This window comes from Cygnus atratus, chromosome 9 (assembly GCF_013377495.2).
Source record: "Cygnus atratus isolate AKBS03 ecotype Queensland, Australia chromosome 9, CAtr_DNAZoo_HiC_assembly, whole genome shotgun sequence".
Taxonomy (NCBI): domain Eukaryota; kingdom Metazoa; phylum Chordata; class Aves; order Anseriformes; family Anatidae; genus Cygnus; species Cygnus atratus.
Genome location: NC_066370.1, coordinates 25,559,601 through 25,703,779, shown reverse-complemented (window position 1 = coordinate 25,703,779; position 144,179 = coordinate 25,559,601). Strand labels below are relative to the sequence as shown.

The 144,179-nt window shown below is 42.1% G+C and overlaps 3 protein-coding genes across 3 annotated transcripts; 1 reads left to right on the top strand and 2 right to left on the bottom strand.

Moving 5' to 3' along the window:
• The first annotated feature begins 33,318 nt into the window (after positions 1 to 33,318).
• Positions 33,319 to 83,281, top strand: ARHGEF26 (Rho guanine nucleotide exchange factor 26). The gene is made up of 14 exons (XM_035566521.2): positions 33,319 to 34,377; positions 35,768 to 35,807; positions 37,179 to 37,324; positions 42,888 to 42,944; positions 46,658 to 46,818; positions 60,982 to 61,134; positions 61,629 to 61,758; positions 62,819 to 62,893; positions 64,365 to 64,454; positions 70,127 to 70,281; positions 74,346 to 74,555; positions 79,581 to 79,648; positions 80,112 to 80,216; positions 80,534 to 83,281. The coding sequence occupies exons 1-14, from the start codon at positions 33,319 to 33,321 to the stop codon at positions 80,674 to 80,676; spliced, it is 2,592 nt and encodes an 863-aa protein (XP_035422414.1). The 3' UTR covers positions 80,677 to 83,281.
• Positions 83,049 to 103,648, bottom strand: DHX36 (DEAH-box helicase 36). The gene is made up of 25 exons (XM_035566528.2): positions 103,410 to 103,648; positions 103,162 to 103,283; positions 102,174 to 102,375; positions 101,443 to 101,481; positions 101,000 to 101,170; positions 99,959 to 100,038; positions 98,838 to 98,912; positions 98,535 to 98,701; positions 98,078 to 98,159; positions 97,420 to 97,560; positions 96,504 to 96,606; positions 94,603 to 94,690; positions 93,340 to 93,395; positions 93,160 to 93,224; positions 92,536 to 92,679; positions 91,773 to 91,890; positions 91,078 to 91,176; positions 89,978 to 90,151; positions 89,578 to 89,664; positions 88,747 to 88,830; positions 88,548 to 88,647; positions 88,373 to 88,463; positions 87,147 to 87,267; positions 86,464 to 86,616; positions 83,049 to 85,475 (listed from the first exon to the last, which is right to left on the bottom strand). Exons 1-25 carry the CDS (start codon positions 103,611 to 103,613, stop codon positions 85,290 to 85,292), a joined length of 2,952 nt encoding a protein of 983 aa, XP_035422421.1. The 5' UTR covers positions 103,614 to 103,648; the 3' UTR covers positions 83,049 to 85,289.
• A 3,812-nt stretch (positions 103,649 to 107,460) lies between these two features.
• Positions 107,461 to 129,810, bottom strand: GPR149 (G protein-coupled receptor 149). Its single transcript, XM_035566522.1, has 4 exons — positions 128,842 to 129,810; positions 127,627 to 127,819; positions 125,787 to 126,076; positions 107,461 to 108,033 (listed from the first exon to the last, which is right to left on the bottom strand). The coding sequence occupies exons 1-4, from the start codon at positions 129,808 to 129,810 to the stop codon at positions 107,461 to 107,463; spliced, it is 2,025 nt and encodes a 674-aa protein (XP_035422415.1).
• Between the last annotated feature and the right edge of the window lie 14,369 nt (positions 129,811 to 144,179).

Genomic DNA, 144,179 nt, shown 5'->3' with positions numbered 1-144,179 from the left:
CGGGTGCTCTTCCCATCTCCCCCAGCACCAGGGTGACCACCTGCAGTTGCTGAAGCCCTAAGGTTTCCGTGATGCTTCTAATCACACTTGCAGGTGTTTCCGAGGACATATCTTCCTTGTTGGGGAAGATAAGTTCAGTAGTTATAAATGAAATGTGACTGGAAGATGATGAGTACTTTTCTGGGGCTGCTGATTCAGGATAATTAATCCTGTATGGCACCCCGTCTGACAGGGGAGATGCAGCTGACAGCCCGTGATGAACGAGCTGCGTGGCCGCATTCACGCTCGCCACAGTTCAGCACGGAGACACTCTCTCGAGTCTCACACCACTGCACGCTCCCGTGTCGCACTGTGTTAATAACACGTCCCGTGTCCCGGGGGGACTGCATTGTTAATGGCTGTCTGATCTTCCTAATTAGCTTGACAGATTGAGAGGTCAGAGCCCTGCTAGAAATCTTGTGCCAGGTTTGTTGCACGATGTTATTTTATTGCTTTATTTATCACATGCTGGTAATTCCTAACCGTAGTGTCAGATGTGTTCTGACTCAAAAACCTGGAAAGTAAATTTGGGATTCATTCTGAAAGAGATTGATTGTTAAAGGTAACAAATCACTTTATTTTTAGTCCGATTTTCCACGATTTTCATTGTGTGTGTTATAATTAAAGAAAAATTGAAATATCTTTTCCAGCTGAATAACATTTAAGCTGGGATAATGTGTTTATAAAGATACTGTTCTCATTAAAAAGAGGTAAAAAACGTACTAATAATTTAGTATAGATAGTGACGTATGAGGAATCCGCTATCATGTCGTACTACTAGTTTTACACTTTGTGGGAACTGCAGCTTGTTGCCAGAAAAAATCAGGTCTTATGTATAATCAAATGCCTTTCACATTTTAGCTGGGGACATTCATATGTAGCTGCAAGATAAAAATCTGCTGCAGGAAGCCAGTTAGTCACATCTAAAAGGAAAAGCTGGCATGATGCCATTTGGGTTTACACTGATTTCTATTGATTTAATGTTTCGAAAGCAGTTGTGTGCTTTCTAAATAAGAAAAGCACCTCGGCGAGGCACTAATCTCTCACGCTTTTCCAACAGGAAGGAGAAGGGCAGCGTGGAAGGATGCAGGTTTGTAAGAGCAGAAGGTTTGCTTGGCTCCCCCAGAGTATATCTCTGAATTTCACGTGAAAAAACAGACTTGGCACAAGGCCTGCCGGAGGACAGGCACTTCAGTTACTTGATTTTTCTGCAGTGATTGTTACTCAGTTTAAATAATCAGCTAAGCACGGCCACAGTTATGTGACACATATGACAATATCATATCTAAATTTACAAAAGTATAAAAAAAACCTGACATCTGAACCCCCCAAAAAACAAATTAGCTCACAGTTAAGGTTTCTTCTATTTTCAAATATAACCCATGGTATAATTTAGGTTGCTAAGAATGATGGGTCGGGAAGGAGTTCCTCCGCCCCGTGCTGTTTTGCTGCTGCTTAGCGCTACTTGCCACAGTTCAGGCACTAGGGTAATGCACGTGGTTGACCCTGTCCTCTGACGTGCCATCACCTTCTGTCCTGAGTGCCAGAGCCCAGGCCACGCAGGAGGTGGCACGTCCCTGTGCTATGCCCTTCCCTGGCCGGGGGTTCCTGCTGCTTTTGCCCTCAGTTGGGCTCCTTGGGCATGGCACCACAGTGGCCGGGAGCCCCGCGTGTTTCCTGCTACTGGTGGCACGTCCCCGGCACAGCTGCTGCTGCTCCTGCAGCCATCTGCGTGTCACGGACATGTACGAAGACATCAGTAAGGTCAAATAAGTGGCTGTCTTTTGTTCTTGCTTGGTGAATATGATAAACCTCAGGAATAACAGTTCATTTCCCTCTCCTGCTTGGCTGCTTACTTGGCCTGTGGGTTTCAGACTTGGGTTTCATTCATGGCGAGATCGCTCCGTTTGTGTTCCTGGGTTCTGGCTGCAGCACGGAGGATGAGCCGACACAATGCATCTTCTGTGCTCAGCGCTTTGGTCATTTCCAAGTGCTGCACCCCAGATGAATTAAAAAAAAAAAAGAAAAAAGAAAAAAAAGAGTTTCTATTTATCAGAGCAAGATAAAGCATTAGAGAAATGTGATGTGACATGAAATGTATCACTTTTTGTTGTTGAACGAAGTTGGTTCCTTCATTCTCTGTATCTCAGACTAATTTTAGAGTACTTTCAATATTAAGAGTCTAGAATGTGTTCAGGCATGTGCTCATCAACTATTGCTCAACAGAAATTTTTGAAGTTTTACTGAAATAAGTAAAGACTGCAGTGCAGGCACTTGAGCTCAGAGGACAGTGAACGTATATTAGGTATATTTGTTAGACACAGCACTTGTCCTTAGTTAATAACTGCATTTTCATCTGTAACGTTCATTACACTCATTGCATGTATCAGAAGGGATGCAGGAAGACTCAGTAATGAATAGGGCAGCTAGCTTGTGAGGTGCTGTGCAGAGCTACAGCAGAGAAATGGTCACCAGCTTGAAAGCATCACTGTTGTTGTACCTGCTGTCCTCTCATAACCTGCTGAAGGACTTCTCCCAGCTGAGCTGAACATACATGCCCTTTCTCCTGTAAGGATGAGATACACTGCTCTGGTTAATCAGCACGTGATCCACAAATAAGAATAGTCCGATCAAAAGATCCATTGCCTACCTGAGACCTCTCGGCTCCTGTTTCACTTCAGAAAGGCACTGTATCACAATTTATGAACAGTATCAGAAGTTTCATGGGCATAATTTTTCCAGCAGAGATTTTGAATAAATACCTGCCTCTTTGGATTTTACTATTTCATATGACAGTTTTCACATTAATTCTATGTTAACAACAGTTTCAGATGATCTTCATATTGCCTCTAGCCCTTTTCCTCATCCTTCCTCATACCTGCTTTTTTCTTTTTTTTTAAACTGTTCTACATTTTCTGATTAATCTGAAAATATGTTCTATTTAAATACACATACTTTATGTATTTATTTTAATAGTGGACATTTTTCCTATTTAGAGATAAACTTCCATTTCCATTGAATTATTTTATATCAGTTTGTCGTAACACTATCATCATAATATATCTCTAACCATGGGTCTTAATCAAATGAAATTAGAAAATGACTGGTTGAGGATAAATTGCCACCAGCCATGGCATAACAGCAACTATTGAAGCAGCCAGCTCCAGAATGAGCGAGTGTGAGCAGCAGTTAGTTGACTGAGCAGCAAAAGCAATTAGGTTTTATTTCTGGGTTGTCCTGCGTGGCAAGGGCCAGCTTGCTCTGTCTTTACTCATACACAGCAAAAATGAATTCTTACTACAATAAGCTGATTAGTACCATAAAACTGATACCAGCTAATATAAATGTTTACACAGGTACTTTATCTGGAAAACATGGCTTTCTTATCTATTTACAAATCACTAATTAACCAGCTTTGAATTCTAGGACTGTCCACAACCGTGCACGCAGGGCACTTTGTGTGCATTGGCTTTAGCCAGCGCATTTGCTGCTTGCCATGTTTGATGGACAGCAAAGTCAGCCAAAGTGGGGCTTATGAAGTGCCTTAAAGACACTGGGCACAAAAAGAGCACAGTGAGAGTTTAGGTTTGTTTGCAGAAATTGCTGCTTGTGTGGCTAACAGCGTTTTTTTGCACACTCCTCATGGACAAAACTGGCCCTTGCAGGCAGGTTGGCACGGCGCAGTTAACTCGCAGCTAACTGGGAGCAGCGAGCTGTAAGCAGGCATGCATGGGGAGCCTGAATGAACAGTCAGGAACACTGCTTTTGTGGTATTCAACAGGCTCCAAACTAATAATTTTGTTTTAATCATTATGAGTCAGTTAGCTATTTTAGGCCTTGCCTGCACTAGAAGAAATCGTGCTGGAATAGGTGGGAAAAAGAAGGCAAGCATCCTCAGCCGAGGGAAGTACGCTCCTCGGAGGAGGAGGAGACTTTGAAGGATTCTCTGCTCTGATTTTCTCCCAGAGTTGTGTTTCGACCGTTCAGTAACTAGTTATTCTGATGGTTTGTATTTCTGCTAAAGCAAACATAGCATTTTACTTTTTATTATTCCAGATTAGCCAAGTGTTGGAAAATGGACTGAGCAGAAAGCATTGCAACAAAATGTTTTCAGCACATAAATGTTTTCGAGGCAGTAAACTCCCATCTAATGCACGCTTAACGAAGTGAGCCCTCTGTGGGGGTTATTATGGCATGAGCAGAGGGTAATTAGTGGTGACTCAGTGTAGGGGGAAAAGAAAAAATAAAAAAGCTGGCTGTCACAAGTTCTTCATTATCCTCTGACTGAAATGAATGCCAGTTGCTGTAGTGCCACTTTGTGGTGAAACTGGGAACAAGATGAACATAAAACTGCCCATAAACAGTTACCAGAACAAGGAGCTGAGGTCCTGCCTTGCAGCCCACCCCTGCCCTGCTCGGCACCGCTGGGCCGCTCGGCTGAGCCCATGGACCACCAGCCCTGCAGCAAGGAGGGGCTCTCGCTGGAAGTCGGCCACCTCCTTGGCCAAAGAGAGGTGCTCTGCTGCACTGCTGACCCACAGCTGGTTCCACCCTTAAAGCTTCTGAGAGCAGGGAACTGTCTAGCCTCTTGAGCTCGAGCGTTTATCATAGAATGATCCAGGTTGGAACAGACCTTCAGGATCATCAAGTCCAACCACCACCTAACACTGCAAGTCCGCCGCTAAACGTGTCCCAAAGCACCACGTCCACACGTCTCTTAAATACCTCCAGGGATACTCCACCACCGCCTCCCTGGGCAGCCCATTCCAATGCCTACCCACTCTCTCCATGAAAAAATTCTTCCTGGTGTCCAACCCAAACCTCCCCAACACAACTTGCAGCCACTTCCTTGCATCCTGTCACTTGTCACCTGGGGAAAGAGACCAACCGCCTCCTCGCTGCAACCTCCTAGCTGTAGAGTGTGTAGCTGTAGAGTGTGATGGGGCCTCCCCTCAGCCTGCTCTGCTCCAGACTATTTTGGTGACAAATTTCATTGGCTTCATCTTAATCTAAACCAAAGATCTTTTATGTAGTACCAAATTTTGTTAGACTACCACGTTGTGAATTGGCTGCCCCTAGTAAGATCTCAGGGCAGGCACTTGCACCCTGGCCGGGCAGATGGGGCCAGGGCTGCACGGACGTGCACCAGCTCGCAGGGTGGGCTCTCGGCAGGGCCTTGCTGCGGATGACGAGGCAGCATCCTGTTGTGTGCCTTTTCCTGGTGCCACAGCTATCAGGAGTGATAGCAGCACACTGGAAAAGCACGGCATTTACTCCTTGGGTCCCAAAGTGGGTTATTTATTTTCATTTTGTTTTTTTTTCATTTTGTTTTCCAAGTTATTGTATTCACGGAGACTACTTGAGACCAAAAAGATGGGGCATCTTTTATTCTCTCTTTTTTTTATTGATCTTCTATACTACCTTTTATTAAGTTTTTCTTTTCCTACTCCCTGCAGACAAGTCCTGCCTTTCTCTTCTCACCCCCTTTCCAGGGAACAGCATGAGCTGTGCTGTGTTCAAGGCCTTCCATGCGATTAGTGGCAGAAGATTGCCCATTATACTGCCTTCTCTCTTCCAGGTTTGAAGCCAGAAAATGTGCCCTACATTTCCTAAGAGGATCCCGTCATTTCTTTTTGCCCTATTGATGAGCCAGGCTCTTACGAACTGCAGCAGGGTGGGATGTAGTGAGCCCATGGAGCCATTTCAGAAGGCTTCTAAAACAATAAAAGGAAGAATTGCTTGCCAAGTCAAATTTTACAGTCTCTTTTCAACCTGAACAGGCTGACAGCAGAAGCAGCAACAGCTAGGGCTGGTGAGGGTGCACATGATTAGGAAAATCAAAGTATGTTAAAGAACAGCAATCATTATTTGAATTACTTAGCTATTCAGGAGTAATCCTCCATCCATGGCCAACCCCACTGGAGTGTAAGTGCGGAAAACACAAACTAAATGAAGTGGAATCAATTTTCTCTATTTATTTTTATAAATGAAAACTGTTTATGGTAGTAATTCCAGGTGCCCTGGTCTGTTGCTACAAATGCAAATTAAAGGTGATTCACCACACCTCCCTTGCCACAAATTTCCCAGCTGCCTTATTTAACTCCTTACCCAAAGGCAATTAAATTAACACATGTAAGCTATTGCTCCCAAATGTGATGTATCTGAGGAGTCACTTTCTCTAGGAAATGCAGGCTTATAGAGGCACGCTGGCAAGAGCATCCTGCAAGCTTGGCAGGGGGTGATGTGCTGCAGTGAGCCCAGCTGGCTGTGACTGTCACCTGGGCAGGGACCCACGGGGACACAGGTGCCCAGGGCAGCACCCAAGCTCTGGTTTGCTCACAAAATCACAGCACTTGAATAAGAACAATGCAGGGAAGTGTCCATTGGCTGAGAGCGTGGCTGTTGCAACTGCTGTTGCTTTTATTTTTGGTCTGAAGTTTTGTCCCATTTATTGTTTAAAAGCTCTCCTGTGGGGCCATGTTGTTTAAAAATACTTTCAAGCTATAGGATGTGAAGAAGGAAAGGAAAAGCTGGGATAAGGCTTATGCTAGCTTCTCATGTTCAAGTGGTTATAAAGAGCTGGTAAAAACAAGTCGGTTGTTTTACTGAATTGTCCTTTGTATCCTACAAAAGGATGAGAAGCACAGTCAAGCTTTGGATTTCTTCATTTGTTTGCCTGCTGGCATGAGCAGCTGAGCACATTCACCGCAAATGCTGCAAACCACGAGGTCCCCACCTTCAGCCCTTCAACAGCCAGTACAAGGCTGCTTGGGTCAAGTCATCCACTCAGAGAGGTGGGAGGAAGGCACACAAACAGCTTAGGACCTGTGTTTTGCAGAAATATCACCTCAAAGACATCGTTACTCTGTTCTAAGGGAAGCAAGTTGTGCTGAAATGCTTGTTCCTCAATCAAACTGCCACAGTGAACTGGTAAGCCTTATTTCCCAGAAAACTGCAAAACAGAAACCACATCTAAAATATATTTTAAGGTCTTTTCTTCCCTTCCTGCAAGAACTTCCTTCAAGTTCTAGTCATGAACTGATTTCTTTATCCAAACCTTCCTGTGAACAGCCAAAGCTGGAGGGAGCTGGGCTCAGGTAGCAGCCAGCAGCTCCCCCCACTGCCTGGGGCGCTGACCATGGCTTTTAAAGCTTCTCTGTCCAGTACAAGCTGACAGTCCCTTCAGGACTTAAAATTCAGGGATAAGTTCAGTCAAAACACCTGGAAGGGTGTCACTGATTACCTCTGTGACTGTTTTCAGGTGAGTGGAGGACAATTTTGGGGAGGGGCTGTACTCTCGGGGTGGCTGAGCTGTGAGTTGAGGTGCAGGGCTATTGCTAGGGAAGCTGGGAGCATCTCACAGCAGATCAAACCTCCTAATAAAAATCACTTTGTTATATACTTCATGAAAGTCTAAAGCTTGGCCGACACAACTGTTAACTTGCGATCCTCTCAGTTAATCTGGAGTAACTTTATTCCACGCTTATTAACCACTTACCAAATGCCCAGATACTTTTCTTCTTTATTCCTTTCTCATGGCATTATTCTGCCTTCAGTGGTTTGTTTCAAATTCAAGTGAAATCTGCCTTTCAGTGTAGATACCGTGTGGGTGGTTCTTTATTACATTCTCTTCCTCCAAAAGCATTCAAATGTTGTTTTGGGTAGATTCAAGATTTCAGTAAGAAACATTCAACACATTGCCCTGTTTGCATGCTTATCTATTGTGAGAAAACTAGATCTTTTCTGAGCCTTTTTATCATCTCTCCTGCTAAATGACAGATGACAGGAAGTCAACAGGTAGATACTTTGCAGCGTGATTGCCAAAGAGAAGTGGCCTAAATCAAGCCTTGATTGCTGGTAAATCTGGAACAAAGTGCCCAAGATTAATTGTCTACGGACAACAACTCCCAGCCATAACTGTTGAGGCTGTTCAAAGTGAGCTTTGCATTTTATTGCTTGCCAGAGGCTATGGAGATCTATGAGAAATCTAGAGAGATTGCTTCCCCATAGTGGTCTTTTAGGCGTATCAAATATTGGTCTGGTCTCGATGACTGCAATATCCAGTCATCAGCTTGGTGTCCTGGCAGGTGGGCAGGCACAAAAATGCCTGGGAGGAGCAAAGAATGCAGAGAGAATGGCATGCATCAGAGGAACAGCAGGAGGCTGTTAGTTGGATGCAGTTGTGACTGAATTTTGTGGTGTCACAATTAGTGTTTTATCTTTAAAAATACAAGGATTACCCAGCTGTTATATGGTGCAGGAGTGACTGGCTGGATCTTGGTCTTATAATTAAGCAGAAAGAAGAGCACAGAATTTGAGGAGAGCCCACACTTGTACCCCACACAGAAGTGTGCTCGGTCCTTAACTCTGGCAAACACGTAAAGAACTGAAAAATTCCCTGTCTTTGGGTATTTCTGAATCTTGTATCCCAAGGGTCATTTGTGCAATTAATTGTTCCAGACAGACATCAATAGGAGATTTAGTTTTTTGTTTACCAGTGTTCTGTGCTACATAATACCCTAAGCAAGCCCTGATCCGGTACGAATTGCAGAGTTTCACTGAAGACAATGGTACAATAGGTATTTATATTACAAGTGAGATTTTGTTGCTATGATTGCCACTTCTTCAAATACCCATATAATCTTAGTGCAAAAAAAAACCCCACAGCCCAATAGAATGTAAATGTGTAATTTTGTGAGACAGATTGTACTCAGATGTCACCACAGTACTTAGAATTAAGAGTTATGTATTTTTAATTGTTTCATTTTGCTGGTGATTTAATCTCCTCCTGTGCTTTTACAGTGCACCCTTGTAACTGAAAGCCAGGGATAGGAAGCTTGTGTTCTCACAGAAGTCCCACGGCAGAACTGTGTTTCAGGACACCAAGATCTGGGCATATAAGGTAAGAGTAAATGCCTGACACCATTCCATGTAGCTGTCTCAGAGGAGAACAAGCTAGAATAAAGTGAAACATTTCTTTCCTAGATAGAATACAAGGGAATGTTAGTTTATATCCTGTGCTTTGATCAGATTTTGAAAAACACATCAGGAGCTTAATTCCAAATAAAGAATGAGAGATGTTCCAAAGTTAATTCTTACTTCCGAGTTATTGTTTTAAGTGGTGATAATAAACAACCTTCTGTTTTGACATTCTTTTGGCAATGTCACAGAGTCAGAATATCTCTAATCTGCATTTTTGTGAAGTTTATGAACATCTGATACCTTGGGTATATATGGAGTAAATCAACTCATTGCACTCATGTTTCAAGATCTAACTTTCATTCCAAGTTCATATTTCTATGTATATGTTTCAAAAGATTATATTTGAAAATGGCTTTGGCACTGGGATTAGCAGTTTTTACATTCGTTTGCACAAGTCTCCATAATAATGTGGCAGCAGGAATAAAAACTCAGGATGGAATGCAAAATGAATGGAAGCAACCCCTTGGACAGGATGAGGCTGAACTCCAGACTGCTCTCCCCCTCACCGATACATTCCCATCCCCACAAGATCAGAGTTCTTCACAGTCGGTAGGGTATTCATCTGCACAGGCAGCTGAGATATTCAGAGTTACTAATTTACAGAATTGAAGTCCAGGGGCAGGCAGGAAACAGAACTGAGCAGAGGCCCGAGGTTCTGTATGGACAAGTGGCAAGTTCCAGAGTTAAACTGCAGGAAGCCCAATAATTCATGGGCATGCCCCATGCTCCTGTATTTAGCTATGCTGTCAATTTTGCCTTCTGGTCTGTCCTCCTGTCTGTATCTTTCTTGCAGTGTTTCTCTTACACACCTGCAGAAGCATATTTCTGCATTACACATCTGCCAGAGCTGACCAGTCCTTTGCCAGTGTCCAAAGGTCATCAGTGAAGCTGCCAAAAGGATCATCACTTCCTTGTTTGTGCTCAGCAGCTGGATATGAGCATTCAGCTTACAGATGGCCATGAACCCTCCTTGCTGTCAGCTAAAAATTCTGCAAGAGTTGAGGAGTGACCCACAAGCCAGGTAACAGGTGCAGGAAATGCCACTGAGCTCAGAAGCTTTACAGAAGTGATTAGTGCTGGGAATAGCAGATAATGAATTAGCCTCGGTTTATGTGCTGATGGCTGGGCTGGGCCTGCGCACTTTGCCCGGGGCAGAAGGTGCAGTTTGGCTCTTCTGTCCCGAGTGGGAGTGGGCAGGATTCTGGCACCTGGCTGCTGCCCGCTGCCCCGCTCCTCCTGCTCCCTGGGGCCTGTGAGCATGGGACTAGCACGGCTTGGCCTCGGGCCTCAGGTGTGCCTCTGGGAGGAAGTATGGGCCACGGGGCAATGCCAAACCTGGTGTACGTGGCACCTCCTCCGTGCAGGGTGGGCGAGGAGCCCTGAGGCAGGCTGGTAGCTTGGCACCGCCATGCTTCCAGCAAGGGGCGCGTGTACACTGGCCGCTGCTGGAGCTCGGCCACCCGGGCCTGCTCCCACACCGCGTGGCTGGCTGTTTGCACTGCCAGCCTAGGGTCACGCATGTCGAAGTGAGATGCAGCTGAGCGAGGGAGGAGAAAGAGCCAAAGGCTCTTTGGGTGTGTTCTGAAGCAACAAATGCATTACCTGCAGTGCAGCATGTAGGCACTCTAAGTCCTGTTGTAGCCTTCACAGGACCTTAGAGAGAGTCCCTGGCCTAGCAGCCGGTGTCTGCCCAAACACTTAACTGTGCCTGACACTAAAATGGAACCATATAACCCGTGTCCCATACCAGCGGGGAAGTGAATTAAAACTTTGGATAACACTTAGACCAACCTCTCTTATTCTCTACATGGACTCTACAAGAGCGCTGGCTGTGGCTCGCAACTGTTTGAGTTGCAATCACAATGTGAAATCAGTGCTGTAGCTACAGCTGCAGAAATTCCAGAAGTTCCTGCTCCGGGTTGCCTGCAATGTAAATCAGGATGTGAGCCCTTGGAAAATGCTGGTCTCTGTCTGCTTCATCTCAAAATGAGTGCTTGCTTCTATTTAAAGACAATGTGTTTTACCCTGAGTTTATCACAAAAGGCTGGATAATTGGATGATACAAACTGGCATAGCTCCACGGATGCCAACTGGCATTTAACCCCATTTCTGCATTACCTGATGGCTGGAACCGCTGCTTTGGATGGGCGTCAGAGCACAGGGATACCAAGGCATATGCAATGAGACATGTCATTACCTAGTGGTCAAACCACAGTACAATATTTTAAGAAGTTTGCATTGTCCTAACCCCTGAGTCCGGTGTGCTGGCACTCACGTGGCGACTTTCTGACCGTGTGTCACCTACCTGGAACTGAAACCTTTCTATTTCCCAGAGGTACAGTTGGTGGCACCTTTCCAAAATTCTCCTGGCAAAACGTGTTTGTCAGTAAGCTGCACAATCAGTGCCTTGTCACAGTGTGCGTAGATCTCCAGATGTTTTGCTTATTTTCACATCCCACAGACACACACTGTAGTTTAACGGAGGAAGAACTGGATTTTTTTTTCATCTGTCATCTCTTTATCACTAGCTCTTGGTGAATGACTAGAGAATTTATGCATTGCAGATGCAGCCCCTCAGCTCCAGCGAGGAGCTTATAAATAGTGTAATGCAAAAACTGCAGCCTGGCGTCAGTGCCGTGAGCTGCAGAGCCATGTGCCCTTTTCATGAAGGAGTCTGTAGCACAAACTCCTCTTGGCCTTCTAGCACATCGCTGGGCTCATAAATTTTTCAGAGGTTAAAAATAAGATAAACAGCCCTGTCTAGTGGCAATTTCAATAACTACATCAGAAGGACATTACTTCTAAAAGAATTCAGCCCCATATGTGTTGAATCAAGTGTGTTTAAAAATAGATGGTTGGCTTGCCTTTCTACATGGCAAATGCTCCAAGTACTTCTCCAGAGACCCTGGATAAACATGTGAGGCTGTACTCTGCCGTTAGCTTTCTCCTAAGAGATTAGCTGCCTTTATTTAATTTTCACCAAAACCAATACAACTCCCTGATGGCTTGCCACTTCTCAAGCTGTGGCTGTATCTAACGCCTCCCCTTGGACATACTCAGTGCTGGAGGTCCAAAACCTGCCTTGGGCTCCCAAGTCGAAGCTCTCTTTATGCTGGAAGCCGTGTGGGAGCAGACTTTGCATCACTCTGGGTTCTTGTGGGTCCTGTGGTGCTCCTGGAGGTGGCTCTTACCCGCAGAAAGGGGAAGGTTTTGCTGGGATCGCCGTCTGCACAGCTCGGGGCCTGCAGCAGCCCCGCTTCAGGCCTTCCTGCGGGCTGCCGTGTGCGCTGCTCCGCTGGGCCCGGCAGCACCCAGTTCTCGAGGTGAGCCTGGTGGGTACAGAGGGGCAATAGCACGGATGGCCCAGCGAGGATGGGGAACCCGAGGGGCTTTTTCATAATTTTAAAACCCCATCATCCCATAAGGTGGGCTGGCCCAGAGCTGGTGGTTTGCAGGGTGGGCGTGGGGTGGGTGCAGCGGCAGGCAGGCATCCAGCTGCCTCCTGACACTGGGGAAGGTGTTATCTCTGGCCTCTAGAGTTTAGCAGCCTGACACCCGCCTACGTGGTCTTGCTTTTCTTGTTCTGTCACACTCAGGTGTGTGCTCATTGAGATAAGAGATTTCCGAAACCCAGAGCCAGCCCACCCTCCTGCTGCGCACCCACCCACTCATCATTATCTGCTCTGTTTGATCTTAGAGAATGTTTCAAAGAATTCAAGAATTGTTTTTTTTATGATATTGATGGTAAAAAAACAAACAAACAAACAAAACTTTTTATCAAAAGGGAAAATGGGTGTGAAGGGAGCAGTTAGTGAAATTATTGGTATTATAATTGATTTGTGTATTGGTGTTTGTTGTATATGTGCATATGCATCCATGCATTGTACAGCCTAGATCTGAGAGCCACACTGCCTATATTAGTTGTGGTAAATCAAACTAAGCAAGCAGAAATAATAAAGAAATTGCGTGAGGCAAAGACTCAGCATGCTATCCTTGTCTAATGATGTCAGATTGCAGAGGATCAAAGGTCGGAGCCTGAAGGAAGGAAGGTGACCTCACTAGGAGCTGCTCAGATGTCAGGTGAAGTGCACGCCCCACAAACACCGATAGCATGTTGGCGCTGCAGTCAGAGGTAAGAGCTGAAGATGCTGGTAGATTACAAAACAAATGGCACAGGTTTTTTATATGTAAAACTCTCTTGAAACAAGAACTCTGCTTTTTCTAGGCAGGCAGTCTTTATTTCTTAATCTCAGGGCAAGCAGGTAAAGACAGAAATAAAGCTGTGGCTAGCTGGAAGAGTCATGTGCAGCAGAGCTTTAATGTGAAGTCTAAACTTGCATGTTTGTCTGAAGTCTCCAATGAAGCCAACAGAATTTTATAAAAGGAATGCATTCATGTTAAATCTGTCTCCTCCCTTGCAACACCTCCAGTCAGAGCCTGCAGCCTTGACTTGCTTTTGCATAAGCAAAGGCTGAAGATAAAGAGAGAGAAGCAATAATAGAAACCTGCAGTTTGCAAAGTGCCCTGCCCAGAAAGAATTCAGGACTTTGATTCAACTGCTGTCTCTGGACTATTGCTTTATCTGAGTTCTGTGTAAGTGCTTTTCTTTGTGCCCCATCTCTTTGTTGCTGTTCTCTGCCATATACCAGACTGAATCTGGTGAATTAGGTTTTTCAGTTATTTTTGTCCAATGTTTTTTAAGCTGCAAGTCCTGGATCATGTCTCCTATTTCTCATTCTCCCCTTGAGCTGGGTTTTCTTTCTTACATCTCCTTTTATAAGTTCTGACTCAATTCACTCACTTTGTGTGTTGGCATCTCCCATCACGACTGCCTGCCAATTCCTTGCAAGCCCCGTGTCATCTCCTCCACACACTGTGGTTCTTGGCTGCCTGCCGAGTCTCAGACTTCACACTTCAGGATTTCTAGGATCTGCCCTCTTGAGAGTTTTTTCCTTTTTTTATTTCCTCTCCCTTTTAATATTTAAAATGATTTCTCCTCTGGCCCTGAGTTGAACTCTCTCCAGGCACAAGGCAAATCAGACTGTTCTGCAGCCTGAGGTGGAGCACGCTGAGCTCAGCAGGGCAGCACAGAGGGCAGGCGCTGTGTGCTCCTGGGGTTGTATTCAACACGTGAGGGTCTCTCTGCTGCCGCTCTGAACAGCAAGATCTGTGGGTAACCCAGCATGCAAAGTTTTAGTATGCTCCAAAGATTGATAGATGTTAAAAATTTCATTTGGTGACAAACTGAGGGAAGGCAACAGTTGACAGGAAGCATTATCCTGGCAGTTTTAACTTGTTCTTCCTATTTGCTGTAAAGGGTGTTTCCCACATACAATTGTGCAAAATTGAATAAGAAAAGCTAGCTAATTTGCAGGGGAGAAAAAATTCTTAAATGTGGTTGTATATAAACCAGCTTCTCTTACAAACTTATTTCTAAGGCTTCCTCAAAGTTGCTTGCTCTTTTGAAATTCTGTTGCTGGTTTTGTGGTTCCATTTAGTACCAAATGGCTACTTCGCCTGCTTTTTTGTATAACGAACAGTGTGTATATCAATCACATATAAAACAAACTTGCACGTGTTAACATTAAATGGTCACAATCACTTTCTCATACTCTGTCTTGATCTCTGTGGGAAGCAGGCACAGAAAGAGACGAAGACTGTGGATCTAGAAATACGTACATGCTTGCAGAAGAACTTGCTGGCCTGCACATGCATTGCTCCAGTCTTCATGAGAAGTTTGTATCTGACCTAGTAGCTGGACAAAAATTTGCTTGGTTCTTAACCTGTAGTATTAAGGCAGTAATTCCATAGCCTATGTTGCTCATTATAACTAATGTAATAATCACATAACAAAATATACAAATAGAGAATAAAACTGTCTTTTCATCCTTAGACTAGAATACTGTGTTCTTTATAATCCATTTATACATTTGTATAAACATGCCATATGGATATTCATTAATGAATGTTCTTTGCAAATATAACCCCTTCTTTCTGCATGTAATAAGTCAGCCTTGACTTCTGGATAGTGTTTGCATAATTGGAATAACCTTATGTGCCAGACTCAGAAATTGCTTAAGTCAATGAGAAGCTGTAAGTCTTTCCACTAAGCTGAACAAGTTTAGGATCTTGATTTATATTCATATTTAAATTCAGATCTTTCTACCTTTTTTTTTTGCATAGCAATTTTATAATATTGATCACTTGTGATATATGACTGATCACATAACTCATACACTATTATTTCTTTCACTCGATTTGATACCTATAAACTCTTTTGCAGTAATGTTACCCTCATCAAATTTCCTGGGTAAGGATGTCTGTATACATATTTGTATACATACATATAATATACATGTGTGGGCTGTATGTATATATTTAACAGCACAAACTCCATTCTACACACACGGTTTCTGTGTGGGCAGAAAGATTTAATTCACAGACATTGGTGCCAGAGCAGGAGTAGCCTGGTGGCTAGCAGTCCCATACTGGCTCCCTTCCTAGCTAACGCACGCTGCCTTTTACACAGCTGTGTGCTCATCCTCGCAGGAACAGAGATGCCTGTAGTGACCAACTGTGCAGATTTCTCTGTTACAGATTCTCAAATGCTCCCTTTATGACCTAGTGTTCTTATAAATAACTGTTTTTGGTTACTTTCATGAGCTGCAGTTGACAGCAGTGGGACTCCTATTTAATTACATTATGGTTCTTATTAATACCAGATGTGTTCATCACGGCTCGAAGGATTGCAGTGACTACCAAAGGAATTACACCTTAAGTGGAGTCTGACATGTAAATCTCAGAGTACTGTTCTCCAGAGATTCACGTAACCTGCCCATCATTTGTTTGCTCCTTCAATTCTTGTATTAAAGGCACCCTAAGCTGTAAGTGTAACTGTCGCTTAACAGGGCTTGTGTCTAAAGCACTCTGCTAAGGCTGGCTGCTCTTCGCAGCAGTCATAGTGAACGGAGCAAGCTGAAATGTCCCAGAACCTCAGACTGAATGTTGCTGAAGGATAAATCTGAAGGAGCAGCTGATTTTGTATCAGGGCCTACCTGGGTGTGTTTTTCAAGAAGTCAGCAATAGGGCACCAGAGCAAGCAGTGAATGGTTGATTATACTGTGGTATGCAAAGTGAAGATCAGAAAAAAAGGCTGTTCCTGCATGCGTTCTCGGTGGTAGGAATTAAGACGGAATATCAGGGAGGAATGCAAGACAGAAGGCTCTAGCAGATAAGGACAGTGTGCAGTAGCAGCTTCTCAGGAGTCAAAGGCAATATGAGAAAAAGCAGCGTCTGGATCTCAGGGTCAGTTGATATGTTTGCAGATAATACACATTGCTCGTCGACTCTGTTTAAACAAGTTTCTCTCTTACAAACTGTTTTTTGCCAGTGATTTAATTGCCGGTTTGATGATTGCTTGCAACTGCATATAAATCACTGTCTAAAGCATTGTTTTCATTTGTCTCCCTCAAATATACAGCATTAATTCTGGAGTAATAAGATTGGCAAAATACAAAGTATATTATTCACATCTGTAAATGAAAATAACTATTAGTTAATGTCCAATAGCGATTATCAGCTAGATGTCTTAGCAGCAGCTCTATTTTATGCAAGCAGAATTTAAATGGGATTGGGGTCAGCAGTAATTTAGTCTGATTAAGGATGTGGTTCTTGGTTATTGCTGAGCTGTATGCAGATTTGAAAAGAACACAGGCAGAGAACTTGCATGGAAGTAAATGAGAATAAAACTTAATCCTTTTCTATTTTCTGTAAGCATCTGCTTCTTCTTTTATGTCCAAGGGAAAGGGGCAGGTAAGGAAGTATGTGTGATTGAGTGATCTGTGAATTATTTGCATCGATAGATTAATAACCTCACCATATGGAGCAAAATGAATGAAAATGTGTACTGTGCAAGTTGGTGTGTGCCAAATTTCATAGTACTGTGCATTAATGATTTCTAGGAGAGGATTTTCTCAAAATTCAAACTCCTTCAATTCTCCCCTGTGGAGCTGTGGATGCACGTCCTTCAGTCCCCCTCTTGCCACTTTTGTGCCCTTGTGCAGTGTTCGTCCCCCCCTCTGCGGCGTGCAGCACCTCTATCTCTCCTTGGGCTGGCGTGTTCTCAGCCCCCATCATGTTTGGTAAAGCCAACAACATCATCAATGCTGTTGGAAATGTACAAAATTTAAGTCTTTCAACATCTACGTGAAAGAAATATTAGGTAAGAGGTATTTTACACTGCAAAAGAAATTGCAGTTCGGATGCTTGTTTGTGGTTCAGCTGCACTTTGTGAACCTCTTAGTTCTCCCAAGCCACTTTGCAAATTCTATATAGCTACACATTTTCTGGTGGTTTCCTACTGCTGTGCTGGTAGTCCCAGATAGAAACCTGAAAAAACATTTTCCTACATAATTTCAAAACTTAAAGAATGTTGGATTTGAGTCGAATTGTTAAAAATACATGGGGAGAATCTTAGATTTCTAAACGAGCTACAGATGTCATTTTCAGGCTGACACTTGCTGTGTTCTTGTGCCACTGTAGTAGTCAAGGATGTTTGTTTCCAGCCTTCAGCTGAAGACTTAAGGATTAGCAGAGGCATCTCCTGCTGAGATGTACATGGTCTGGTTTTACATGATGCTAATCATCTATGCATTGAAAAATGATGTGAAATATTCCAGGTTCTAATTTCAAAACTTTGGATCTTGCAGAAATGAGTAAAAGCCCCCTTCCTGCAGGTGGACTTATTCAAGAAAAAGTGCAAATACATGACTTGCACACACACACGTGAGTATGTGTATGACACATACGTGTCCTCCTGTGCCTAGGTGAAGCAGTAGCTAAGGTCGGACACTTCCACACTTTTCTACCTTCCAAGTTTTAGTCATCCTACATTTTCAGCTGGAGGCTTGTAAAGGTTAGCTGGAAACGAGCTTATCAGTCCAGGAATGTAAGTCACAAACTTCTTCAGCTCTTAGTCTAGCATGGGAATTTGAGTGCAGAAGAAACAAAGGATTAATGGGGCTCCGATTTTTATGTCACACATGCGATATTCTGATGTCTGTTGCCGTAGATACAGCACAACCGATCTGTGAGCAGCCAGCTGACTATAACCCGCGGTTTCTTTGTACATAAAAACGGTGCTGCGGTTGTATGTGGCTAGGCTTACTTTTTCCACGAGGTGAAGGAGGTGCATGGACAGCATCTCTTGTTAGCTGGGGACAATTCTTGGTGTCCCTCTGCCAGCACGAGGCCCACAGCTCGGGCGCAGAGCGGGCCACTAGGAGCTCTGGGGGTAGGTGACGGTCTGGAGAGCGTTCCTAGTGCCCCTACCGTGGCTAGGAGTGGTAGAAGGCAACTAAAGCCAGACAAACTTCCTCTCAAACCATGGAAATCCAAACAGAGGCCTTATTTATTGAAATGATTAAGTCATTATGCATTTTCATTGAGTATGTTTTTGGCCTGTGAATGCAGGATTTGGAACTGCCCATTCTGCGCTTGTTTTTCCATGTCTAAGCCATTCTCGCTCCAGTCATGTTTTGTTCCAGCTACATCCTTTTCCCCCATAAGAGTGCAGTGCCTGCTGAGCGGCTGCAGTGTGAAGGAATTTGGTGCTGGAGACAGGACACTTGTGCTTCTTGTCTCACCTTTATAGCCTTGATAATATAGCCTTAAATAATTCCCAAGTCTTACAATCACTGCGACTGGCCCTACTTTACATGTTATTTTTATTATTTAAAAGGACTCCTTTACCAACACTGGTCTTTTTGGTCTTTATTAAGTGAACACTCTTCATGACAAATGTGCACTTAAATCTATTCTGTTCCATGCTGTTTTTTCCAAATAGTCTTTTCACTTCTCTTTCTCCAAAGAGCATGAGAATGGACAAAATGTGAAGCATGTGTAAATGAAATGATGGTGTACAGCCCAGAGGAGAAAGGAGATCAATTAAAAAAAAAAGTCTTGAAATCTCTCTTATAATGGATTCAGAAGTTGCCTGCTTGCTTGCTTGTTAATGTGGGTCTATTAGGACTGCTAGCTCCGCTGCCTCTGTTTAGCTCTTTGTGAAGAGCTTTTCATACTGTATTTTTCAAATACAGAACTAAAACCATGCTGAGCTTTTCTTTTGCCCTGACAAGAGCTTTTATGTATGTGCAGTGGCTGCCTTGTTCTTTGCTATCTTGTTCTTCAGTCCTGGGCAAAGTTCTGTATGTGTTAGAAGCAGGCAGCCCTACCATCCTGGCATTACCTCTGGTTACTAGGAGCAGGATTTCCATGCTCCTGGAAGGAGCGACCCATTTTTTGGTTCATTATTTGCCTGTCCTTCTTGTGCTTAAATGAGAGAAATCTCTGCTTCCTTTGGGAGGGACGGGGACAATGGAAAATAGTACCCTTCTCGATAAAGAGGCTTCAGACTCTTTGTCAGTGACAAGTCAGCTGTGAATACGTATTTCCCCAAACAAACACGTGCTGTACGTATATGCTGGCGGTCTGTTACATATCCTTGACCTCAGCTGCTCTATCCAGCAGGACTGGAAGTATGCGAGGCATGCCGAGTACTCTTCTTGCAGGTACTAGCAATGATGAGTTGAGAACAAAGAGAGAAGAAATAATCACAGAGTGGTTTCTAAGCTAGCCATGTTTAAAAAGAAATGTATACATGAATATATGAATGCAGATAGGTGCATAACTAATGAAAAAGAAAGGAACTAGCTTTAACATCAACTTGCAGAGCAGCGTGCTTGGCATTGTTTTGTACCTCTTTGTACAGTCTCACTAAAGAAATCAGGAGCTGAACGGGCAAAAAGCCAGCGCTCCCTGCTCAGCCCCACATTCACCAGGACTTCCCACCGGCTTGCAGAGCGCTGCCAGGGGCCTCTTGGGGCCGCTCCGTACGGCTGGCTTACAGCCTCTGCAGCAGTCCCGTCCTCGGTAACTGGGATGTGGCGATTGGGGTCAGTGCTTTCAGCTTGGGAGGCATGCAGGACAGTGTCGGGAAGGGTGCGGTGACACCCGTCCTTTGCCCCATTCCTGGCTGCGTACCTGCCTCTGAGCCCAGTCTCTGCCACTTTGGGTGCCTGGGAAAGCCGGCACTGTGGGCCCATTTGGTGGCTGTGGGCAGAGGGAAGTCTGGATCTAGACTAGGAAAAAAGATGTGCGTTGATGCCTATAAACATATATAACTGTCTTAATAATGCGCCTAAAGTGCCCAAATGTTTAATTCATGGAAGTATGTAGCATACAAGCAGTGTTTAAATGTTCATCTCAAAATAACACATCCCTCTTTCCCGTTTCTGCAGTGAGTACCAGCAAAAGGGCAAAGAAAGGTATTTAATTATATTGTAATTTAAATACTACTTTCATTCAAAGTAGGACTCTGTGAGAAAGGCTATTTTTAGACTGAAATTTTGGACCAGACCTCTTTTGTTGTAGTATGACGTACTTCTAATAAATCTTTCCTCCCATGTTTTGGAGATCAACTTTCAAAATGTTTGTGTCATAGAAGCTTGCTGTTTCTGTGTTTTCTCCTGTATTTGAACCATTTCGGTTTCTGTAGCTTTAGTTTTTGTTGGCTAGTTTGGGTAAGTAGTTTAGTCCAAGAACATTGGTGTGGTTTTTATCATTGTGACTGGACTCTTCTGTTAATGGTTTACTTAAAACAAAGATAGGTATTTGCTGTGGCGTTTGCTGGCCAGTCATAACTATCTGGAGTATTTCAAGTATTTCTAGGTTTTCACTCACAAGGATAAGAACATCTGTAGCCGGCTGTCCCTTTTAATCTCGTCTGCTTCTGCCTTAAATATTCCTCTTGGGATTCCCAGGATATCTGGGAAAGGCTTTTGAGACTTCAAATCACGATGAATTGTAGCCTGCCTGGGGCCACCAGCCCTAGCCGTGCCTGTGGGACAGACAGCGGAAACAGCTGAGGTTGCAGAGGTGCCGGCAGCATGATGCGAGGCTGCAGCGCCCGTGGCACAGCACTAGGTATGGCCGAGCACCCGCACCTCTGCCTGCCGCCTGGGGGAACGCTGCTCCGCATCCGCAGGGGGACCGAGTGTCTCCATTCTTCTGATGCGCTGGCGGCGTATAGCAGTGCCGTACGGGGCTGCTTCAGGCTCCGTGTCCTCATGCTAGGGTAGTACAGTGAATGTTATCATTAACTGGAATGAAGTTAAACATCAACAGCAAAGAAAAGAGAACCGGGGTACGAGAGGATCCTGTGTCTGTCCGTTACAGCATGTGCACGTCTTTGTTCTGCAGAAAATGTGCATCCATTTATTTAGTGTTTCAATTTATTATAACAACCGTTAATTCTTCTGAGAAGTTATTTTTATTCCACTGGAAAACTGAAGTTAAAGCTGTCATACTCTTTATAATGGATCATAGCTGGTTTGCACTTTGCTGCCTCTCTAGATGGCCTAAATTCAGCGTCAAAGCTAGTGCAGAACTCCCCTCTGTGGCATCCCAATTGTATGTGGTGAACTGTCGTTTTTGTTGTATCCCCACTGCATGCACTTAAATCCTTAAAAAGCTGGCATGTATCAGTAGAGCTTAAAAATTAATTCTAAATCAGTAAACTCGTTTATGAGTATTTACAAAGGAGTTTGGACAGGCTGAGCTGAGCGGATCATAAAGAATTGTTCATTATACAGCTGGAGAGGTGTGGATTGTGCCATGGCTCAGGCTGCAATGTAAGGCCAAATTCCTTTCCTGTGAGCTTGACTGTGTGATTGCTGCCAAGTCACAGGAGTCCATAAAGGCACTCACAAACTGATATACAGTGCAATCCATAGAGAGCATCTGGAAGGAGAAGCGTTCTGCTCGACAAAAAGGAACATTCTCTGCCACTCAGCACATGAGAGTTCACCACTTGCAAGCCTTTGTATCTGGTATTTAATGTCCCCAAGCTAGGTCTTGAAAATAATTGCTCTTTTCAATAAGCCTATATAACCTGAAGTGAAGTGAGATGATTAAGATAATTTATTTTGGTTATTTTGCTGTTTGAAAGAAATGGTTAATTATGATACAGAGCAAGCAGACACCAAGCTAGGTAAATTGGCTTGTAACACATGTTCTTCGGTTTTCTCTTAGAGAGAAAAATGTGTTCTCTGTACTTCATTCTAGCTTCTGGCTTTTATCACTGACAGCACAGGAACACAACCTGCCTCAAAGCACTGCCCCGGAATGTCAGCTCTTGCCTCAGCGAGCTCCATGCCCCAGCAAGCCGGCGCAGCAGCGGGCTGGTCCCGAGCACCAGCCCCGTGAGTGTGGCTCGGTTCTGCAGGGCCACACGGGGTGCCAGCAGCTCAGCAGGCCTTTTCCTCCTTGCCCAGGTTCTCAGGGGAGAAGGAACATGCAGAAACAAGAACAGGAAGGACTTTGCAGAATCACAGACAAATTGCCGCTTGCAATTCTCTTTTTAGGTTTTCCAAGTGATGACAGAAATGTTAAATTTTTCTTCTCTTGCTTTCAGACTGCATTTTTCAACATTTTCAGCCTCTTTATTTGTCTTTCATCTCCCGAGAAAATTTGAATGAAGATGTAAATGAAACATGAGCGTTTGACACCACACATGGATCCAGAAATGTGTATTTAACAGCGCAGGGCTCACTAGGAAGGAGCCAGGCAAAATTTTCTGAGGGCTGTGAAGAAACTTTCTTGCTGTATGTGTGCATACCTTAGCCCGCTCTTACCAGTTTTAATGCCATGCCCCAGAGGAGCATACTTCAACATAAAAAGAAAAGATACAACATTGAAAATATGTAATTTCAGCCTGTAGAAACGAAAAGCCAAAGCACTGTAGATAAGACCAGGTATAACTATGAGCAGCGTTGTACCAGGAACCACAGTCCACAGAGCTCCCAGTCACTCGAGGACCACCAGCACTGTCACCCAGCTCAAACCTTTGACAAGTCTTGGGCCATGCCCTAGCTCCCTACAGCAGGACAGCATCCCAGGCCATGTTCCAGTGCATTCAGCACAGCTCGGCTTTTGTTTCCACAGCCATCAAGTAAGTGCCACGCTTGCCTCCAGTTTCAGGTTGCTGCGCTCCGTCAGGCCGCATGCTGTCCTGCTGGCCTGCGGGAGTAAGTCGGGCCCTGCGACTCCCACAGTAAGTGTTTTTCTGAGTAACTTGAAAAGTATTTAAGCCCTTCATTCACATCCATAAAACAACTCATTCACCGCAGCTCTGCTGGGCAAGGTTTCTGCTTACTTTGGGTCCAGTATTGCCTCTCTGGAAGAATGCCTTTTTCAGGGTCTTGGTCACCTTCAGTTTGATTTCAGGCATAAAATTAATCTAGCAGTAATTCTGAAGCCAAGTGAAAAGCAATAAAAATATTTTGTCTAAGGGAACTTGTTTCAGAGATAAAATTAATAATCTCAGAAAGCCAAGTTTACTGCTTAGGCAGAGCGCACTAGCTGTTCTCCTTCAGACAGAGGCCTTTGGCAAAACATTACTTTGTCTATCCACATCTTTTTTTTCCCCTCCTTTTGAATCCAGACTTCTTCTCTTTTGGGAATCTGTTCTTGGCTCAGAAAATGCCTCTCTGTCCCCAGCTCTTTTCTCGCTTTAGTCTCGTTAAAAGCATTGTATGAATTCTCACACTTCTCACTCTGCTTCTAACTTGCTCTTGTTTCAGCTGAAGGTCTTTCTTTTCCTTCCTGCAATATTCCCTTTCACATACCCTCTCTCCTTTTTTTCTTCCTCACAACTGCATCTATCGGTTCTAGAATTCCAATTGCCAGGACTGCCATTTGCAAGTCAGGCAATAAATGTGCTTTTTAGTGGCACTCTGTAACGCTTTGCAGTACTGGGAGCTGTGCGAGCACAGAACCATCTCGGTGTGTTGAGACTTTCACCCGTGCTTCGCTGCTGCAGGAGGAATCCCTGTCTGCTGTCCGATACAAGGGCAGACGTAGTGCTAGTTCAGTGGTCTTTGAAAACCAACCCAGGTTCTCTGCCATTGCTTTTACTAGCTTGCACTGAGCACAGACCCCCAGGAAGGAGATGTCTGCACAGACAGCTGGGGATCTCCTTTGTACAGGAGAGAGATGAAGCTAAAATCAGTTTGGTGGTGCCAGTTCTGTATTTCCTATTGCAGCAGTCATGTAGAGGGTGTAGCAGAAGTGGGGCTGAAATGTATGGTTCCCTGACCAATCCTTAATGTAACAACTTCTGGACCCCTTCAAAAATCACACAAATTAGACAGGCTATAAAAAAAAATCAAAAATGCAAGAAGAAAAATATAACAATACAATAATACCAAGGAGCCACAAAGTTTTATTTGGTATGCCTTTTCTTATACTGATTTCCTCTTCATTTTGCAGAAGTCACTCGTAACTTGCGTTTGCTTTCTCTCCAATGGCAGAACCAGCAGAAAGGGGCAAAGTTGAAACCTGAAGGATGTACATTTGATTCTCTGCTCTGTCAAGAGGTTTCCTAGCTGGTCATGGACATGTCATTTACATCTTTGCGACTTGACAAAAAACGGGGTCCTTTCCATCTCAGAGGGCAATGATAGAGCTGCAGCTGACCAGGTAATAAGACAAGTACTTCTAAGAGATGCTTCAGTTGTGGTTTTAATCCTTGGGCTTTTAATGGGAGTTGCTGTATGTAAGTGCTGAGATGTGCTTTGGGGTTTTGTGTACTTGTTTTATATATGCATACGTATATACACATAAAAGCTGTATGCATTTGTATAATTTATCAGAATTATTTTGGTAGAGCTGTGTGGGTTCTTGTGCATTGCTTATCTAATTGCATTCACTGTTAATAGCCTCCTTTCTTAATTAACATAAGGTTCTTTTAGGGAAGCGAATGATGGGAATGATGTCAAAAGGGCTCACTGAAGAAGAAAGACGATCAGTTCTAATATGGTGGTATAGTGGATGAGAAAATGGAAGGATGTAACAGAAGTTCAGCCTGGGATACATCTCTTCATTCCTAAGGATCTTTAGAGAAGCAGAGATGAAAATGAACTTTGAAGTTCTGTACAGTAGGTTAGGAAATAAGTCACAGTCAAGGTGAAGGAGGAAAAAAGGGCTTAGAAAATATGATAGAAGTTATTTCCAAATGAGAGGAACACTGAAGTGATTGCTAGAAAATAAGAGCAGAAATCTGACCGCAAGGGTGATAACTGTAGAAAATTACATGAGCTTAATGAAACCATAGTGGTAAATTTCAGCACACACTAACAGACTAAATCCTGACAATTAAAATGTATTTGAGTTAACTAGCAGGTTCAGAGCTGAATTGGGAACACTTCCAATAGCTTGAAAAAGAAAGATAATAAAAGAAGTGCCAATTTTTCAGAATGTTTAGGAAAGGAACAATCTTTCATATACTGATCTTGACCAAAAAAACAAGCACCACAAAAACCTTCTTACACATTGTTTGGAGAACTCCCAGTGCACAGTACATTACAACATAGAAGGAAGGGTGAAATGAGAGAATGGCTTCTCACTTAGCAGATGCAGGAATTCTGTCAAACTCATTGTCATGGAGGTGCAATTAGTCACGTTACAGCCAAAATCATGGTCTTTCTGAAGTCAGTAATAAAACTCCTGCAGCCTTTCAAGGAACCCAGATCTCACCCGTTATGTATGTGTTGATGCATAGTTTCCACTGAAGGGACCTCAGCCAAGAAGCTAAGTGAAGCGTGGAATCTGAATGTGGAGAGTACAAATGGCAAACTCCATTTTAAGGAGGAAAGGCACACTGTAGAGTTTCAACTCATTAGAGAAAAACATTTATAAGCTTATGTGCCTCACACTCCAGATTTCCTCATTTTCTGATTCTGTTGCTATGACAGCCATAAAATTCCAGGATTTTAATGCAGCAAAGGGAAAGTCAGGTGCGTAACTCTGGGTCAATCAGTTGTCTTGTTGCCTGACAGTGAACCAGGTTTGGCATTCCTGAAAATCAGCCCAGTTCAGGTATGCCATCAAATAGGACTTGGGTGTCTAACCAGAGAGATGCAGGTTTGAACATCTCAGCCTGCGTTCCCAGCGCCTGCCACGTCTGTAGAGCTGCAGCACCGGGTTGGGGCTCCCGGGGGTTCCCAGGGCGCAGGCTCAGCACGAGGCAGACCGGCACAGCCCGAAAGGGTCTATAGAAATGGGTGGTTTTCCTGCCCCAGCTGTAAGGAATGACACCAGAGGTGAATCAAACCTATAAGCTATTATCTATCATTATGGAAGTTGACCACAAACATAGTGGTTCTTCAGGAACCATTTTTTTTAAAAAAAAAATTATTATAGTATGAATGGAATTTTCATTCCTTTTTTTTTTTTTTTTTTTTTTTTTTTTTTTTAAACTAAGGCTAAGAACTAGCTCTTTGGAAACATCCGCCCAGTTCCCTCTTTCCCCTGCCATTAATTCAGGCATTTTCTGTGCAACATGCAGGCAAAGAAAGAATAAAGAAAGAGCAAACAGAACATAGCATCCTTCAGCTGCAAAGATGTGGTTGTGCAGGCTCCCAAGCTTTCTTTAGTTTCTAATAGCAACCACAAAATGTCTTCAGCTATGGCAAGCAACGCTTCAGTCCTTTTGTTGGGAAATGTTTGAAGTACCTTATCTTCCTGCTAGGCTGTTGAAATGGCAACATCTTATGAACTATTGTAATCAGTTAAAAGAGTTCATATCTACATTTTTCAGAGCCTTTTCCTTGACTGTTCCCTTACAGAAAGGGCATTCTTTGGATTAATGAGTTGAAATTCACTTTCAGAATTGCAGACGTGTAAATGCAATCCTAAAACTGGAAAAACACTGTATAGAAATAAATTGGAGATGAAGGGACTCAGCTTTCTGTTTCTCAATTCTCTTTTAAAATTCAGATTCGTTGCACGTTCACTGAACAAAACTTACAAGTAGGTGTAACTTTTGGAAAGTTTGATAACATTTTATAGAAATTACCTACTTTAACAATAGGCTAATCCCAGTGGAACTAATTACCTCCATTGAAGTCCGTGCAAGTTTTACTAGTGAAAGTATTGTAGATATAAAACTTGCTGGAAAATAAAAAGCAACAGGAAAAGAGGACAGATAATTCCAGCAAGGCAGGAACTGGTTCTCACATCGGAATTAAAGTCCCACATACAGACACAATGCGGTCAAGATGCTGAAGTCTCCATAGCTCCTGCTGGGAAGCTTCCAGACACCGGACAAATGATGGACGGGGTTGCTGCGTAGCTGCCCTCTCCCTGCAGGAGATGCCCTGTGGATCCACCCCCGATGCAGGCAGTGAACAAACATTATCCGGGAAGGTTGCTGTTAACAGACCTGGTTAACCAGTAGCATCAGCTTAAGTGTTAGTAAACATGGGGTTGTTTTTATAATCGTGCGGACAGGAAGTTCATAACTTGCATGACAAGAACCAAGGAGGTAGCAGACCTCAAGCACCAGGCATATTTCAGTGGGTGCTCATTCTTTCCTACTCCTTTTCTGCTGTCCTGTTCCAAGCTACATCCCAGTTTAACAGTAAATATTGAGACTTGCTTCAAAGTTGATAGTCCTTGATGGAAACATCAATTCCTGCTGTATATTTCCCATTAACTTAAACTGACATCACATCTGAAGTACCTCAGAGGCACACTGATGCACCCGAAGCAGCTCACAGGCTATGGGTTTTAGAAGGTGTGTACAACTGGACCTCACTGGGACCATCAGTAGTGGGAGACGAGGGGTGGTTCTGGGCACAGGATAGGGAGAGAATAAATTGGCAGTGAAACGTGTTTCCATATGCGTTGGCTGAAAGGAAGGCAATTAGAATGCAGGCATCAACAGGTTCTTTATTACCGCAGTGCAATCTGTTGGGGTTTTTTGTCCCTGAAAGCTTTTAGCTAATGCTGCAGAGCTTTCTGCCTGTGCTGATTATTTTAGCAACAGCAAAAACGATTTAGAGAAAAACTGAAAGAATTAAGGAACCCACCTTTGGCTGTCTGATAGATTTATATTTACAATTTAGCTGAGTGTTACCCAGAGCAAAATCTCTCACAGCCCGTATCTGTACGGGGCAGAGCGGGCAGGGCGGGGAGAGGAGCAAGGCTGAGTCCCTGCTGGGTGCCAGGGCTGTCGGTGCGCTGCAACTGCCTGTGGCAGCCAGGGAACGAGTGTCCTCCTCAGCACAGGTCTGCTGCTCGCAGTGGCACCGCTCCCTTGAAGTTCGTGTCCCTGCCAGAGCGGAGGAAGCAGTAGCAGAAGCACTCCGCCAGTGGCCTGGCTGCAGCACACTTGCATCTGGTCTGTGCTTCAGTTTGGGGTGACCTCTGTCGCTCCTGTTGTCGTGGCAGGGTTTTGGGAGACAGTGAGTGTCTTATTCATTCATGCATGCTAATTACGAGATGGAGACTGGCACTAATCTTCTGAGAACAGTTGGCTCTTTTCCAAGTAACTGTAAACAGACTGCCTGAAGTCATGAAAAGAGCTTAAAAAGGATATTTATATTGATATTTCATAGCTGCCAGTACAGTGCATGGGACCTGGCTTTGAAAAAGGACAATTCTGAAGCAGTGTAACTCACAGCAAATTTATAGGGTTTATTTCTGCTGCAGTCAGTTTCCATGGGCACTGGTTCTTGTTTCACATCTCCCTATGTCCTCAAAACAACTGGGAGAGAGAGGGGACTGATTAAAGTATGGATTAAGAAGCATTGATGCAGCAAACAGTGTAAGTCCCTTTATTTAAAGACACTTCTAGAGACTTTTCCTGAATATCTCCAGGTTATCTGCAAAGCTGAAGAACTAGAGCCCCCCCAACACACAAGAGCTCAGCAATGTATATGAAAGCTTTTTGAAACTGAACATACAAAATGCCCAAGTATTTTTCTTCCTCTTCTGTCTAATTGCACATTGTAACTTTCTGGAAGAGTTAATGTTTAGGAGATTCAGTTCATATAAATCAGTATAATTCATTTGGATTTTAAACATTTTAGTTCATCTTATGTATGTGTTAGATAAGCAAATAATAGGTGAGATAAATGCAGTGATTGCTCTTCCACAGCTCTAAAATTCCATTGGGATAACATGAAAAAGCTGTTAATGTGTAAGAAGCTAATCATCTGCACGTGGTACCAGAAGAAGATAAGGAGTAAGAATAATATGACAGCAGTTTTGTGCATTTGCTTTGTGGTTTGGTAGCACAAGGCTGGCCTTATAAAGGCGCTAAGCACGGTAAAACTTTTGAATATATATTTAACTTCCAGCATAGAAGTACACGTGTAGTACTGAGCATGAAGAGAGCCCCGGAGTCTCTCCGGTCTGATCTCCCATATGCACGAGCCGTCCCAGTTTACTCAGTTACCGGTGCACTGAGGTTTGTGGAAGAGGTTGTCAGGCTGAGAAAAGTATGCTCTTGATTTGAATGTGGGGAAAGATGAATAATCCCTCATTTTCCTTGGTGGATTTTCAGGGAATAACCGCATTCACCACTGAACGTATCTGTGCACGCCTTTTAATTGTCTGCCTGGTAGTAGCTATGATAAACAGTCTTCTGGGTAGCAAGGGGGTTATTGGCATGTTTAGTGGCAGGTAGGTACAGAAATGCTTTCTGGTTTGGTGCAGATTCATTACGTCAGCTTTTAGGTCATTTGTACTAGCTAGGAAACAGAGGATTGACTTATTTTTCACTAGTGAATGTTCAAGGTCACTGACTGGGTTAACCTGATTGCTGTGAAGACAGGGATGAAAGCTGTACTAGCAGATTTCTTCCCTGTGTCCAATGTTTGGGGTTTCACACTTGGCAAACAGCTGAGCCTTGTAACCAGCCCTACAGACAGGCATGCTCTCCCTTCCTCTATTTAGTTCATTTCAGATTTTTCTCAGCTAAAAAAGCACCTTACTGATTTTACACTGAGACTTTGCTTTGTATGAGGTGTTAATAACTACATTTCAATTTCCTTCTTCTCTTAAATTATATAGTTGGTTCTACTTCTGTTACAACTTTAATTTTATTGCGAGTCTTATTTCTTTTATACAGGGTATGAAATCGAACGCTGAGGTGGCCATTCAGAAACAAAAATTATTCTTGTAAGTGCATCATAGTTAGTAAGTATGTGTGACAGAATAATCTTATAAAAGCTGATTACCTCAATTATTAATAATTAGGATTTATGAGTTAAGTAATATGCTGCAACTGTATCCAATTTCTTGACAATTTCATATGGAAAGTTAAGACATAATTTTAGAAAGAATTCTCTGTGTGAATTTTCTTTATAATTACCACATAAGGCTGTGAAATCCTAAGTGACAACTGAACTAGCATTTTAGGTTACGCCTGTGGCTTTTCCTTGCGTGCTTTGGTTGTTTGAAGTTGGTGTGGTGATTTGAAGTTTTGTCTCATTGGTGAGACATGCATATTTGTCAGTTTTAATTTCAATGCGCCTTGCTTCATTTTATTCTTACTAATTTTTTTGTTTTTCCTGGATTTTTCTGGCAGAAGAATTTATTTATCTAAAGTTCATGCATGTGTACATGTGGTTGGATGAGTAATAAAGCAATTTTAATCTACACTATTTTTTTTCCAATTCATTGATACACGAACTCTTGAAGTCTGGAGAAAAGAGCAATTAAAATTCTAACAATTTTTTCTTTTTTTTTGGGGCCCTTCTCCCTTGAAGTTCAGCCAGGAACTTAAGCAGGTGCCTGTCTTTAAATAAGCAAGTGGTTTTGCTGACTGGCGTTGGAAAATTTGTGCTTTCAAAGTTAGGCATGTATTGATGCACTGGAGTGTGTTACAGCCTGTGTGCAGCCACGTCTGGCACCTTCTCCTCCATCCCCTTACTCTCACGTGTCCAGGGCACAGTCGGTTAGCAAGCCTCTGCAGTAGTTTGCCTTCAAGTCTGGTGACAATCCTCCTTGTTACTACAATTCTCTCCTCACCTCTGCAGTAGTTTGCCATCAAGTCTGGTGACAGTCTTCCTTGTCACTACAGTTCTCTTCTTGTCCATAACTAAATTCCTGTCTTGTAACAAACACGGCTATCACCTCAGCTTTCAAACTTCCCAAGAATTGGTCTAAGATTTGGCATCTGCCAGACAGAAACCTGGTGGCATTTTTTGGTTAAACATACTCTCACAGAGATGAGCCAACCCCCCTTGTTCCTGCCAACTGTAGTGACTCAATTGGTTTTCTAAATCTGGGAGTATTTCCTACCCCGTGGACAAAGCTGTCAGCGCTCGTACAGGGACCGTCTGTGCCACAGCTGCGTAACACACCCATCCCTGCATCCCTCTCCCCATGGCCCCAGAACTCCCTGCTACAAACCCCTGAGTCTAGGGCCCTAAAGAAAGCCCCTCCAGGTGGTTGCTGGGTGGCAGAGCTCCGCCAGCAAAGCATTCGCCATGTGGTGTTGCTGTTGTGTGCTGTAAAACAGATCGGCCATAGGCCCAGGTCTCCACATTAAAGCTTTGTGTGCTACTCTTTTTAGGCTGAAATCTGTGGAGAAATCAAGTTTGCATCTTTCAGGTGACGGCAGCCCTGGCAGCCTGGTGGGAGGAAGGGTGTTCAGCTTAACAAAGCATCCGCTGGCCTGAGCTGCTTGGCTGTTTCCTGGAGCTCAGTGAGATGTAAATGACCTGAGTGCTTCACAGCTGTGGGTGGCAGAACGGCTGAGAGTGAAGGCCAAGATGAACAGCCATAGGTACGCACCACACGTTCTTCAGCGCCTGATTTTCCCACCTCCAACGCTCTGGGTTGGAGAGTATCCCAGGGCCAGGATCCAAGCATCCTCAAGTATTCAGGGTATTTCTGTTCTGCCATTCCTGGCAAGATGCATTGCACAGGGATGGAAATCAGACCTGGATTCCAACTTCCCTGCGTCTGAGGGAAGCCCAACAAGTAATTCAGTTTTGAGGTTTAAGGCTAGGAAAGCAACAATTCTAAATTGTTATTTTGACAAGTAATCGTGGAACTAAATAAATACTTGTGCTGAATGCTCTGCGTACTGTGACATGATGGCTTGTAAAACAGATTGCCAGCTGGGACCCTGCCTGCAGCGAGCCTCCTGCCCTGGTCAGAGCGGTGCTGGGGCAGTCAGCACTCGTGTCCTGGGTGCTCCCCACGACCTGTGGGTGTCCCCCAGCCTCGGGGCCTCATCTGGGACCTGCCTGCAGGCGAGGGGCCGAGTAAGCGCTGCCCCCACACAAAGCACGTGTTCAGCTTTTCTTCTTAAATCCTACTCAGTTCTAAGTTACCTAAAACACAGATTTTGCTGTCATTTGCCAGAATTGCCAGTAAATTCACTGTTCATTTCCCATTTTCTTACCAGAAAGCCACTCCCAGCTTTCTCCCAGCATTTGAGCACCCAGTGAAGCGGTGACAGCTGCACTAAGGCTAAGGAGCGGCTGGGTGAAAATCTGGTGTCCCCCGGGGGCTGAGGAGGTGGCAGGGCGGCACCACGGCTGCCCACAGCACCTGGCACCGCGTGAGAGATGAGTCCTTGTGCATTCCTCACAGGATTACCACAAGTGGTAAGCTTTGAGGAAAGGCCTCGAGCACCTGCGGGCTGACCAGCTTTTCCATCTATCCAGACTGGTCTAGGTGTTGCCCTCTCCACAGAACTTAGGCGCTTTGTGGACCTGGCAGCCCACGGGACACGCATCTTTACGTTAACACCGGGGTAAATTAATTCGTGTTTTGGTGAGGTGCGCCTTCGTTTATTCACCGTGAGGCCCGCGCTCTCTCAAAGCCGGCGTTTCACCAGCCCGCGGGGCTCTGCGGTGCCGGCAACCGGGGCCGGGCTCCCCGTGGAGCGCCCGTGCCCCGCCGCCAGTACCTGCGCGGCGCAGGCCCGCGCTCCGCGGGCGGCGAGGGCGGAGGGCAGGGGAGGGGCCGGGCGGCGGGGCCGTGCCGAGCCGTGCCGTGCCGGGACAGCCCGGCGGCGGCCGCAAAGGGCTGCGGAAAGGCCGCGACCGAGCCGCAGGTGGGGCGGGAGGCGGCCGCCGTAACGAGCCCCCCCTCCCCAAGCCGGGGGGGGCGCCGCGATGAGGTGAAGCCGCGGGGGGGGCCGGGGCGGCGGGCGGGCCGCGGCCGGCAGCGGGGCGCTCGCAGGTGGGAGCGGAGCCCGGCGGCAGCCCCCGCCCCGCCGGCGGGGAGCGCGGCCCCGGGGGTGCGGGCGAGCCGGGGCAGCTTCTGCCCGTGCCGGCCCGTCCCCTCCCCCGCTGGCCCGGCGCCCGCCGTGCGGGGTTGCGGCGGTGTGCCGAGCCGTGCCGAGCCGTGCCGCTTCCCCCCGGGCGAGCTGCGGGGCCCGGCGCGGGGCAGGGCGCGCTGCTTCCGCCTGGAGGCGGCGGCGAGGAGCCGGCGATGGACGGGGGCAGCGAGGCCGAGCTCGGCGGCAGCAGCGCGGCGCCGCTGTGGAAGAGGAGGGCGACGCCGCGGCAGCACGCCCGGGGCAAGCCCCGGCCGCAGTCGTACCAGAGCCCCAGCGGGGTGCTCGTCACGGACTTCCCGGTGGAGGACAGGTGCGCCTTCACCGTCACCCAGCCCGCAAAAACCATCAGCACCCGCCCGGGCGGCGCCGCGCCCCGGAGGGCGCCCCCCTGCTTCAGCTCCGACACGGGATCGGCGTCCAACGGGACCCTGCGGCCTCCCAGCTGCCCGGCCGCCTGCCCCGAGCAGCCCGCTCGCCTCCTGGCGCTGGTCTCCACCGGCCCCCTCGGCATCGCGGCGAACGGCGCGGCCGCCCCGGCGGGCAGGCAGCCGGCTCGCGGCTCGTGGAGGGCCCCCGGCCCGCCGGCCCTCGCACCGCAGCGGGACCGGAGCGCCTCGACCCCCGGCCCGCCGCCCTCGCCCGCCGCAAATGCGCGGTCCCCGGCCAACAGCGCGGCCGTGCTGCCCTGGCAGCCCAGCCAGCCTTATAAAAACCCCGAGCAAGTGCCAGCGGGGCCCGCCGCCGTTTCCCGGGCGATTTCCCCGGAGCGAGACTTAACTCCTCAGGGCCCGGCCCCCGAGGGCCAGCTCACGGAGCAGCCGTCCATCATCCTGAGCACGAACAGCCCCGCCGCTCTCAAAGTGGGCAAGCAGCAGATCATCCCCAAGAGCTTGGCTTCTGAGATAAAGGTGACGAACAAAAGCGGCAGCCACAATGCAGAGACGAACAAGAGAGTGCTCAAGGTCCGCAGCATGGTGGAGAGCCTCAGCGTGCCCCTGGTAGCCGACGCCGAGGAGGAGGCCGAGGCTGACCTGGACAGCCCGGGGACGCTGAGACGCGGCTTGCGGTCTACGTCGTACCGGAGAGCTGTAGTGAGCGGCATCGACTTCGACAGCTCTTCCAATTTCAAGAAAAAAAACAGGATGTCTCAGCCGATACTTAAAGCGGTTGTTGAAGATAAAGAGAAATTTTCTAGCTTGGGGAGGACAAAGGTAAGTTACGTTGACCGGTGAGTGATAGATTGCTTTGAGTGTTGTAGACTACACGCTAGAACAATGTGCAATCTCTAGTTGTCCATAAATGCTAGTTTTTATTCCTGTTTTTTGCTAGCAGCAGCCTTTTTGTAGTCATTGATGAGTCCCACAGATGACTTACGTGTGGTGCTTCCAAAGTGAAGTGGCAGAGACCTTAGGGACACAGTTCTGTTGAAATCTAGGCAGCTCAAAAATGTGGTAATAGCAGCCTCATGCTTGCGTTTCCTGCTGGATTCCCCAGCACATTTAGGTTTAGTTTCACAATCAAATTGATATTATAAAACCTGTTCCCCAGAAAGTAGTAAACATGGAAAAAAAAACAGAGTCAAATTGAGTTTATTATGTCCTGGCTGTGAGAGAAAATGGACCGACAGAAAAATAAACTTACACCCTACGCTTGCTGAGACATTACTTTAAAAGTACTTAAAAAAATCAGAATATGGTTTTTAAATTGACAGACTCCACTTCGATGATCTTTTTTGTGGCTTAATTCCAACACCTGCAAGTTACTGTTTTTTTAAACATCCTGGTAAATTTTGGAAGAGTGTTTTGGAAATGTGTTATAAAGTACTCCAGGCAAAGGGCTAATGCTGTACCTGTTAAAATAATTATCAGCTTTTTGACAATTTTTAGCCAAATTAAAAATTACAGAAGCTCTTGTGAAAATGGGACAAGTGCTGAAATAGCAATAGATCAAATTGTGAACTACTCCTGAGAAAGGAGCTTTTTGGGTTTCGTTTTGGTAGTAGACTTTTATCAGTAACAGCAAGAAGTTGTTTAAAGTAGGATGCTGTGATATTGCCCTGTCTTTACACAGGAAACTCTTTCTGCCAGTAGCACTCTTGAAATTGACTACATAGACCCAGCTTGTTGCACCAAAACAACTGTTTTATTTCAGAGGTTTGTCTTGGTCACAAAACGTTCATTTACAAAGTGCTTAATGTGGTTGTTCTTTGCAGAGTGTGTAGAAAGCTTTAGACAGCTACTCAGATCCACTCAGGTCACCTTAGAGCCTTGCAGCAAAGCCCAGAGACAGTGAAATGAGTTACAAGTTCACTGAGCTCTTGTAAAGTTAGTACATGTTATGCTTTTGAAAGCATAAGAACAATAAAACATTCGGGACAAATATATATATATATATATATATATATATAAACAACATGTGCATAGAAAAATCTGTGGTGGCTTTTCAGTTTCTCTGATGAAACAGTTGTTTTCACAAATACTTCTCCAACATAAAAGGTTTATAGATTAAGGCCTTTAATTTGGAATAAAGTGGAAGTTCTTGTTATTGTTGATTATTTTGCTTTCTTCTTTTAATGTATATATCTTTCCTCTTAAATATTAGAAGAAAACGCTGAAAGGACAAGGGACATTTGATGGGGAAGGTAAGCCCTTTTCTGTACAGACTTGATGGTATGCTCAATCACAAGAGAAGTTAACTTAAATACCATTTTCCACAATTCTTTAATACTTGGTCAAAGACTAAGTACCTTGTTTTTCAGTAAATTGATTATAATATGGAACCATAGTTTTGGCACTGGGTATATTTCAATGAATATTTGAATGAATATGGAATGGCAGGTTACAAATATGTTTTTGTTTGAAGGGTATCTTCTCAAATTAGACTCTTGTTCCTCTTAAAAGAATTGGTTGACGTGTCTGTCTCAGCCCTAACAGCTCTATAGAATTACATAGGTAAGGCTTTCCCTCCAGCTGGGACTGTCTTCCTGCCTGTTTCCTGTAACTCCTGCCAGGTGTGAGACAGCTTTTGTGGATCAACGTAGGGGTTGAGGGTCATCACCTGCAGCAGATACCTGAATTGTTATTCTCAAAGTTCAAGGTTAATGCAGCTTTTTCCCCCTTTTTGTCATAAGCAAAAATGCTGGGACCACTGGAGTGAATTTCTTGACTCCTTAATCCTTTACTTTTCTTGTTACCTAGCCTTCAAGCTCAAGTGTCAGAGGAACACTGCCCATGTATCTGCCCTTTTATGTTATTCGTTAATTCAGAGTTTTGTCAAGTTTGCTGCTCTTCCCAGTATTCCAGCACAAAAAAACTTGCCCGGAAGTAAGTCCATGGAGGTGTGATGGCAGTTTTGCCATCATGAGAAATGGGAAGGGAACGTTCCACATCTCTGTCTCTGCCATTGTTGTAACTGAGTTAATGCTGGCAGTACTGAAACAGGTGAAAAGCGCGTTTCATTTTCAGATTCATAGGCCCTATGCTTATTCAAGCAACCTTTGAAGTTTCTGTTTTGAATAGTTCTGACTTGAGACTTCTGAAGATTGGGCTATTTCGTTCACTTAGTGAAGTGCGAAGAGAGTATTTAAAGCTGACAAGAAAAGTAGACGTGTATTGGACTTACAATGGTCCTTCCGATTAAAATAGCCAGACCTCCGGATTAGTGACTCTGCTCTACTGACACGCTTGTTCCGTTCTTAAATTGCTGGCTAATTATGAAACATTGTACAGCAAACCAAGGAAGAAAAAATTGTTGTCTGTTTTTTGTTGACAAAGGACACATCTGTTCTTTAATTCAGTCAGTGTGGATCTTTTTTGGTAGTGGTACAGTGATCCATTGTTACTGTACTGCACCATTGTCCATCCTAAATAAGATACTATCTTTGTCTTTTGGAGTTTGTGAGCAGCACATTGACGTTTTCGTTTCTTTCATTGTTTAAATGTTACTTAATTTTTTTTGAAAGCAGCTAAGCTAACTTTCTAGCAATTAATGACATACTATTGTTGTTTTATAGAAAATAATGTGTTATATCAGAACTATAAAGAAAAAGCTCTGGACATAGATTCTGATGAAGAGTCTGAGCCCCGAGAGCAGAAATCAGATGAAAAGATTGTTTTTCACTATAAGCCCCTGAGATCAACGTGGAGTCAGCTGTCAGTTGTGAGTATTAAGTCATTGCACAGCCAGCCAAACAGTATCTGAGACTGTACTGAAACAAGTCCTTTTACTTGCTACTGGAATTTTCAGCTCAAGTTTTTCATCTTTTTTTTTTTCCTTGCAAAATATAAGGTGGTATATTCTCTTATCAACACAAGGTATTCTGGATATTCTTTTAGCAACAAATTTGCAACTGCTCAAATGTTACTAATCCAAATCTTGGGCTCTCACTTCAGCTTTTACTCTGGTTTTATGTAAGGTAACTCCAGCAGCTTAAAAATGCATAAGTCATGTTTTCTCCATCAGTTTTAGTAGGTGTAGACTCATGTTCCTGCCAGAATCGTTTTCTCTGGTTCCCTGACATCTCCCGTTTTCATTTGCTGGCAAAAGTGTTTGTAGGCTCACGTCGCCATGCAGCAGACTGGTTAGAGGATCTGATTTGAAATTAACGAGAAAAAAATGTCAATGTAGTTTACAGTGAAATTAAATAGAACTTTGAAATGCAAAGGAATTTGGATTTCATAATCTTAGGCTTAAAGATACATTTTTTTTAATATGTGCTGGATGGAATAATCAAGCACAGCTCTTTTGTTTGCATATTCAGTTTAAGACTCTGTACTTTCCACAGTCCCCAGAAATGGTGGCTTAGGCCTTGCCTGATAATGGTGGCAGCCAGGCCAGTGCAGGTCCTTAGAAAAGCTAGGAATTAGGCTAATGTCTGTCACTGGATCTGGCTGTTCTGAATGAGGCACTACCAGAAAGCCTTAAAAGGTAGGTTTAACTCCTAACAGCATGTAAACTTGAAGTGGAATATGTGCTTTATGGTTCCTTTCAATAAGTTGGGAGTGGTAGGGATCAAACCTTAAGTAGCATTTAGTCCTTTTTTTGTTCTTCTTTTGACTAAACTTATTTCATAAGAACAACATGAAAATCCTGATCAATTATTGGTCTTTGTTTTACATACAAGACTATAAAATGAACTTTCTCAATTGCATTGCTTGCGAAGACACAAATTTAGCGATTCTTCTAAAAAACAAAACAAGCAAGAAAACACCATAATTCACTAAAAATGTGAATTCTGTTAAAAAGCTTTAATTAGTTATGAACAAGTTTCTGCTGTACTGCTCTCAGTTGCTACAAGCCAACTCTAAACTAATTGACTGCATATATGTAATGGAAAGCATTTAAAAAAGCTATTCAGATGGTAGTATTCTGCTATTGTTAGCAAAGCCTATTTAGCACATGCAGCGGGTTTTTCTTAGTAGCATTGTTAAACAAAGTAGCATTGAGCTCTTTCAGTCATTACTGTGATCTTGCTAGCATCCCTGCTGCTAGGCTGGAAAATCAATGATACTAAGTGATAATTCTGTAAGCTTTCCTAGTATGCATAATTTTGAGACCAAAGAAAGAGTAAAAATTCTGTGTTTCTGTGGTTAGTTTTATCTTTTGATCATTTCTGTGGTTTCTGGGGATAGCCATAAATATATATATATATATATATATATATATATATATATTTAACTTGTAGAATGTAGAACCTTTCATCTCTGTATATGACATAGGAAAGGATTGTTATCATACCACATGATCACCTAAAATATTTGACAGTTGGGGCCATTAGCTGTGTATACCCTAATAAACGAGTAACTAATGCTGAATAAGATCTGCAGGCTGTTTAGGCTGTCTGTTCAGAAGAGCTGTCTGAGAGATGCTGACAGTCTTGCAGTTCAAGGTATTGAAATACGAATAGCTCATTGATTCAGTAATTATAAAGAAGCCAAGACAATGTGGTTTTAAAAATATTTGCTTTGAATTTTCTTTCAACGAATTGAGTATTCGAAATGTAGTTAGTTTTGCTTAATACTGCAAAAAAGTTTGTTTCTAATGAAGTCAAATTAGTATTCTTCTGCCTTCTAGGCAAACTAGCAGTTTAATGCTCAAGAGCTGGAAAGAATGTTATTCAGTAATAATAATAATTGTGAAAACACTAATTTGTCTTGAGACCAAAGCAGTACAAAGACTGGCTCAGTAAGAGAACCATTGGTGTATCATGCTTACGGTTACATGAACCAGACTTGTTCTTTCCCATTTCGAATGTGGCAAACTTGCTTAGTGTCTTTACTTGATTTACAAGGCTCGAAGTGGGAAGTATATGGGAAAAGGTAGTGCACTGTGAAAATAGTGTGGGAACCTGCAGATCTCATGGTGTCTCTGTTTACAACTCTGGAAAAATTATGTGTTGTCATTGCGTATTAAACGTGAGTGCTGAATTGTAGCAGGAGGTTACTGGGGAATGTCCAAGTATTGGGTTTCAACGTATGGTAGGGAAGAAGCACAGCGGGTTTATGGTACTTGTTAGCAGTGAATACGCTAGGAAATCGGGGGGAAGGACAACAGAGTGACTCCCCCATCTCTGCGGGTGGTTTCTTGGGCTGCCCAGGCCTGACAGCTGGTGCAGCTCCGACTAGGCTTGCTGCTTGAGGGAGCGAGGGGTTGTGAAGCCTTCATGTATGGAGTTGTCAAAGCCTTTAGACTGCAATAAAAAAGCTGTTCCTGACCTCTTGCATCATACAGATACCTGTGAAAGTAAGATGGAGCCTTTTCAAAGAACACTTAAGGACTCTGAAGTAGGGTGGTGTTTAAACCCAGTTCCTTTCAAGTTGCTCTCTTGACCCCTCTTCCTCTTTGGATTCCTGCGACAGATCAGGCAGCAGACAGGGGCTGAGCAGGCGACCAGTTTAGGGCCAGCTTATCTGCTGTCTCTGCGCCTTCCAGCTTTCATCTATTCATTTAAAATTTTAATTTGGGAAGAATAAACAGTATTTCCAAAATACATTCCAAAAGCATCTTGCAGTATGTTGTTGGAATTCACTGCAGATCATATGCACTGGTACTACCTTGTGTGTCAGGTTAAATGTATTTACTTCCCAACAAATGCAGCAGTCCGTTCGGGATAACAACGGTATGTACTTCACATGCAGAGAGCAACAGGGTCAGTTAGGGTGGAAGGGACGTTGACTTGGGATCAGCTGTCCCGGGCTGTGGCTGCTCAGGTTCCGAGTACATCCACAAGTGGAGGCTTCACCACTTCTTGGGCAGCTGCTTCGGGGGCTTCCACCGTGTCTGCCTGGACTTGGAATGTAAATGCCTGTCCTGCCAGGTCCTTACCTCGGAGCCTGGAGAGCATGTTGCATGTTTGCTTTTTATTATGACTGTCCGTGCTGCTCAGGTTCTCACAAATACTCATCATATTTCATTTTCTGATCTTTCTTTCTCTGGTGTGTAGCAAGTATGATTGAGATTTTTCTCCATTGCTCAAAAAGCTGCTGCAGGTTGCTTTTCCGAGCCACTCTGTGACCTTTCCACGGCTGCTTCTCCTCTGTGGTATCAAACAAAACTACGTGTTTTTACTGTCAAGGATCTTCAGGGCTCCTTTGTCCTTCAGTATCAAAACGCTTATGTTCATTTTGGCTTATGGTATAGCCACTCTGTCATATTTCTAAAGTATTTCTTGTGATTTCTTTTTCCCCTCTGCGTAGCTATTTCTTATTTTAGAGGAAGTTCTTATACATAACTGCAGAGTTAACCCCTCGTTCTTTTCGTCATTTCCTCCTTCTTGCCATAGTTGAATCGGTCATGACTGAGCCTCTGGAAGAAAGCTGTCCAGCGTGATGGGAAGACAGCAGTAGTAGCTGGAGTGTTGTCCCTCTGAGTTTTTTTTTTTCTTGCTATCTTCTTAGCTTATATTAAGTCAGTGTTGATGGCATAGCATCACAAATGTGATTTTTTTTTTTTTTTTTTTTTTTTTTTTTTAGTCTTTCGGCTGATACGCTTTGGACACCTTAAAAATAGGAATTGAATTTTTTTTCTTAGGGTATGCCAGAAGTAGTCTCTGTATTTGGGCCTCCTTCTTTTTGGAATCTTTGCAGTTAATTCAGTGCATAAGCTAGAGCTGTCTGCTTCTACAACTAATTTATATGTGCACCTCAAATGCACGCACACATGTATGACTAGATGATAATCACAAACACAGCTTATGTTTTTGGAACATAAATTTAGCAGTTGCCACATTGTTCTCACTGGAAATTTACAATTGCTCTATTAACAGGAAGCATTGTAATCTCTTGGATATCTTCATAGGTATTTCCTGTGTCAGCATATTTTTAGAAAAGTCTTCCATGGCATCCAAAAAAGAGATTTTACTTCCTCATGAGTACTTTAAAGCTTTCAGGCTGTTGACTGAAAGGTAGTTGAGTAGTTAGTCAGCTAACTAGTTCTGGCTTGGTATTCAGAAGTGTATGCTCGTGGTGAGCATGGGAACTTGTAACATATTCAAAAGAGCAATTGCTCGAATACATTGGGCTATTAACGTTTGCTTTGTAAGTATATATTACCAAGCAACGTGCCTGCAAACTGGAGTGCAGCACCCTTAATGTTATGCCATCTTTACTGCTGAGCCTGCTGTCCAGGTTTGTAGTGGCTGGTATGCAAGAATAAAATTACAAATCACATATCCTTTAAAATCCAAGGAGCGAGTGGTGTAAGAAGAAGCAGCTGTCGATAATAGTATGTTAGGAGCTCGTGGAGAAAATCCAAAAGGGAAACGGGAGAATGGAAGCGCATCTGTTAAGTCTGGCGAGCGCTTGAGTTCCCTGTCCTGTGCCCTGGCCTCTTCCCCATCTCCTGGATGGGGTCCTGTGCTGGTCAGTCCTCTAGAAAACGCACAGAGCCAGTCCCTCCCTGGTGTTTGGCCTCCTGTGTTTTTTAATGTTCTGTTAAATGGTGTGATGCACTCGGTTCACCCTGGGAAGGGATGAACTTTGCAAGTCTGTGGCGTGGTGTGCAGTAGCTGAGCACCTGGCCTCAAGCTGCAGGGTGCGCAGCTCAGGCTGGTGTTCGTGATGGTCCTGTGTGGAGAGCTGGGGCAAACATCTCTGCTGATTTGGCTGTAGGATGCAGAGGGAGGAGAAACATCATCGTAGGGCTGGGGATGGTAAAAATACAGAGGTATTTACTCAGGACTTTGCATATCTCTTTAGAGTGAAGATGGAGCTTTTCCAGGATAACTCTTGGTCAACAAACTACCTGCCTAAAAGACCTTTAGGTGTGTTTGTTTTACAAATTAAGATGCTAAGATGTTTCAGGCCAACCAGAAAATAAACCTTATGATAAACGTGTATCAGTCAAGACATCTGTCTTAAAAGGAGAAAACAATTTTTACTCTTCAGTGTGTGTGTGAAATCCAGGAGGGTTGTGCAGGGTGGGAGTGATTCAGCTGTGAAAGCTGTTGCTGTAGAAGTTCTCCGTGTGTCCTATAGTAGTTTTTAATGACTTTTTTTGTTCTTTGGATAAATATTATAAACATTCAGCTTTTTAAAAACTTATTTCTGATGGTTCGTTGTTGTCTTCAGACGTGGACAGATTCTTTATCTGAATTTTTAGTTCAGTACTTAAATTGTTGTTTCTTAGTGCAGTGTTTTAATAGTTCTCCGTGTTTGGTTTTGTTTACTTTAAATTATATGTTTTCTACAAAATGTGTTAAAATATATATATATATTTTTTTTAGGTGAAAAAGAATGGATTATTGGAAACAATCAGCCAGGAAGAAAGAAAAAGACAAGAGGTACTCTTTTGAAATAATACATTCCTTTTTTGTTGATAACTTTTTTTTTTCATTGTTAACTTTTTGTTTTGTCACACACATGCCTCATTTAATACTCTGTATTTGTTCATAAGGAGGCAAGTTCAACACACTGCTTCCTGTCCTAGGGTGAAGCATGCTGTCTTCTCAGGGAGAATAAAGAAATGAAACCTGTCTCTTGCTGATGTGCACAGATCCCTGCTGCATGTCTCCTGCCAACACCTGCAGGTCTTGCTGGAGTGGTTCCTGGGTATGCTCACTCCAGCAGGTGTAGCCTGGTTGATGGCTACTCAGTAGCAGCAGACAGAAGCAACCCTGTTCTGTGCTGGACTGGGAAGGTGTAAAATTAAACCTGTGTTCACAGAGGGTAGGAGGTGGCAGATAAAACAACTTTTTGCAGTGCCTTTTAGTTGTAACTAATCCTGTCAACAATTCTGAACGTGAGCAGTGTGCATCTAGTGTAACTAACGTATTTCTTTCACGCTGAAATGGAGTAGGAGCATCCGTGCTGTCAACAATACAGAAAACAGCAGCAATTACTGATACAGTTATCTTTTCTCTCTGTCCCTTTCTGTCTCTGTCCCTCTTGTTTCTTTTTTGCACCTTTTGTCCTCTTTATCTGCTTTCCCCTCTTTCCTTACTTACAGGGTCTATGTCACAATGAATGAGAGGTGTTGAAAAGAATAGCCTGACCTAGCCAGCTATTAGATACCTGCATTTCTTGAGGTATGTCCTTTAATAGGGGGAAAAAAAAAGGCGGTGTTTTTTTTTGTTTGTTTGTTTTATTTTGTTTTTTAATAGCAGTGCTGTAGAATTACCTGCCATGGTAATTTGCTCCAAAATTTCCTTCAGGACATACCTCAGTGAATGTAGCCAGATGAGATCCAACTGGGGTTTTCCATGGATCATAGAATCACAGAATGGTTTGGGTTGGAAGGGACCTTAAAGATCATCCAGTTCCACCCCCCTGCCAGAGGCAGGGACACCTCCCACCAGCCCAGGTTGCCCAAAGCCCCATCCAGCCTTGAGCACTGCCGGGGATGGGGCACCCACAGCTCCTCTGGGCAGCCTGTGCCAGTGCCTCACCACCCTGTGTCGTTTACAGGCATGTGTATAGCAAGCCTCAGATGCTAATCTAGCTGTGACCTACAGCTCTGGTGTTCGGACCTGAAATACAGACACACATTGCATATACGTGATTAGACAGTAGGGGTTTGTTTGTTTGTAGTAATCCTACATTTTCTTGACTATCTTCTGCTTTTGGGGGCTATCAGCTGTGCAGCAGTTCAGGCTATGTGTTCTGCTTTTCTGTCTCCTCCTGCTGGAAAGCTTTGAAACACAAGGCATTTATTTCAGTCGTATCCTTTAGAAGCCTTTAGTCAACATTTCCTGGAGCCAGATTTACATCTCTTCAAAGAAAACAAGTTCTTTAGATGTCCTTTAAATATGAGGTCTGTAATGTTACCAGAAATGTTTTCAGCTTGGCATTTTTTTTTATTTGAATATTAGAGGCCCATCCTTTCAGAGAGAACCTAAAGAAATATTCTTAAGACTTAGTTGTGCTATTGTGGTTTTGCTTTATTTCTTTTAAATTGCCTTTTATCAATTATTTTATTATCTCTTTAAATTGCTTTTCAGTCTTGCATTATTTTTGCTATCATAATATATTTGTTTATACCTTGATTAAATGTCAGTGTCCTACATTCATAGGCATCCCATCTTTCACCAAACATTACCGACTTAGATCTCTGCATCTTTCACTTAAAGAAAATGCATCATATAAGCAGAGTGATGTGAACTGAAATAATTTTCAATAGATACTCCAGTTTTCTTGCAAGCTGGAAACTCTAACCTTATGCGTGTGTACAAACTCCAGTGTGCTTCTGGTCTCTTAAGTTCTGTAGAGTGTCCATCCGAATTCAAGTATCTGCTTGTGCTGATAAAAACCAAGTTAACCACAACATGAGTTCATGTGTCATTCAGAGACTGTTAGCAAGCAGCTGGTAAATACCACCACAGCCTCTGCTCGTGGTGTGGTTATATATGTCAAAGTCGAGATCGTTTCTTAATCCTTTTTTATCCTCTGAAATGTTTGGGTCACGGTTAAGAGGATATCCTCTCCCATCTCAGGACATCGGAAGAAAATGTCCCATTTATTTCTGACTGTGCTAATGACTTTCTGTCACCAAACTGGACGAAGTCTATGAGGGCCCTCAGTAAAAGCATAAACAAAGCCCCTCCAAAAAACAATGGGAGTCTGTATGTTCTTCCTGTGTTGAAAGCTGCCTGGATGGAAACCAGTTAGTCAAAGCACTGCACCGCTCTCGAGGCAAATCCTTTCTCTGTGGGCACAGCAGAGAGAAGCAGGAGAGGCAGATGGGATTATTCAGGAGGACTGCCTTCAGCATGCCCGTGGTCTCTTCTGGTTTTATACCTGACTGGGGGAGATCACGGTTTCTCTAGAGCACGTGCATCTGACATCCAAGTGAACTCCTCTTGTAGGCTGTTACTTGCAGACACTCCGTCCCACTTCATAGAGCCATGGGCATTATTGCTAGGTACTCAGATCTGCAGTCGTGCATCCAGAATACGTACTTCTCCTTCAGTTTAAGGATGCCTGGAGAAGTTAATTGCAAATAACCAATGAAATTATACGTGCAAGTAATATTGGGAGCAAAGTTGTATCGTTTTTGCTGATGGTATTTTGTGTTAGTAATGTGATGGTGAAATGTGGCTTGGTGGAGCTCATGACAAAAGTGGTCTTGGAGTTTTGTTTATTTTTTTTCCACCCTGTATGCACAAGAACTCCAGTGGACTAACAGCAAATCAAGCCTAGAGAGGTAAAAGATGCCTAAAAGCTGGAGGGGTTTCTACATCAGGGAATAACATTTCCACTGGAACAAGTATGTGGATTTCAAAGTCCAGGAGTCCACTAGAAGTTTGCTTTGTGTGCCAGCCAGCTGATGGAAGTTACAGTGGCTTTGGTTCTTAACTGGTGGGGTGATAAACTGGAGAGAAAGTTGTCAGGGGGAGGTGAGGGGAAGTACTGGAGGTCTGCCACTCAGCCTTAGCTGCCTGGTGTCTGCTCAGCCTCCAGGCTCCTATCGCAGCCTCAGATATCTCAGCTTTTCGTATGCCTGCTCCTAACTTCATGTTTTAAAAGTCGCCAAGGTATCAGTGTTGATAGATGACGAAAACTGGAATTTTGACTAAAACTGGGATTTGCTTTTCTGCAGATGCTTGGGGAAGCAAGTACGTTTTTAAGTAAATAACTTTTCAGCTTCTCTTTTAAGAGAGCAAAAGCTAATTCTGGCTGGTGAGCAGTAGTATTACGATTTGAAGCTTCCAGGCAGACCACAGAAATGGACATGTGTTTGTAAATTTAAAACAAAACAAACTCTCATGTGTATGAATAGGGAATGATCACAGCTGGTGTTATGTTGTTGTCCTCAAAGACCGTTTGCAGTTGTATTGAAAAGTCTCAATATAGCTTTTTTTCAAGTGTGAAATCATTAATTTCCAAAGGTAAATGATAAAACTCTCATGGAAATGAAAGCTTGCATTACAATTTCTAGCTTACACCCAACAACTTCTCTTTGCATCCCTCCTCCGCATTTTCCTTAAAACAAACCAAACAAAAACCTACCCCCACCTAGTCAATAGTAAGTCTTTTCTTTCACCCTTCCACTTCACAGGCAATATTTGAAGTGATATCTTCTGAGCATTCTTACTTGCTGAGCCTGGAGATTCTGATCCGGATGTTTAAAAATTCCAGAGAACTGAGCCTCACAATGACCAAAACGGAGAGCCATCACCTTTTCTCCAATATTACGGATGTTTACGAAGCAAGTAAAAAGTAAGTGTAGAAATACAAAAACATTTTTTTAATTATACCTGACGATTACTAGTAGTAGTCAGAATTTCTTTCAAGCAAGTAATAAAATGTCACATACAAAATTGTGTTTTTTCTGTTATCACAAAATGGAGCAACAGCCACAAGGTTGAAACTTCAGTAAAAAATGTATGCCTAACAATTTAAGAATGAGAAGTCAAATGTTCTACTTGTTGAATATTCCGAATCTTAGGCTTTCTATAGGCTATAATTGAATTAGAATGGAATTTGGTTCTCTGTGCTTTGAGAGCACTGTAATCTATGTGCTCCACAGTGCTAAGAATTTCCTTAACATAATGCAAAAGCCAAGGTTTTGATTTTACTAACCATAGATTCTGGTTTTGTGATGTGATTAAGTCTCTGTTTATTTGGATTATATTTTCCTGTTATACCTGACAGCCAGCTCCTTGGATAGCAGAGCTTTGAGTACTATTTATGATGTGTGGTAGTATTTGCAGACTCAGGCAGTGCCTCACCTACGCTCTTGTTCAGAGAGTCATGTTGCTCTTATTTGGAAAAATTTAGCTTTTCTTGTTAGAATACTCTCTGTTTTTAAAGTTGAACACTTTTTTTTTGTTGTTTGTTTGTTTGTTTTCTGGCTGTACTGGTTTAGTAAGGAGAGCTTACAGGTAGGCTGAACTAGAGATGTCCGTTTAGCATGATAATAGGTGAACATAAAAGTGAGTTTCTTGTCTGAATCTCAGATGATTTTAAAGTGGTAACCATCTCCTCCAAAACTGTCATGCTAGTTTGAAGATGTAAAACACAAATAATGGTGAGCATGCACGTGAGTTTGACAGACTGACAGACACACCTTGCTCCCGTGTTTGAGCTCTCGTTTCATGAGATAGATGTGGTATTAGTTTATCTGAAAATTGGTAGGGATGGAAAGAACATGGTGTATTTCAGTAGGAGTAAGCATCCTTCACGTCTGACCAGTTCCAAAGCTAGATGCTGATACATTAAGCAGTTGTACTTAGTCTCTACAGTCTATGAAATTAAACTTACTCTGCCCCTATTAAACTGTTAACAATTGAGCAAGAGTTGCGTACTTGCCCTTAGGAACTGACTTGCCAGTGTTTAACTTAATCAGTTGAATCACTGTTTACTTTCTCCTGAGTACTCAATGTGCAGCATACTGTGCGACTTTGGTATCTTTTATGTAAACAGCACAGCATCTGTTCTGCTGTTTATGAACGGTGCTGCGCATGCCATAGCACCTGGCAGCAGAGACTTGTGTTTCTTTTTGAAGGAAACATGACTTATGCTCAGATCTGCTCTGTGGTTTGTTTGTTTTTTAATTTCTTCAGTGTGAAGTCAATAATGAGAGAAATTGATACCTGCAAATGGGGCCTAATGAAAAGGAAATGTTGACAGATCTTGCACAACACAGATGCGGAGAAACCTCTTTTGTTTTCACTAATAATTATTGCCAGGATTGTTTAATATTTCCACTGCGTGTGTGTGTGCACTCACAGCGTACTTCAGGGTTATGAGAACCTTAAACTCTTCAAAAAGTTGTTTAATGAGGTTTGGTTTAGTTATCATTTGCTTGGTGCCTTGGTGTGATCAACAGCAGTACTGGAAGTTGAATTCCTGTGGCCGATATAACTAAAAAATAAAAATGTTCATGCTTGTTTTCTTGCACCTTGTATCCAGTTTGAAGTAAAGCATGAGGCTAAAGGATGCACTTGGCCTAGTTAAGATATTGTTTGATCTTCGTGGCATTGTACAACTTGAAATGTGCCTTGCTTTGTTTCTATGGAACAAAAAATACCAGCCTCTTTTCAGAAATGGGGCTAGTGGTTGGATAAGGAGTCTGTCAGGTTAGGAATATTTCTGGAGTCAGTCTTTTCCACCTTTTCATCTTTCTTTCGTCCCTTTTGTTTCCTTCTTGTAGAAATCATGAACTTCTGAACCTTTAGCATTAAACCTGCATTTAGGGAGTCTAATGTGTTGTGTGAAGCGCCAGCCTAAGGTAGGAGCTGTATAACGGGTGTACATTTGGAGTTACTGGGTATCCCTGCATTTCAGCATCCCTATGTTCCTTTTGACTTCTCTCCTTTTGCTGTAGTTGAGGCCTTCAGACAGAGGCTGGGTATTTTCCCAGCTAATAATTCCCACCCTAGGACAGAGAGTTACACGACGGCGGTGTTGGTGGGGAGCACAGGTTACCCAAGTCCTTATTTTCAAGGAATAATACTTTTTAAAGGCATCTGTTTACCTGAAATCTGACTTGTAAAAGTAAAGTATCGTGAGCGCATTTTTTGCTAGACAAATACTGATGTTATATACCCATCATGTGTTAGGGGGTAATTGCCATCTTTTTAGATAGCTTAATAGAAACCAAATGTTAATGAGCCTGGAGACTTTGCTGCTCTTTTGGGGTGGTTCGAAGACACAGTGAACATATTAGTATAATTATGTATGCGAATAGGTATTTGTTTTTTCCTGTGTTTTCAGTGAATGAGCCTTCAAACCCATTAAACCTACTTTTAAATTGCTCATTTAAAATATTTAAAGCAGAGGTGGAGGGGGTAGCAGTATTTTTAGGGGAGTTCTTTAAAACCCTTTTGATTAGTAGTCTTCAAAGGCAGTGAGAGGGGAAAAAAGAAAGAATGGAAAATACCACACTAGCCTAACATTATAATCTTATTCTTTTTTGTCTGGGAAGCGTAGTGGCTTAAGAACTTGTTTTTGTATAACTTGGAGTAAAAACAGAATTCGTAACTCCTTTTTAAACTTAAATGAAAGCATATTTTGTTTCCTGAGTTATGCAATACTGTTAAGCTATAACAAAACTTAGTGCTCACTTTCTACAGCTTCATTTGTGTAAATAGTGCAAGTGGCTTTCAAACAAAAGCCTCTTTATCAATAAATACCTTCAAGCTAACTGCCACTTCTCATTTTCAAGCTCTTCTAAGCTAGCAAAACTCATCCTTTCGTTACGAAAGTGTCATAAACTTGGACATTTGTCACATTACATGTGCCGTATTTTAAGCAGCCTTTAGTTTTCTTAAAAAGAGAAAATAGCTCTGAGGGCATGGGTGTAGTTATCAGTGGATTTGGTTGCTCGGACAAAAGTTTAGGGAGCTGAAGAGCGTGAACTGATAAAAATGCCATCTTCAGTCACAACTGCTTGGAAGTTGTATCTAGGAACTTTGACTCAGAGCATGTTTAAAGGATGCTCTCCAGAAACGCCAAAATGGCTCGTAGTGCATGGCAAGGCCATTCCTAATGGAACAAAGCTGCCTTTGTTAGAAGCTGAATACAGACAGTAAGGACGGTCTCTGCTTTCGGGAGGTCACTGGAATGTTTCTGACAGTGAGTCTGAATAGCCCGTGCAGCTTACATTGTGTTTGTGTATTAAAACATCCTGAAAGGTGGCTTCAGGAAGCCTTTAATTGTGTATTTGCCTGTATGTGTAGTGTGAGAGCTCGTAACTGATAGAGCACAGAAATCACACGAGTGGCATCCAGAGCCAGTGAGAGCTGTTAAATTGAGATGTGAACTGATCGGTATGCCAGAGGTCAGCTTATTCAGGAATAAAAGCTTGTGTAGTCTGAGAATACTGCACGATCCATCTCATGAGTCAGAAAAACTCTCCAGTCTCAATATGTGCTGCAAAAGAGGTCAGTTTCCCAAGAGCATGCCTTGGGAATGGGGAGTTGCAGGGAGATGAGAGAAACGTCTTGGAGAACAATTGGTCTGACAGGCCAAATCAGCAAATTTATAGGGGGATGGAGAGCTTAGCTTTTTGTTTCTCTCTCTGCCATTAGGTTAGCAAAAGGCGAAAAGCTTAGGGAATATCAAAAGGTTAACATTAGCAGAAAAAAGCAAGAACAAAGCACATTTGGACAGGTTCAGACTGTTCAAACTCTGTGTGTTGATTCCAATAGAGAAGCCTGTGTGGGTTTGTGAGGTCGCTTAACACCTCATCTGAGCATCTTAACTCTGTGTGTGGGCGTGTCAGGATCCAGGTAAGCTTTTTTATATCACTTTTCTGTAAATTAGCTTAATGTTTCACCTCTTTCTGGCATCTTTATGTGTAGTGTACCTTCATCTTTCCCTATGGGATAATATGGTCCTAGTCTGCATTTAAGAAGTGTTTGCATTGAGCATTAATGCATTATATAGCATTAACCAGGCATTAGAAGCTTTGCTTGGAGAGAATGAAGAATTTTGTTACTTAGCTTCTTTGTGAGATTGGGGGGAAAAAACTGAAACACTAAGAGTAGACCCTGGGTGGAACAGGCAAACTGTAATGTGCAGAAGATGGGGCATTTCACTGACCACCAGCAGGTGCTGGTGATCACTGAGACCATATGGCACACTTGACTTTTTTTCAACATGTAGAGCACTGCTAAGTTTACAAATTGTGATTTTTGCCTTTCTCCCAGCCTTGTGCTGCCGATGGGGATGTTTTTGATTGTCAGGAGACTCCAAGGAGTCCAGAGGATGTACTGTAGAGCAGTGAGTCCAAAATGCCATTTGTTTTCCTCTAAATTTCAGTTGCTGACAGAACACATTTAGGCATTTGTGTCATATTGATGGCTTGGGACAGTTCGTTTATTTTTGCATTTCCTCGGGTTGCCTCCCTCATGGTTCAGACATCAGCGCTAATTGCTGAACTCTTCAGCTTTAATATCTAGGGCTTATTTGTTTGGAGAGTTCTTTCTGCAGCTGAGAAAACTCACTGGGTTGACCTGTGCTGTGGTTCTTTGCAAACGGCTAGCAGTGCAGGAAAACAGTAACTTGAACATAATATGCAACTGGTGCTTGGATGCCTGACCCAGGGATGTTTTTTTTTTTTTTTATAAAGTAGCTTCATTATTTGAGACAGGATTAGATAGAGGATTTCGATATTTGGGAACTGCCAGTCTGGACAGAATCATATTTCCCTCAGCTTGGATGAACAGAACTTGAGAGCAAATGCTCTTTTAAATGAGTTTAGAAATTTTTATACCTATATATAAAATAACGATTGAGTAAATATCTAGCAATTACCTATGCAAAAAGTGCCTTGAGAAAATATCTGGTTTTCCAGAAACTATGAAACGCCTGTATGTTCAAATTGCTCACTTAAATATCTCCAGAGGAATAGCCCAAATTCACAGATGCCATCCATCACCTTCATCATGTGTCTAAACTGTGGCCAGCTGTTGCCAGATGTAGGAGAACAAAATGACAGCAAGGTAGTTGTGCGATGGCTCCCACGGTGGCTGGAGGGTGGTAACACTGCCCTCTCGACTGTGTTCGAGTATGCTCTTCCTCCTGCTTCCGAATTGCCCTTGTTGGTGACCCTGACTTCGATCAAAGCTTTCCTCTCCAGTGGCTCTGATGTGGCACCTGCAGCAGTGGTTGTGACCAGCGTAAGGAGGCATTTTTTGGCTGGTACCTATGGAAAACTTTCTCAGCCCGAGATACTTACTGTTGATAGTGATCTCTGCAGGAGTTGCCAATGGGATGGGTTATTTCCACTCTTAAAATAGTGGAAAATAATGGTGTTTTATTATATACATTATGTAGCATTTTACTATAATACTGGTTTAGAGTAAAAAAGATAAACGAAGTGTTTTTCAGTATATTCCCTTGTCCTGTGTAAAATCCCTTTCAAGCTGGCGATTGCAGTCTCTGGTTCAGATATCTCTCTGAAAGAATGCAGCTAAAAGTAAACAAAACTGAATGTATTTGAGGTTCCCTCCTGTCTGACTCATGTGGTCCTCTGTGAAATTCAGTATAGTTCTCGTGTTAGATTGCACGGTTTCTCTGCTGGCAGCCTGATCTGTGCCTTCACATGTGCTGAGGTGCTGTGAAAGGTCGTTTCTGAAGGGGCCTCCTGAGGATCTGCAGGAACACTGTGTATGGCTCACGAGTGTTGGTGCTGTTCACTTTTAACAGAAACTGGCCTTGCATGTGGCATTTGCAGTCATGTATCTTACTGGTGAACTGAGCCTGGGTATGAAGTCAGTTGTAAAGACCAGATGGGACTGGAAGACAGAATAAACTTGTGTTTTCTCTCAGATGGATTGTACGGTATCTTCAAGAAACACCAACATAAAGCTTATACTGCCTATTGTTGTGTGCTTTTTGTTCTTTTTTCCAGTGCTGGATAAATGAAATTTAAATATTAGTTGCATAAAATTTGTATTCACTCAAAATCTGGTATATCCTAGAGGTAATTTGTGATGTCATTTAAATGCTGACAATGTAATTGTTTTTCTGTTTCTTTCTAGCATCCTGCGCCTCCATGGTATTTTACCCAACAGATCTTGAAATGCTTATCAAGCTTTGCATAGACACAGCTTAATCCCTTTAAAATGGTAATAGTTTGTGCAATATTTTAAGGAGACCTTCAGATCATTTCCATGATTTGTGTTTACTCATTTTGATAGTTAAAGTACAGACTGTGTAGCAGGATTTTGTTTTAAAAAAAAAAATGAAGGCAGCTTGTTTGCCTATGTTTTCCACATGCTTGGAGCTACCACCTCCTGCTTTGCTCAGAGTAGGCTCTTCAGGGGATTGTTTCTGAATGGTTGCATGCTGAAGCAGTACATTAAGTATCTCATTTGAGTTTTAGGGTTTTTTATTTGGCAGTGTAGATGTACCCTGTGTTTATCATCTTTTTACCATGTGATAAGAGACCACCACTTGCCAAGGTCAAGAGTAAGAGATGAAAGTCCCCTCACCATTTGCCAAGATCAGGGTAAGAGAAGAAAGTCCCCTCATTACAAACTCCAGTACTGACCGAAGGATAGAGGGAACCCATTCTTGTAATGAGTTTTATTCATGAGTTTTCCAGAGTAAATCGGGGTGTTTTTTCAATGCATTCTTCCCCCCGCCTCTCCCTGCCCCATCTTCCCCGAAATAACGTGGGCATTTGCTCGAGCATTTGCTCGAGCACTTGCACGTCCAGGGAAGGAATTGAGCAGCCCTGCTCAGCCCTCCTCTGCGGCAGGGTTGGGTTCACCTGGAAAGGTTAAAACCCAGGCTGCACCTGTAACCACTCATCTGTTCCCTGGGTTACTCTGTGTTTTCTTTTAAGGTCCGTGCAGTCTCTCCCATGTGAGACTGTTCCTGGTTCTCTTTTTTTTCCTCATCCGCAAAAGATGATTCTGCTTTGAAATGTCAGCTAAATTGCCATATCATCTCAACTGCATGATTGTATGTGTGCATTTTTATTGAATTGTCGTTGTGGTTGCTAAAGCTTGATGATATTAACAGTGTTGGTCAGATGAAAAGTAATTCAGTTTTGTTTTTGACTTTACAAAAGCAGTCAGTATTCTTGAATAGTGGCCATTAAAATGTTATTTTATTTTAACTCTTTAAAGAGAATTTTAGTAATTTTTTTTTACCTATCTGCACTTGTATTCAAAACTTCATCCGAGCTCTATCCTCTCAGTATTCTTCATGTGTTCTGCTGCAAAGATTATTTTGACGAATTAATTGTCCATGTGTCCTTTTCTGAAAAATTTGTCTTTGAAGAACCATACTGTCAATTTATATTCCCTGTGAAAATGCAGCACAGATGGTATGTAACTCAGTGTCCCAGAGTTTTATAGGGAGAGGTTCACTGTAAGGTCCCCTTGGATCTTTTCCTCTTGTAATTAAATTACTTGTCAGAACTCTTCTGACAGTCTGTTGTCTAGGACTTTGTGTCCAGTTTTTCTTCTATCATTAAGTACTTCTGGAGATACTTTTTTCTTATTTCTCCTGCTGAGATTCCCAGCCTAAGAAATGATACTTCTATCTCATGCTCAGTTAATGACTTTTTAACGTAAACTCTATAGTTTCTTTTCATAAAAGGAAAAAAAAAAAAAAACAGCCCACAACACACACAGCCCAAATCTCCCCTCCACCAGTGACTTAGGAGAGTTTGTGTTCTCCAGCAACTGAAAGTTTTGGCATCTAATAAAAAATACCTTATTTTGAGATGGCATTTGTGGTGATGTATCTGAAAGAGCATGGTAAGAACAAAAAAATTAGGAAAGATCTGTGGCATCTGGCATCACCAGGTCTATGGCAGGAAGCTCCCATCTACCATATTTGTTTGTACTGAAACCCATCACTGTATTATGTGAATATATTCTCTGTTTAAAAAAAAAAAAATAGTGCCAGCAGCAGCATTCCTGGTTGAATTCTTGCAACCTCTGGCTCTTCTTTTGTGGCCTAAGCTCTGCAGAGAGAGTTATTTATGTGAATATTTGTGTTTAAAGACAGTTGTTGTGTAGAGCAGCAGTACTTAAAATTTTAAAGCCTTCCAGCTGTAACCAAACCCTATTTACCCAGTCAGTGGTTATGCAGCCTTTCCTGCAGAGCATCACTGCCCCGCTCGTGAGCCTCGCTACCTGCACAGATCCTCTCCGCCTGTGGTGCTGGGTCCAGCAGGGCTTGTGCTGGTAGCAGCTTATGAATCTTGCTCCGATTTTCAGAAAGCACAGAAGAAAACTATTTATCTGCATAACTTTGGTAGTGAAGTTTATGATGTTCAACAGGTATTTGAGCTTGACCTCTGCTTTCCCTATAGAAAGACTGATAGGGAACGAAGAAGCAGTCTGTTAGTTGGGGCTGGGAAAGAAGTAACTACTCCAGCAGTCAGCCTGGTTTCAGAGAACTGCCCTCACTCTTTTTGTGTAAGAAGAATGTGTAGCTTTGAAAAGGCACCAAGTTGTTAGTAAGCCTAGAAATAGCCATGTTTAGCAAGCCTGTCAAAGCAGGAGGATGTATGCGTGTTCCCTTGGCTCCTCTCATGCCTCGTCGGGTCAGTGTGCTTTGTTTAGATGAGGCTTTAAAGCTCTGCAGTCTTTTACGGGACTAAATTGGCGAGATGAAAGCCTTTGGTGCAGACGGACGAGTTCTGTGGCGTTGCTCCCCACAGATCTGGACGCCTGAGGTTGGTCTGTGCGGTGGCTGTACCTGAGAAGCCTCAGCTGCCACAGCATGGTACCGCGTGTCAACCGCAGCTTCTGCTGGGGCCGTCTCAAAGTGACAATGATGGATGCAGACATTTATTCCTACCTTTTATAGGAAGAGCAGCTTTATGTGCAGGAATATCAAAACCTGCAACTTTCTTCCTCTTGTTAAGCATACATGATAATTTGCGGCTGTGGGTAATTTCACCCGCTGCTGTCTAGGGAAGTGTCTGGCGCTGTGAGGGCATGAAGACAAGTCCATGGCGAGCCGGCAGGGCAGCCTCGTGAGCCGGGCCACGCTGGCTGCGCCTGCTGCTGTCCTGCCCTCAGCCTCTCCTGTGGCCAGCACTGCCGCTCCCGAGCAGTGCCCGTGTGGTGCTGAGAGCTGCTGGGGCACTGCCTGGCACCACACGCCTCGGACCCGCTCTCTGTCATCTCTGAGTTAGCCCGTCAACAGCTCGGCACAGGTGCCCTTGTGAGGAACGTAAACCTGGGAGTGTTCGCGGTTTCCCTCCAGTGCAAGCCAATGCCATGCTCCAGGCAGGAGGGCGTCCGGGCCGACGGGGAGATGACAGTGACAGATCCCAGACCTTCCTCTGCAGAGTCTCCTGGGCACTCACTAAATCACCGTCACCTCCAGGCTGTGGTGGAGTTCCCTGGCTGAGGCACTTCCCTCCAGACTAAGCAGCGGTTAATTTATGTTTCTGTACGGTTCATGTTTTTATATTAACAGATGTTTCTTCCCGAATGTAAGGATTGGTTAGCTTGCTTGCTTATGGCAACAAAGGCAGTAGTTGTGAGTACTGGCGGCTGGATGTTGTCCAGCTGGGGATCGCAGGTGACAACCCAGGTGCTCAGAGCCTGTGGATCACCCGCCTAGTCCCTCTTCTCTGCTCTCCAAGGCCTTCACTTGCTGTGTGTGTTAGCATTGCCATTTTAGCAAGTGTTACATGGGAACGGCTTCATTCCTGTGGTTAGAAAGTTTCACAAAAAGACTTATAAATTCTTTGTTTGTGACATCAAAGAAATCATTTTGTTCTCTGGTAAATGAGCGGCTGACTCTTCAGGCCCAGGGCCATGCAGATACACGCTGCTGCTTCTGAGGACAGGGAGCCCGACTTTGTCCAGCATGGGAAAGGTTTTTAAAATGAAGACTCCTGTTGTGATGTCTTCATAATTTATCAAAAAGATTTATGTTTCTAGTGCCACAGCGTGTTCTTTGTGGGCTCATTTGTCAGTGGGTAATAATTGGCTGAATCAAGAATTGTTTTTTTTAAAATGCATACCATTGAACTAGATGCTATGAGCACTTCACTGCTATCTCAGGAATCTCCCTATAACAGAATATATTGACAGGGTTGCCATGGCATTTTTATTCCTCTGGATTTCTGCCAGAATACTGTAAATAGTCGAAAAGGCAAGTGGATTACTATCAGTACAGTTACTCATGGGTAGGCCTGCTGCAAGTTGTTCGCTTGCTGCAGAATGAAAAATAGGCTGGCAGGATCTTTTTGTTGTTGTTTGGCTTTTTAGGTGCTTGGTGGATATTGCCTGATAAAAGGCATTTTTGTGGGCTATTAGCTTTGCAGTGTTTGGGGTTTATAAATGTATGTGTATGTACATAATGTTTTCCATTATTTAGGTTGTGGCAATCCCACAAACTGATTCATTTCAAACACCTGCGGATGCAGTCCCTCACTTTAATTACTCTCTTTTTCAGCCATTTTGTTTCTAAAAACTCTGATTCAGCATGAAAACGCTATGGAAATAAGGCTGCAATTTTTCCATTTTTTGCTATTCAAATTTCTTCTTTCAAAATAATTAATCTGTGATATAGATGTTAAGTATCTGTCCCTGATGAGAAGATCCACCTTTGCGGAGGCAAAAATTGGAAATTTTTATTACCGTTACCTGAAATTCTTTGAAATTGATCATTGCTCCTCTCTAAGTGGAAGAAGAGGAATTGCACTTTGATTTCACTCCAGTGGCTTTTTTTCTGTTACTGGACAGTGATGCGTCAGGGTAAAAATGTGGTCTCCCTAGACTTCAGCAAGGCCTTTGACATGGTTTCCCCCAGTATTCCCCAGGAGAAGCTGGCACCCCATGGAGCCCATGGCTTGGACAGGTACAGGCTTTGCTGGGTTAAAAACTGGCTGGGTGGCCAGGCGCAGAGAGCAGTGGTGAATGGAATGAAATCCAGCTGGGGACCGGTCACCAGTGGTGTTCCCCAGGGGTCAGTGTTTGGGCCCATCCTCTTTGATACCTTTATTGGTGACTTGGGTGAGGAAATTGAGTGCACCTTCATTAAGTTGGCAGACGACACCAAGCTGGGGGAAGTGTTGATCTGCCAGAGGGTAGGGAGGCCCTGCACAGGGACATGGACAGGGTGAATTACAAAGATGAATTGTGTGGAATAATAGGCAGTCTTGTGCTTACACCGCTGTGCTCACAGCTGAATTAACTAGGGTTCTTAAGGAAGTTGTGGATACCTGGCACTGCTTTAATCTCTGCCTATGAGTAGAAAAAGCTAGGTTAAGAAAACTGCCTGAGCAAGTATTAGGATGTTGCTCCACATGATGATCACCAGCTTGTTATCATCTGCTGGAAGACATGGAGAGAATCTTACCACAAGCCTCCAGAACACTGAGGGGGAAGCTCCTGTTGTAGGGACAGGAGAAACTCCGGTACTGGTGTGTGCTTCGGTGTTTCTAGATCTTGAACTAGAAAGAGAAACAAACAGGAAATTAATTACATCTGTGTTTCTAAATTTGGCACGTAGTCTTCAGAAGAGTTTGAGGGTATTTCAAATTGGACATTTCTTCTAAACAACACGGGCAGGACAGAGGAAACCATTTTGTCTCTGATTCTGTTTGACTTTCACTTAATTGCATCTAACTTTAACCAGAAAAGTTCTGTATTTAACAGAAACAAGTGCTTGAAATAGATTTTTCTGGTCTTAAGCAAAAAATAAAAATAAAAATCACAGAGCACAACGAATTTGTAGTTGGTTAAATTGACACTAAATTGTTCAGTACAAATCTTTGACAGAATCAGTCCTAAAATTTTAAGTAAAAGGTTTTACGATGTGTCTGTTTTCCCATATTTGGATGCCCAAAAAGATAACCTTTGAATCAAACTTCCATCCATGATTTCCAGAGTTAATAGTTCTTATAATGTGTTCTGGGGGGGATGGGACTTGGCTATGCTGCTTCTCTCTGGCCTGTTTTTCTTTTTTTTCTTTTCAGTATCTCCAAGTGTGCAAGATTTGTACTGTTACCTAAAATGACTGTGACTGATGTCATTGATGAAGAGCCAGATAAATTTTAAAAGTGTAGGTTCTTGATCCAGCATGGTCAAACGCTTTGTCAGTGTGCCATACGCACAGGAGGGAGAAATGCTGTATTTCCTGAGCAAAGTAAAGCTGGCAGTGTGCGAAGAAATTCTTCCAGATATAAACATGTCTGAGCAGAGTGGAAATGAATTCCAGTCGTCTGCAGCTCGTGGTGGTCAGCTGTTGAGAGCTGACTATTGTGGTTCACGGGAAATTGTAGGCTGTGTGGAAATTTGAAGCCGACTGTTAGCTTGCAGTCCTTGTCCATGGATTTCAGGAGATTTCATTGCAGCTGGTATGCTTTGCTGGTTAGGACTGCTCTCTTAGGCACTACAGAAGAAGCACATACATAGCGAATTGCAAGTCAGTGACAACTTGAAACAGCTTGAAATGGAATGGATGGAGGATAGGATTCTACAGGACTATGCCTTCCAAAAGTGGCAGTGCTATTAAAAACACTGCTGTACGTCTTTAAGTGGAAAAGGGAGGAGAAAGCTATAAACCGGAGCAGACAGCATCATATCTCTTTGCAGGCAATGTCCTGGTTGTCATTAATTGACAATACTGATAACCATCAGTCAGTAAATCTGCAGTGAGTGTGTTGGGAAAAATAAACCAAAACATCCACAAACAAAAATATTCGTTTGACTGTGTGACTGACCATTTGAGAGTCTGGCAATTGTTCAGTTCAGTCAACTTTTTCTAAGCCCACTGGACAAAATTTTAGTGAACCTGTGTTGTTAAACATCCGTGTGATAAGCTTCTGCACGTCTTCTCTTCTCCTCACGCGTGTCTGCAAAACAAGCTATGTGGAACATTGGTGTGCTGAAAAGCTGAAATGCTGCAAGACAAATTTTGAAGAACCAATGTTAGTAAAGAGAAAATGTGATAAAGGGTTAAAACAAAAATGTTTCAAAATATTTTAGCTTAATGAGAGATCATGTGTTCCAAGTATTTCCTTCATTTCGCTGTGTTATGTGGCAGTTTTTTGTTAGCTGGTTTACCCTAGTGAGTTTGGGATACTTCTAGTGAATCATCTTGTTATAAAGGTTTCAGAAGACTGGTATCAGGGAGATTTTTCAGCAACTTTTATTTTTTTTAGCGATTGCACTGATGTCAGACTATTAGTGCAAGTAATTCTAATGACCTGCAACAGCTCTAATGCCAATCTGAGCTCTTATACCTCAGAGAGTGAAAGTGTTTCTAATAAGCAGCGTTGAAATAAAGGCGTTTGTTTCCTGGTAGAATTAGAAGGGCAAGAATGAGTGAAAAGCTGTCAGAGGCCAAAGGGACTCGGTATGGAGCAGAAGACAAACAATGGGGAAGAGGATTTTAGTTTCTGTTTCCCTTTTCACTGTTCCCAGTCTGTGTCTGGTTTTATTGGTAGATCAAAGTTTATGGTGCATGACTACCTTGTTTAGCTCAGCCTGCTGTGTGTTTTTTTGTATCTAGTTTAACAGTTCACACTCAACTTTGTTTGCTTGAACGTTTCTGGTACTGCACTTCCCTTATTACAGGAGGAAGTGCTGTGTTAATGTTGTGCTTGGAGTTGTTCCATTTCTTTTCAACCCTGTTTCTGGAAATTCCAGTCTAACCAGACCAGTAAGGCTTTTTTCGGTTTTGGCAGCTAGAGTATGGGAAGTAATTTGCCAGCATTGCTTTTGCTGAGCTCTGCCAGGTGACACCACCACCCTTTGACATGTATAATATAAAGACTTCCCACACTATTTTGCCAAAAGGAGGAATGATCTCACCCTCAAACAAACCATTCAAATTGTCATTAGGTAATAAAAGCCATGGGTTGTATCAGGTGAAGTATAAAATGTTGCAAGAAAAGTCTACTATTTTTGGGTAAAATGAGTAATTACTTCACTTTTTTCACAGGTTCTTCAAAGAACTTGAAGCAAGACATCAGAACAACATCTTTATTGATGATATTAGTGATATAGTGGAAAAGCATAGTGCTTCAACGTTTGATCCATATGTAAAATACTGCACTAATGAAGTCTATCAGCAACGAACGCTTCAGAAATTGCTGTAAGAGCTAATTTTAAAATATGACTGCAAAATCACCCCCCTTCGTAGTAGGAGTCAAAGGCTATGGTATTTGGTGCAAAACCTATGGCTTACAGCGAAGCGTGTACTTACATGCTTAGCTTTACTTAATGCACAAGTTCCTCTGAAGTAATTGAGAGTGAAAATATGCCTGGCTGCATAGTCCAATCCTATTTGTTGTCCTGTGTTACATTCCCTTTTCTCTGATAAGTACAGTTTTATAAATTTGCCAAAGCCATGGTTTACTCGCATGTTACATACGAGTCTGTTTGCACTCATGCTCATCTGTGGGAGGAGATATCTAAACGTTGATGCTGGTCTTGCATATCTAAGTAAATAAAGCTGAAAGCTTAAGTGATATGAATCTTTCAAGCTGTACTTTCCGTGCTATTAAAATGTTTTATTTAAAATCTAGCAACTTTCACAATTCTTTGGTAAAACATTCTGTTTAATTCCCTCCTTCTTTTTCCTACCAGAGCTACAAATCCAGCATTTAAAGAGGTGTTATCACGGATTGAGTCCCATGAAGATTGCAGGAATTTACCAATGATCTCTTTCCTCATTCTTCCCATGCAGAGAGTAACTCGTCTTCCCTTACTGATGGATGTGAGAACAGTTATTTTTCTATTTTTTCCTTTATGCATGTTTCTCGAATGTTGACACTCTTGTATTCAATTCCCAGTTCATTCCAGACAAGGCTGTAGATATTGGCTTTTCTGTTGAGTATGAACAGTAGCATATGCTCGCTTGTGCGGTCAGAAATTAAATATTTAGAAGTTCTAATCAGAAGGTTTGTAACGGATAAAAATAATTGATTCAGAAGACAAGGAAGAACCTAGCACAGAAATTGCACATAGTGTTAGGATTAAAATTAAACTTTACAGATTAAAAAAAAAAAAGATTTCCTACTTTATAGATTAGATAAGGATCCTTTTGCAATAAATACTTTCAGAAGTAGGGTCTTTAAGACCCTCAGTTAAGAAGGTCACGGTGTAACCTTGAAGAATAAACTGTTCTCAAGGTCACAGGAGCCCCTTCTGAGTGGAACACTATTTATACACTCGGTTTCCCCTCAGTGTGTTACACTGTGAGAAGTTCCCTTCCCATGCAGGTTACTAGAACTAAATTTATAAGCTGGACCACCAGCAATAGTATAGATTAAAAGCTAAGCTTAATTAAATTCTAGCATCGATAGGGTCCAGAAACAGGACTAATGATTTTGGTCTCCTACACGTACAGAAACTGCACTGACAAATTTGGCTGATGATCGGGATAGTTACTTAGTTCATTCTGGGACATAGAACACTTTCTTCTCTGGAGCATGTTTCTACTTAAAAAATTAAATAATAGTCTAGTATTACTTTTGTGTGTGTCATTAGTTGATCCAGGTAGCTGTGTAAACCTTATATTGTTATATATTGTGTATATAAGGTCATATTGTTTGGAGTGAAATCGATTCTCAAAGTTTCAGTGCCAAAGATATGGCTTCAAATGTGTTCAAAGAGGAGCAAGCATGATTAAAGCAAAGACTAATTTAATCTAAGATATCTTAGGATGTTTTTGTTTCTCTTCACCTTTTTGATTTCCATTAATATGTTTGTAAAATTCTGTATTTGTTACAATCTGTGCTTCTCAGTCCTCTGAAGTAACTGATATTTTATTTCAGACTATTTGCCAGAAAACTCCTAAAGATTCACCAAAATATGAGAACTGCAAGCAAGCTCTGAAAGAAGTGAGCAAGGTATGTCCTGATGGTACAGGGGAAAAAAAAAGTGAAACTAAGAAAACCGTGCTTTCTGCTTTTATTGCTAGTTTTAACTATATCTGCTGCTCTCAGTTGTTCTTGTCTTACTGTGTAATCATCAGAATCAATGACAGAAGAAGAGCACAAGTCCATTTCCATGTATAGATTGTAAAACACAATAGCACTTTCATAATAAATTCCAGTTCCATTTTATGTGAAACTGAGCAGATTCCCCTTTTTAAATTGGGAAATTCTAGTTTATCAATTTATATTCACACACATATATAATATGTATATGTGTGTATATATATATATATATATATATATATATATATATATATTCTTGAAATAGAAGACTTTACAACAGAACATTGTGGTTTGAAAAGAAAATTTAAGGATCTAAGAACTGTCTGGTTTTTGCCTCCAAGACCTCAGAATTTCAGAAACTGCAGCACATCATAAACTGTCATTAAATATGTTGTATTGGATGTTCTTTATTTAAACAAAACAAAACCTTTCCCTGCATGTCGGGGCTAGACAGTGCCTTGGGATTTGAACATTCCTTGTGTAAGGGAAGAGCAGTGAAAGATAAAAACTCTAAATTGTCTTATTTAAGAAAGACCACTAGGGATTGGTTTTATGGCTAAATTATTGTCTATTACTTAGGAAAATACCGTAAATTCGGGAACACTATACTGCTGCCAATACAATTATTTTTTTCTGTAGAAGCTGTATATGATTTGTGAAGTATTTGATTATAAAAGGAGAAAAGGCTTATTAATGGTTGGGAAATGCTGCATGATGTTTGTGAGGTGAAGGGGAATGCATTTTCTGACCTTTCTGTCTCTGCCCCCGTTGTTGTACACTCCTCTTCCTCCCATGCACAGACTTCTGTAAGACTGTAGGATGCTTTAAGATTGCATTCTAAAGGCCAGCTGCAATGAAACTTTCTCAAAGATACTGTTTGCCTTAGCTTAACAAGGCGGTGCTGCGATGTTTGTGGTGGGACTTTCCTCTCTAAATGAGTTGCAGGTGTGTGATAGACAGGGCAGTGTGCAACACGGATTTGTCAGTCCAGAATGTTGGTTTTTGTGGGGCTGATCATTACCTTGGATCAGAGAGTATAACCCTTTTCAGTCAGATCTTCTGGCTGTAACTTTGTACCACCTGGGCTTTGCTGAAGAATAAATAGTTATTATAGTGTTGGATAATCCTGGTTGAAGGGGACTTCACGATGTCATCCAGTCCAGCCTCTTTCTCAAAGCAGAACCAGCTGTTGGGCCTGAGCAGGTCACTCAGAGATGCATTCAGTCTGGTCTTGAAAACATCATGGCTGCGGCTGAACAGGAAAATGTCAGGTCCTTTGTAAATTTTACACTTCCACAGATGTGCATTTTATAAAGGAGCAAGAGTTAGTGTTACAAGTCTTGAGTACATTAAATGTGTTAAATACATGTCTTGTTTCTAGTTGGTGCGTTTGTGCAATGAAGGTGCTCGGAAGATGGAAAGGACAGAAATGATGTACACAATTAACTCCCAGCTGGAATTTAAAATCAAGGTATGATGCTATTTCTGACCGTAAACCATTTAGCATATGAATAGCTTTGACCACATGCTATGGCTTTGACTATATGTTAAATTTTGATAGCTTCATTGCCAGCATAAAGTCCATTAACATAGGCTGTAATGCTGACATGACTTTCAGTCAAGAAAGACAAGTTCATATTCTGGGGTAGCTGAAGCTTTGGAAACTCAGAGGGTAACTAAGGACTGTTGTGTCTTAACCAAGGCTGATTAAGCTTCAGGTTGAGGCTTTTCAGGGAAAAAGTCTAAGAACTTTTTTTTAAAATAAGAATGAAAGGGACTATTTATCTATTGCAGCTGAAATAAAACAGTAAAAGTTTACTGAGTTTTAGCACCCTAGCATTTTATTTTCTGAAAACATCATGAGTGAGATTCAGCACACTATTTCTGTCAAACTGCAAGGTGAATTAACTCCATGGAGTGAGAGTGTGAGCTGGCTTTGATGCGCTAGACAAATTGCTGTCAAGTTTTTACCATTAAAAGAGAGGCCGACCTGCTACTTGACAATGAGATGTTCTCATGTACCTGAGAGAAAAATTACGCCTAAATGAATGCTTTTAGACCAAGGGAAGGATCCCAACAGTGTGTGACTGTCCGGATTACGGCAGCATGATATCAAAAACAAGGTGTGGTTCCAGCCACCTCAAGATGTGTTTCTTTAAATTACAGTATATTTGTACAAGATTCTGATAGTTCTGCTGTAAAAACTTGTCACTTTCACAAGTTCCCCTTTAGCTGGGAGGTGATAGAAATCAGGAAAACAATGGTGTGTGCTGCATGCTGCTGAATTCAAGGAGGCAGGTGTGAAATAAATCAGCCCAGCTGGGTTTCCTCATAGGTGTGTGTCTCGGTCACACCTGCGGGCAGGAGTTACCAAATTCAGCTACAGCAGCACTTCTGGCAGCGTAGGATATGCAAACAAAGAGTGAGGTGCTGGCCCGGAAGAGCAGGCTGTGCAACAGCAGACTTTGGCGTAGGTGAAATTACTTAAGATAAACTTCACCTTTACTAATGCAGTTTGGTTTTGTCGTTTGTCAGCAAATTTTGTTTTGCTAGTACAGAGTGTGGCTGTACTTAAGGCTGCCTGTGTCTGTGCGACGGTGCAGGCAGGGCTTTGAAGTAATAACAGCGAAGCGTCCTGTATTAAACTAGTGCAGGTAATTTCTTAGCTTACTTTTCAACCACAAGAATAGCAAGCATATTTGTATATGCAGATGAAATTGAATCCTATACTGTCTTAGTTTTCAAAATGAATGTTGTAGTCTTCTGCTGGAATGCTCCTGTTCAAACACAGAATATCTGAATGATGAATGAATTATCATCATCGTATTTGAAGAAGTAAGTAGGGGTGTATGTTTTTGAAGAGACAGTTGTTAAAGGATCTTTGTCAGTCTCGCTCTGAGGAAATCCTGTTTCCAACTTGTCCAAAGGACTTTTATTTACATGCTTTGACTAAAAACTGAGACTAATAATATTTACTTAAAACAACAGCAATAAAGTAAACACTTCTTAACAAGTGATGTCACTACATTTGCTAACAAGGGTGGATAATAGTCTCGGGTATTTGGGATATTCTGAAGTGGAGTTTTAGATGGTCTGAAAATTTTGGGTAACCTTCTTCCCGCATTCGTTCATAATCTTCAAATCTACAGAAGTACCTGACAGTTGTAAAATGTATCAAGTTCCTTAAAGGACTTTTAGTCTGTTACTTTCCCTGTTGGAAGAGGATGCAGAAGCAAGAGGCCCGGTATAATTCTTCCAGTGGACGTGCTGTGACTAGCAACTCTCGCTAGTTTCATGGGAATAATAGCAACTTTATTTTCTTTTCTGTATTCTTTATGCAAGTTTTTTTTTTCTTCCCTCCTCTGTGCATCTTAAATATAACCACTTAGTGGTTTTAGACCTTATCTGTGGTTTGAGAGCTTGCCAGCTGGAGTGCTTGCCAAACTGCTTTGGCCAAGTGTCAGTACATTTTAAGTTCTAATGGCTTATTTTATATAAAAAAAATGGTGATATAAGTGTTGTACTCTTTTGGTAATTGCAGTAAAATTAATATTAAAGAAAAAACAAGGTGCCTCTGGAATATAGTCATTTAGGAAAATGAACTCATTTGGAGTAGAGATTAAAGGGATTTTTAGTTCATGCTCAAATAGAAAATTTTGAAGAAGTTTTTGTCTGCAATGCCATCATCATGGTGCTATAATTCTGCTTTATAACCATTATAAATTAGGTAAACTATTTCTGTTCTTTCCTAATCCGGTGTTTTGGGATGTTTTATTTTGTTAGGTGTGACTGTAGAGCATGGGAGTTACAAGAGAAGCTACTAAATGTAGGTCATTTTTGTACACAGCTAATCTGTAGAATTTCTTTTAATTAAGATTCAAAAGGTTTTTATTCTTAAATTTTTCAACTTTAGCACTAGAAAAGCTTTTTTTCTGCAAACAGGCATTTGAGTTCAAGAACCAAACTCTTCTGTAATTTCTGTGTTCAAGGACCATCTAGCCCAATGTTTCAATTTGTAAAGTCACAAAAACTGTGGTGGTGTAACCTTAGGGCCATGGCCCAATGTTTCACGTTCATGTACCATCACATGCAACCATTACTGCAATTCAGGAAGTTTAAATAACTGGAGCTGTTTGTTTTTCAAGAATTGATTTTCACACCAGCAGAGTATAGATTCAGAGTAAGCCTTTTTTTTTTTTAAAGAAAAAAAAAAAGCAGAATGTTTATATAAACTTCAGAAATTACTAGATTTCAGTTATGGAATTTGGGAGTTCTTCTGACTGGCAAATATGGGTACTGAGCTGAATTGGCCTTTTGTAACCTGTGTGGTCTAATAATGTGTATTAATAAAATGACCATCCATAAGAAAAATGCTATGGTACAATCCTTGGAGAAAGTAATAATGTTGAATTGATGTTAGCCACTGATACAAGATGAGTGACGGTGTCAGTTAATGAAATTAAAGAGATTTGTAACCAGATTGTTCTACTCTGACTCATAACAGAGACTTGGATAAAAATCTGTTTCGGAAATATGGATTTAAAACACAGTTCTGCATTTCCAATTTCCAGATTGGAGAATACAGTAGAAAATGCATTTAGTAAACTAATGGATAATACAAAACTAGAAATGTGCAAAAAAGTTGTATAAATCAAAACGGAATGTGTGATCTGAAGTTAATTGGGAAGAAGTATCTAAAGGGAATTTGACCAAGATTCAGTACACGTATTTTGTCTGTAATTTTGCCATTTTGAGCAAGGTTCATCTGTCATTCATGTGCTATCTCCTAACAGAAAGCACAAGGAATAGGCTTCCAGGAGCTTGGTCCTGCTTTTTGTGTTGAGTGTGGTACTGCATGGTGGTAAAAATAAATAAATAAATAAAAATAAAATCTTTTGAATGATTGCTTCATCATGTGCCATTTCAAAGTGACTACAAAATCATTCCTCAAAATTCACAAACAAGGGGATGGCCGCACATAAAACTAGGGAGGTTAAAGTTTTGTTCTTCCAACAGCACAATCGCAGTCAAAGTACTGGTTTGGTTTTGGCATCGTGCTCCAGGGCGAGTATTGACAAGTTGAGTTAGTTCGTCAAAGGGCAGCTAAGTGATTAGATACAAAAAGACAGTCTAAGCAGAATGATGAAGACAGCTGACAAGCTGAATGAAGAAATACAAGCACGTGAAAGTTATTTTAAATGGAAAAGAAGCAGTTGTCCTCATTAGTCTAATCATTACAGACATAATGAATTTGAGCAACAGCAGAGAAAGTACATGTTTTTGATAAGCTGAAAGCCTGTTAAGTGTAAAGTAGAAACAAAAATTTGATTATTTCCCTTGGGGTGAAGAAAAATGTACGTAAGTTAACGGTTAAGTGCCCATTTACTGCAGTGGATCTTAGGTACAGCTATTAATAAACATGGGCAAAGTGGATGGTCTTAGGTACAAATATTAATAAACATGGGCAAAGTGGATGCCTCTTCTCCAGGGGCAGTGTGGACCTGCTGTTGCAGGACCTGCAAGGCACAGAGCGTGCAGCTTGGGCTTTGCCTGCAGAAGTCACCCCGTGAGTCTTCTGTTTTGGTGCCAGACAGCCTCAGGTGCTCCATCCAGCATGTATGCTGTACCTGGAGGTACATAAACACAAAAGTATCAACATCTTCAGTTTTGAAATTAGGACCACAATAGGTCATCCCAGAGAAGACAGGTGAGACTTAGAAAGGAGTATCTTTATCAACAGCCACTATTCTAAGCAGCACAGAACTGGTCACGTAGGAGGAACCTTTCCTCTGTGTGGCACTGAAACCTTCCCACATGCTAGCTCTGGTCAGCTCAGTGCTAACAACTGTCAGTGAGATCACTGATGGAGGAATCTTGGCCCCTGGGAGATGTTGCAGTGCTACCAGCACTGCAAGAGACCTTTGTCTTCCAGGCATCACGTCAACGTACAGCTTCAGAGAGGATTTGGTCTCTGTATGACAGGACATGCAGGCTCGTATCTCCATTCACGTTCATGACCCAGAGAAACAAAAGGTCCTTCTGTGGTATCTACTTCTCCACCAGTTGGGAATAATTTGGATTAATAAAGCCTGGCCTTTACATTAGACAGCTATTATCCTCTTTGGCTTGATTCACCTACTTGAGATGTTGGTCCTCATCCTACCCCTAATATGGCCTGTCATGAGTGGATGCCTTAAGAGAGGTCCTCTAAATTCAGACATTTCTCAAACCACTGGTAAATTTATGACGTCACAAACAAACTATATTGTTCAGGCATTAAAAGGGACAGCTAGTCCTTACATGTCACATACTCCTTTAAGCATTCTTTCACAGAGCTGTGCTGGAATTTCAACATGTGGAGTAGAAAATAGATTTTGCCACATTTGATTGGTAGGCCTTCTACTATCCTTCACATATTTTTGCAGACTTTCTCTTCCATGGAAGTATGTACTCTGAACATCTCAAGAATAATATTCAGTACAGTATTAGTATCTAATCTTCTGTGCCATTTCCATAACTTGTCTATTTTCATAAGTTCATAAAAGATTTCAATGTGGTTTGTACAGTGTGTTTCTCTATAATATAGGCTCTTGCGTTTTTTTTTCTGTGCTTGGTACAAAACATGCAGGAAGAAGGTACAGCATCATTTTAACTGACTTTAGAGATGTGCTGAAAGGCAGTGTAAGGTATGCTGTAGCCCGTGTGTTTGAGATGAAGTGCTGAAGCTTTTCCTTCCAACTGTTCATGCAGAAAAGCTGTGAGAAAAAATCAAGTGCTCAAAGAATGTTTGCTTACTCTGTGAAAACTGAAATAATCCCTAGAGACAGTATTTTTAATCTCCTTTGGAGATCTCATGTAGTTTGGTCCATCCTGAAGCATATGACCAGCCAAGTCTGTTCATTTTTGTCGTAGATGAGTAATTAGGTCATGAACGTGAGCAATTTTCAAGTATTTGCAGGCTATTACTTGTGGATTATGTGAATGATAAAGATACCTTAAACCTTGGGATCTCTGTTTTGTGCTTGTACTCATAATCTCTGAGCTTTGAGTTTGAGCAGTTTTTCCAAATATTTTAGACTGTTACCTGATTATTTTTTTTTAATTCTACTTATACAAGATTAAAATATTATTTTTTCTTTGTAGCCATTTCCATTGGTTTCTTCTTCACGATGGTTAGTGAAAAGGGGTGAATTAACAGCATATGTAGAAGACACTGGACTTTTTTCTAAAAGGACTTCTAAACAGCAGGTGTACTTTTTCCTCTTTAACGATGTCCTCATTATCACCAAGAAGAAGAGGTAAGAGCTTCACCAATGTAAAATCGTCTTTTTGTTCAACTCTTTGCATCACAGAGAGAGCATCTAAGTTATCTTTTAAATTTTCATGACTTTTGTGCATGCCTCACCATACGGGAAATGAGAGCCAAAACTTCCTGGCTTTGCAAAGCCGAACTTTATTTGCATCCACAGCATTTTTACGTGTTTGCTAGCCATCTGCTTTTTTGAAAGAATGAATGAGATTCAAAGAGACCTGGTACATTTGCAGCATAGAATGGGAAGAAATATGGATTAAAGTTGTGTTACTTACAGTCAAAATTTGTGAAACCATTTGTATGTTTCAATACACTGTGTTTGAGAAAGTAAATGAATTATGAAGGTGTTTGAGTTTCTAACATTGCCCTATCAGACTGCATTTAGAAATCACAAGTAACTGCTTGTTAAATGGGATTTAGTTTTTGCAAACTCGATTGGAATTCTGAATTGTCAAACAAATTCAAAAGTTTATCCTTGATGCCTTAACAAAGGTAGATTTTTGGGGGGGCAAAGTGATACTCTTTCCCCTCCGTGCTTTACCATGTTGGACTGTTTTTGAGAGAGATTGATGGGAAACTGCTTCTAGTAGTCTCCACTTAAATTTTATCTCTAGATTTGCGGGGAGGCTTAAAATCATTTAATGGAATTTACATCCTCTGCTATTGCTGTTAAATAATACTTGATAGATTAACTTTCTTCCTGAGGCTGAAAACTGTTTTGAAGAATAGTTTTGCATTTGCACTGATCAGTTGAACCAAATACCTGCTATTTTTAAAAGATACTGTCTTGTGAATCTTCTTAATGTAAATCAGAAATTGAGGAATGAGGTAGAATATTAAATCTGGGAAGAGAATGTGAATATTTAAGCAAATAGAAAGATAAACAAAAATGAAGGAAAAATATATTTGAGTCAAATAATTTTTATGCAGATGAGCAGAAAGGCAAATAGAGTTCTCCCCAGCTATCTTAATGCTGGGAGCACGTTTCTGAGATTCAGTGTTTATCAAAGTTCATGCTGCAATGTTTCTTTGAAAGTCCCTTGCTAAATCCCTGGCAGCAGATCAGAGTTATGCCTCATGTTTTTAAACTGCGCGTTTGTTTTCTCACGGCATGGCTCTCAACGTATTGCTGTGTTGGTAGCTAAGTAAATGTCTGAGTTAGGAAAACAATGAAGAATCTATTATCTGTGTTGTTACAGTGTTTATTGGTTTCCTATGTGATGGCTCCTTGTCCAGATTATAAAACAGATTTTTATAGCAACATATTTTATTCAAACTTTGGATTTATAACAACTTCCAGCTGTTGGAATTGAAATGTCATAACTGGGCCCAGAAGCCAAAATTAAAAAAAACTTGATGTTAATGATCAGATTTATCTGTTCACCTGAAGAACACCCCCAAACAAATTAGGTAGGATAGAAAAGGATTGATTTGTGTGAACCTCCCAAATATTCCGAGCACAAAGCTTGCACTTGACCCGAGTGGATGAGCTTATTCATAACATTCGAGCTTTTGATGATCTGTTCTCCTACCCACAGCGTTACTGTGGACACCACAGCAGTGGACAGCAACACTTGTTGACAGTTGAGTTTTATATGCTTGTGTTTTCACTTGAGGAGTTGCTTTCTCAAAAGATTCTTAACATTGCACACACAAAAAAAAATAAATCACTCGACTGTGCTAAAAATACTAATTACTTAGTGCTGCAGTCATGCTGCTTAATCCTTTCTCCAAAAGTGAATCCCCGGCCATCCCGGGGAGCAGTTTGCCATGTAAGTCGAAGCAGCACGCTGTGCCTCCCAGCTCCTCGGGGCCAGCCCGGCGCTGCCTGCCCAGGCTGCAGCCGACAAGGGTCAGCAGCCCCAGCGAGGCAAGGCTCGGCTCACCCCTGCTCACGGGCTGCTTTCAGGAACGATTTCCATGTGTCAGAGTCATCACTGCAAGAACTGCATTTTGAATACTGAGTGAGCAAGCGTTCCCAAAACCTTTTTATAATGAGAATTACTACATTTTAGCTACAAAACGATAAAGGGGGGTGTGTTGGTGTATGCTTACTATGCTCCAGAGTTCTTATGCTTTAACTTTAATGATGCTTTATTAATCATAATCTTCCTCAGCTGCCATTTTGCCTTTTGGTTGAAATCGCAAGGTTTGGCTGTGTTCTCTGCCCCATTCAGTGGGTTAAGTGAAATTTAGCTACCAAAATTTCTTCCTTTTTAATGGACACTGAAGGTAATATTCTGACACGAGGAGTAACAGGCAATATAATTCACATCTTAAGAGTTCTTTCTATCTGCCTCATGATTCACATGGACTACACTACAGTTCTTGTTATTTGTGGCACGTTTGGGAAACTTGTTTTCTCTTGAGCTAGCGAAGAAATGATTTCACATTGCACAGAGTATGATGACATTAGTGCCTTACTAAAATACAGGATATTTACTTTATGCATACTGCTTTTAGGTTTGTATGTATTTCCTTCATAATGAATTTTCAGTTTTCCTCTTCTAAATCCCAACCACAGACAAAAGTATCATCCTTCTTACACATCCCCTGCATGGCTGATGAGTGTAACTGCTGGGCTTAGATATCCATTTGCCTGCTGTCAGGCATGGTGGAGCTTCCATAGCGGGCACTTTACAACTCCCCTCGGGGAAGAGGAGACTGGGCTACAGAGGAGGCAATTCTCTGACACCTCTGGCAGACCTGGAAGCTTACACTGTAAAATTATTCTGCTAAAAATGGGACACGCGGCTAGCTCAGAACTTTGCAAAAAGTCAGGTTCCTCCTTTTTTCCAACATGCCCTTTTGAAGATGTGGTTGCGTATTCTGGGTAGTAATGCTCAGAGCTGCCTATGAGCAAGCTCTGTGCTCTGTGGAGCTCAAGAGAGCTCCAGAATTAATGAAGTCCTGTTGTGTACAACTAAAGTAACACTGCCATATTGAGCTATTCGGAACATCTACCAGCAATGTCCTGAGTGTTTTTAGAAGATCTCAAATGAATTGCAAAGAGATGTGTATTTTTGTGTGAGGATACATTTATTGAGTATTCTTCTTTCCCGTAATATCCCCTAAGGACACCACTAGAACCCCATCTGTTTTCACGGCTCTGTGGCTTGTCAGCTCCTGAGATTGCCTTGACACTGGAATGCAGCTGGACTTCATACATGGGAAATCACCCAAAGGTTAAATACTACTTGGGAATGTTACCTGTTCACAGCTGCTTGAAAAAACATGCTTTTTGTAGCCAAGATGCCAGGAATGATTTCGTAACTAAAGTAATCATGCTAAAAAAGTGATTAAAAAATGCTGAAGATTTATAAAGGACATTTACTGCTTTTTTTTTTTTTTTTTTTTTAATACAACATGTGATAAAGGAAATAGGGAGAATCACCACACGCTTTCTGTTAAAGAATAGGTGGCCTAGAGCAGATGTCTGTCTTCATAAAAGTGCCTCCAAAATGTGCAGGCCTTCCTTGCGGGGGGACATAAAATAGTCCTGTTGTTGTGAGTCTAAATAGAAGTTTGGCAAAAAGTTCAGCCATAAACTGAAGGTGCACGTTGGCATGTCTGTGTTAGCTGATTATTGTATTTTTAAATAATGTTTTAAATGGCTGCGGTGCCTCCAGCCCTCAGCCAGCTATACCCGTGCACTGCTGGTCAGGAGAAGTCTGTGGGCCTCCTGGAGAGCACAGGGGCTAGAAAAAGACTCCTTAATAGTTCAAAGCAGGCTGTTCTGTTGAATGGAGATGAGAAGAATTTGTAGAGGTTTATCTCAGTCGATTAATTAGTCAGGAATGCATTCATTATTTACTATGCAAATGTATGAACTACATTTCTTTCTTTTTAGGTTCAAGGTCCCCAATGACTACAGCAGCATCCCTAGCTGGTTTTGCTAGTTCTGTCCTTGGCTAGGCAGCAATTGCTGTATAAAAGTTGTTTAAAAACAGAACTGACTTCTTAAAAACAAACAAGGAAGGGGAAATCACACACCTGATGGAAAACTAAGCATTATACTTATGTTTGTTTTTTCCTTTCTTTGTTTTACAGCGAAGAGAGCTACAATGTCACAGATTATTCTTTAAGGGGTCAGCTCGTGGTACAACAGTGTGACAGTGAGGACCTGACTTCTTCTCCTGTAAAGAACACTTCAGCTATGCTGTACTCCCGGCAGAGCGCTACAGTGTACCTCTTCAGATTGGCAGTCCTCAGTAACCATGCAGGAGAGAAGGTGGAGATGCTCTTGGGAACAGACGCTCCGTAAGTAAATAGTTATAACTTCTGTAATTTTTCACCTGATCGTCTCAACAGGTTGTTGTTGCTCTCCCAGCTCCCAAGCGTGGCAGTATGAAATGCCCAGCTTCTCTTTGTTTGCAAAGCTTAAAACAAGATGAAACAAAACAGAACAGTAGAGTTCGCAAGCAGGCAGTCTGTATGATATCTGATCAGCAGTGACCAAGGAAGGATTACATCAGAAATGACCCTGTATTTGTCACGGGCCACACTGGTGTCCTGTTCAGCAGTGCTGGAGAGTTTGTTGTTCCACCTGCTGACTATTGTGATTTGCGCTGTTTTTATTCCATTAAGTGTGCACTTCCAAAGCTAGGCAAGGTAACAGTGACAAGCCTTTCTGTTTTTTAATGGTTGGCAGAGAAGGAGAATGTGCAGCTTGTATAAGATCCTAGATAGAGGAATAAATATTTACTGGAATAAAATAGAGCCTCTCCAAACCTGGTTCATTTTCTCATGGATAATCTTGTCATGAGCAGGCTCAGTGGTTTTAAGTCCATGTCATGTTACTGTCATTCTTTTTTTTTGATGTCATGTTGTAGGGATAATAGCAAATTGAGTACACATGCTAAAATTATGTAAACTGAAGTGTCTGTTACTAGGTGCTGTTGTTTTAGATCTTCAGACCAAGAATTAACTGTGCTTCTGCCTCAGAGACTGCCAGTTCCCTAGCCAGTGAGTAATGGCGTGGCTGTGCTTTGCAGTGAGTTACTTTAATACCATTAGTGATAAGTAAATTGAGAGCCCATTAGAGGGTAGAATAGAAAGGAGAAATGACAAAGCTTCACTTGTATGTAGTTCGGTGTGGTCTGAAATAGAGTTCTCATCACAAAGCCACATCTGACTTTCTGCAAACATTTTGCTGCCTCTTCCAAACCTGCAGCCAAATGGCTAAGTACAAAGCTGGTGGCAGTAAGGAACAAAAAAAGGAACTAAAAAAATACATTGAGGTAATGCAGAGGGAGTCCGTGTTGGTGCAAGGCACAGTGAACTACAGTCATGCATTGCTTCAGGGTGTTGAAAGATTATCTGTGATAGCTTTGCATAAAAATGTTTCTCATAAACAGGAACCAAAAATCTTAGGTTTAACACTTCTTATTTTTGCAAAAAAAAAAAGGAGAACTGACATGACCATTCTTAAACAGTGAAGACTTTTTGTTGCATTTTAGTTGGAGGGGGTTTTCATCAGAGGGAAAGTGTGTAAGTCAGTGTAATGTTGCTGAAGACAGCAGAGTATCTGAAGGGTAATCCAGGCTGAAGATAATAATAATGCTGGATTTCTGAATCCCTTCTGGTTGTTATTGGTGAGGCAAACATGCCAGGACTGCAGGACAGGGATTTAGGGGGGATTGGAGGGGGGAGCATGGGGAGAAGCTTGTATTTGCAAAAATAAAGGTGGTGTTTTCCAAACTGAGCTTAAAATGCAACCATTTTGATTCCAGCAAAGGGCAGACTATAGGCTGTCACTGCTTTCATTTGCAGTCCCTACTTAGCATCAAGATAATTAGCTCATTCTAATTAAGCCAAATCTAGTGAAAGTTAATTATTGTTCTATTTGCTTCTTACAGTAGGATGACCTCAGGCTTTAGTGGTGGGTAATGTAGTTTAAAATTACTTTAAAAACAGAGTAAGCAACGTAGCTGCCATTAACCTTTCACCTTGCCCTGGATGCATTTTTCCCATGCGAGGTTCAGAGGCTCCCAGGCACAGCCCCTCAGGGCCCTGCTGTCTTTGGAGCTTGTGGAGAGGGTCTCTGGCTGCCCCCTGCCTGGTACAGCACCGGGTCTTGGGCACTCTTGGTGTTAAGGTGCTGTCTTTATTAAGCATCACAATGCCTCTGTAGCTACGTGACTTTTGTATGGCATACCTCAACTTCTCTGCGTAACGTTTCTGACCTCCATTGCCTGCATACACTCCGAGTTTAAATTGTGAAGTGCTCAGTTTCTGGAGCGGTTTCATTTGAGCCTCTCTAAGTCTCTGGATCATTGTTGAGAGCCCAAAGACGACTGTGGACAATGAAGGTTAGTTACCCAAATACTACAAATATGACAACGCTCTGAGACACGTGGTTAGGGCTTTGGGTGGTCCTGTGTGGACCAGGAGCTGGACTCGGTGACCCCTGTGGGTCCCTTCCAACTCAGGATGCTCCGTGGTTCTGCTTCCACTTGAACTACAAATGGCGTTGAATTATCGCTGCTGGTTGTTGTAGCGTAAGTACATGTTAGGTCAAATACTTTTCTAATATTTTCTTCTGAGAGCTGGAAGTTGAGATGTGGGTTTTCTGCCTCGCTTGCCTGTTAGCAGAGAACTTCTCTCAAATAATCACTGGGGCCAGGGGGTAAGTGCCTAAAGTAAACTGGAGAGCAACGAGTGTCCTGTAGCTGCAAGCAGTCTGTACACCTGCATTCTGTAGTGCGCTTGGATCTGTAGCTGTCTTACCAGTAGTTCAGACCATTACCGACCTCCCAGACCAGTGCTTGTCGCTAAGAACTGCAGGTTTTTGCATTCCTGGCAGAAGTTGCAGGCAGCTTTGGCTGTGTAACAGTGCTCCCATCTCATCCCGGGCACGCCACGCTGCCCGGACACGTGGGATAACTGCAGGTGAATCTACGCGTAATGCAGCGTACCACGAGGCAAATGTTGTCTTTACGGGGTAGTTAGGGAGATTCTCTTAGCATTTATCTTGACAAGACGACCTTGGATAATCTGACTGCAGAGATTCATCAAGGATTGCTCTGGTATTTTTTCTGCACTGGTTTCTTCCTTACTGCTTTAAAGCACCTTATCCTGCTAGTTATTTTAGCAGCAGGGCATTTCTAACAGGCGCTCTGTACGTAGGGTGCAGGATTAGCTGGGGGACATGAGCACAGGGGATCCCGCGGCACGGCGGTGCAGCAAACACTGAAGAGCGTGCGTTGGGTCCAATGCTGAACGGTGCTGTCCCGGGGCAGCTTTGTGAGTCCTGTACCACAGCGGTCGGACGGAGCGGAAACTGCAGGATGGGTTGGAGGAGGAGTTTGGCATGGCCGCGGGGAAGCTGGGGAGCTGTGCCGGATAGAGGTGGTCCTTGTTCTCCTGGGGCAGTGCTGGAGTGCTCTGCTTTAGAAAAGGGCAACAAGCAGCGTCTTGTTCTTTGGGGCGCGAGTCTCGGAGAGGCCATCGCTTCTCTGTGGTGCCATTAACTTGCACACAGCCCTTCACAGAAGTGAAAGATGGTATCTGTTCCGCGGAGGCTGGAGGCGGGACAGAGGACATGAAACAGAACGCTCCAGACGCATCCCAGCCTGGAAAAACTTACGGTTTTAGGTTTGCTTTCAAAGTTTAGAATAACTCTGAAAGAAACTATAGATCGTTAATGGTTCCTATTAAAGATCTTATTATAAAGTAAGCAGATGATTCAGACTTGCTTGGAAATGCGTTTTTATTGGGAAAAAAATGAAGCGCATTTTTAGTTGTCTGGGCTTTTTATAAAAAGACATTTTGTTCTACAAAAGATTACTGCTTGCCTATATAAGGTTTGTAATATAAATAGCAGTCCAGCAGATTGTCTTTCAAGGGAAAAAATCTCTGAACACCTCCTTGATTTGAAAACTCTTTTTATAGAGCGTTACCGTGTGTTGTGTGCTCAGGGTACAGAAAATCCCACATTCCTTGTAACTTTAGGCGAGCGCGATGGGGAGGGCAGCGGCAGGAGGAGGCAGCTGGACACTTCAGAGCGCTCGCTGAACGGAGCGATGCACAGGTGGAAGCGAAATGTTTGCGTTGACTCCGATTTCCAGCGCAGTTTGACCCCGTTTTGTCACTTCACGTGGCTCGTGGTTCCCAGGTACAGCAGTAGAGGCACTGGGTCCGGGGCGTTACGGTGCCGGTGAGCGAGGGCGGTGGCGTTGCAGCTCCAGCAGCGGGGCACGGCCGGCAGCTGCGGCTGGCGGCTGGGGAAGGCTCCTCACAAACCTCGTGCGTCTTTCGTGGCCTGTTCCCACTGTCCTCGCTCTGGAACAGCTGTAATTGTGCCTGCTGCTGGAGGCGGAGGGTTAAATTACAGGGTCATTTAGCATTAGATTATCCACTGGTGCTGGCATCTTTTTATATTTGTTTCCCACTCTGTTTACACAAGTAACATCGATTCCCTTGAAAAATACATGGAAAGTTGCAGAGAGACATATATAAAGGCTTTCCTCGTCTGGCTGAAAGCAGTGGTTTCTGGACTGGATTTTTCATATGCTCTAACACTGCCTGCTGGGGAGAAGGTGACTTCAGTGGGAGCAAATTTGTTTCGTTTTCACAAAATATATGGTATACATGGATTTATGAAGAAATGTGTATTTAGACAGGAAGACAGTCTGGCATTATCCCATTTTTTCAGAGTTGTCTGAAAGGAAATGTAATTTTCTTATTAAGACTGGTTATGGGAAAATACGAATTTGTAAATAACATGTTTCTAAAACTAAGAACAAAATTAAGCTTGTGCAAAATTCTATATGTTTTCTTACTGTGGTTGAAACACAAGTTTAGCACTGGTTTCAGATTTTCAAAAAAACGGACAACTGCAGAAGACGTTACTATTTTTAGTTAAAAACTCAAGTTATCTAAAGACAGAAACAAAATTTTGAAAAAGAAAATTCAAGTGGATTATTTGTTTAGATTAGTCGTAAGTATTAGTCGCAGACACTAGTAGAGAAGTTTACCTGCATTACTTAAAAAACAAAATAAGGGTACGTAAGATGTGATGCCAGTAAGAACCATGTGTATATAGGCATTTTTTCTACTCTAACATGCTTAAAATCTTTAACTGTGCTTGAAGAATGCTATTACAAGAAGTAGTATCACACCTTCTGGCCATATTTTGAGAGGAGGAGAAAGGAGGTTGTGTGTTCAGTTTCTCTTTCGCAATAAGAGGAAGAATTTAAATACAGAATTGTGAAAAGGGAGTAGTCTTGATCATTTTTCAAGAGCATGAGTTGGGAAACTGAATTTTGTCTTTGCTGTTTGCAGGAGTGAAAGAGCTCGCTGGATTACGGTGCTTGGGCAAGACAGAGATGGGCAGAAAACAGACAGAACAAGTAAGTTGCAAGTACTGAGATTTTTGAGCACTCTGACATGAGAATAGAAGTGCACTGCCCCTTAGTGGGGATTTGAGCAAATACAGGCTGGATCCTTAAAAAGTCACCATGTCTTTTCCTGGGCTATGTTACTTTAATATACACGAAGCTGTCATCTCTTCCTTCTTTGAGGAGTTTTGTTTTGCCCAGCTATTTCTGTTTGCGTTCATTAACACGGGTCAGTTGTTTCAATCTGTTAACAAGAGTGTATTTCTTCATATGTTTAACCCAAGTTTGTGTGCAGTTGTACAGGTGGGAAGCCATCTGCATCGTTTGCTGCCACCTGCGTTGTGGGTGGGTGGGGTGTGGCAGGGCATATGCTAAGATACACTGATTTATTTTAAATCAATTATATACACATTTGAATAGAAGATATGAAGTGGAAATATTGTAATTCAGCCTTTCTTTTTTTTTTCTTCCCCAGCCTTGACTCAGGTAGAGATCATCAGAACTTACACAGCAAAGCAGTCAGACGAGCTGTCTCTTCAAGTTGCTGATGTTGTTTTGGTTTATCAAAAAGTGAATGATGGTGAGTATGTGTTGTTAGTAATCCTCTCTTACCACTGCAGATGAATCCAGCTAGAAGAATTTGTTTCCTAATAGAGTTGGCCATATGATGAATAAAGATTAAGCTTCCAAGAAAAACTTGAGCATTTAGGTTCAAGTTTGTAAGGACAGCCTCTGTTTAGACAACAGATGTTTAAAGTAACTCATCACCAGTCATAACTTTTATAGATAAATCATGTATGCATCATGTATGTGATGACACTGACTCAGAAGTTCTGACAAAGTGCCTTTAAAATTACTTGAAAAGGTTTGTTGCTCCCTGTCTGTTCACGCCTGCAGGCTGGTATGAAGGGGAACGGTTGCGGGATGGTGAAAGAGGCTGGTTTCCCATGGAGTGTGCTAAGGAAATCACGTGTCGCGCCACGATCGACAAGAACATGGAGCGGATGGGACGTTTACTTGGACTTGAAACAAATGTGTAGATGGTTTTTGCTTCTTCATACTGTACTAGAGGATTTGCACTAACTGCTGTCAGCAGGGAATGGCTGCGTGCACTACAGCTCTCGCATGGACGATGTGGGTCACAGATGTGTAAAATCTGGTAACAGAGCACTGATGTTTCAGATAGTCCTTTTTGGTTTGCATTTTGAGAGCTCTGAACTGATGCCTGGCTTGAACTGTAGCAGATTTCAACTAGAAGTAGTTTCTTAGGCATTGGAGATTAGCTATGCATTTTTTTTCCTCAGATTTCCCTTTCAACTTCAGTTCCTTCATCCCTGCTCTTTACTTACACTTCTGCCACTCTTTTTTGATCATTTTGACTTACTTTCTTTTAAAGTTGGACCTTGCTGTAGCAGACCGAGCACCAGAAACTCACCGAATCTGTATACTGAGCTGGAGGTGAACAGGAGCACAATAGTGGGGAGGGAGTTCCTGTTCCTTAGAAACTGCAGTTGTACGTTCCCAGTACAAGTAAGTGGGTTTAAGGGGATACTTCCCAGCTGTGTCAAAAATCCTTGCTTAACCTGAGCTAGAATGAACAAGCATGTAATTCATAAGGGCTTACCTCTCCAGCACAAAGCCAGGGAGGAGCCGGATTTGCTAAGACTGAATTAGATCACTGTAATCACTGGGTGAAGCTGACACAAGGTAAGAACTAGATATGTGCTGCTTGTGGTGGTGGCCTCCAGTACTGGGTGTGGGTACTCAGTCACGCAGCTCAGGCGTTCTGGTGCTCCGGTGTTGAGATTCCTGAAAGCAAGCAAGAAGTACCAAACCGTACGTAAAGTACATAATGATGTTGAGTGTCTTGTTCTCAGATCCATTTTAGCACAACTATCAGACTCAACTTGGGCTTGTTTTCATTAAGAATAGCCTTGGTGTGAGCAGTTGTTAGCTCGCTCAGATCCTTCTGGCAGGTGTATCTTACGGTGTTTCTTCCAGGAATATTTTTTTAAGCTTATGGGTTTTGCCAAATGAACAAGCCCTTCTGTCTTGTGTCTGCTGTCTGTCCTCAACTCTAAAGGCTCTTTTAGCTCTGAATGCCTTCTTGGCAGCATGGTTGCTTTTCCAGTACCTTGCGGTAGGTTGCACCTTTAAAGCTTAAACCACATTTTCAATACAAAGTACTTTCAAGATGCAGAGAAGTAGCTGTAACACATCAATGTGGTTTTTTTCCCACTAGCATCAATGTAAGTTTTAAATGCCACTGCTCTGGTTCAGGATTCAAGTGTCTGGACTCACAGGATTTTTTTGATATTTTAAAGGATTGTATAACTGCTGGAAATGTGTCCATTTTGTTTCAGTTTTCTCCAGGTGTTTGGCTAGGTCTTTCTATTAAGTTATTGCTGTACAGCAAGGGTTTTGATGGAGGATGGAGACTGCAGAAAACATGAAGTACATTCTTCTGTGTTTTTTTTCTTCCTTTTTGCTCTTCTGTGCTAGAGGAGATTGATTATTTCCTTCTGTGGAGGCAAAAAGTTCAACTGAACTTCAGTTTACTGAACTTCCTCTTTAGCAGTTGTCAGCGTGTTGAAGCCACACGCAGAAAAAGAGGGAGTTGTAAGACCTGTAGGGATCTAAGCTGCCAGGTCTCTGCTCATCTCCGCTGTACAAGGTAAGAGCACCGCTGAGGAAGGACGTGGGAGCTGAGAGCTCGGCACCTTGGGTAACGTGGTTAGCTTGGTGTCCTGTCATTGCCTTCGTGACTGCCACGGAGCGGAGGCTGGAGGGGAGCAGGAGCCACCCCCCCGGCACCGTGCCCTCGGCTCCAGGGGCGCCCAGCTCGGTGCTGCCGCACGCTTCTCAGCTCCCGAGAAGCCCTCTCACCATTGCACTACCTGCACCACCTAGATTTTTGCAGCTGCAGTTTAGCTTTGGAATTTCACAGAAAAAAACAACCACTAAATATTGTGTGAAGAAAATGCACTAAAAAATGAAGTAAGTTTCAGTGCATCATTTCTGTATATCCGTGTAACAAGTTGTACTATAAAAATCTTCACCTTTTAAGGACCAGCTGGTAAGTCAGCAGGCTTCAGTACCTGCTAAATAAAAACAAGGCAAAAAGTTGTAAGTACACAGGCTTTCTTCAGCCCCCATCTTTTTTTTTTTTTAAAAGGGTGGTGTTTATATTCTGTACTATGGTGATCTGTGAGTGACTTTGTTTATAAACATGTACCTCTGTAACAACTGAAAATCGATTAGGCAATAATTTTGTACAAAAATTCTTACCTTGGTAGTCTGACAGTGGTTTTACAGCCTTTTGAATTAATTTATAAATGGACTGATAAAATGGTAATGGTATAAACTGTAAATTGAACAAAGTCTTATTTAACGTAGTAAAAAATACTGCTAATATTTTAACAAAGAGTTTATTGTACACAGGCAGATGTTTAACAAAACTGAATGTATAAATCCAGGCATTAATTTTATTCAGATTTTTAATACTGTATATATTTTTTCATACCTTGTCTTTCCAAATAATGTTTTAAAAGCCATTTTTCCTATTCTCAGACACAGTTCTTCAGGAATTAAAGACAGTTATGATTTTATAGGACAACAATCAATAAAATCTTTTTAAATCCTTACTAAAAAAAGCTTCAATTTTTCTTAAACTGCAAATTGTTAAATGATAGTTCCTTAACGTCATTCTTGTCAGAGAGGTTAAATTTGTTTTGTAACTTACGTTTGCTTGTTTTCTTCCTGTTTTGTAAAGATAAACAGCACGACTGTGTCCTCCATCCCTCACAGACATACCTGTACACAGGAGGTTGGAGCAGTGACCAAGCACAAGCCCGGGACCCCTCGCCTCTGGGTTAGGGAAGAACCGGCAGGGTAAGGGCATGCAGGCGCTGGGGGAAGGCGTGGGGCTGCAGTGGGACAGGTGCCACAGAGCAGCCCCCAGGCCCTTCCCTCCTGCCTGATGCCGGCTGCTTACACTACAAGCTTTCAGTTGAGCTGGAAAGTACAACTCGTATCATTATTTACACATTAATCATGTTACTGTGTAAGTAAGGATCTGACCACACCAACCCACAACCACCTCAGCACGCTTCGGTCTGGTAACAACCCCAAGCACCCCAGCACCTGGGGTTGGAGCAGCAATCCCCCACCTGGGGTTTTCAGAGGGGAAGGAAGGTGCTCCAAAAACAAGCCTGGCCTTCTCTGCGCCTTTTTAACCCAACAGACAGCACAGCCTAGTCACAAACTGACTGTTGTATAAAAAACAGGTATGCTGGATCAGAGTGGTGGCGCTCCTTATACACCATAGATAAATACAGCTGACGCTGGATTAACTGACAGGAAGCTGTGCCCCCGTTTTAGTCCTGTTTTCTTCAGGGTAACACGAATAAAATGAATAAATCCTTCTGAGCCCATGATTCAGGTGGACAAGAAAGGCCACAAGGATGATTTCTGTCAAGCAGAAGGGAAAAAAATAAAGCCTCTAAAAACTGAAAGTTGGTTACATTTGCAGAACATCAAAATGAGAAGCAAAGGCTTTATTCCTACAAGATAAACCTGGAAATAATGTAGCTATGTCTGCAGAGCAAACAGAAGGTAATAGGTGGCTGCCAACTAAACTGCTGGCACTACTCAGGCCCTAGTTTAACACCCACCCATCACTTTCAGCTAAATCTCAATCTTCCCCCAGCCCCGGGCGAGCACAAATCCAGCCCCAGGGGTTAAAGGGAAGAGCAGGTCTGGCACACTTCCACAGGTCTGACCAGACTAGTTCTCTCAAATATCCCGCTTGAAATGCTAAAATAAGCATAATTCATCAAATGGTCTTAGATATCTGGAAGCATTCAAAACATTAAGAACTAAGAGCAGATGAAATAACACTTTAAAGAAAAGTATTTTAATGTAACACTATACCTATACATGGATTGCTTAAAAAAATTAGAATACAATGAACCCTTAAAGTGTATTCCACCATCAGTTTTTATAACCATGAAGCTCCTATAGTCTAAATTTTTCCATCGGTACTGATGATAGATGGGTACAGAAAGTGAAGAAAGATGAACTGAAGGGGATGAATGGAAGAAGGTGAGAGTATTTCTGAAGACTTTCCTCCCACAGCACAAATTCAACAACATACGTTTTCAAGTTAGTTTAATTAAGCTATCATTACCTTCTGTGAAAATGTTGGTGAGAAAACTGCTGCAACAACACAATAATTACTCCCCACCCCCAAGAAAAAAAATATCTTTTGAGATGTTTTTACCAATAGCAAGAACAGTTTAAGCACAATTAAGCCGTACTTTAGCTTCTTTCCCTTCCCCACCCCCCAAATCTGGTAACAAATATTTAAAAAAAAAAGCTACAGTTTTAGAGGACTCTGAGGAAGGACAATACATACACCAATTAACATTGCTAACAATGCATTGTTTCCTTATTTAAAAAGCTATCATGAACACAGAATACCATGCATATACAGATATTACCAACTATTTTGAAATAACTGCTCTTCAGTACGAGGGAATTACCTGCTTGCCCTAAAAGAGTTTTTCCCTCTAGCTAAATAAATGCTATAAAAAAAAAACAACGAAACAAAATAAGTGAATATGTCAGCTTTACCAACACAGATGAAAGCGTGTCAACTATAGCGCTCGTTCTGAAACCGTGGAGCATAGTTTCTGGCACTTTCATTCTCCTGTGTTGTGATTAAGTCTATAATAGCGGTCAGTACTGCTGTATCCCTGGATGTAGTATCATTCCAGTCCACCGGGTGTGGGTTTTCTATTTTTTCCTGTAGAAGATCATCGAGCTCTTGTCTTAAGTTCTGCAGACGAAAAGTTTGTTGGAATGAAAAGAGACAGGCAAGTATAAAGCTACACAATGTTACCACAGTAAGTTCAAATCCCTTGCGTTCTCTGTTCTCCTAATCCTTACGCCTGCTGTTCTTACATCGATTTATTTCAACAGCGCTACCTTCAGGATCAAAAGCTGCTTTTCAAAAAACTAGCTTTGCCTTTTATGACCTGATCATCTCTGGATGTGATGGCCTGTTCACCCATTAGCTGACTCTTTAAGGAGACTAAAAATATTTGGGTTAAGAAAAAGGAAGTCAGATGCAATTTCTAGGATCTAATAATCAACCAAGCTCTATTCAGCTCCTCTTTTCACTGGAAAGTATTATTGCCAGCTGAAGAGCCCATCCTCATGTTCCATATCCATGTGGTTATTTCATGGACTGATCAGGTCATCCTACAGCTTTTCCTACAGATAACTACAGAAATTATGCTCTTCAAATCTCTTACTGTAAGATGTTTATAAGCCCTTTAAATCTACCCTATGACTTTTCTCTGAAGCCTCCACTATTTTTCAACATCCCCATGAAATTTTCAGCAGAGGCTTTAACAGCACCTTCCTTCCAACACTGCAAAAGGCCCACAAGCCTCGCTGTCATCAGTCCAGCTATTACAATGGAAACTCAAATACATAAATAAAACTTCTGAGTGCCTACTCCTAAGGCCAAACATAAGGGAGTTCATCAGTGTTTACTTCTACCCAGTTTATCATGTGATACAACAGCCTGGTCAGAATGTTATTTTTACTGCAACTTTTTAATTTGCATTCATATACAAACCTTCAGTAGGTATCTTTCATTTACTGTGTATACTTCACATGCTTACTAGGAATACATTCAAAACATTTTGTTATCTCCCTACATCAACAGTTAGGCAGTAACATCAAATACAAAAAAAACCTCTGGGAAGAGTTACTGTTACACTAAGATTTCCGTATATATTATTATTAAATATAGTTACCTTAACTAACTGTGCTATTCTAGCTGGAGACTGGAAAACAATCCATTCATCCACAGCAATGGTATCCTGATCTTTATCCTTCTGAATGGATATATCTCCTCCAAAGAACAAGAGGCAGTACGGAGAGACTTCTGTACAATCATATAAGTAAATCTGCAAGAAGACAAAATTGTCCAGTCACCCTTGAAAGGATGTTAAATGACATCACTAAGCCTTAAGAAACTCAAAATAGAATTCCAGAAGATCATTTTTCAATCATTCATAGATTTGCAAAACAGATTTGAAGCAACTCAGTTGGAAGAGTTACATAAAATCAGATTAAATGGGAGCAAAAACAGTCCCAAATACAGTCCTTCACAGAAAGCGGTGAACTCCAACTAATAATTCCATTAGCAATCAAGCAGGAAAAAGAAAGCTTGCAAGCTTTTTTCTTTTTTAAAAAACAGAAGCAGAAGCAAGAATCTAACAGAACTTAGTATACTAGTTATTTGTGGAACAATACCACCAAGATCCCACAGAACAGAATCTGATGGCATGTAAAAAAAGTGACCCAAAACACGAAGGCTTCAAACAAAGCTGCTGCATACCTTCTGGGCCACAATAAGGGACACTGTTCACATCCCCTGATCGAGCACATTAAAGAGCTACAAAAATAAGTTACACAAATATAAATCACGACATACACTGCTAGTTCTCATCTTCAAATGGTACACGAGCCAGTTATAATGGAACTCTGTCTCTTCCACATTAACAGATTTAGGATGAATATTAACTGTTCCATCTGTCTTGGTGCAAACTTTCACCCTGAAAAAAAAGTAGATTTAGCATGGAAATAAGATACTGAAGACGTAGCAAAATCACATCCCAAGTTAAAAACCCTCCAATTCTCCACCAGTGTTCTGAACTCCGAAATAAGGACATTTGAAGGAACTTCAATTTCTTTCCTCAGAAGACTGCAACTGAATCTACAGTATTAATTTTCAGATACCCCTATCTCTGTGCTTAAGTTTAAATTCACCTCCTTAATAAACCCTGTTGTTCTCTCAAGTAGAAAAGACATGTAGCACTGAACCTTCCTGGCAGCTGATTTATACCTGGCTCCACCATGGGGCTAAGATGCAGTGACACAGGATCTCCCGTCACATTTGCAAGTTTACTCTTACATTCGTCCTTCAGGTGACTGAAGCACACTGGACTTGGGTCAAAATGGAGAATCAACTGACTGGTAGTGCCAGCTGCAGACGGATCTAAATTAAGCAATCTAAAGTAGAATTTTGACTGCCTATTCTTACACCTACCATAGAAATAATCACTTGTTTTCTTTGTTCATTTTTTAATTCTAGGCACAGTGATCACTCCTAGCTTGGTGCTTCTACATTATATACCCAGGAAGTTCATCCAAACATACAACCCTTCATTCTGTCTTAAGTCATGTTCACAAGAATATAGATATCCTTCTTGTATATACTATTACTATGGATAACCATTAGTAAGAATAACCACTGATAATGCGAGAAGTGTTAGATCAGACCAGAATTGCTAGGCTCTGTCTTGCCAAACACTACAGAAGGAAAGAGTTTCAATTGTTGCTGTAGACCAAAAATGATGGTAAGACTCATTTAGCAGCTGTCTTATCAATATAATTTAGAATTACGGATTGCTTGATAATGTCACACCAATTACTTCACATACCAGCAGGTATGCAAATGGTCAAACATCTTTGCTCATATAAGTAAAGATCAGCAATCCCATGCTCCGATCTGTCACATTTTCAAATGAAGTAACCCACACCCTTGACTGATCTGTACAAAAAATTAAATTCATGCATTTAAACCATTGCTCTGCCTTGCCAAGCTACCTAACATAGAAAATACCTGAAACACAAACCAACATTGTACCAAATCCTTACATTTTTCTCTTTTTGCTAAAGCTTGGCCGAATCTTTGCAACTTTTGGATATAAACCAGCACAGATGACTGCTTTGAGCAACTTCTCATTATCTGTAAGAGACAGCAAAGTAAGTAATGCAGTTCCATAAACTGAGAATTTGACTCAAAAGCTTTCTGTTTCCTTCTACTGTTTACCTGAGTTGGTGTTAGATTTGGGATCCTTGGGGTCTCTGCTATTCACAAATCCAGCTGCAAGGAGATGCTCAGCAAATTGTCCTTTCATGTTATGCAGCATCTAGGAAATAAAAATTGTCCCAGATTGATGCTATGCCAAAAGGCTCCTCCCCTTCCCCCACAGATGTATTCCTCCATTTTCAGACCATCGGGATGTTACCTGGAGCGTATTTGAAGACAGGAAATATTCCCAGCAATAGTCTTTCTCAGTTCTGAATCCACGGCGCCGAGTCTCTTCCCAGCCCTAGAAATTCATACCATAGTTCAAAGGCATTTAAGCAAACACATACTATGAAAATTAAGTATATAAGGACAGACCAAAAAACCATAGGTCAATAAACAGTTACATTTTTTCTCCTTAAGAGAGAACGCAAACCCTTTCATCTCTTTGTATTATGTACATATGTGTATATATGTCCACACACCTATACACATACAGCAGAAAAACACAACATTTTTGAATTGAAAACTTAATTTTTCCATGGTGAGGAACAAAATCTAGCCAAGTTTGCCAGAATTTCATTTGTTGCTATTAACAGTCTTGGGCAGCAACTCTGTTTCCAGGCCATTTATTTCCTTTTCTTCTTGCCCAGTGCTACACAACTAAGTCTCTAACGCTTCTGAAGTCTGCTCCAGCCACTTGCAGGCGCCAGAAGGACAAGAGTTAATGACTAAGGGATTTTTGAAGAGCAACTGGGAAACTGCCACAAAGAAGTTCTACTGTGTTCATCCCTCATCAAATACACGTTTAGAAAGTAACAACGTCACCATGAATTTACATTTCCACCAGCATATCCACAAGAAATTAGGTTACTGAGCCTGAAGACAAGACTCCTTAACACTAGAAGGGTGAAAAGGAATTTGGTTTTACGTTTCTGTAGAAACCAGGAAAGAAATACTTCAGAGCATACACTAATCAGATTTTTCCTTAGATTAAAGCATAAAACCCAAACCAAAATTTCTGAAGGAAAGAACGTTAAAACATGCTTACTGTGAAAGCATTCACCACTGTCAGATGATCACTTTTTGTGTTCTTTGAAAGCTCCTTTCTTCTTGCATCTGCTACTTTCTCTTTGCCCTAAGAACAATTAGAACTTATAAAATATTCATGACTGACAGGCCATTATTCCTTCTAGGTCACCTTCCCTAACTAAGGTACATATATACAGCAATACTTCATATGGAACATACATAAGAAGTGATGCTACTTCCAATATTCTGTAAGCAAAACACAATACTTAATAGCATGTAAGGCAAACAGTACTTATAAATATGTAATTAACCTGAAAGTTGTAGTTTAAAAGAACTTTAATCCTACATCTCAGTAGTGTCCTAATATTCTTATGAGAATCTTAAAATCTTATCTGTAATGCTCTTCTTAGAAACTTTACCAAAGGAATGACAAAAGGGTCTTTGAAGCTGAGGCTTGCTGCAATTGTAAGGACTGGATCCAAGCAACAGAATAAAGCTCCAAAGAGAATCATTTTTCCGATATGTGGTTCAACTGGTAATCGTGCTAGATGTACACCTAGTGGAGTCAGTTCCTCTTGTCTGTCCAAAGCATTCTGTCAGAAAACAAAACAAAACAAAAATCATAACTGCAGAGTGGAGGACGCAGCTAGCTTTAGTATGGTCAGACAGGAAAGTGATCGTGCAAATTACAACGAAACAAACATTCAACAGATACAAGAAAAGAGCACCCATCTTTACTTGTGTTTCAAGTGGTTTATTGGGCTCGGTGTCTTTCTGGACCAAAGTATGAAGACTAATTAACACTTGAGTGTCTTCTCCTGGTCAAGCTTATTTTTAGACTTGTATATTTCCCTTCAGTGTCACTTCTTGTTTCATTTACTTTTCCCTTTGCTACTTTACAGCCTTGTCACAGAACAACAAATATATCACTGAATTTTATCTAAACATTTATAGAAGTGTGACAGTCTACACAGTGCCTTTCATCTAAATCAGACACTGCAATGTATTGCTACAACCGATTTGTGCAATTAATACTAGGCAAGTCAGTAGTACGAACTGCTCATTAATCTCTCCTTCCTCAGCATCCAAAGGGGCACTGACATACGAGAGACCCTTCTCCTATCTGCCTCACTTACCCCCAGAAATACATCCTAAATTCTTCACTAATCCAACCGGGATAGAAATACTTGGTGGATTCACCATGAGCAGGGTGTTACACAACTACCCAGTTAAGGATCTGCATGGGATCTAAATGCAAAGTGTGAGCAGTGTTTTAAGTGATTCAGGAACTACTTTATGCAGTCCAAAATTTCACATAATATTTGAAGTTTATTTCCTCTGTTCAGTCGGGATGACAGGACACTGCATAGCCTAGGGATATAAAGGGTCTGCATAGTAAGGGTTTCAAATGTCCAGACCTGTACAATCAGAATGGTCTTCGATAACAAACAATGCAGTAATAACATGGCTGTAAATAGATTTTTCCTTGCATGAAACTGTATGTTAAGTAATACTTTACCAGCTCCATCAGATGATTTATAGCCAACATTACAGCATCACGAGATGGTGGATCCATTAGTTTGCTCAGAAAATAAGCAATTCCTCCAAGCTTTAGAATCTGAAAGAAAAAAACAAAAACGAAGATGGCTACCCACCTAAAATCAATAAGCAGTGACCACAGTAGTTACAAAAGGTGTGAATAATTCACAGCTTGAATTAGGATTTCAATAATTAAGAAATAAGGACAAAATAAAGACGTGTTAGTGACATCTTTTAAACATCTATTCTTCAGTATGTTGCGTGTGGTATGCCTTATGCATGCATAGGAATTCCATACAAACTGCCAAAAAAGAAATGTCACTCATGTCAGTTTTAAAAGAATTTTACAAAAAGGTAGTTTTAAGAAGCCTTATCTCTCAGCTCCCTGGCATTCTCACAGAAGCAACTCTGATCTAATATTTTTTGAGGAAAAATTTGTGTTCATATTTGTGTTAGAGTTCAGCTTTTATTTATACTAGACAATATATTTTTCTCGGGTTTGATAACATTAGGCAAACAATTGCTGCAGTTATTAATTGCATATATTGTGCTTTTGGTGTGACAGAACTTAGACTTGAAGACAACTCTAACCTCAGAGTTGCATTAATTTAATCTCTCAAGCTCTTATTCCAACAGAAACATCACTAGTACACGTTTGAAGATGCATATGCTTACCTTGATTTGCAAGCAAAGTTCTTCCAAAGGTGTCCTCAAGATCTCAGGTAGTTGATAATCATCTAGAAGGCTAGCACGGAGCCCATTGTATAGATGGTAACAGTGACCTGGCTGAACTCTAGAACATATTTAAAGAAATAAATGCATGCTTTTTCTAAGACACTGTGACATTATGACTGTGTTCATTTGTAAGCAGCTTTCCAAAACACTTCAGGGAATTAGAACTGAAGTGTATTCAATTGTAATAGCCATTTCAGCTTTCAGAAACATAGACCCATCAACAGGAAAACAAAGGCACAGAAAATGCAGAAATCTATCAACTGCTCAAAGGGAACAATGAGGAGATCAGAGAAGAACGGTATGTCTGAACAAAAGATAAAGTATTCCACGAGGTATTTTGAGGGGGAGTGAAATTTTAAATAATTTGGTATATATCTAAGCAACATTAATTTGAAGGCAATTTTCATTTTAATGTATCATAGTCTCGTAAGTGAGGTGTGAATGTAAACGCTATGAAATTTGAAAAAAAATGCAGGATTTATTCTTCTATAATAATGAAGGAAACTCAGGACTGAAATGCAGCACAAGTTATGTCAGTTTCTTAGGAAACCAACAAACCATTCTTTCCCTAAGAACAAGGGAATCATACTACTATCTGCTTCTGAACATGGGATTAACAAAGTACTACCTTCAGCACACATGAGCTCCAAGACAGACTGAAATTTAAAATCATAAAGGTTTTCTAACTAGCCATTATTCTTACCTTCCTGCTCGACCTTTCCTTTGCTTGGCATTAGCTTTACTAACCCACTCTGCTGCCATTGTGCTGATGTTGTTCTGGGTATCAAAGTGTGTTTCCTTTATCTTTCCACCATCTATAACGAACACCACGTCATCTATTGTAATGCTGTTTGAAAAAAGAGAAAAAAAATGCAACTCTTCATCTTTGCAAGTTTAACCTAGGATCTTAGGAAGGTTTAGCTTCTCTTTACCCCCTCCCAAACAGCAAGCCAAAAATAAAAGTTCTGTGCTTAGAATTTCATTAAGAAGAATGTTACTAAGCAGTTCAAGAGCAAGCTTGTTTTATTCTCCTAGGTCTGGCACCATAGAGTCACCATATGCAGTTATAAAGTCTGTAGAGGACAGGCAGCTCACATTTATTATGTACAACAACTGCAAGTCATTATAAATCATCCATGTTTTGATTTTTTTTAAACAATTCTCAAAGGAGAATTCCAGCTTAGTCTATAGACGTATCAGAATTGAAAATGTTATAAATCAATCATACAAATATTTCAAATGCATTTTGAAAAAGTTAAACAGGTTTATATTTTTTTATTTTGTCAAAATTATAGGTTTTTTTTTGTCTGCATAGCTAGCTATTTACCTAGTCTCTGCAATGTTGGTAGCAATCACGATTTTCCTTACTCCTGGCGGGGTCTTCTTAAACACCTGTAATTATCCATGGCCCATTTATATGTTTGCCAAAACCAAACATACGCTCAATTAAAATTTTTGGTAGTTGTGAAATGTTACTTTATTGCATAATAATAAAAGACAAGCATACCTGAGTCTGGTTAACAGTAGGCATCAATGAATGTAAAGGTATGATAATAAACCTATCTGAAAATTAAAAATCAGTAGAAGATACAGAGTAAGCACAGATACTTTAATTATACAGGAAAATCAAGAATACAGAACAGAGAAAATACACTGCAAGTAAATCTACTATTCCCATTTCTTATTCTGAACTGTTTTTTACCATGTAGATAATGGCGTATTTTAATTTTTTTTTCTATTTGTTAGCAATGTTCAATATATCGGTGTTAAGTGCAAGAGACACATTCTGAAATACAGACTTATGTGCTAGAAGCTCAGAGGAATATAAACTGAATAAAACTAACCACCAGCTACAATGAAAGGTGGGGCTGCGAGGGGAATGGGAAGAGAACCCTATTTCTGGGTTGGCTGACAACTGTATACTAAACTTAACATATTTTTCTTACAATTCATCTCGTTGTTTTATCAAGTCTGTTACCACAACAGCTATACATTGCTGCTTGTTTAAACTAAGGGGCCAAGGCATCTTCAAATGCATTCTATTTCAAAGTATAAATATCTGTGAAATACCTAAGCTTCTCAGGGATACAAAATCATTACATTACTCCGCAGAAGTCTCCCCCAAAAGCTACTAAAACATAAAACACACATAATAAACTCCTTTATACCTTTTTACTTCAGAATTTGCCAGTTTGTATTATGCTATGATGGCTTGGTAAATACAAATTACTGTACAGAACATAATATATTCACTTTTAAATTCATTATTTAATAACTGCTCAAGTTTAATAAATAAACTGACATTCTCCTCTAGTTTTCAGTAAGTTCTCTATCTATAGAACATACACGACATGAATTATAGTAAGACCATCTTAATAGTCAAAAGCATAGCTAGGACAAGTTAGCTGAACATGAGGTATGCAAACAAGACAAAATAAAGCATATAGGATAGGCATAGGATATGTTACTGTCCTATTAAAAGGAATCTAGAAAAAAAACTGAATTTAAAAGAACCACCGGCAAAGTATTAGAGGGAAGTTGCTGAAGCATCAAGCAAAAATAAGAAGTTAACACAGAATGAAGAAAGAATTTAGTTTTGGATGGAAGTTACTGTAGCTATGTAAAAAAAATGCTGAACACACTGCAATCATTTTGAAAGGGAAGAAGGAGGGAAGAAGAAAAGTCCAGCGCAATACCAGCAAACATAGGCAAAAATAAAAGTTTGCCACTAATGCTGCTGCTAAATTTGCACATAAAATTTTGTTTTTACCTGACTTAAACATGACTTGTGACATCAAGAGATCATGCAAAGTGCTAATGTTGTCCCATCCTGGAAGAAACACTAGAATTGCACCATCCTATATATAAAAGAGGAAGTGAATGGGAAAAGTTAGAATAAGTTACATGCTATGCAAAAAATCACCTACTTGCATACTGACGCATATATTTCAAGTAAGTGATACCTGAAACCTCACTGACTACAACTTGAAATATTTTGTTTACTACAGAAAAAAAGTTTGTCTTGCTGCATATTTATCTGAGCTTAATAAACAAAAACTTCCTTTTCAACATTTTCCCCTGCAGCATTTCAAACACTGCCATGTAAACACTGGAAGAATTTGAGCTGCTGTTAAACCTAAAAGAAACTAAGCGTAATTTTCAACAAAGGAAGAACAAAAGAAAAAACAGCAAGTCATCCTCATTATCTACAGCTTAAATACTCTATCAATTGAAATATTAAGTGAGTTGACATTCTCGAAAATCAAAATTCTTTTCAGTGACTCACCTACGGTGTCACCTCTTCCACAGATGTTTTTGAACACAGAAATGAATATATAACTTAAGGCTACGGTGTAACCTATGTATATTACCCACGGCAACAGAAGTTATTCTTTCAAGTTTGTTACTGCTTCAAGCACAGAATCCCTCTGATAACAATGTACCTAACAGTATTAAACAAAAACCCTTTTACTGGGACTCTAATTAGGATTTTTAGCTTCAGAATCTGATGGTTTTGTATTTCAAGATCAACCTCCTCTAACAAACAACAGAAGAGAAGCTACAATTTGAAATAAAGACTATGTAAGAGTTACTATACTGGTCAGAGCCTCACAGAAACTGAAACGTGTAGGTGAGTAAAGTTCTCAATGCATTTTTACATTAAAAAGTAACTAGTTGCCTTGTCATTACATCTGAAGCACATTTAGGGACAACTACCAATGAAACCGGAATAACTACAAAGCGTGACGAGCTGTAAGTAGGAAGAGCTTCCTAGCTGCACGTTTGGTAAACGTGACTGAATTTTTGTATATCCTAACAAAATTCTTATCTTCACACAGATTACTTAGGCAGAAAACTATTTAAAGCCAATGGCACACTGTAGATATGAGGGAGTGAATATCAACTCTAAGCAGTGCTGTGCCCTCTCTCCATCATTCCTGAGAGGGAAGCTCCTAGATGTTAAACATTTAGTTGTACACTGAAGAGGTTTTCAAACTGGTTTTCTACAGCTATTTCACAAACCGTAGGTTTTACTACACACCACAAAGAATACTACCTTGGACAAGATAAACACATGCAGCCAGAAAAAGAACTAAGAGTTAAAATTTAATTTGCAATTACACTACTATTCATCAAATGACTAATGTGTATGAAGACATCTAAAAGCTTATCCTAAGGAAAAAAAAGCCGCAATCGGAGTTAAAACGGAACCCAAACCTTCAGACTTCTATCCCATTTTATTTGAGTCAATCTCTACTATCATCAAAAGATTTATAGTCTCTTTAGAACAAAAGAAAAAAGTCTGAAATTAACATATTGAATGTATGTGCAATATTTCCAAGCTTTTTACACGCGTAGCTATCATTAATGCCTACAACTGTTATTGAAGAAAACTTAGATACGTGCTACCTTTTAAATATGGAATTTACCCCTTTATTTCAAAAAACAGTGTCTGACCACATTCTAAACTCAGGGCTTAAATAGTAATTGGGTATTTAAAGCTGGTAGATTACTTTTGAGAAAACAAAAAAAAGCAAAACTAATAAAAAAAACTCTTCTTTATGTGTATGTAATAGACCAAACTAACTACCAACTTTGACTTTCTCCACCAGCCACTGACCACAATTCAGTCATAGCATGAAAACATGATGATACAACACAGAAACATACCTCTTCTTCCAAAACAATGTGTCTGATAAGTGCTGCTATAAGGTCAAGATCAACCTTGTCATCGTCCATCATTTCCAAGGCATCTATAGTACTTGCGGAATACCTACAGGCATCAAAAGCATGCATATTGGTTACTTACTAACACACAGTCATGCACTCATGTCTGCTGTAAGGTTCTGCAATCACTCATCTGTGTAACCTACTACTGCTCAATTTCTTTCTTTCTTTGTAGGTACAGTTGAACAGGCATGCTACTCTGGAGTCTTATTTTAGTTCAATTATTGCCAGTTTAAAATAGTAAGTTTAAGAATTATGACTGAACTGCATTTGGAGCATTTCCATGATCTCTTTGGGTTATGGGTCTCTCATGGATTATCTAGGATCTAAATAATCTGAGTTTACCCTTCAGTTTATCTCTCCCTCACAGTAAGTACAGAAGGCATCTCATCTGCTCAGCTCTTTCTTTTCATGAAACCTAGTACCAGTTACCAATTTGTTCCAAAGACCTGTCTGAGAAAGGGATGGACACGTACAAATGGACAAGTAGAGCACGGGATAGAACAGAGAGCACTGAGGTCTTGCTCTCTTAGGAAAGGGAGGTAAAACAGAGCCACCTATATTAGTTATTGTTGTGAAGCTGGATATATAGAAAGTCACAAACTGCAGAGGTAAAATAAGACAGGAGAGGAACAGAAAGATGCCGTTCCTGAAATAAATTTGCCAGGCTACCTAAGTAACCCACTTATTCAGATACCAAAGCAGTCAAATGCTGGCAATCAAAGAGAATGTCTCAAGCGCAGAATCTCTGCTGGGTGCTGAAGAGGCAAAGTTTTTTAGCTTGGTTTTAAACCACTCTCAAGGAGTACTAAAATGTTCATTAAGTTAACAACAATTAATGCAGAAGAGTGAGAACAACCTGCCCCGCAGCTGCCTTAAGTATTCTGGCCACCGTTCCCTGTAGATTTCCTCTTTTTCTTCTTTTTCTGGTCTGCTTATATGCCCTTGCATGAAGCCTTTCTTCCACCGTGGCCGACGGTCTGTGTTTTCTGGCATATACCTTTAAAGTTAAATAGCAAATATAATTAAATTTTGAAACTAGTCATTTAATCCAGCTGCATAGTAGTTTTCTAAACTGTGGACAATATACAGTACTTTAGCTGTACCATGTTAATAGGATTCTCAAATTTTCCTCTAATTTTTTTTTTCAATTACAGAAATGATAGGTACCATCTATAGTAAGCATGAAAATAAGTAAAAAAATAAATATCAATAAATATCAAAGACTAGCTTAATTTATCCACCTGAAAATTCACCACACTGAAAGAAAAAAATGAAGTTTTTCTCCTCCTCAAACCAACATTTCCAGGTTGCTACAAGCTTATTACTGTAAAAGCCACTGAACTTCCCTCGAAAGGTTTTCTGCAACAAGATGTCCAGTGTGAGTTTACTCCTGAAAACCACAACTAATTTTTCAACAGGCTATTTATACTGAGATAATCTTCAAAAAGACATACGAGGTAAAATGAAAAACAAACAAAATACTATCTATACTGGTGTTGAGAAAATACACTCACCTCAACTTCTCAATTACATCTTCAAGAAGATACTCCACCACTGGGAAAGTGAACCCGGGTATGTGAACCATTGGGCAATTATCTGTTGAGAAAGGCGTAAGTCATTTTTCAACAGCAAATAAAATAGTGTTCTGAAGTAAAAGAGTCAATAAACATTCTTCATTATTTTTGCAATATAGTTTTCAAGTCTATAGGTTTTTCTTCTCCCCTTTAAATTCTCATGGAAGATGTCAAATTCAATTTCCAAGGACGTGACTGAACAAAGCAAGCATAGGTAGCAAGCAGTATACTGTTCTCCAGCATATTCACCTGTTTCCAGTTACAGGACGGCACTTGAAGAATGAAGAGCTAAAGGCTTCGCTCTCTTTGCCCACTCACACTATGACTCCTAAAATACGGTAAATATTAGAAGCCTAAATCACTTATAAGGAAAATTCATAGGAAGCATTTAACCTACCAAAATATTCAGAAAACTTCTCTGCGTTTAAAGTAGCGCTCATTAGTATTACTTTCAGATCCAAACGGACATTCAAAAGATCTTTAATAATGCTCATTAAAACATCTGATTGAAGATTTCTTTCATGAATTTCATCAAGGACTACATGACTAATACTGGACAAATGCCTAAAACAGAAGAACAAAAAAAGTAAACATTTGCTTTTAGTAAAAGTTAAAAACAGAGCAGAGACCAACAAGAACAGGTCATTAATCAAGTCATTTGATAATTGTATTTAGTTTCTAATAAAATAGGAAAACTTACTTATCTGACTGGAGCCACTGTAGGACAATTCCTGTGGTACAGTATAAAATTGAACCTTGTTTCCTCGGTAACCGACTGGAAGAAATACATCAAGAATTCTTGAGTTTTCTTCTTTATTTTACAAAGTACTTAATAACAAGCTTAAAATTAAAGAGCAGGTCGTTGTTACAGGCATTACAAAGTACGCCTCATTCTTGAACTTGTTCACAGTTCAACTGGGGGAACGAGGGTGTAGGCCAGAGTCACGGCATTTTTGTTGCTGGGTAATGAAGTACTTGTAGCCTGACGGAACCTCTGACATCATTTCTCATCATTTCTACGTTGATCTGCTGACCCCAAGCTCTCGCAACTATCTGAACTCAGCACAGATAGCAGCTATAAGCTAAATACACAGCACTGTAACAGTCTTGATTAAACATTAAAGAAAAACAAATGAGATTCTATAAACTAGTGCTTCAAATTAAAGTGCTGGAAGGACTGAACTGTCATCTCTCACCAGCAGTTTTTCCATCAATGGTAAGTGAGGTTTCATTGCTTGCTAGTAACATCCCAGGTAATTTTTTCAAAATACAGATCACTGCAAGCATAGTAACTTTTGTTCTATGGCACTAGGTCTATGAACTCTTGTTAACAAGACTAAATTTATTACCTAACCTTAATGGAATTACTCATTATAACAAATGCATAATTTTACCCAGAAATACGGCTTATAGCATTCTCTCCTTTAGCATTTTAATTTTTCCTTTAAATTAATTGATTAGGGACTTCGCTTTTAACCTCTGTGTATAGCAAAACCTTTCAGAAGAACTGGAAAAAGGACTTACTAGTGAAAGTGCGGCCTAGTGCTAACCAATCCTGCCAGCCTGAAGTTCAGAACTGACTTCGCGTTACAACCTCAAATCACTCATTTACATGCTACACAGAATATGATAACCACGCTCAAACTTTTTGGTATTTTTCAAAAACTTTATTCCCTATACCAGCTATTCAGAGGAATGTCTTTTGGAGAAAGTAAGAGAATAAAAGCACTTGTCCGTGTTAAGAACTGCCTCACAATTTTTTCTTTTTGAATAGACACCACTTTACATGAAGCAATAAAAACTGTCAAGAGAGCCTCTTACCTCTGAAGACGAATCTGGTATCCCGTACTCTTGCCATTACCGCATGCTTCTGCCCTTTCAGCAGCAACTCTCTCAGCCACCTTCAAAAAAACAACAGCACGTTAAAAAAAAAAAAAAAAACACACGAGGCTGATCCATGATTTAGCTACTCATCAGTAAGAAACACCTAGAACCAAGATGAAATGTAAACAACAACAATAGAACACCCTGAAAACCATCTTTTCCCTTTCATTGACAGCAGTGTTTCCTGTCAGCAACTCAAGAACAGGTTGGCAAGCCAAGACACGTTTTAGAGAAACACAGCCATCTAGGCATTAGCAGTACATACTCCAGAATGCACCACCCCTTTCAGTACGGCCAGCTTTTCCTCATGGAAAGTGAGGTTCTATACTGATTTCACATTTAACTATAAAGAAAAGTAATTACTGTGCACTGGAAAGCCAAGTTCTTTCTTGCTTGTTAATGTATTTCTAAAGGGCTACACAACATTACTGTAGTGTTTATCTCACTTCACGTTTGCACTGCCCAGTCCATGACAGTCACCAATATAAACCATGCCTACATTCAAGGAAAAGGGAGGCATACGGTGCCAGTACTCTAATCACTACCGAAACTTACAAAGTATCGAATTAGTCTACGTTAATAAAATTGTTATTTGTAATAGAATCTATTAAGACTGAAAATGAATACACAAAAAACAACCTTTCCTGTCCACTGCAGGCAGAATGCTAATCTTGAACTTTACGATTAGTGTGACAACATCCAAAAGTAGATACTGTGCACCTCTCAAAGAAACTGATCTATCTGGTCATTTGGATTTTTTCCAGATCTGAACTTCAAATAAACTACCAGATTGTATACTCAGCTAATAAACTTGCCCTGTAGCTTAGGCCCAGTAAAAAAAAAAAAAAAAAAAATCTATTTTCGTTCAAAAATTCTAAAACAGTAATTTTATCTCAGACTTATGGTAGGGATGACAACAAAGAAACACACCCACAACCGTAAGAAGTAAGTTACTCAGTTTGTCAAAGTGGCACTTACCGAGATAGCACTGATCCTCCTAGGCTGAGTACAAACAATCCTGCAGGTAGACCCTTTCCCTCGCTCTATGTAGTCATCCAAGATGAACTGCGTGACTTGTGTGGTCTTTCCACAGCCGGTTTCGCCACTTATCACAGTTACTCGATTATTGTTTATAAGGTTTACAAGTTCCTGTTTCCAAACAAAGAAACCATTTGCAAGTATTATCATCAAAAACAAATTTTGGAAGTATTTTGATAATTCTCTACTACTGTGAAGTGAACTTTAAAAAAAAAAATCACAGCAACCATATACCCATCTGTTTCCATTAATACTGAAAGCTCTGAAAACTTCAGCACCTTCATAAAAGGCAACAAAGGCTTCCTCTTACTCCCAGTTGCACAATTTTTTTCTCCTACTTCAGAAAAGAAATGAATCTTTCTTCAAATTAAACATACGCTTACCTGTCTCATCCCATACGAAGGGAGTTTCTCTCGGAACCTCTGAGAAAAGAGAAAATAACAGTACGTGTTTTCAAACACCTGTTCAACACTGAAGTAATATTAACAGATTTCATCCATGATCTGGACGAAACAGATCAATAACGTGACAAGCTGCTCAGCCAAGACTGAACAGGCCCACTAGAAATAAATTTAATTCCATGCATGTTCTCAGTTTCACTAAACGTACCAGAAATATTTAACACCAACAGTTCTGTACTCAAAGAGGCACGCATACGCAGTTTAAAGACCAGGGCCTTGAACAGCAGGCCTCCCATCTGACAGGTGCTCAAACCGTTTCCTTGTACAGCTTTATACACTGCCATTACAATAACCTCAACTACATTTCGAAGAGGTGTGCCTTCAGAGCCTATTGCCCTACTTTTAATTTTACACACAAACGCAGAGATAAAATCTATTTAAAAAAAGAGAACTGAAAATACACATCCAACTATACAATGCGAATACTTAAAATTTTGGATTTTAAACTATCAGAAATTATCACTGACAGCCTAATTTTCAATCCCTGTCCCGCTGACAAGGATGCGTTTTGTAAATTCTGATGGTACTTTTTTTGCTAAAATAATGTCTTGACAACTTTAGAGTAAATTAATTTTAAGAAGTTGTGTTTTCTAGTTAGTACAGTTTATGTAAAAATAAACCCAAAAGCTTTCTCCTTAACGTATGGGAAGTACCTGCATTTCAATATATCTAGGATCAGACTTCTTCTTTCTTAAATCTTCTTTAAGTTGCTCATCTAAATCGGTATCTTGCTGATTTTTTTCAAATAGATATTCCACATCCCGATCAAGGAATGTTTTTTCCAAGACTGGTCTCTGCTTGATAGGAGCTTTTTCAGGTTCTGGTTTCACTTTTGCGGGCTGTTCTGGAGTATTTCTGAAATAAGGGCAAAGAACAGAAACTTCAAAGGTTACCCAATATATGCCTGGCCACTGAGAAACGTACACTGAAAAGTTCACTGAACCACTCGAGGCAGATCTGGTTTTGGGACATTACATCCCCAAGTTGTTTGATCCCTAACCTGAAGGCAGTACGGCATACATCGCAGAAACAAAAAAAATGTACAACAGGATCACGTCATCAAAAAACGTACAACAGGATCTTCAAATGTAACGTGTTCTTTTGCATCAAAGCTAACGTACTAACAAAATGTCTCCATAGAACTACTGCTTAACGGTCTGTCAGAACCGCCGCCCTGTAACTGGATCTTTCACCAAAACCCAACCCCATCAACCCAGCGTACTGAAGGCAAGGTACGTGACCCCCCCCATTTCACTGCCTATTTAAATCCTTTCAGAAAAAGCGTCAAGAACGGGCCCTACTTCATAGAGGCTGACAAAACCTCCCAGCGCTGCCGAACGCCAGAAGAAGGATGACAAATGCCACCCGCGGAGGAGCGCTCCCAGAGGCCGCGGGAACTTGGTCACTCCATAACGTAAATCCCCTGCTGTGGACCTGGGGACCGGTTACAGGGTTTTACGACTGCAGGTAGAAACCTAACACCCCAAACTCAACAGCAGCCTGGAAGAGAGCCTTGCAGCAGTGGCTAGGGGATGGCTGCCTGCTGGGCCAGGGGCACTCGTAGAGCCGGGAGACCTCTCCCAGCGCACCTCCTGCCCGTTCGTGTGATGCCGGACGCGAGGCGCGGGGCCGGAGCCTTACCCGTCCTCGTCCCCGGACCACCAGGACATGGCGTCGGGCTCCTTCTCGCTCCTGCTCTGCACGGCCGTCAGCAGCTGCGCGATCTGCTCCTCCCGGCGCTCGTCCATCCGCACCACGGCCCGCTGCGGACGGCACAGCGCGGCGTCACCGGCCTGACGTCACCCGCTCGGGGCGTGACGTCACCCGCACGGCCCGTGACGTCACCCGCACGGCAGGCAGAGCCCCGTGAGGCGCCCGCCGCCCCTCACCTGCTGCCGGTCCGTCTCCTTGCTCCTCTGGCCCTGCTTCCGCGCGTACCACAGCCCGATCTCGCGGCCCTTCAGGTGGCTGGGGTGCCGCCCCCGGCCGCCGCCGCCACGCCCCCCGTGCCCGCCGGCCGAGGCGGAGGAGGAGGAGGCGGCGGGGCCGCCATCGCCGCCCCGGGCCCAGCCGCGCCGCTGCTCCGAGCTCATGGCCGCCCGCGGCCGGCACCCCGCCTCGCCCCGCCCCTTCCGCCGCAGCACTTCCGTCCGCCACGGGCTCCGCCCCGCCGCGGGCCCCGCCCCCGCCGCCTCCGGCCCCTCGAGCCCCCGGTTCGAATCCCGGGCCCGGGGAGTCGGCGAGTCCTGGCCCCCCCGCGCGGCCGTGCTTTTGTACGTGGGGCTGCAGTGCCAGAGGGAGTGTCCGTCTGCACGCATCGCTCCTGCTTCTCTGCCTTGTCTCCTTAACACGGGGAAAAACACGTGTTCTGAAGGAAATATTACAGAGTGAAACATTTCAGATAAATTTGTACACGTAAATGTTGGAAAGAGTAACTGCGCGTCTCTCAACGCAAAGATCATTTCCCAACGTCTACGACAAGTTATATTTCTTGCAATAGTCTTGGTGTCTCACAGATTATCGAGCCTTCCCGGGGCCTGTTACCCACCCCTCGCACTCATGTCACCCCTCCAGCAGCAGGCCGTCACCATGCGGGAACGGGTCCGCGCACCGAGCTCGTGGTGCAGCAGCGCGAGGAGAGCTCTGTGCCCTCCCCTCGGTAATCTGAAGGGAGTCAATCCTTGAAGTCAAAAACCCTTGAAGTCAGTCCCTGAAGACTTCAATCCTTGAAGTCAAACTCCCGATGAGGGAACATGAAAGTTGTCGGGCACGCCCTGGGGTGAGGCACAGCCAGAGAGGAGCCCACGCCACAGCTGTGACCCCGCGAGGCACTGCCGCCATCGGTGCGGCTGTCTCTGTGGGGAAAACCTATGTGTGTAAGGATGGGAGGTCGTTAATGTTAGCTTTTTCTATAAAACAAACAGAAGAGTGCAACATACAGGCATATACACACACAGGTACTGTAATTCAAATAGGAGCTGCTGCCGGAGTCTATAAAAGCAGAATTTATTCCGTTCTGAAACACCTAAATCTGCAAAATTCATTACGAGAGAGGAACATAATGCTCAAAGGTTCATCTTGGAAATCATTATAGTGATACATACCAGGAGGTGAAATCGTGTTCCAGAATCTATGTATCAACCCTAAATCTATAAAGGTAAAATAATATATAAGTAACATTTATTTTTTATGAAAATATTGCATTTTGAAACAGTTTGATGTTGTCAGATGTATTTTCTATCAAGATTAGAATAGGAAATTTACATTTCAGTGCCAGGCTATAGCTTTTATTTCAAGAAGCACAATCCTTTGGGGCTTTTGGGATTTGGGGCCTGGTCCTGCTTCTTACAGATTTAGTTTTCTTGTAACTCTGTTAACTTAATGCTATTCTCAGTGTACATGAGCACCACTGAAAGGAAACCCTAGCCCACTGGATATACTGCTTACCAAAGATTACCTCCGAAAGTCTTTTGCCCTTTCTTGTTCTCTATCCTTTGCATTATTCAAAAGCCCAAGTACTAAGAGCAGGGGAAGCCCAGGGGCTGATGCAGGTCACATTTTCCAAGGAATTTTTGCTCAGCCAGTTGCTATGGTGTCTGAGCAGAGATGAGGTCTCTTTCAAGTCACCTTCAAACGGTCATTGACAAACACTTTGCCCTCAAATGTCAAGCTGTCAGTGAAATACATTAAAAGGTTATACAGGGGATAAACAACAGAAGAGGACGTTGGTTTTTTGTTTGTTTGTTTGTTTTTCTTTAAAAACTATTAGAAAAGAAGTGCTTTAAAAATTAAGTCCAAATGCACTTCATAAAATGATAAAGACACATTGACACGTACTGAATACACAAACCAGGAGCAAGTGTTCTCACACAGCTTTTGCTGCTTTGTGCAAGGAGCTCTTATCTACTGAATAATTACAATTTGCATTTTCAGACAGGTTAAAATGTTTAATGATGTTAGTCACTTTAAAGTAAAATATAAAACAATCAGACATTTGTACATGATCAAATTTACAGATTCATTAAAGAAAAGTTCCTTTTCATTACAGCAGCAAGACAACATTCTACAATTAGATCAAGCTCAAGGTCACAGTTATGCAGAATTTCAACACCTCCTAATCCTAACCCCTTCTAAATGCATCCGTCAGAACATCTGACCAAACAGAAGCTGTGATGGGCTGCATCCTCCATCACAACCTTGCTATCTTTTTCTGGAGTGAGCACGTCTGTTGCTATAAGGCAACTTTCTGCATTCCAGCTGCAAACACAAAGCAAAGCGATATATTTGGTCCCTCTGCTCTATGCCTATGAATGTAATTTATTCAACAGACTTATTGTTTGTTCCTTCTACTGTAGTTTCTTGTTAAATCTGAAATATAACATAGTATCTTAGTGGTACTGAGAGTCTTGAGGCAATCTTACGAGAATCCTTATTTCCACCTTGGAAAGGCAGCACATGAAAACCACACCTTGCACAGAGTGATCCATCCCGATCGCAGCAGCAATGATGACAAACCCTCAGAAAAAAAGAGCTCCCAGTCAAAAAGCAGTAGCATTTCAAGCCTTTGCAGTGTATTTCATGTAAGCCTTAAGGACCCCATTCACTGTTTCAGCCTTGGCTTCTCTAAATTTGACACAAAACAGAGTATTCACGGGTTTTAGGTTGATTTCAGATTTATTTCTAGGTTCCCCGTAAGTCAGTAGAGGGACGGGCTCCTCCAGAGGGTGCTACAGGGCAGGAACCTGATCTAAGTAATCAGCCTCACGCTCGAGGTCAGCATCTGTCAGGGCTCTTAAGTCTGTCCTCCTTGAATAGCTTTGTCTCCCTCTCCTAAGGAGTCACAAACCAGTTGTAACCCCCAGCTCCTGACTCAGCCCTAAAGCGTGAGGGTCCACCCAGAGAGGTCTGATGGCAGGACTGCTGACTGAATATATAGGGGCAGAAAAGGGGCTAGTGTTCCTTGCGAGCCACAGGGACTCCTGCAGCTATCAGCAGGTGACACCCACTCTCACAGCTGTGTTGCTGAAAGTACTAGCTGAGGAAGAAAACAACATTGCAAATCTATTCCTTGCTTGGGGATGGCTGTAGTCTTTAAACATGAAAAATTACTGAAATTAACGTTGATGTTACAGCTCTTCAAACACTTCAAATGCTGCCTTATCTGGATGGAGAGCAAATATCTGCAAGGTTGAGAAACTTCTTAACTCGTTAAGAGATCATGGAGGCAGAAAAGGGCACACTTTAGAGTAACTGACAGGAAATTAATGAACATTTGATGCACTTGCAAACAGAAATGTCAAGGAATGAGAACACTTAAGTTTCACAATGTTGGACTTACAAAATGTGCACGCTTACATTTCAGCCACTTGTATCCAAAGGTCCATACGCTGGCCACTTACATAGGTATTACATATGAAACATGTACAGAGCAATAGAAAATTAAACCATCTAGATATCTTTTAGTCCTTTGCTTAGGCAAATAAATGAGTTAGTCTTAGGCTTGTGCTACATATTTTCAGGTAAATGATTCAAGTCTGGTACGTCAGTATGAGCAGCATTGCAACAGTCATTCAAACCTGTTCACCCCTATGAAGTTGTTCCCTCATTTTCTGCAGGTTCCCACAGACAGACCACACAGTGCCAAGCAAACAAGGCTGGTTTTTAGATTTTATTTAGGATTTCTTTTAGAGACAAGTGTTCCTCAAATAAATAGATATATAAATAACTTGAAATTCACTATGCAAAGCTGTAAAGCACTTAAGTATTTGCTTTGCTATCTGTATATTTTTAAATGTTTTAAACTATTTAAGAGTCTACCTAAATAAAATTAATTTGTGTGCTAGGAAAAAACAGTTGGCATTGTATTTGCTAGGGTAGCTTGAGTCAAGAGGAACAACATCTGTCAAATCAGTTTAAATGTTTAGGGTGAAAGTCTTTCTTTTAATTGTTGTTGTCATCTTCTTCCCGTTTTCTGTATGCTTTGTTCAACATTTGTATTTCTTCCTGATAGCCACCTCTTTCCGTATGTTGCTTTTTACTGTTCTGCCGATGAGCTTCGACCGTGTCCGGAATTGTTATGTTAATATCGCTGTCAGGATTGTTTGATGGTATGAAGAGAGAGTAGGAAGCAGTTTCCCCTAAATCACATGAGACGAATCTGTTTTCTTTCCGTGAATAACGTAAGGATGGAGACCTCACCTGTGTGGACGACTGGCTGATGTTACTGATGATTGACACAGTATCCAGGGCCTCTTCATTGTCACAGATTTCAAGAACTTCTAAATGAATTTTAACACTTGTGTCAGCAAATGTATTAGGAGACTCTTCTGGGTTTGGCTCGTGACCAACACTTTTAGATCGATAAACTTCAATTTTCTTTGACGTGGGTGTTATTTTTTGTCCTTCAGTGCTTACCTCGTACGTAGATAAAGAGAGAGTTTTTCCTGTGGGTGCTTGAAGAGACACAGTTCCTTGAAATGCACACAGGGGAATAGCTAAGGCCCCACCTGATCGCTGAAAAGAGAAAGAATGACCATTATCTAATGCTAATTTTTGAAGTTAGAATCTATTATAAATAATCAATCGTGCTTAGCTTATTAAATTATTAGAATTTTCCTTGCATTATTTTAGAAACCTGGTATTCATTATGACTTTTTAAAGAATATAAAATGTTACTACTATGTACTTTACTATAAAAAGTACACTAAAATAGAGTATATTTTATACTAATATACACACTATATATGAGTATAGAGTCATAGATAAGAAGTATCAGAAATAAAGTCCCAAGTTACTGTGACTCAGCTACAGCTTATGGACACAGACTCTTCACGGTAGCAGTCTACACACGTAACATTTCCTGGCAGCCAGTGCACAATGAGACAACGACCGTCAGCAGGCACCTCTCTAGCTAGTATTAACAGGGATCTCTGAAAGTGTTTTCACTTAATTTCTGCTTAATTCAGACTGAGGTACTGATCTCCTGAGGCTTCTCATACGGTGACCAAAGGGAGAGAAGTGATGCCAGAGAACTGTTCAAAAACTGGGCCCCGTACTGAGAGCATCTGTCTCCCTTAGGTGCTCTGTTTTAATTAATCTTAACTAAATTACGTGCCTAAAGATAGACTAGGCTAAAATTTCCAAAACAGCTTGACAGATACTATTCAAGGAAATTTTTGCTCATTTTTGTTTATTTTTAAGGTGGAAATAAGTAACGGTAGGAAATCTATAATAAGGATTTACAAAGTCCCTACTGAGACGGCCAGAGGGCCAGTCCAGAATCTTGCTGCCAACCACATTTCACACTGGCTCTAGACACCAATATGGATTTCTCTCTAGTACAAAGCTGAATTTATCAGTAGAGAAATTTTCACAGACTTGGAGGGATAGAGAGTAAATTCAGTTACAGCTCTGGAGCACTAAAAGTCATGCTCAAAGTAATAATTTTTAGCAGGTGCAATGAAAGTAGTGTTTCAGAGGCTGTAAACAAATAAAGGCATTACACAGAGAAATCACTGTGAATGCTTGCATGGAGAACACAGGAAACGGTTTGCTCCTACATGGACTATGGTAGCTTACTCAGTGGTGAGTTGCTACGTTTCCTTCCACAGTGCTGCAGGACAGACCCTGACTCTTTTCCTCGTACCATAAGGACTCACATTTTAAACTGTGGAGGTCGTCCATTCAGCTACTCATGTTGGAGAGAGCGAAGTTGATGGCAGCAGGAGACACAAAGCTACCAAATACCATACACAGGTTCTGGAGAACCTCACTGCAGGACTCATCCTCATCTGCTTTGCTACAGCTGGGCTTTGACTGCTTACTGAGAGGGTCAGGAATTAGCACCTGAAAACTTCTTATTTGGTAAAATCTACTACTGAAGCGAACCAGAGCTTTGCTGAAGGCAAACTCCTTGTGGGGCAGTGGAAGCACTGGCCCTGAGACAGGGCAGTTCAAAGGAAGGGCTACACTGGTTAGAGGGAAACGTACAACAGAGAGGTACTGAAATTAGGGAAAGCTGCAAAATCCAGCTCTGCACCCACACAGACACCAGGGAGAAGTGTGTGCGGAGGGTATTGAAAAGCTGCCAGCCAGCAAGGTGAATCACCCTGTAACCCTTCTGTGCTGCTGTTGCTATGCTGCCTTCGGGACTCCTTGGCAATCCGGTCAATCTACCTCAGGTATCTCCAGATCACTTTGCTATGTGAAATGCAAACTTACTCCTACTGCGCTGCTCTCTGCTGCGTTCCCTCTCCAGCTACGGTGCCTCCCTGCTGCCCAGAGGGGCACACTGCCAGCCCAAACCTCATCCTCCTCGTCCCCATCCACCTGCAACCAAGAGACAACCCGCAGAAACCCTGAGCTTCCGAAAGGACCGGTCTTTCCCTGGCAAGTTACAGGGGGATGCCCTGAGCTCAGCCTTGGAAGCAGAAATTCCAGTCTTGTCCTCTTGGGCTAACGACGTATCCTGTGCAAACGGTGTGAACAGAGAAAGGAAGAAAAGGAGGAGGAACAGAAACACCAGGTCTAATAACTGGCAGCAGGGAGATGTGCAAGCATTAGTCAGGCACAGAAAGGAGTCCTTCCACTTGGACCAGTTCTGTTCAATGTTTCCTTCCCAGTAAAACTGAGAAGTGAGTAGAAACAGAGAGGTTTAGGGTACTGGAAAGATGAAATTGTTCTTAGGGAGCTGGGAAGTGCAATTACTTGCTTAATATTAACGAGCAGAACTTTACAACCACACAGCTAAATCAAATGACACATTACCTCATCTTCACTAAAGAGCACGAAAAGGAAATTAGGTTTCATTGTGTAGAAAAATCTTGCCAGACTGTGACTTAATACAGTCCTTCGACAAAGGAATTTGGCTGACAAAATGCTAGGAGCTGGGCTGCCCTCCTGGAGGGAAATCAAAGTTGTATTAGTCTCTGAAATAGGTCTGTCAGAGAGAAACAGTCCTCAAGCATCTTCCAGCGTGCAGTTACAGAGGCAGCTGTCGTGCTGTGTCAAAGCCAGCAAAGGTCTCAGACACGTGAATGCTCCTGGTTGCTGCTGGAGTCCTGTGCTGGGCTGGGCACGGGGGTGTCTGGGAGGGTCGCTTGCTAAAGGGTGAGCACCGGCAGCCCTTGTTTCAAAGCGATGACAAGGGCACTTTTTTTCCAAGCACAGTGAGGTGCTGGCACTTACATGTTCTGTACTAACTGGTAACTAGGATCACTCCTCCAGGTGAGATGTGAGACTAACTGCTTTCTGTTCTGTTTTCTCTCTAGGAAGCTCTAGTCCACTCATCTTCCATCCCAGATGCTTACTGATGCCGCCAGAGGACAGAGCAACAAATTCAGCTCTGGGTAAGACCAAGTGCACAAAGCCTGCTGGCTCTAAGCAGTGTGCATGGTGGCACAAGTTTGGTGTCTTGGATATTGCAACAGAATGAGCCTGGATGCAGCAATTCCAGTGACACACGCTCAGAACAGTGTTTCTCTTGGGCACTGTGATATCGCTGGATACGAGCCCCGTATCTCTGCTTCCAGCCCCTGCCTAGCTTCTGCAATCAGTGCTGAAAGTCTTCACAGGGTCATTTATGCGTGTCTGCATTTCTGGTAGTTACTCCAGCTCAGATACTGGAGCACTTACATTATGCAGAAAGACTTCTAAAGAATATGTAAAAAGTAAGTTAAATGAGAACTCCTTACTTCAGTGCAAGGTTACGTCCTACTTGATAAAACACCACAGATTCGTCAGAGTGGATGTCAAGAAGATGGAGGGTATGTCTGAGGCACCTGGAGGGGGAGTGAATAATTCTTGCTTGCTGGAGTGAGTACTCCACATCTGGAGAATAAGAAGTTTTCCAACAACGATAGATTTAAAGGCTCTTTCTGTAAGTCTGTTTTCTGTTCAGAGATCAATATTTACTTTTAGAAGTGAAAGGGGCATGCCAGATCTTCTGTGTCACTTCCTGGGCACCAAGCAGGAAGCCAGTAAACAACACCTAGAAACTAGAAAACTTTTTTCAACTAGAAAAATTCCAGTAGAAATATTGTTCAGTTACAGACACCTCCACCTGTTTTGACAATTAAGAGAATGTATTTGTCTCTCCACAGCCAGTGCATCACAAGGCCACACGTTCAGGACTGTGACAGGAGCCTGCCCTAGGAGCCACGGCCCTTTTCGGGAGCAGCTTTCCAATCACAAATCTCTCAGCACACTACAGCTGAGTACCCATATATGAAACAAATCCATTCATCATCAATGCAAAATAGTAAAAGTTAAAAAAAAAATCCAACAAATTATTAAAAAAGTAAGCATTTGCATGATACAGTAGAGCTTCCCAAGCAGAGGTTATTAAACACTAAATCCAGCTCTGGGGCCAGGTGGCAGGGGAAGGCAGGAATAACGCCGGAGGAGAGATCTGAGCCGCTGAACTGAAAACTCACCGCCAGGCCTTGATGTCCCTCCCCAGGGAGACCCAGCGCTCCCCGCAGGGCGGACGACTGTGGACTCTGAGGGGGCAGGAGGGAGCCGAGCCCCTGCTGCTGCTGAGCCCGCCTGCCCTGAGCCCTTCCTGCCCCACCAGGCTATGTCCTACAGTGTGGCAAGCTTCACTCCAGTCAAGCAGCCCAAGGGAAAAATGCTACGAGTGAGACCACTGTTACTCCAAAAGAGAGAATTCATTGCTGGTTTTATGTATGGCCAGGTAAAATCAATCATAACTGGAACTGCTCTCAATGTAAATCACCGTGAATAAGAACAGAATGGGACCCTTGTCTTGGTAACGTTATTAAATTCTCATTTTTGCTTCTTCTATGTTATTAACACCCCATTACCTTATCACACATCCGTGGCAATAAATGGGAATCTACTAGCAAACCAGACCGCACTGATACATCCTGGGAAGAAGTATTTTATCTTCCCTTGCCATTGTTACCTACTGTTCAGCTTTCTGATTTTAGGTTTTATGATACAATTTAATTCTAAAGCAGGAGGAGCAGGAGGCAAATCAAGTAATGCTTGACAATGGCCATCAGTGTGTCCATCCAGGGTCTTGGATCTCATCCTTGCAGTATTTTAGTGTGAGCACTAAAATAAAGCATCCACAGTTTTAGAAGGGTTATGATTCATTTTTACTTCAGTAAAAATAGAAAAAATCTTCTCTGCTGTTTCTGAACATCTGCCTTCTCACTCGACACAGCCCAGGCCCCAGATGTTTTTTGAAAGGGTCCTGCTCCATTGGTCTCTTTCCACGCTCTTCTGCCCACTCTTTGCACTCCTGTATTTAAAATACAACCTAGTTCCTTAAAGAAATACACTTATTATCTCCTCTCATACAATTTATGTCATGTGTTCTCTTTTAAAAGTGTTAATACAAAGCTGTTTTTAAGACTGACACAGAAGTCTTGCTCTCAGTGATTCTGACCCTGTGAAGAAGACTTGCTTGTCTTTCTGGAACTTTACTCACTCTCAGCTCCTAGGAGAAGTGAAGGAAGGATCAGACATCTTCCTGAACACAGCAGACTGAAAATCAAGCCTGCTTTGGTTTTTATGTTGTCTTAGAGATACATTTTCTTTGCATGCACACAGGCACAGATACATAGAAGTATTTATTTATTCATTGTAGACACACATATACATATATAAAATATGTACCTTCTTACAGCTCATGTCTTCATTTCTGGTAGTTCTGAGGGGTCTCAAATTGAAAATGCTCAAATATTTCATTTAAAAAAAAAAAGCGGTATTCCCCATCCAAAACATTCTGTAAGCTAAAATTGCTGTCTGTGCTGAGAACAGCTTTAATTGAATCCTGCAAAATATTTGCTGGGTCTCATGAAAGCTGCAGACTAGCACTAAATCTGAGCTCTTCCTCTGGAGCTTTCTGCAGGTTTGCATCACAGAAACAGCAAGTTGGTAATTTTTGAGGTTGCTTAATATATTTCCACATGCTTTTCACCACTTGGGAATGCTGCAGGATCTCCGATGCCGTGATGCTCGCCACAAGCTCCCTGCCCGTGGGAGCTGCTGGCCCTTCTCTTGCCTCGTGCTGCCTCTTGTGCAGAGCATTCATTTCCATCACATCCTGTCCCAGGGCATACCCTCTGCACAGCTCCTGCCAGAGACGGCCGTGGGCTATGCTATCTGTTGGAATCTGGGACGGAGTTCTCACTGGAGGACTACGTGTACCAGTACATGCATTTTTTAACAAGCAAAGACAGAAAATTACAATGAAGTAAATCACAAATGCACTTGTTCCTTAAGGAGTGCTGATGCATTCTGAACAGAGGAATCGCTACATAATTGATAAAGCAAACGTTTTCATTATTAAATGAAATCACCACCTTCTAGCTTTAACAGAAGACAGAAAATAGTTGTTGCTATGAGGCAAACCTTCATCGTCATCATTGTGGTTTAATGCTGGTCTCTTCCATCCCATTCCAGCTGCCTGAGCTGAATTTAACCAGACCCACCAGGTGAGGATGCTGTGAGGGAGGGGAGGTTTCAGCCTGTGCAGAGGACACAACCGAATCCTACAGCAGCTGGCTGGTGGCCGGTGGCCCTGGCGGAGCAGGGAGAAAGGGTCCACTGAGAGCCACCTGGCTTCCAGCTTTCACATGGCCCTACTGAGGCCATTCACGGAGCCCAGAAACTCCACAGTCTTCCCTTGAGAGAAAATAAGCATTTGACCCCTGTGGCTTTTCCGAGAGTGAAGGAAAGGAAAGGGGAAGGTAACTTTTATACAGTCTGTCACTGCATTTCTCCTTGCAAACTGGCACAAAACGGAACAGAACACCCTTCTCTATCTGTTTTGCCAAGAAATGGTTATACTTATATGAAAGATTAATAAAGGGGTACTAAGCTGAAAGCACAGTTGAAGAAAATTTTAATTTCATCACTTGCCAAAGCAGAGCCTTGTTCTGCTTGCTGGCAAGTGCCACCCGAGGGTGTATGGCATTCCTTCTGCCTCCCTTTAGTGTCTGCAGGAGCTATCGGTATTATCATCAGTATGGTACTTGCATTCGATGTTCAGAGTAATTTGTTTAAGATTGTTGTTTACAAGCAATCAAGAATTTATTCTGCTAGAGGGAGCCCAGAAAATTCCTTAAGGGTAACACTAACATTTCAAGTACCAAACATTTCTACATGTATTTCACATTTTCTGTTACGTGTGACTGGATTCATTGTCTTACAAGGACCTTAAACTCAGTGGTCCCAGTTCTTCAGTGCCGAGCATCTGTACAGACCATTGACTAGTTTGGATTAAGCACACACTTCCCAGGATTTCCTGGCAATTTTTTTTTTTTTTTTGTTCCAGGGAGCAAACAACTGCAGAGCAGGGAAAGAAAAGCATGACGGCTCCATTCTCCAAACACAGTTATCAGTTAATATTTCATCTCCTGCAAACAAAGCTGACCGAGCTCTAGAAGTAGATCCTTAGCTAGAGAATGCTTGTTAGCAATTGAAATCGAAGATAAAAAACTGTTACATGAGCTGAATGGTGGCTCAAGTACAACGATTGACTCAATTTGGTTTTAAAGACAATAAATTGCTGTTGCAATACTGGCAAAGCCAGTGGAGAAAAAAGGTTAATTGGGGGAAGAAAGAAAATGCCTAACAGCCTGGAATTCCTACATGATCAAATAAGCAAATTTGGCTGGAGGATACTCCAGTGCACCTAAATGAGATGCCTCAGAGGATCTGAGACAGCCTCAGAAAACTTTCAGACGTCACAGAGGGCTAAGGGGAGAGCTGCAGCACAGCTGGCTCAGCCAGCTCAAGCACGAGGCAGTTTGGAGACTCCCCCTCAGGATTCCTAATTTTCAAATGTCACGAGTCACAGGCCCTAGAATACTAGACAGGGGTAGCATTAGTGTTACAGGGAGGCAGAGCTCCTACTACTGTGTGCATCTTGTCACTGGGAAAGATAGGAGAGCTCTGATGGGAGCGCCCAGAAGGGGAATGACGCTCCTAAGCCTGCTGAACACGAGCCACCATGCGGAGCCACCAGCAGAAGGCAGGTCTGGCTCTGTCCCAGCCCAATGTCCATCAGGCCGTGCTGCCTCCCGAACAGAAATATCAGTACTCTGAACAAAGCTCTAATGAGCTTGCATTCCCAATGACTTTGGTGGAATACAAGCTCTAGCTGAAAAGTTTTATTTTTAGAATGTTTCCAGTAAGGATCCCATCATTTCTTTTCAGAGACAATGTGTTTTCTGTTTATTTTAAAACAGAGGCTTAGTCTTCCTCTTCCCTAAAAATAAAAATTAGCTGCAGTAAAATTAATTACTGCAATGGTTTGCCCTTTGAGAGGCCGTCTGCAGTAAATTTAGAGCCAGTCGGGTATGACAAGAATATCCAAGCTCACCTCAGATGACCTGAAAACTTGGGTTTGTCATTGGCTTGCCCAGTCTGGACAGACTTTCATTTGGACCAAACTGGCCACAGAAGGTGCAACCGAGGCATCCAAGATAAGGATACTGCAGCCAGGTATCAGAACTCCTGTACTCAGCTGGCTGTGCCTGAAGTAAATGAGCTCAATGGAAAGTCCTTTAAAATTCCACTTTGCATGGGAGATGATCATTCATCACATTCAGTCCCATTTTTGTAACAGCTGCAAAACTGAGCCTTGCCCTTTTCACCACACTTGGTGAAGTTTATTCCATGTAGGTACTGCCAGTCTTGGAAAAAAGCTCTGAGTTCCTTTGCAAGCACTGCACTAACAGACGTTCTGCTCAGCAGCTGGTACTGTAAAGTTAAACTGAAATGGTGGTTACTCTTACCAGGAAAATACAGCGATTGACTAATTTGTGGGATCCTGCCTGTATTCAGCCTTGTCCTGCTGGGCAAATGTTTCTATTCTCAGTTTTCCTCCTGTTGGTGCAGTTCAACAGAGTTAACTGCAGTTTTACTGCAAGCAGAGTCAGCAGGCATCACAAAGGCCACACCACTCCGTCCTACTCAGAGCAGAGTTAGAAGATGATGGTGAGGTGCTACCTCGATTTTCCAACCAAGAGCAAGAAGAGATGGGATGAGAACACCACAGTAAGTTAGCATAGATACAGTTGTACGGGACAGTGGAAAGCAAATATAACCTTCAAGTCCACTTATTCCATGTTAACTGGAATGTTTACAGTGTACTTGGAGTGAGACAGAGTCTGTGTATTTATCACTGCTAAAAACCCTTCCAACTGCAGTCAGACAGAGATACAGCGCTGACTCCTAAGTGAAATCATTTACACAGGCTTCCCCTTTCCTCTCTGCAGGGCACAAACAGATCCTATACACAGAGTCTCTTGAAGGAGCTTGCTCGAGGCAACCCATAGGTGAGGTAATCAAGTCAAAGGAAGAAAAAAAAATCAGAAAACCTATAAAACATTGCAAGCCTGGCAGATTTCTGTTGCCTGAAGGCTCTTAACTAGAGGCAAAAAAAATACATGACATATTTACAGCCAATCTCTTTAGGAAAGGGAGATACACTGCTATTTTATAAGATGTTAAAGGTATCCTTCAAAAATGCAGCTAAGCAAGAGTTAGAAATGACAAGTACAATTTTTTGTCTCCCTCTCAATTATGCCTGGCCTATATAGGTATTAAATAAAAAATACTGCCTCATTCTTCTTTCATGCCACTTTTCTCCCAGAGAAATCACCTTGATGGAGTTACTCTTTCCTCACAGAACTGAAGATGAGGGGACAACCAGTTATGGCATTTTCCATGACAGCACCATCTTCCCAGTGGCACACAGCCTCAACAGAAAATCAAAGGTGTCACATATCTTGTCTGGCACCCTCCTCTCCAAAAGCTGAATCAAAGTGATTAATACCTTTCTCTCTGCTTCTTTAAGGTCTGAAAAAATAACAAAACAAAAACTACTGCTTTCAAAATGCAAATTAAAATGGACAGCCTTCTGCAAGGTACTCGTTGCTCAGAGGTTGAAAAAAATGTCTTCTAGGGAGAGATTTCTTATCCCTTGTTTCCCTTAATAATCTCAGGCAAGTGAGCAGCGCAGGCCAGCTGGCACACGCTCACCCTCCTCCCCACAGCCAGCACAAAAAATGTTCAGTCCTGGTAAGAGTTGCTTCACTCTGAAGTACTGCAGTGGCTGTTGGCATCGGATGTCTGAAATACCCGCAGCTCTTCAAATGAAAGCTTTGTGCAGACTGTGACAAAGCCCTGCTAGTTACAACAGAGTATTTACCTGACTAAAAGCTGCAATGTTTGCACTTGGGGCATTTTGGATCAGACCCCCAATTCAGCAACCCCGCTACTTACAAACTTCAGTAAAGCATGTTTTGATTTTTCGTCTGTTTTGATGAAGTTTGAGTAGCTAAAAGTCACCTACCCAAACCTGCTTCTGACCTCCCAGCTCGCAAAACTAGGCAGGTCTGCTGCCTGGGGTGTCGGGCTGGTGTCGGGCAGAGCCCGTCGCAGTGTCTGCTCCCCCCTGCGCGGTGCAGCCTGCAGCGGGTCGGCAGCAGCATATGGCTTATGTTTGGGACAGAGAAATGGGAAAGTTAAGGATTAGCATTTCATCTGTAACTGAGCAAACCCCGCATATAACTCTTAGCATGACGACTAAAACCACCTGACGCCTCTGAACAACTCGTGCTGCAGAGGCAGCACTGGGAGGAAACGTACAAGATGGCTTTGTAGGACAGAAATAAGGGGGCACATTTGCAGGGCACTGCATGTGGTTCAGCCTCTTGACTTCCATTAGTGATAATGGGAAAAACACAGCTATGTCCCTACCCGGAGGATGCAGCCCAAGAGGATATTTTTGCCTGTAAACACTGCGATTTAGTGCACAGCACTGCACCCAGTATTCCCACCTCTGTCTTTATTTTATCAGCACAGCCACTGCCATGTGCCAGCTTTGCAGCAAGACAAGATTTATGGAGGCTTTCTTTTTGTGCTCATTTTTCTCACATCGAAACAAAGGCAAAATCACAGCTTTTAGGTGAAAGGACTGAGTAAATTTACTGGAAAGTGCTAAAGAAAGAAAGAAAAAGGTGGACAGGACACAATAGGAAGGACCTTGAGGGGTGGAGTGAGAATAGGAACCTGGTGACATTTTTCAGCTCTTCACATGCTGACATGCAAGGAGGATGTCAACCCAAAGTCATATAATGTGTAAGCCAGTATTACAGAAATGTATGTCTTCATTGCAGTTGAACTTTACGATCTTTGTAGGTCCCTTCCATCTAAACTATTCTGTTCTGTTCATGCACTTTACACCTATGCCATGCTGCTCCTTCCACATGCTTCTCAGTCACAAGGAGCCACATCCTGGTGTCCCCCTTCAGCTGTGCTCAGGTTTCATTCTGCTGAAAGGAAGGTACTGCTGCTTGCTCAGAGTGCAGTACTCCTACATCAGCTTATCTGGAGTTTACCCAGACGATATGCAGGACACAGACAAATTCCACTTTCCCTCCATATTCTCAGGAGAATTCAGTACTGGACAAGCAAGCAGACTCCCATCTACTGCTCAGACTGGAGGTTGTTTCCTTCGTCCTTCCCTGTGTGGGAGCAAGGAGACTGGGCAGAGAGCACTGGGCACCCCCGGGTGCCCGCTGACCCCAGGCATTTCCCTCCCTGGCAGGGGGGCATACCGGAGACACGGCTGCTCCGTGAGCTTGGACCTGCAGATTCAGCACCTCGCTGTGGTGGCATTACAAGACTTCAGTCTTGGAGAGTCAGTATTTGCGCCTGGCACCATTTCCCTTTTCCGTACAGCTGGGGGTCAGTCCTCTGTCAGCCTTCCCTTGCAGTCCAGCACTTCTGTTTTCCCTTGCAATAAACAACTGATCATTCGCGCCCTGCATGAAGCTCTCAAATCTTACCGCTCAGTGGGGAAGTCTGGCTAATTCTCTTGAATTCTGTCACACGGAGCTTGATAAAGCACTCCACATGGTCATCCGTGAATAGACAGAAATTGCAAACCCCCAGGAACTGGCAGGTATCTACTGCCCAAAGTTCGGCCACCTCTGCTTACCCCAGCTGAGGCACCGACGCAGAATTTTTCACGCTTTTATCCAAGCCCCTGGTGCTTCTGCCATTCGGTGGTTCCACAGGTCTTATCGAAAAGCCAGTAATCAAAATGGTGAATAAATACACCTACATTGTTAGTTTACCTTACACATTTTTCCAAACTTCAATTTTAGCATAACTGAAAATGATTCCTTCCAAGAAATCTCAAACCACAGCTCCAATATAAATTCTGAGAATACCCTGCAACTGTGCCTGCTCCCTGGGGAGCCAGGTAAATCTTTTAAAATAGGAAAATATAGAATGATGAATAACAAATAATATTTATAGATTAATAGTTAACAAGCTTCCATTGCAGATATCTGAAGAGAGACCAGTTTTTCCCAGGCTTTGTGTAAACAAACTTGGACAGGATCAAATTAAAAGGGAAAAATGAGTGCATGTGAATATTTATAAAAGAAACATTTTTCAGAGAAAATACATTTTGTAAAGATTTCTGAAATAGCTTAGAGCTTCAGAGGCAAAGCTCCTCGTACTGTCAGTGGATAGCGTAAACCCACATCCAACTGGAAGCAATGAAAAATGTCAGTCTTCCTTACTAAATGTAAACGGACTAAAATTCCAATAAAGCATACAAAGCACAAGGTTCAAGATCCAGCCCCCCAAAACCAGCAATAGCTTTAACTTAAAAAGGGGCACAGGAGCTGGCTGTGGAACTCAACCCCCCACCAACTTTTAAGGTAACTTAACTAATTTGTTTCTAAGACCAGAACTAGCCACTGAACAGAATACTGTGCATAAGACCTCGAGAAGTACAGACACAAAAAGGGTTAACCCTCAGAGAGAGCAGCCGTGTCAATGGTCAGGCAAGGGACTGAGGAATTCCCACTGGATTAGGTCAATTCTTTTTGATGGCAGCCTGTAAAAAACATCAGTGAAACTTCAAAGTACAGACAAAGCTTATAATAGATGTATTGGAAGATAATCAGAGTAAGTAGAAGGGAAAACACAGTCTGCACGTATGGACTGTTTCTGGAAATGAAAAACAGAACACTTCCTACCCTGCTCTTGCGATGACTTTTTGTGGTCTGGAAGTCGTGCAGTCACTAGAACTGGCTAACAGCACAAGACTGGGTTAGGACTGGAATAAATAAGTTAAGGCTAAGAAATCAATATTAAATAAAGATAACTAATAAATTACAGAGTCCTCAAAAATAAGGCTAAAAAAAGACAATAGGTCATTCATCAATGCTTCGTCCTTTTCTCAGCTTCTTGCTTTCCTCAGTTCCTTTTGAGAAGCACAAAACGGGAGCACAAAGCCAGCAGCCGCGGGATCCCCCACCAGTTCTCCGCTAACACAAGTGCTGCAGCCTGCACCGCCCTCCCTGGGGGCAACGTGCAGCCGGCATGCAGGCGGCACGGGACACGGCTGCACCTCACCCCCTGAGAGACACAGCCATCTTAATGCTATCGGATTCATGTTTTTCTACCTCTGGATCACTGCAGATGCCTACGAAAATAGCATAACTAATTAAGCGGGTTAATATAAATCAACACACGCACAGACACACACACATTTGTTCAAACTATGTCAATTTTCTAAACCAGCGCCACTAAAAATCTCACTCACTGCTACGACCTCTGGACACTGACGTGGCGTTAGTGATCTGCAGCAGGAAGTATACAGCCTAATTGCATTTCCTGAATTAAGCACCACCATGTTACAGGGTCAGCACAGAGAGCAGAAGTTATTTCAGTTACCAGTTTACCTTTTAATGATTCCACAGCTTTTTAAAGTAACACGAAGTGAACGGTCTGTGTTTTCTGTGTGTATCCTTCTTGTAAAGGATAAAATGCATCAGGTGCTGCAGGTACCCTGAGCAGGAAGCACTCTGGGTTTGTCTGTGGGCTCCAGCATGCTCAGGCCCGGTTCATTTCCAGCATGCTGCTGTTCTTCCTCCTGAGCTTTCTCAGAGAACTTTGGGCTTCTTCCATGAACCTATGCTCCTTCAAGCCTGCTTTTATTAGGACACTACATCTCATCTCCCTTTTCTATCTCTTCTTCTCTTCAGTCTGCAAAGTGACTGTGAAAAAGATTAACAAAAAGTCCCTTAGAAAGCTGGTGACAGCCAGCTCTATTTCTGCCTGACCAGCACAGCGCAAGTAGAAGCCGCAGCCAGCACCAGGCGACAACTGAGGCATGTCCTCAGGCTTCACCTGCACAGTAAGATCAGTGGTGATGGAAACAACAGCACTGCACCAGCAAGAGTTGTCCTGCTGGAACGAAACACTTGCTGGGGGGCTGCTGCCTGCAGGGGTATGGGGCTTTGTGGGGCGCAGGGGGAAAGCATTTGGGGACTGTGCAACACTTACTACAGGATGTTTAGGGGAAGGATGGGAAGCAGGGAAAGGGCAGGATCAAGGTAATTTGGGGAGGAAGAAGCATGGGAGAAAAGAGGAACAGAGCATTAAAGGGTCCTGCCACATGCCCGGGGTGGCAGCAGCTGCAGTGCATGCGTACAGCTGCGCATATTCAGCAACAACGGTCCCACTGGCTGGTGAGCAGGATAAGGGAGGAAGGAGCCAAGCGCTGGAGCAGCTGCTCAAAACCAGATGCTTGGAGAACTGGGGGCTCGGGGTACTGGGGGCGAGCACTGGGGGGGGGGCCTGAGCCTGGCCCAGGGGCTCACGGTGGGATGCAGTGCCCGAGGTCTGTGCTGCGAAGGCGCCCGGCCGTGCTGCGGGATGCAAGTGGGAGCACGGAGCCGCCTGGCTTCTGCCAGCCTGCCGGGTTCGGCAGCTCCTAACACAGACACTTTACAAGAGCTGAAATAAAGGGGAGTTTATAAGCTAAAAGCACATCAGCACATTCTGTGAGGAACATATTTTCCCCTATTACTACAGTACTCTGTGTTAAATTTCCTGGTACTTTCTGTGCTTTCAAACCAGGTAGTAGAATAGAAATGATACAGAATTTTAATGTGAGAAAAATACATTCAAATGTCCTGTAGGACAAACCACTGTATATTTTCAACAAATATGTGCAAAGGGACTGAGATTATGTTTTCCTCAATAAGTCCTCACACTGAACATCCATGCCCTTTGCTATGTGGAAATTCAGCATGTTAGAACACTTTTACCATGCCACTTGCAGCTACACAGAAAACTCATCTGCAATTGCTATTCTTCCTCCTACTGTAAGTTATTACAAGTTCTGTTTGTTGAACTGAAAGCTGGAAGTACCCTAATAAGAACATCTATATTTATTTCTGTCATCAAGCATTTATAGTCTGAAACTACTGAAGATGAGGAACTTTTATCTCATTAAGATAATCATCCATTTCCTGGTAAGGTATGCTGTCTTCTCCCCAGTTAGCTAGCTTAATTGGCAAATGAAGCAAAGTACATGGTCAATAAATGCTAGGGAAAGACTCCCTTTTTTAACAAAGTGAGTAACAGAGAGAAATGAGGAGAAAGTGACTTTTTTTAGATACTTAGGGACTCTAGGCAGGCTGAATAAAAGGGGTGGCTTTTAACTTATTTAATGTTTGGCCCAAATTGATCTTTCACCCAACATACATCTGAGAAATGCATTAAAGTTCTTTTTACAATGCTTGCAGGAGTTTCATAGTCTGCCCTTTTTCACCAGCAAAGCAAATGTCAGCACTGTGAAGCTCTGGAAGCTCGTGCTGAATGTCAGAAACAATGAGATCTGTAACTTAGAAGCCTTGAACTTTTAGACCGTAGCAGCCTTAATGCCTGGCAACTGCACACTGGGTTATAACTTGGAAAATGTCAGAAAAGGATGAATTAGGATTCCTTGTAATGCAAGTACTGAAGAAGTCTGTCCAAAAGCGACATATAAAGCCTCAGGGCAAGTAAAGCCAGCCACATGCAGTCATTGCCAACTACTTCACAACAAGATACTCATACCTGCTGTAATGGAAGTCACAGGTCTACCAATTTGAAATGGCAGCCACAAGAGATGGGAAAATGATTTAAAAAAAAAAAGTCTAAAAAAAAGTCTGGAAACTACGGCAAGGAGGGCTAATAATGAACCTAGTGATATATCGACTATTAACTAAACTATACATGCACACAATGGGGTACCAAGAACTAGCAGATTAAAACCAGGTTCAGTCAACATTTACTTTTGCCCACAAACATAGTTCATCACGGCACACTGCAAGGGAGTGAACATTTGCCTTTTCATGAAATGGATGATCAATCATATCAGAAATATCAAACAGAAATTCCTACTTCAGCTCAATTTATAAACTCATGTTTATCAGAGGAAGAGGGGATTCTGCTCTTTGTTTTAGACCTTGGGCATGTGCTCCCTGGTTGCTTGGGCATTATAAATTAAAAAGCTGATCCTAGCTCCTTTTGCATTCCACCAAGAGAAGCCTCCAAGGTGAGCAGGCAGAACTGACACTTTGTCTCAATTTACAGCAGCAATACATAACTGTGACTGTGTTGCATATAAAGCATGGAAACTATGCACACAAAACTGCACTGGTTTATCTCAAGAACAGGCATGTATCTCTGCTGCCAGACAATCATTACATGCATTGTTTACGCAGACCAAAATTGTGTGCTAGAGCAAAAACGCCTTTGCCCAGCACAGGTGCACACAGAAGGAGCAGATAACTGCACAATACACCACTGCACTTTTTCAGTCCTTAGACCACCCTGAGATGCTTTTTAGAGCCTGGTATGCGAAGAGAGCAGCATGTAAATTCCACAGGGACAAGCAGCTGTTGCTCATTTCAATTTCCACTACAGATGTCGGACTGCAGGCTTGCCTGGTACCTCATGCCAGTGTTCAGCCTTTGGTTCGTAACCACCAATTCTTAGGAGACAGAAAATCTCACACTTGTTGCCTGCTTTACAGACAGTTGGAGAGGGAATGGCTAACAATCTTTCCCTTCTTTCATTAAGAGCTAAAATACTTTTCAGCATTCAACCTACATCAATGGTTGCAATATTTTTCCTGTTAAACAAACTCTGACTATAGAAACAAAAACTTGGCAGTTCTCCTTTAAGCCCATGTTCTTACATGAGACCATAACTGTCCTTTTGTTGATCCAATTTCAGTCTGTCATTACACAAAGGACAGTTTGGGACAATTCTCTCTAGTGGCTCTTTAGTGTTGACCCCAGCTCAGAAGTCAGGGCAGACCCTCTCAGCATGGGCACTCACAACAAGGTTTGTCACGGCAGAAGAAAAATGCCTCCAGCCTGCTGAAATCACTGATCCTGATGGTAAGCCCCTATCAGCACGGCAAGGACCGGCTTCCATGAAGGAGGACACTGCACAGGGAACAGACCATAGTTCTGCAATCTGAGAACTGCAAGCAAACCCTCACTTCTGTGGCAATGGGGGTACATTCAACAGGAAACACCTATAGATGAAAGAGTCCCATAGCAAGGCTGGAGCTCTGCATATTAGTTTTAGACAGTACATCCTTGAAATCTATGGGTTTTGATATTCCTCTTCTCTCAAGCTCTGAAAAGCTCTATAGCTCTATTGGATTCAATACAGTGAGAGGGCAGGATCAGGACCTCTGTGCAAAGAACTGCATCAGATAAGTTTATAGACATCTTCTACGAACTGTTAAATTGAAGGGCTAGCATATTAGGACTCCACCTTCAATCACTTCTCTCTCAGAGCTCCTGAAAAATAATAGATTCTTCAGAATTTCATTTTCATGATAACGTTGCACATTCTAAAGGAAAGGGACAAACAATTTAATACTTGGAATCTTTGTCTGAATCTAATAGGAAACTTTGTGACCTGACTGAAATCTGCATTTTTCTGTGGACTCACCATTCGTGTTTGTTTTTTCAGTTCTCGTTTTTTCAACTATGACAAGCATGACAAAAAAGTCACCAGGTACTGGAAATACTCTTAAAAATACAAGCTTTTGGAGTCTCTTGGAGAGAGAATTCCTATTCGTTAGGATAAGTTTACAGAATTTGTACTGAATGCTTACCATATACAGATCATGCAGGTGTACGCAAAGTAATGGTGAAAATAATACACGTTTAAGGAAACGAGTGAGAAATTATTGCTGGACCAGAACCTGCAATAGGCATGCAGGTACTAAAGCAGACAATGCCTTTTACTAGAAGTAACTGCCTGACCAAAAGAACTAACAGTAATGTCAAAGCGAGGAAAAATTACCCTTTTTTTTTATTATTATTATTTTTGTTAAAAAGTTAGGAAATTGTTTTCCCGTTTTCTTTTCTTTGCAGAGTGACTCCCGCTGCCGGAAGGAAGCGCCTTACCTGCCGAGGGGCCCGCTCCGACCTGCTGCGGCACCACTCCCAGCCCGGGGGCTCGGCGCCGGCCGCCTCCGCCTGCGGCAGCCGCCGGCCCGGCCCGGCCGCGCGGGAGCTGTCCGCCGCCGCGGTGCTGAAGGGCGGCTGCGGGGCGCCGGGCGCGCTCCCGGGGCTCCCCAGGCTGGGGCAGGACGCGGATTTACCGTCGCCGTCGGGGTGGTGGTTTTCGGGGGATATTCGGTAGATTCCGTAGCCTTGCTGGAATGAGAGGTTGAATTCGAAACCCCTGCGTCTGGCTGAAGAGAGAGGGGTACAACGTCACGTTAGAAAGTCAAAGGCAAGAAGAGAATCGATGAGAATGAAATTCTAGAACATGGAATAAGTTTTTAGTCACAATATTCTATCGTAAAAAGAACGAATTGTTGAGAAGAGATTTCTCAGAGAGTGTGTTGTCGTGCTACCTTCTCAATGAACTCAGAAGTGATACACTCTGAAGTTCAGGGTTTCCAGGAAACTGGCAGATTACCTGCCATTCTCAAAACCACACAATACATGTCGCTTTATGGGCTACACACAAGAAAATACTTAAGTTTTGTAATATTTTGCTGCCTCAAGGCCTCTTTTGGCCATATTCTCAAAGGCGAAAAATTGTACAAAATGATAAAACATTTCTGAGAATTCATAATTAACCTTCAATGCCAACAGTCAAGCAAGACAAACAGATTTCTATAACAAATAGTTGAAAGTATTTACACAATGAAACATTTCCGTATTCTCGATTCTAAACTCAGTGCTCCAAGTAATCTAACACAGTAATCAAACAATTGTTCGATTTAAGTAAATACACATTCTCGATCACTATTTATATCCTTTCATTCTTTCTCTTTTCAATAACAAATCATCTGAGATTCCTCACCCTCCGCTTTCTTATTTTGCTTTATGTAGTAACTGGAGAAGTGTCTTATTGAACTAATGAAATCATCTTCCCATCAAGCCTATCACACTACATTCTAAATGAAAAGGTTAAGTGGTACATTTATAAAACTTGTGTTTCTACTCAACAGCTTGTGTGCTTACTACATCATATTTAATTATGGGTGAAATTCTGACCTTAGCAGTCACTGTATTAAAACTTCTCAATGATATTAGTCGCAAACATCTGAGGCACAGAGAAAAACAGGCCTTTAGAAGATTCCAAGAAGGTTATCAGTGAAGGTTTGGCAGCCTCTGATACCTTCAGCTAAAATTTATAAACGTGCAAAGTTTTAGGCTAAAAAGTGTGTGGTAGGTGCTCAGCTTTGAACAAGCTCCATGCGTGCACTGAGACACATGCCCCTCCCACAGCCCCTGTCCTCTGCTGTTTGCTTTCTGGTGGCACTGTGATTTCCAGCCACAGCTATAGGGCAGGTGTACAAACAATAGCTCTTCTCCTTCTTATAATTTGCTCGTAATTAACATGTTGTTGGTTTTTCCCCATGACGTTAAACGTGTTTAGCATGGTCCATGTATTTCATTAGTGAAAGTCAGATTATGACAGATAAATCTTTCCCAGGTAAGAGAGGAGGCAGAAACTAGGATTCAGAGTCCTTTAGCTCTGCTAACATATCTGTCAGTGACTTGGGAAAATCACCAAGCTTCTGTGCCTCAGTATCCATTAGTACCAATTAACTTAGTTTTCTCCAGCTGTCTTGCAAGAATGCTGTGAGGCTCATATATTGTTCTGAAGAGTGTCTATGTAATTCAGGCAAATGATTTCAAGGAGTACCAACAACTGTCACTGACACTAACTTCCTGCCCTGTTTACTACGAGATACATCCCACCCGCTTGTCAGCCTCCCATCCTTACTTTTGAGTTCTTCTGAAGACAAAGCATACGAATTCCTTCTGCAGTTTATGATGCAGCCACAGGGCAGGTGGATCCAGTGTTCTGACAGGACAAATACTGGGGTGACGGTGGCAGCCAGCAAAGTCAGCAGGAAGCTAAGAGTCTCAAATGAAAGGCTTTGAAAGCCAGTGATGTGCTGGACAACCATTTGTATCTGAAAGGCAGAACATTTTGAAATTTAAATTGCTTCAGGCATGTGAATTCCATGAATTCACAAAATATCCCACCGTGAATGTGACGCAAGTAAAAGCCCAAAGTTTTCATGTATGTTTGTATGTTCAGCCCAACAATTTTGTTTCTAATAGAGAGCAGGGAAAACATACTGTCAGGGACTCTCCTCCTCATTCTGCATTTCTCAGAAAATCCCTTGCTTAAGCAAAACGTTAAATACAGATGGTGAGCACTGTTAAAACGAGCTACTCACAATCCAAGCACCTTAGGCGGGACGCTAGCTAGGTCTCTCCTGCCTGGTACTGAGGAACTCCAAATCCTGATGGGGAACAGGAGAACTTAGTACCACACAGGACAGTGCTGCAGATGTGCTGCCCTCTTTGATGCCCTCTTTCAGTTGAGGGAAACTCAGATGCTGAGTCTGAACATATCCCAGCTGCAGAGAAAACACCAATCCAGAGCCACACTCCATGTCCTCAACCTCCTCCTTCCTAACTGCACGTGAATGTGCCTCTTCCCAAATACACTGCTGCATGCACATGGACAGCACCCCCCACCAAATGCTCTTTGTACACAGATTACAAAGATGCAAACAAACCTCATATTTCTAACAAACTTATTTTCCAGCCAGCCTAGCAAAGGACGTGACTCACTGCTGTTGACAAGGCAGAAAAGCTAGCTTAGTAACATTCAGACCCCACTATGCTGAAGAAATGCTTGTCAGGCATCTGGAAACACAAAAAGGTGGACCTTATTCATCCCTGGATTCAGCTGACACAAATGATGTGATGATAGAGTAACACACTAATGAATCAGGTTCTGCCAAACCAGCTGAAACCCAGTTATGTTCACGTAGTGTGACACAGACCTGTTTAAAAGGACTTTTGCTGACACAAACTACACTATAAGGAACAACGGCAATGGCAGTTCACTTCACGGCACGACGACTCACGACCCATTTAAACGTAAGTAAATATTAAAGAGTAAAGCGATCTGATAATTTACCATCATTGGAAGCCAGAGAATGACTTTTGTCAATGCAAGAATCAGTGAGAATCGTTTCTGGGCGAAGCCCACTGTGAAGCTCCTGCTCTGTGCACTGTTCCCACAGCGGCGCTCGAGGCCGCTGCTCTCAGCCACACCTTTCCTCAAAACCGCCTCCGAGCTTGGATATGTGTTTTGGAAATGCTTCAAGGTTTTATCCACAGGGTCCACCGGTGACAGAGATGGGGTGGTAGTACTGCAGCCCGCAGGTGTCCCAGGGGTGATGTAGCCTCGAGAGATTTCCTGGTAATCGATGTGCAACAGCTGTTGCTCGTCTGAGCACAACAGCTGGTAAGTCAGAGGGACAGACAGCACTGTGAGGAGGCAAAAGCACAGTGAGTAGACAATAAATAAGAACAAGATGTAGGAGCTGGCACAGTCAGTGAAGCAACCCCAGGAGGTGGGGACATACTTGCCCCAACCACAGAGAGGCAAAATGCAGATCAGCAAACTGACAATCCAAATGGTGAGAATTGCCCACACCATGCTCACTCGCCGTTTGGAAGTGCTGCAGCTGACTGTCTCAGTTTTATTGATGCTGTAGAAGTTGTATGAAACTATAAGAGACCCTTTAAGATTGCTAGAAATGCCCTGGAATAAATATATAAGTGCTGAGGTGGTGCACAGAGGCTGTGGAAGGACGTCACTTGACCACTGGGTGAGCATGAAAATAATCACTGGCACAATGCTGATCAAATCATCTATTGACAAAGAGGTCACAATCATTGAAATCGTGGTTTTATTTTGCATTTTCAGCAGAGAAACTAGTGAATAAATGCTGCCCAGAAGCGCCGTGAATGCAATGACAAAAGTCAAGCAGAATAGAAAGACATTCAAAGTTCTCTGCTCACTGGGTTTATCCATAATGCTGTGATTTTCAGCAAAGAAGCTCGTCCCATTGACTGACAAATTACTAGGCGTTACCGACATTGTCCTTGGAAAATCTTTTTCCTTGCCTTCTCACTGACTCTGCAAGTTTTCACGAGCTGAAACCATAACTGTTAGCTCCACATCACAAGTTTCTTTGTTTTCCTTTATCTTTTGTGGCATCCGATGAAGAAATATCCAGGTCTACGCGTCCCTGATAACCAGAACAACACACGCTCTTGAAAAATCAGGCAACAGTGAAGTACCAAAGGTGCTGGAAAAAATGCAGTTCTTCATAACCCTTTCAGTACTGGAAGAAGGCTTATTTAGTCTCCTCAGGTAATAACAAGCTGTTCACTTCTGACAGATATCAGGCAACGTGCCTTACTCACGAGTCCAGCTGCAACGAAGGCAGTGTCAGGTATCTTCAAGCTCTAGTGGCTCGGGGAGAACATAGTGGAAATGGGAGGCTGTTGGATTCACCCTGCGCTGTTCAGAGCTGCAGGAGGGAGGAGTCAGATGCAAGCAGGATAGCAGAGAAGAGGGGAGTGAGTATCTTCCCACCCCGGAGCTGCCTCTTGGCTGATCAGAAGGCTGAGACAGTGTCCCCGCCAAGCCACACCTCCGATGCTGACACTGAAATCCAATGCAAATACTCAGATCTGATGTCAGCCATAAATGTCATTACCGTAAAGCCCATGGCTGCTCCACGGCTGTGCATCACAAGCTGGAGGGCTGCTTTCAGTCTTCTGCACTTCTGCGCTCCGAGCTTAGCACGGGGGAAAAGCTGCAGGAGCCTTAGAGGAAGAAGAAAGAGAAGGGGTGTGTCTGCTCTGCCTCTTGTGCTCCTGCTCCCACTGCACACGTGTGCGTGTGCACACACAGTGTACGGACACTAACTGTGCAGTCACACTTGGTGGCAGCCTGTTATTAATGGCAGGGAACAGCCACGCACATCAGCAAGGTGTTCCCTGCCTGTGTGGTGTCTCTGCTCAGGCTGGGGTTTATAAAACTTTCATTCCCCGTGTGGTTCAAATCTAAATGCTCACTGTCTGCCCTAACGAAATACATGGATAGAACCACGGCCAAGTGCATTTTGGTATGTTAGGCGTGTTTTCTCTTGAGAAAGAGGAATACTGGTGAAGCTTACAAGCTGACAAAATTTTCAGCACTCGGATGTCAAGCAGACAGGTAAGTTCAGTGCAGTCTTCTTGGAGAACTCTGCCTCTCCTTTCTTTTCAGCACCACTTTGTATTCAAATGCTCGACAGGGATGCAGCACAAATATTTTCTGATTAAGGATTATATTGTAAGGCTGCTCCAGTTACGTACTAATCTGTGTAACATTACAAATCCACTTGGTTAGGAACCTGTTAATAACAACGGATCCTCGCCCAGTCCTACCCACCCCATAGTGCCACGCAATACCAGCCACCACATGGCTCAGGGGTGCTGAGCCCTCAGCCAGACTGGCAGCAAACGCGAAGGCACAGCCCCAGCTCTACCACGACGAGTCCACAATGCAGGGATCAGAGCTAAGGACAATGACAATTTCTCTGAATATCCCCTCCTTCCCTTCCCTTCCCATTCCCAAGCTGCCCTGCCATGGCACTGGGAAGGCCGATGTCCCAAGACAAGCCAGGTCTTCAAGCCACCCCAATGTGTCACATAGAGCCACAAACCTGTCCTCACCACAGGACCGATGTAAAGACGCACTCCTATGCAGCCCGACCAGGAGCCGCTGCCCTTCCATTCTCCCCTTCACATCGCGGCTGCCTCTATGTCAAGGATCCCACGCTCTTTACCAGGACTGACTGCCAACCCTCACGTCACAAATTTGCAGAATAGAGTAGCATCCATCCTACCTTCCACACAGGGCGCAGTCCTGGATCTGGACCATCCATCTGGCCTCTAACTGTACAGGATTTGAGTTGGCTTTTGTGATTTATCCGTCCTGCTGGACTATTGATTGTTAATCTGTGCTGTGCCAGCTAAAGGCCAGGGCTCATTTCCTTCTATTTACAAATCACAGTCACCTCTGCCCCCACAAGTCAACTTTAAATTGAGGACAGTGTTCTAAATCTTGAGATTAACAGCATGAGCCAGATCAGAAGAACAGTCACAAGAGATAAGAGAAAAAAGCATCATTCACCCTTGTTTGGACCCCTATTTTTCAGTCTGGCTTCCTCAGGAAACATGCAACCACCCTGTCTGAGTGTGGATATGTGCATGTGCATGTCTCTCTCCCACTCCTAATTCCTCAGTTCCTTTGGACAAAATGATCATTTTCATCTCAATCTGATGGTGTCAAAGCTTTCCACAACGTTTATGAAAACGAGTAGCTGATCAGAGAAGACAGATCCCAGCAGGCTCCCCAGCCAGGAGACAGGGTGCAGTGGAGCCCACTCTTCACTGGACACTAGTGAACACAAAACAGAGACTTTGTAAATATCCCAACCGTGGTGGAACTCGGCTGCCCACCTGAGTAAAAAAACCACAGGCTGGGATTCACGCCCTCCTAGCTATCAAAGTCAATCAATTAACCTAGATGTTAAACTGCAGAAAATAGGCTTCATTCACTCTGGCATGTCTTAGTGCTTCCTGACACATGATCAATTACTTTCATTTTTAAATTCCAAGCTTCCATTGCCTGTGTTGTCTTCATTTGCTCTTGCCACATTACTGTGAGGTATTTAGAAACAATGTTAATAATACTTGGAAAATGTAATTTTCCTACTTTGGGAATTTTTGCTCCTGTATCCCAAGCCATTATACCTGCACTGGATGTCCAATAGCTCTGACTGCAGATTTCAACCACAAATTTTCTGAAAGTTCCCTTAGTACAATCTTCGTTGCACACTTCTTTACTGATCTTACTTTACGAGCTGTGCATATACAGCCTCGCTGCCTCTCTACATTTTTAGACACTTTGGTATGAGCAGTTCATTCCATGCATTCCCTTTGTATTTGGAATGAAATGCTCATCAATGTTTTTAAGAAGAAAGTCACTTTTATTTATCCCCATATCCATTCAAGGCAGGTGATGTATTACTCACTTCAGCTTCTCTTCCCACAGAATGTATTTAATTATATGAACTGCACCTTGCCATTCCCTGTGGCAGCTTTTACTGTAAGTTACAATATGGTGAAATGTTCTTTCCTCCCTGGTCATTTCATAGTTATAACCTGAAGGTCTTAGGAGCAACGAATTCGAGCAGTTTCCCCTCTCTTTTTTTTTTTTTTTTAGTTTGACTGATAAATTCCAATAAAATAAAAAAAAGTACAGAAAAATCAGTTTCAATCTTAAAACTAAAGAGAGAATGCAGCTGTGGTAAGGAGCACGCAGCTCTGCGAGTGCCAGTGAGAGCAGCCCGATCTCCCACGGAGCTGTGCCTCGCAGTACTCGACTGGCACATCCAGCGGGGTCTGAGCACCAAAACTTTTATGGCCAGGGCACATGAAACTGCACTGGATTCTCTGTTCTCTTCTAAAGGACAAGTTTATATTGCAGCATTTCAGAACTTACAGGAACACCACCTTTCTAATTTCCATTTCAGTCTCAAATTTCACTGAAATCTGTGAACAGGCTCAAATGGCTAGAGGAGGTGACAGGTGAGCAAGCAGAAGGCAAACAGTGTCATCACAATCCCCCTTCTACCCTCAGATTTTCTAAAGAAACAGTGCTAGAATGGAATATATAGCACTGCCAAGAAAGCCACAGGTAGCAACCTTGCAGAAAACAAGTCAAAGAAAAAGACACGTTTCTCTGCTGCTAAGCCCTTGGTTTGGGCTGTGCCAAGTAACGCATGCATTTGTAGACTGAATTCCTTCCTACCTATTCCCTTCATTCTCTGCCTTTGGACTCCTGGATTATGGGAGGTTCCTAATACAACACTGTCCTTTGCAATATGCATCTTGGTGTGAACTCTCTTCTGTGCTAAAGAATGATCACAAACAGAAAATATATAAGGCATGGAAATCTCCTCTCTGGCCTCATTTCAAACATCACCGCACAACAATGTCTCTTTAACAAGTCAGCACTACTCGACAGCCTATGAACGGATTTTCTAAGAGACACTGCATGTAGCAATTCAGGAACGCCTGTGAAGTGAATCAAATATTCACCATTCATAAAACACAATCAACAAATAGGTTTTTAAAAATTTAGTGTATGAGTCATTTTATTTTCATACCTTGCACTAAGCTAAGCTTTGACTTACAGGTCTGCCTCCTTTTCTCACTCATGAGAGACAAGGTTATTATAGCAGCTGTACAAATATTTCATTTCAGAAGGTAATATAGCCTCTATGCCAGGCATAAAGGTATATATATAATTCCATAAATGTCTTTGTAATTTATTCCTCAATAGCATTTGATAGATTTTTTTTTTCCCTAGACTTTTTAACAGACTTTAAAAAAGATATCAAATAAATGACCATTATTGGTCTACTGGATTCAGACAACACTTTCAGATACAAGATGGTTAAATGCAGCTTATTATTTCATCTGGTTATTTGCCCCAGATGAACTCAGTCCATGCTGACTTCTAAGAAAAGGCAGATACTCTGATACTTAATCCATTTCCGCTGCAGCTGTATTGCTGTGCTGTAGGAAAAGGGTGCTTTCTGAATTGGAGCAATTAGAGCAGTGTAAATCAGGAATAATTCCATTAAAGCTAAAAATATGGTTTAACTTATGTGCTCATTATGGGTTAGCCTGCAACAGCTCTAACTCAAGTGAAACAGAAATTTGCTATGCGGATGCTCATTTGAAAACCAGAGGATTGCTGCTACTCGCAGTAGCAGATCACCACCTGTCCCTGCAAGAGGTAGCACCCTCTCTGAGCAGATGTGCTAGTTCTAAGCACTGCCCACTGCCAGATCTCCAACTTTTCTTTTTTGCTTCTGTGCTGTAAATGTAGACAGCAGATTCAGACTGCAGTGAACTGAGCGTTTCTGGAGAACTGCAGAATTAGTAAGGACAAATGGAGCTGAAAGTGAGTAAGCCCCAAAGTGTCCACTAGGTGAGGTATAATCATGACGTGTGTGTCTTTCCCTGACACATTCAGAAACCTATACACAGCATGCCAATGAAAAATGAAAATAGTGCCAGCACTTCAGTGAGGCTGGCAATAGACAAGATGGCTGAGATGAGAATGAATCCGTCCGGGTTGCTCTGTACGCACACTGCCAGAGATGATTATGTGCTGTCCTTCAGGAAATGTCCAAAGTGGGATCAGCTAGAAGAGAAAGAAGGAGTTGTAAGGTAATAATAATTCCAGGAAGGCAATGCTGAGAAGGAAGAGGCATTAAGGAAGAGGCAAGCTGCAGTGTGTACCAGGAGGAGAAGGGTCTGTTACACTAGGAAGGCGTTATTTCTCTAGTGGATGGCACGACAGAGAGGTGGTAGCAAAATCTGCAGCTCCCAAAGTGGAGAGAAGCTCAGTTCTGGGTAGTGTGGAGAGTAAGACATTCTGCTAGCTGTGGCGTAATTGCTCTCTGGAGACAAGACACTCCACAATGTCACTTTTATTGAGCAGCCACTGGCTCAATGAATTGATAGGAGACAGACAGCTAGCAGGGAAGCTATTCTTCAGTACACCTCCTCGCAGTAACTGTTTGCTTTCTAATAGAGAGCACAGCAGGCTATGAATATAATTCATGGAACAGCATGATATGAATGCTTTTAATTTTGCTGTGCAGCTCTACTAGCAGTAGAACACCCGTACTGCAGCTGTATTAGTGTGGTCATACCTAATCACTGAACAAATCCAGTAAATGTAACACTGTGCTCTATAATCACCCCTATTTTAGACACTGCTAAATGTATTCATCATGTTGGAAAAAAAGGAAATGTTGTGCATCTATCAGGAGCTGGACAGTAACACCACACTGCTGTGGAAAACAGCACTGTGAGAGTTAACTGGAGAATCCAAACAGCTGGAAAGAAACAATTATCCCTTTCTGATGGGAGGAAAAAAATGGAAAAAGGCGAGGACTGACCCTGCTATGAACCCAACTGGAAGCAGCAAAAAAATCAGCTGTATATGTAGAACTTTTTCCAATAGTAATAAAATTAATGACCACAAGAGCCATTTGTAGTACTGTTTGCACATTGCACTGCCTGCTGTATAGTCTCAACAATTCTGCAGTGGGTTGTCTTGGCCCTTCATTTCTCTTTTCATAGTTACTTCCTCATCATCTTCTCTCCCACTAACCTTCAAGGAAGGCTGAATGAGAAGCCTCAGGAGTTAGGATGAAACTGAGTCCTGCAGAGTGAAGATTGTAAGCTTCGGAACCCAATTCTGCCTCTAGAGGACTAAGAATTTTATTTGCTGGTTATGACTGCTTTTATCTATGCCAACAAAATTATCACCTTCCTAGCACTGACCTGTTTCTTGGAGAGATGCTATTTTGGCAAGAAAGCCAGTGTTGCTTTACCCTGAAACCACAAACATAAATGTTATCATAAATGATATCCAAAGAAATTGGACAAAGCACAGGACAAACCTTACTGCATGCAACAACAAAGATAAAATCTTATTTTAAAAAAGGGAATCCTGTCCATTCTGCACATACATTACAAAGACTTTAAGGGACCTTACTTTAAGGAGGGAGATGGCTTTCATGCACCACAGTAGTATTTCTCCAAATAAGCACAGGAGCAGAAACGTGCTGATCTTTCCCAGAGGAGTCCCAGGGACAGGAGCAGCTCTGCAGGAAGGTGGCAGCCTTTCACCATCCTGAATGAGGAATGAAGGGCTACAGATAAATTTAAGGTCCCCCATTACAGAAGACTGCTATTGCTTAGAGTGTAGAAATTTTCCTTCCTAAGACTTCCTTAGGAATTCTTCTCTTCTGACTTGCAGCTTTGGAAAAGGTCAGAAAACAGGAAAAAAAAAAAAAAAAAAGCAGTCTGGGGTAAAGCTGAAAAAACCCACAAGTAATACTGTAGAAGAAATACAGGTGATAAAGCAGGTTTGGCAGATTTCAAATATTCTGTTAAAATGTTGGAAGAAAACAGTAGATGTTTCTTTTCCACAGCCTTAACAAATTTGAAAAGATATTAAAAGTCATATGGGCTGAGAATGAATGTGCCAGCTCTAGGCACCGTTTTTGTGATACCTGTGTGCTGGAGTCCCTAAAAATCACAGTTCATAACATACCCATATCCTCTAACTTCTTCCCCAAAGGGTAACCAATTGTGCATGTTCTTTTGAAATGTTTTTCAGAGCACTGAATAAAGAAAGGGCTGCTAACTAACTTTGAGTGACAGTAAAAAGGTCTATTAACCTTGCTGATGTAAAGGATGACTGAATTTCCATTAGAAAGGGTCAGAAAGGTAGTAAGAGAGCATACAGGAAGACAATGAAATCTTTCCTCTTATAGAAGGGAATTTTTGTATAGATTTTTTTTTTTTTAATAATGGAAAAATTTAATTGAAGTATGAGCTCATCAAAAGGACAGTGTGTTCATGGGATCTAAAGCACTGCAAAGAAGGAATACTGCAGACTTCAGAAGAAATTGGTTGTACTTTCCCACTACCTTTCACTAGGTGGTACATACTTGAGAAAGAAAATGTTCACTTCAGTTTATGGTGGTTTTTAGTTTCAGATTTTTCTAAATAAACTTCACTTTCTAGTAATTGGATTTTTGTTTTTAAAGAATTTTTAAAAACCTCTGTGCAATGCCAAGGGTCATCAGATCGGGAGGCAATGCAATGCGAAGAGATGTTGGGGCTTTCTCTCAGCCAGCTCCCCCAGGTACACGTTGGGCCGATCCTACTCCAGATCAGCAACGGCATCAACAGTTTGCTTTGGAGATGCTGGGAATTGCTCAAGTGTCTATAATTATCCAGAATAATCAGCTCAAAAAGCAGAATATCACATATCACATAATGCAAAACATAAACCATGTGGCATAATTTGAGGTTTGGTATCATCTCATATATTTGCGCAAACTAACAAACTACGGTGGGCAATGATAACAAAGCTTTACTGGTTGAGCTGAAGGAAATGCATTATTTCATTAAAAAAACAAATAAACAAACAAACAAAAACATACTTTCTTCCGTTTCTAATCAGTTTAATATAACTCGTGAGTATTTATGTAACAGGGGACCTACTGGTTCTCAATAAGGTTATTTTTCAGACAAGGAAAGGCTGAATTAAGAGTGTCATAAATTGCGTTACACCAACAAGAAACAAAACAAATACACTGGTCTCCTGTAAATCCATTCATCATCACTTAGTTTTCATAATAAACATTTATTTTTGTCAACTGCTTCCCAGGTTCTGATGCCATGTCTAACCAGAGGACAGGTTCCCAACCCAGAAGCAGAAAGATTCTGTATTCTGACCTAAAAGATCTGACAGGTTCTGTTTTGTAAAATCTACAAACCATATATTTTTTGGCACTGAGGAGAAATCAGAGAAAAAGAAAAGTATAGGAAAGAACAAAATGCCCAGTGGGGCATTTTCCCACCGATTTGAAGATGTTCTCCAAATAAAGACAGAATGAAAACTAGAAGGTCATTCAGAACTGATTTACCCTATGCATGATGATTACTGAACCTCAACATTTTTAAAGAATTTATCTGGATTCATCCAGTAGCCCCATTAGTTATTTAAACTCAGTCCAAGTTACAGCAGTATATGGGAGCTGAAAAATCAGGTCAGAATTAGCATAAAATCCAGCTCTCCCATGAGATGTCTGATACTTTCTGTGTTCAATTGTGGAACAAAATAAGAAAATGTTATTCTATTTATTTTCCCAGTATGAATATTGAAATTTCTGAAGAGAATAAACAAAGTCAAATCTTTATAAACCTCAAAATAATTTCAAAGAAGATTGTGACAAATTTAATACAATATTGCCAAAAGATGAATATAGGCTTGTGTTCTTCACACAGTCATCTTCCTGCAGGCCTATAAAGCAAAACTCAAGAACTAAACTGACTTTAAAGGCCCTTGATCACAAGGCTTTGACAGGCAACCTTCATCCCCACTGCGAGCCTTCCTGAACTGTATCAGAAGTAATGCCACTACCGACTGGTGCTGCAGAGGCATGGTGATATGGGGAAGGCTGCACGCCTACTCTCAAAAGATCTACCAAGATATCACCCCTGGAACTCCAGCAAGCACGCTGTGAGTTCCACAAAGGAAGGTGGACTGGTGCCGTGGAAAGGCAAGTACCAAAGCAATGCTTCCTGTCACTGTCACTGAGGGAAGGAAGGTAGCTGTAAGGAAAGCAAGCAGATGCAGCACAAGAAGTAGCTACGTAAATCCAGGACTAGCACCCTTGAACAGGTAGTGTACTGCCTAACATTGTGCATTAGGAAATGAAGGTTAGGGATGTTCTTACCAGCTGAAAACCAGGAGTCAAGTCTTCTCTGAGGCTACGTGCTGCTGATCCACAGATTGTCCCGGCCCTATGAAGCAGTCTGCCAAATGTTCAAGACTGCGGGGCTTCCATTTTCTGTCCTGTGCTGCATGCGAGCCAGAAATCACCGCAGGTACAAGGCAGTGTGGCTTCATCTGCAAACAGCACACACTGCATCAGGTTTCCAGGAGCTGTCATATTCCCCAGTGAACTATAACTAAAATTTTAAACAAAATGTAAAAATGTACTGAAGACATTTAAAACTGAAACTGAATTAAAACTTCCAGAATTATGAACATTAAGAGCAAAAATACCAGTGATGCATATGATGATTAATATATTTGTATTCCCTACTGGGAACATGATAATATATTTGTATTCCTCTTCTGGGCCCAAGGTCCTTCTCTCCCCAGAACAGCTGTGAACTAGTGAATGCATTCAGCATGCGTGTCCTTCAGTGAGCAAAATGCTAGCTGAAACATGAACGTTGGACTGTGCTGTTTTCACTCTCCTGTTTATCACTGAAGAAGTTAATATTCACAAATTCACTATTTTTTTCAGATCAGCACCCTTAGAGAATATGTACGGCCATATAATATAGAATCATATTTTCACTTGCATTTACAAAACCTAAAAGGACTTGAGGTGTATTTCAGCAGCAACCCGCAGAGGAATTATGTTATTCTCTTTAATCAGTCCATCATGCTATGCTCTCCATCCCTCCACTATGAAGAGCTGCTGGGTGTAAACACTCTTGACACGTGGAGACACAAAAGTACCTACTTAAAGCGATGACCTGAGCATAGAATGGAAGGCCAACAGTTAAACAACTTCAACTGATTATTCTTTCCACTTCTGGATGCAAACTGACAGGGTTAGTCGGTATATTTCTGTTTTTCCATTCTTACTTTAATATGAAAAAGCCTTTTTACTGTGAGGGTGGCCAAACACTGGTGCCAGTTCCCTGAAGGGGTTGTGCACTCCCCATCCCTGGAGACATGCACCTCCCGGCTGGACGGGCACCCTGCTGGAGCTGACCCTTGCTACTCAGGTGAAAGTCATTTCCAGTCTGCCCATTAGGTTACTCAGGAGGAACACAGACAGGCTCCCCAGTTCCCCGAAACACAACAAAATCAAACCAAACTCCTTGTGATGCATGAGTTCCTAAAAGTGCCCAGCCAGCTGAGCGTACAGAGCCCATCATTTTGTTATTTCCTGTTTTTACAGGGACTTTCGAAGCCTGCCAGCTCACACAGGGCTCGAGAGACTCACTGTGGAGCACAGCAGGACACTCAATAGCTACAAAAAGTACTTCAGTGGCCTGGGCAATGTTTTAAGATGTTTAAGTGAGCCATGCGCAGGAACCCTACAGCAATAAGGGACAGGATGGCTGCCGGAACTGACACTCACAGCTGTTTGTCCTGCCCTGAGCAGCTGCACATCAGTGTCTGCACGGGGCTCCATGCACCGAGCTCATCCCAGCAGCAAGCACGGCTATGTCCCATTGGAAATGAAAGTACAGAATAAAAAAACAAGCATCCAGCATCCTTACTTCACTGGAAGCCCATAAACCCAGTGAAACAGGAAATCAAGGCCACCACTGTATTCACCAAATCAATTTATATCATACATAAAACACCTTAAAAATGTATGCAATGAGAGTGCCATTTTAAGTCCTGTAACACCTGCAGAAAGTGTGGGCCATGACAGAATGTGCTAAATGCCATTCAAGACTCTAGTAAAAATTCCTTACAGCAAACATGAATATAAAATCACAACAGATCTTTCTTCTTTTGTAAAACTGGCAGTAGCCACTACCAGCCCGATCTCGTTACCTGCAATGAACAAGGCACAGAGAACTGCCTAACCATTCAGAGCAGCTTTCAGACCTGCAAAAATTCATGTTCGTAGCACAGAGGCACAAATATATCCACATATCTCAAGATCCCCTTCATCTGAAGGGACACAGGCAATTTGTTTACTGCAGCACAGTAGTCCTGCCATCTTCGTCAGACTGCATTCACTGAAACGTCAGCGTGAAGGAAGCTCATCTACCCAGCCAACCTCAATAACAGAGTTAAAAAACTTTTAATAGGGGGTGACACTGAAGAATAATATTTATTACATAGGGCTTTTTACTCTGCTGTGGTATTTTAAAAGTTATCACAGTGATTTCAGAATCAGAGTTCTATCAAAAAGCAGGAAAAAAGAATGTAACAGACTCCAGTATTACTCAGGTACTTTTGAAAATATTGCAGCTTATTTTAGAATTCATAGCACGGCATAATAATAATAATATATCTACTGAATAATGGATACAAGATAAAAAATAATAAATGACCTTTGCAGGTTTTAAAATAGTCTGTTGAAGCAGGGAGATTTTGTTTCTCAAATTTGGTGAACTCTGAAACAGGAAAGCCCAGCAGGCTTTTAAAGCTCCACTTTACTACCAAATTACAGATACTGTAATTCCAAGAAAAACAAGGCAACAAAGGTATAAATATTTCCTAGAACTTTCAGTACACTGAAAATGAAGCTCTTGTCTTTGATATTGCAGTTTGATCTTCCCCAGCAATATAAAATTGTTAATTTACAGAACTAAAAAAAAAAAAATCAACATATTCAGAAAGTTGTTGAATAATAAAAGATGCAACAATAATGGATATGCAGAGCTAATCTACAAGCATTTTCTTAATGATTCTACTCAAGAACTCATGAATATTTTAATGAGACTGTGAAGGAGAACCTCCCAAACATGATCAAATCCCACTTAGAAAACAACCTTTCAAATACAGTAACAAGCCCAGCCTCTGATCTGCAAATTTTGAGACTCAAACTGTGATAAAGAGACTGCAAAATCAAGGCTTGGTGCCTACAAGAACTGCATATATTGTGACGGCAAGGTATGGGAAGCCTTGCCATAAATACCTTACTTTGTCAGACCAGATGGAAACCATGCATCGCTCCATTCCGACATTAAGGTTTCAGAGAGAGTAAAGAAAAAAATGCTTGAGAAGAACACTAGGTTATTTCCAAACACTGAATCTCTGAACTCTTATGTTTGTCTTACCCCCTGGGAGGCTGAGTTTTCATTACAAGCTCATTGATGTTGTTATTGGTACTAGAGCCATACCCAAGAACACAAACTCTCCCTGCGCTGGCTGGAGATCAGCACTGTGTATTTCCTGCAGCCGACCTGGCAGCAGGCTGAGCCCATGCCAGCTCGAATCCCTTAAACTATGTGCTGAGGCGCTGGAAAGGACAGATGTAATCCAAGCCCAGAAGTCCCCACTGGGCCATCCAAACTGCAGTAGGAATCTGAAATACATCCCATTCAGTTAACGTGAAAAATGGGCATCATGTTCAGTCACCCTGCAGCGCTTGGAAAGCATTAGGTGCAAAGAGCAGTAAATCCAACTACCCCATTAGGTCCTGAATTCTGCACGTGCACTCCAAAAAGGACCAAATTCTTAAAATGCCTGTGCACATACGCAGCTGACCACAACAGGAGTTTAAAAAGCAGGCATCTTGTTTTGATGCTCCAGGTCCTGATGCCTTTGCTATGGTTTCTGGGCACAGAAGGCACCTTGTAAGCTGTGGCAGAAGTGGCAGAGGGAATACACAAATCCTATTTGGAGCTTTAAGCTATCGTCAATACTTTTTCTAGCATATGATACTCAAAAGAGCCAAGAAATACATACTGTAAGTGCACATAACCCATGTATTTTTCCAGTGAACTGACATTTGTGATTAGCTTGGAACAGCCAAATCTCAATATAAGTGAGTCATTCTCTCATCGAGAAAACAGGTATGGTTAAATAAGCACACTTAGTCAGAGTGCACAGCATAGTAATCAGGTGTAAAGTGAGCAGATTTCTAGTTGACTTATTTAACAACACAGGAATAAATTGTCCTCAGTCCCCTCCACAGTCTTACATTCTCATCACCTTTTAAAGTATCAGTAAGTAAGTTTAATGGAAGCATTAAACAATTCATGATTCTGTGCCTGGGACAGGGCAACCCTGGCTGCACGTACAGACTGGGAGCCAAGAGGCTGGAGAGCAGCCCCGTGGAAAGGGAGCTGGGGGTTCTGGCTGACATTATTTCTCACAACTGGTTGTTTGCTAATTTTTTCCCTGAAGGTCTGAGGACAAAACATCCAACCAAGATAATCAGTTAGCCTCCATCTGTAGCATGTCCACTAGTCATTTCACAAAGTGTTTTAACCACTATGAAAGCAATAACTGATTAAACAGCAATCCATAAATCCAAATTTTTAACTATTTGACTACGATATTTTGTTTAGAAGGAAGCATAGTGTTGATCACAGACAGATTATTTCAGTCTGTGGGCTGAAAGCATATTTTTTTCAACGCCAAAAGGCACTCACTTGATACTACTGAAATGCTAGTATCATTTAGTAAGTTCTAAGAAGTCAAGCTCTTATGACTGCATAGTCTGTGACTTCACGGCAGTTAGCCTACTTTAAAACATTGCTCAAGTTTTGGGGATGAAAGAAATCAAAGAGTATCTTTTCTCTGCCAATTTGTAAATATATGGCACACTATTGTAACATCAGAGACTCAATAGAGCATTAACACTCCAATGCTTAATGAATAACAAGATTTTTTTCATGAGAGTTATTTTATATGAACCATATCTAGTGAAATCATTTACCAAAAAACTGTGAATTGTATCCCTACAAATATTTAGGAATAGTAATAAAAGGAAAAGAGTCTGTTCAAAATCATAGTCATTTTTAAGCAATCATTTATTCAGAATGTATTACATTTAGATTATCCTAATTAATTTAAGTAAGAAAACACTCGAGAAAGTAATAATATTGACTGTAAGGCAGTAGCAACCTTGTGGAAACTCTCATGTGAATACATAGAATTTATAAGGGATATATCCATCTGAAAGTCCCTCGGGCCATGTAGTTTCACATCAACTGATTTCCAGTCGATTATGCCTTAAATGTTGAGGTTGGGTTGATTTATTATAAATATTGCAGCCTGAGGGTTAGTGCTATGGAAAAAAAAGTGCTTAAAGA

Bases quoted from the DNA above. Each gene is read 5' to 3' on its own strand.
- ARHGEF26 (XM_035566521.2), top strand. From the start codon at position 33,319: ATGGACGGGGGCAGCGAGGCCGAGCTCGGCGGCAGCAGCGCGGCGCCG. The intron at 34,378-35,767 runs GTAAGTTACGTT...CTTAAATATTAG, and splicing joins CTAGCTTGGGGAGGACAAAG to AAGAAAACGCTGAAAGGACA. The intron at 74,556-79,580 runs GTAAGTAAATAG...TGCTGTTTGCAG, and splicing joins CTCTTGGGAACAGACGCTCC to GAGTGAAAGAGCTCGCTGGA.
- DHX36 (XM_035566528.2), bottom strand. From the start codon at position 103,613: ATGAGCTCGGAGCAGCGGCGCGGCTGGGCCCGGGGCGGCGATGGCGGC. The intron at 97,561-98,077 runs GTGAGTGTATTT...TTAACTTTAAAG, and splicing joins GATGTAATTGAGAAGTTGAG to GTATATGCCAGAAAACACAG. The intron at 93,225-93,339 runs GTATGCTTGTCT...GGATAATTACAG, and splicing joins CTACTGTTAACCAGACTCAG to GTGTTTAAGAAGACCCCGCC.
- GPR149 (XM_035566522.1), bottom strand. From the start codon at position 129,810: ATGTCGGTAACGCCTAGTAATTTGTCAGTCAATGGGACGAGCTTCTTT. The intron at 127,820-128,841 runs GTAAATTATCAG...TCTGCCTTTCAG, and splicing joins TTCTCTGGCTTCCAATGATG to ATACAAATGGTTGTCCAGCA. The intron at 108,034-125,786 runs GTAAGGCGCTTC...TTCTCTTTTCAG, and splicing joins CGGAGCGGGCCCCTCGGCAG to CGATCAGGTGGGGCCTTAGC.